Source organism: Perognathus longimembris, chromosome 8, assembly GCF_023159225.1.
Source record: "Perognathus longimembris pacificus isolate PPM17 chromosome 8, ASM2315922v1, whole genome shotgun sequence".
Classification (NCBI taxonomy): domain Eukaryota; kingdom Metazoa; phylum Chordata; class Mammalia; order Rodentia; family Heteromyidae; genus Perognathus; species Perognathus longimembris.
The window spans coordinates 10342324-10485256 of NC_063168.1; the positions used below are offsets into that span (position 1 = coordinate 10342324).

At 42.2% G+C, this 142933-nt stretch overlaps 4 protein-coding genes across 10 annotated transcripts; 2 read left to right on the forward strand and 2 right to left on the reverse strand.

The window, feature by feature from the left end:
- The first annotated feature begins 3089 nt into the window (after positions 1-3089).
- Rgpd4 (RANBP2 like and GRIP domain containing 4) lies at positions 3090-63951 on the forward strand. Of its 3 annotated transcripts, none has more exons than XM_048352496.1 (29): positions 3090-3277; positions 11939-12006; positions 13841-13952; positions 14214-14366; positions 17516-17746; positions 18483-18628; positions 20245-20437; positions 23707-23794; positions 24625-24834; positions 28055-28236; positions 28316-28491; positions 29233-29356; positions 30065-30226; positions 30421-30558; positions 31089-31235; positions 31713-31892; positions 32199-32282; positions 34080-34215; positions 37715-37809; positions 38939-43700; positions 48228-48425; positions 49027-49119; positions 49427-49605; positions 54003-54198; positions 55180-55281; positions 58125-58270; positions 60458-60731; positions 60838-61172; positions 61547-63951. In XM_048352496.1, the coding sequence occupies exons 1-29, from the start codon at positions 3206-3208 to the stop codon at positions 61850-61852; spliced, it is 9288 nt and encodes a 3095-aa protein (XP_048208453.1). In that variant the 5' UTR covers positions 3090-3205; the 3' UTR covers positions 61853-63951. The 3 variants fall into 3 exon arrangements, with proteins under 3 accessions (XP_048208453.1, XP_048208454.1, XP_048208455.1); XM_048352497.1 differs by having other exon boundaries at positions 11942-12006; XM_048352498.1 differs by lacking the exons at positions 3090-3277; positions 11939-12006; positions 13841-13952; ... (14 more) ...; positions 34080-34215; positions 37715-37809 and adding an exon at positions 38734-38859 and having other exon boundaries at positions 38934-43700.
- A 561-nt stretch (positions 63952-64512) lies between these two features.
- Positions 64513-99808, forward strand: Ccdc138 (coiled-coil domain containing 138). 5 transcript variants are annotated; one of them, XM_048352501.1, is made up of 16 exons: positions 64625-64702; positions 66169-66223; positions 67157-67229; positions 67656-67773; positions 70357-70484; positions 72245-72429; positions 73389-73547; positions 75077-75196; positions 78285-78362; positions 78696-78803; positions 81346-81504; positions 83999-84115; positions 88664-88856; positions 94082-94258; positions 96172-96310; positions 99306-99808. In XM_048352501.1, the coding sequence occupies exons 4-16, from the start codon at positions 67721-67723 to the stop codon at positions 99469-99471; spliced, it is 1782 nt and encodes a 593-aa protein (XP_048208458.1). In that variant the 5' UTR covers positions 64625-64702; positions 66169-66223; positions 67157-67229; positions 67656-67720; the 3' UTR covers positions 99472-99808. The 5 variants fall into 5 exon arrangements, with proteins under 5 accessions (XP_048208456.1, XP_048208457.1, XP_048208458.1 ...); XM_048352503.1 differs by having other exon boundaries at positions 70362-70484; XM_048352499.1 differs by lacking the exon at positions 67157-67229 and having other exon boundaries at positions 64513-64702.
- Positions 99809-109896: 10088 nt separating this feature from the next.
- Positions 109897-135143, reverse strand: Edar (ectodysplasin A receptor). Its single transcript, XM_048353547.1, has 11 exons — positions 135093-135143; positions 134167-134289; positions 133323-133504; positions 126348-126433; positions 120975-121061; positions 119771-119896; positions 119607-119681; positions 119331-119403; positions 115137-115296; positions 113874-113934; positions 109897-110219 (listed from the first exon to the last, which is right to left on the reverse strand). The coding sequence occupies exons 1-11, from the start codon at positions 135141-135143 to the stop codon at positions 109897-109899; spliced, it is 1347 nt and encodes a 448-aa protein (XP_048209504.1).
- LOC125356843 (COMM domain-containing protein 6-like) lies at positions 115675-116108 on the reverse strand. Its single transcript, XM_048353548.1, has one exon. The coding sequence runs from the start codon at positions 116066-116068 to the stop codon at positions 115805-115807; it is 264 nt and encodes an 87-aa protein (XP_048209505.1). The 5' UTR covers positions 116069-116108; the 3' UTR covers positions 115675-115804.
- Positions 135144-142933: the final 7790 nt, after the last annotated feature.

The window sequence follows — 142933 nt, forward strand, 5'->3', positions numbered from 1 at the left end:
ATACCACATGCAGGTGATAATGCATGTGATAAGCAGGCAGACATACAGAAGCAGAATTGGCAGTTAGTGATCACAAATAGTGATTGCATAAAAATCTGGTAAATAAAGCAAGGAGCCATTTAAGCAAGCAAAATACTCTTTCTTGGTTCTGAGTAACTGGTATTTACTGAGTACCCAGTTAACGTCTTTATTTACCTTAAATCTCTGGAATTTCCGCTAAACTTAAAACATGCAAGGGGAGTAACAATCATGTTTGATCTCCTTCCTTTCTCTTGCAAGGGTCAAGCAGCTCTAGGTCAAGTTGCTTATCATTTACTTGGGATGGCTCAGCCTCTTTAGCTAGGAATAAAGGGGAATTTCTTGGTCTGGATGTTTCAGTTACTTCTGCTAATCCTATTTCAGTCACCCTGGAAATTTCAGAATAATCTTTTCCTTTTCTGTTATTGACATCCAACCTGACAAATAAAACAAAACAAATGCTACTTTTCTATCTTTATAAAGGCAGTGCTTGTTTACTGTAGTGTTGTAACCCAATCAGTCAGAAAACAAAGGATGCCACAATTAATAAGCTAAATTAGAGGAGTCTTTATTGCAAAGGCCAGCAACTGCACGGGGGCATAGACTTTCCAAATCATGCAGCTCTGAGACAGCTCAGAGTTAGTCTTTTAAAGGCATAAAACTGAGGGCTGGGATGTAGCTCAGTGGCAAAGCACTTGCCTAGCAAGTGCAATACTCCTGGGTTTGGTCCCTAGTATCAAAAAAGAAAAGACAAAAAAAAAAAAAAAGCAGTTAAAGGCACAAAACCACTTTATTTAAGCAACCAATGTGTAGGTTTCTTTTCTTTTTTTTTTCTTTTTGCTAAGCTTATATAGAAGTGGGACTGAGCATTGTAAGTAAATTTAGACTTACTTCCTAGAATACTGAGCAGCTGGAACAATTAGGGGGATTTTTGTTGTTGTTGAGCCTCTTGAGCAAACAACTTTTTGCAGAACCTGCTGAGCAAACAACAGTTCTAATGTCAGGAGCCTTTTTCCTTGGGGGACAAAATGGAGTCACTTTTGTCAGGCTTAAGTGTTGTGCCAAGTCGCGAGATGACCACCAAGAAGGCCACTGAGACTCAGACATTCCGAAATGCAAAAGCAAGGCAAGGCTTTATTCAAGTGAGTTGCAACTCGCGCCTCGTCCTACCCACCCACACAGCGGAGGTTAGGAGGAAGCCCCGAGCTGCGATTACATAGGGCTTATAAAGGCAAAAAACAAAGTTACAGCATCCGGTGTTCAAGCAAGATTAGGACACAGGTACAAATCTGATTGGCTCAGGGTTCAAGGCATTCTAGGGGTGGTTAGAGTTCTAGACCGACTGGGCCCTAATGGGCTTGTCCTGGGTTTGCTCACAGGGCCTGCTTATCTCAGGTTCGTGTGGTAAAGTGGGGCCTGACTTCAAAGTCTGGCACTTCATAAGGACATAACCCACTTCAGTAGAAAAGCTGGAAAATACAGGGAAGCAAAATTAATAAAAATTACTCATAACCTTAACACCCCAAACTTCCATTTTGTAAGGGTCACTGGAAAGCAAACACACCATATGGTTCAGGCAGAAAGTTTATTGGGGAAGGGGGGGGAGCAAAATGCCAGCCCACACAGGGTGGAGGTGTGGAAACAGGGGAAGGAAGGGGAAAAGAGAGGAAAGAGCAAGAGAGAGTAAGAGAGAAAAGGCAAGAGAGTGGGGACTGTGTTGAGCCAGATTACATAGGAAAAGGTGGGAGATATGTCCAGGTGGATTGGATGTGACCTCAGAGAAGGGGGAGTTAACTGCTTCCAGGTATATGTCAATATATTTTACTTGGTATTTTGCCACATAGATCCTGGTATATGCACATAGGTGAGATTTTTAAGTCTAAACTGTCCTTAACATTAAAAAACATTTTAGGGAATCCTTGTTTTAAAATTTACATTCCAAATATAGATACTTTTCAAGATTTATGAAGGTATTTTTTGTTTGTTATCTTCATTTTACTACATATATGGTTCTATTTTAAGTAATGTCACATCCTCAATTTCATATTCGATAGTTAACCTAGTAGGAGAAAACAATATTAAAAGACGGATGTTGGGGCTGGGGATATAGCCTAGTGGCAAGAGTGCCTGCCTCGGATACACGAGGCCCTAGGTTCGATTCCCCAGCACCACATATACAGAAAACGGCCAGAAGCGGCGCTGTGGCTCAAGTGGCAGAGTGCTAGCCTTGAGCGGGAAGAAGCCAGGGATGGTGCTCAGGCCCTGAGTCCAAGGCCCAGGACTGGCCAAAAAAAAAAAAAAAAAAAAAAAAAGACGGATGTTCATGAGAAGAGTCTACTCTAACACCTTTTTGTTCCATTCGGTGCACGGGGTAAAGGCGCGTTGTGAGCAGCTGGGGGGTAGAGATGACAAAATGCTCTGCCAGCTCTTGGGTTTAATCCTCAGCACTGTGAAACCTCCAAGCCTCAGCAATAAACGTGCAACACAAGATTCAGAAAATATATGTCTCAAAAAAAGATCCTGAGACTATCAATGGTTAGTATTTTAGTAGGTTCACATCAGCTATTTATGAAGTATTTGGGGGGCAGGAGGCTAGCTACACATTTCTTTCTAAGTCAGAACAGAGTAGCATTTATAGCTCATTTTTTATTACGTACTTCTGAGTTTCGCGGGTAAGAGATATTCCTTAACATGTATTTTTCGCATTCAGACGTGTTCGACCCACCGAGCTGAGCCAAACGCCCGGAGAAAGTTGTTCTACATGCAGACGCCGATAGAAATAGCTTGCTATTGCAACTCCACGGCGCCGCGTGATCAGAAACCACCGGCCCAAACTACGGGGGACTCCGCCGGGGAAGACTGACTACCTTACCCCGCGGCCCGGGGCCGCCACGCCTAGCGAGCCCGACCGCCTCCAGCGAGACCCAGAGCCACCGACGACGACGCACGAGCCCCGGGCGGGGTCCGCGCGCTCGTGTCGCGCACGCGCGCGAGCTGGGCGGAAGTGCACGCGTTGGCGGTTAGGCGCCCGGTGATGACGCCACGCGCACGCACGCACGCCGGCTCGCGCCTCCGCCGGCAACGGCGCTGCGTCACGGGTTTTCAAGGCGCTTAGCTCCGGGAGACCGCGGCCGTTTTTGGCCCCAGCGCCGGCCTCCCGCGCTCGGGGAGCCGGGTTGGCGGCGGGATGCGGCGCAGTAAGGCCGACGTGGAGCGCTACATCGCTTCGGTGCAAGGTTCCGCCCCGTCGCCTCGAGAGGTGAGCAGGTCCCGGGAAAGTCCGGTGGCCTCCCCCTGGCCTAGCCGCGGTGCCCGCGTCATGGCTCCCGGCGGCCGCCGCTCCCGAAGGCGTCCCGCTGTGGCGCCGCCAGCCCGCCTTGTCTGGGGGGGGGGGCGGCGTGGCGCCAGCGAGCGCTGCGCGGGGGAGGCGTGGGGGCCGCGCCGTCCTCCCGGCTTTCGGCGCCGGCGCTTCCTCTTCTCCTGGCGGGCTCGTCCTGGCTCAGGCTCCCTGGCGGCCGCGGCTGTGGGGTGGCGGCGCCGCCGGCCACGGGTGGGCGCCCGCGCTGACGTCCCCGGTGCCCCTTCCGGTGGCGTTCTCTGGGTTTCCCGAACAGTTAAGTGACCCTTGCGGCGGAGGCCACACCTCCTCGGCTCCCGAGATTGCCGGGATTCAGCCGCCGCTGACGCAGCTCCGAGGTGGACTTTTGACTCTGGCATGGATGGGTGACAGACATCTCGGAGCTGGGAACCGGGACAGTCACACTGGCCACGGCTTGGCAGCACAAATGAGGCCGGGGCGGCTCTTTATCTTGAGATGTCTGTGCATTCGTGAAAGCCCTGTCCCACTTCTCGATGCTCTTAAGACCTCGTCCCCTTTAGTTTAAAAGTGGAATCTCAGGAATTCTCAAGTTTCTTACGGACCGTTCTTGTTGTGGTTTAGAATTTTAACGTTTCTTATCACGTGCTCTTAGGATATGTTCTTACGTACCAATTATACAGTAATTTAAAACTGAGGACACAGTCCTAACTACAAATGAGGTGGTAGAATAAAAGACAAGTAACATCGTGGGTTTCTCTAACTCCTGAAATGACTTTGTGCATTGGTTTTCAAATATAGAGCCTTCTTAAGGTTCTTGTTGGAGACTTCAGCTTCCAAATAATGAACAGAAGTTAGAATATCCTTTCAAATACCTAACTTTCCAACTAAAAGTGGGGTGAGGACATTTTTAGGATTGGCTACTATGTACATCTCTTATTTACACTTAAAGAGGATGGTCTTCATCAGATGTTTTTCTCCAAACAAGGCGAAAAATCACCTAGTTTAGGACCTGAGGGAATATGGTGGAATATGGGTTAATTAGTAACTTGGAACTTAAGATGAAGCTATTCTGTTGTTATTCCTGTACTGGGGTTTGAAACTTAGGGCATGGTGCTGACCCTTAGTTTTTTGCTAAACACTTCTACAACTTGAGGCCACAGCTCCACACCCGGGTCCAGTTTTTTGTTGGTTAAATGGAATCTCAGGGACATAACTTTCTGGGGCTGATTTCAAACCACAGTCCTCAGATCTGAACCTCTTGAATAGCTAGGAAAACTGGCAGGCTTGAGCCATTGGCACCCAGCTAAAGTTAGTTTTGAATAAAATGATAAACGGATACTTTGGATATGTGGAAGGAAGTTTACAATGGAGACAGACAGTGAAGAAAAGAGTTTAGTGTTTACTTCTCTCTTGGTCTGGCAGAGAGGCTGGGCATCTGTGAAGTAGCCATGCTGTGTTTTTTTTTATGTCCGTATTCTGGGGTGTATCTTTCTAACATTCTGTTGTGCATCAAGGTGTGTTGTTCTGTCATTTTTCCACTTTATCACATTGACTTTTGTCCTTGTAGAAAATAACAGATTTCCTTTGTATAACTTGTTTCCAGATGGCATTTATTTAGTTTTCTTGTCTAGTTGACTTCTGTTATGCACCGACTCAGAAACAACTTGACATCTCTTGTTTAATCATCTATCCATCTATCTATAACCAAAAACATCAATGTCATCCCCCCTTCCCCTCCCTCCCTCGCCCCCTTATGTTGCCAGTTCTGGGGCTTGAACTCACTTTGGGCTTTTTTGTTCTCAGCGAGCACTCTACCATATGAGCCATGTCTCTATTCTCTATTGCCAGCTCTTTAGTGTTATTTGGAACTTAGAATCTTGAGGATTTTTTTCTGCTCTTGCTAGTTCCAAACCTAGATAGATTCTCATGTCTCAGCTTGAGTAACATACATACGTGTCTTTATTTCTTATTTTTTCTCTCATTTTAGACACTTTTTACTGCTAGTATACTGTATATCTCCAGAACTCTGTCCATAGGCATTCCCCCTCAGTTTGCTTGTACTATTTCCATAAATTTTGGTTATGTAAGCATTCAGCATTTGTATTATGATAGGGCAAATTTTATTGTGATAGGGCAAAGTTTAAACCTCTAAATTTCAATTTAAAATATTTTTTTCTTTTTTTGTCCCAGTTCTGGGACCTGAACTCAGGGTATGGGCACTGTCCCCTAGCTTTTTTTTCTCAAGACTGGCTCCCTTGAGTCACAGCTCCACTTCCAGCTCTTTGGTGGTTAATTGGAGATGAAAGTCTTTTGTATTTACCTGTCTGGGCTGGCTTCCAATGGTAATCCTCAGATCTCAGCCTTCTGAGTAGCTAGGATTATAGGTGTGAGTCACCAGTACTTGGTTGTTGTTGCTGTTTTTTTTTTTTTTTTTAAAGATGAAGTTTTCCTGTGTTGCTTAGGTTGACCTTATTTAATGCCTATTTAATTTTTCTTATTATAAAGGTGATGTGCAGAGGGGTAACAGTTACATAAATCAAGTAGAGAATACATTTCTTTTTGGACAATGCCACTGGTTCCTTTGCTGTTGCAGTTTTTCATTCCCGTCCTCACTTGCAAGTTGTATAGTTCATTTTTAACGTAGTGTCTACTGAAGTGAATGCCTTTATGGGGGACCAGTCCTAGGGCTTGAACTCAGGGCCTGGGCACTGTCCCTGAGCGTCTTTTGCTCAAGGCTAGCACTCTACCACTTGAAGCCACTTCAGCTTTTTATGTTAATTGGTACTCAGGAATAGAACTCAGGGCTACATGCATGCTAGGTAAGTACTCAGCCACTAAACCACATTCCCAGCCTGAATGCCTATTCTTACATGCTTTTCCTGACAGCTTCCCACATACCATGATACCTGGTTTTATTTACTTATTCATATTTCTTAACTGCTCCATCCTGGGCTGATTTCATTCTTTTTTTTTGGCCAGTCCTGGGCCTTGGACTCAGGGCCTGAGCACTGTCCCTGGCTTCCTTTTGCTCAAGGCTAGCACTCTGCCACTTGAGCCACAGCGCCACTTCTGGTCGTTTTCTGTATATGTGGTGCTGGGGAATCGAACCTAGGGCCTCATGTATACGAGGCAAGCTCTCTTGCCACTCCCTGATTTCATTCTTGATACTGGGGCTTGAACTGAGACTGCCTTTTGAGCCAAGACTCTCTCTTGAGCCACGCTAGACCAGCCTGAATGGTAGAAGTTAGGGAGTTTTGTTTGTGCCAGGCCTGGGGCTTGAATTTAGGGCCTGGGCACTGTCCCTGAGCCTCACCTTCCCCCCCCCCCCCCCCCCAAGGCTAGCCTTCTGCTTGAGCCAAAGCTCCACTTCTGACTTTTTGGTGGTTAATTGAAGCTAAGAGTTTCATAGACTTTCCTACCTTACTGGCTGTGAACTTCAATCCTGAGGTCCTCAGATCTCAGCCACCTAAGTAGCTAGGATTATTTTGGAGATAAGAATTTCATATATATGCCCAGGCTGACTTTGGACTTAGAGCCTCCTGAATAGCTAAAATTACAGGGGTGAGCCACAGGAGTCCTGCAAAAGAATACTTTTGATTTGTTAATAAAAATCTGAAACTGGAAAGTTTGAATTTTTCTTTGTTTTCAATAATGTATTTTGGGCTTCTTGGAATCCTATATTAATTTGAGGATTAGCTTTTCAGTTTCTGCAAAAAAAAAAAGGCCATTAAAGTTTTGAGAAGTGGTGCATTCACTCTGTAGACTAGATAATGTAGACATCTGTGGCATTAGATTTTCGAGCTCATCAACATATAGGTCTTTCCATTTGCTTTTCTTTACTGTTTTTGAGCAGTTTTGTAATTTGTAGGATATTTTGACCTGCTTGGTTAAACTTATTGGTAGCTATTGTCTTTTAGAAGCTAGTGTGAGGGGCTGGGGATATGGCCTAGTGGCAAGAGAGCTTGCCTCGTATACATGAGGCCCTGGGTTCAATTCCCCAGCACCACATATACAGAAAACGGCCAGAAGTGGCGCTGTGGCTCAAGTGGCAGAGTGCTAGCCTTGAGCAAAAGGAAGCCAGGGACAGTGCTCAGGCCCTGAGTTCAAGGCCCAGGACTGGCCAAAAATAAAAAATAAAAAGAAGCTAGTGTGAATGGATTGCTGTCATACTGTGATGTGTGATTTTAATTTAATTTTAGTTTTATGATCACATAACTTACAGATTTGTGCTATTATGTATCTCTTCTACTTTAGTCATTCTGAGTAGTTGACAAATGCACTACCAGTCATACCTATATAATAGTTCTATCCTGTGTCTCACACATACTGGGCAAACACTGTCATGGGGCTGTGTCCTCAGTCCCTCAAATGTTTGTTTTTGTTTTTGTTTTTCTTTCCTGTGTGTCTGTGTGAGTCTTAGGGCTTGAACTCTGGGCACTGTCCTTGAACACCCCCCTTCCCCTAAGGCTAGCACTCTACCACTTGAGTCACAGCTCTGTTTTTAGCTTTTTTGGTAGTTAGGAGACAAGATTCTCATAGACTTTACTTACTGGGCTGGCTTCAAACCTCAGTCTTCAAATCTCAGCTTCCTGAGTAGCTAGGATTACAGGTGTGAGCCATCAGTGTCTGGCTTTCAAATATCTGTTTTGATTGTTTATTCTTGGTGTATAAAAACACAGCTGATTTTTGTGTATTGGTCTTCAATCTTTCAATCTTGGTGAATTTTATTTTATTTTTTGGTGTGTATGGAGGGCCTTGGACATATAAGGCAAGATGCCATCACTGAGGTCCAGCTCCTGTCAGAATTCTCATTTTAGTTTTACTAGCTTTCTTAGAGACTTTCTGGAAGAGTCTAGAATCAGAGTTAAAGAGTGGGACATTGGGGCTGGGGATATGGCCTAGTGGCAAGAGAGCTTGCCTTGTATACATGAGGCCCTGGGTTCGATTCCCCAGCACCACATATACAGAAAACGGCCAGAAGTGGCGCTGTGGCTCAAGTGGCAGAGTGCTAGCCTTGAGTAAAAGGAAGCCAGGGACAGTGCTCAGGCCTTGAGTCCAAGGCCCAGGACTGGCCAAAAAAAAAAAAAAAAAAAAAAAAGAGTGGGACATCATCTTCCAAGAGGGAATCTTAGCACTAGTGATGCACAAATTAAAACAAAGATGGAAGGGGTGATTATGATCAAGATCTTATATATATATATATGAGTGGACTTGTTAAAATGAACCCCCCTTATAAAACTAATTGATGCTAATAAAAATAAAACAAATGTTTTATTCCTTCATATGTAATTTGAATTTTAATTTTTTTGGAAATAAAAGGATTTGGAGTACAGCGTTGGAAGTACCTGTTTTTTTTTTTGTGTGTGTGTGTGTTCCTGATCCTAAAAGGAAAGCTATTCGTCTTTCTTCAAGTTTAATGTTAGCTGTGAGCTTTTGTTGTACTCTTATAATGAGGAGGAAGTACCTCTGCTTCTAGCTTTCTTATTTTTGTCATGAAAGTATTCAATGTACTTAAACTGGCATATATACTTTATGCCATTAGACTTAAAATTTTAACTTTAAAGACTAATTATATAAGCCTTATGATTAAAAAGATATGCTGCTCTCATTATTGTCAAGTGGCTTTCTGAACTTCTAAAGAAGTTTAGTATGGTTGGAAGTTGAGTAGCATTTATTTTTATTTTTATTAAAAAAGTTAGGGCTGGGGATATGGCCTAGTGGCAAGAGTGCCTGACCTAGTGGCAAGAGTGCCTGCCTCATATACATGAAGCCCTGGTCTCGATTCCCCAGCACCACATATAGAGAAAACGGCCAGAAGTGGCGCTGTGGTTCAAGTGGCAGAGTGCTAGCCTTGAGCGGGAAGAAGCCAGGGACAGTGCTCAGGCCCTGAGTCCAAGGCCCAGGACTGGCAAAAAAAAAAAAGTTAGAACATTGGCTTCCAATCTGTTAGGATAAGATGTATTGTTTAATAGATGTTGTTGAACAGTTTTTTTTTTTTTTTTGCCAGTCCTGGGCCTTGGACTCAGGGCCTGAGCACTGTCCCTGGCTTCTTCCCGCTCAAGGCTAGCACTCTGCCACTTGAACCACAGCGCCACTTCTGGCCGTTTTCTCTATATGTGGTGCTGGGGAATCGAACCCAGGGCCTCATGTATATGAGGCAGGCACTCTTGCCACTAGGCCATATCCCCAGCCCTGTTTGAACAGTTGTTTCTTGGTTAATATCAATGATGCTAGTCAGGCCATCTAATTTATTTTTCCAGATAGCAACTTAAGTCTTTGTTAGTAACTGAAATTTCAAGTTTTCTCCTGGGGCTAGCCTTAGAGTATGATCCATCTACCAAAATCTCTCAGTATCTTTTTTATTTTGTCAGTTGTGGGGCTTAAGCTCTGGGTCTGGGCGCTGTCTCTGGGTTCTTCAGCTCAAGGCTAGCTTATGCTTGTGCTTCAGTGCTACTTCTGATTTTCTGGTGGTTAATTGGAGACTCGCGGCCTTTCCTGCCCAGGCTGGTTTGAACCTCAGTCCATGGATCTTCAATCACCGGAGTAGCTAGTATTATAGGCATGAGCCACCAGCTCCTGACATGTTTTGGTTTTTAAAGATTATGGAAATAATCTATCAAGGAACAAAAACTAGAATAACTTGTGGTGGTATAAATCTAGCTCCAGTAGCTAACAAACAATCCAGTGTTAGGTAAATTGCCCTCCACAGGGATAAGAACAACCAAAAGGCCAAAGTGTGTTTGTGAGCTACTGGCTACCCAAAGCCTGTCTTAACCTTTCTGACTTTTTTTTGTTTTGTTTACTATATACTGGTTCTGAGGCTTGAATTCGGACTGGCACTGTCTCTGAATTTTTTGCTTCAGGCTCACACTCTACCACTTGAGTCACAGCTACACTTCTGGCTTTTTGAGGTAGTTAGTTGTAAGTAAGGGCTTTCCTGCTGGGTTGGCTTCAAACTAATCCTCAGATCTCAGCTTCCTGAGTAGCTAGAGCCACCAGCAGTAGCTGAGCCACCAGTGAGTGCTCAGCCTTCTGCATAGGTCAGAAAGATTGGACGGCTTCATTTTAACTGTTTATATTAATACTGAAAATTAGGATAAAACATTTTCTTGGGAACAATATTGGGATTTGAGTTCAAGATCTTGTGCTTGCTAGGCAAACACTGCTCTATTTGAGCCATACTCCCAATTATTTTTGCTTAAAATTTTTTTTTTTAATATAGAATCTGGGTTAGCCTTGGACTATGCTTCTCCTATCTTCACCTATGGAGCAGCCTGAACTACAGGCATATATTACCACACAAGGCTTATTTGTTTAGTTAATCTTGGTTTTGTTTTGTTTTGTGTTTTCCCTTTGCTTGGCCTCTAACTGAAATCCACCTGTCTCTGCTTTCTGAATACCTGGAGTTATAGGATCTGGTTTTATAGGTTATAGGGTAGCAGCACTGATCTGCTACTAGACCAGAGACTTCAGCGTTCTGTCTGCTACACTGAGGTTTTCAATTTTTCCTGAGCTTGACTTAAGACATCTGTGTTGTGTTACTGTTTTGGCAAGTATATTGTGTCTGGGGTAAGTCTACCTCTTCTAGTGTAGGAAGAATGTGAGATGGGGGCCGTTCACTTAATTTACACCTATCTAACTCTTCACTGTACCAGACTAGAGTCATACTCAGCGAGATCTTTTGTTTCAGTCTCTCAGTTCTGTTAGCTGTGGTGTCACCAGGAGAGTTCCTGGCTTTTTATTGTTATTCTACCTTGGTTAAAGTTCTTCATTCTAACAACAATACTAGAAAAATCATATCTGTACCTGCTTTGGCCTTTTCTTTTTAGGGGAAGCAGTGTTAGTTTTTGAACTCAGGGTTTTGCATTTGCTTGACTTAATTGCTCAGCAGGCATGCTACCATGTTTCAGCCTTTTTTTCTGTGTTGGTACCATGTCCCGAAAGCAGGGCCTGTGTTCTCATTTGGCTTGCTAATGACTGGTACTCTACTACTTTCCTTGTACCTCCAGTCCAGCCCTGCTTTTGTTGAGAGGTAGCGTCTAATGGATTTAAAAGCTCAGGGCTGTGGCTTCTAACCATGGTTCTCAGGATCTCAGTTTACCAAATAAGCTAGGATTACAGGTGTGAGCCCCTGGCGCCTGGTTTTGAACTCGCAGGGCTGTCCTACTAGTTAGATCCATCTTGTTTGTACTTACTAACTGAACTATAATATGCAAAGGGCATATATATATGTATATATATATATGTTTCTGTATAATACAATATGCAAGACATTGTGAGAAATTTGTCAAAATGTAGTGGCAACCAAAAGTATAATATGGGTTGTCTTATGCTCAGATGAAATCTGTATCACATGATTTTTAAGGTTTCCAAGGATGATAGGCATCATTAATTCTTATGTCTGTTTTTCTTGCTATTCTTGAATATATTTTTTGTTCATAATCCTAGGAATTATAAGTTTCGTGGCTTTTAGAGTATATATGCACTTACCCTTTTACATTAAAAAAATTATTAACTTTGTTAGGAGACAATTTGTCTCTTTGAAAAAATTATACAGTATTTCAAAATAGGAAAAGTAAAACCATTCTTCTTTTTTTCCAGAAGTCAATGAAAGGATTCTATTTTGCAAAGCTATATTATGAAGCTAAAGAATACGATCTTGCTAAAAAGTAAGTGCCAAATTTCAAACTCACTTAAATTTTCAAAAATCAGTGCTTTAATTTCTTTGATGAACGATATTTTTTGTATGCTGATTTCTTTAAATACATACTGTGAGACATGATCTAATGTAGTGTAATAGTGACTTAACAAAAATGTTAATTCACAAATAGCTATTTGCTAAGCCGAGAGCTCTATGCTGTTTGTTTTGGGGGTACTAATTCCACTTTGAAACTGTTAATAAAACACATCATAAAACAAGGAGGAGGACTTCCAGGCCCATAAGAGAGTCTTGGCTGAGGGCACGGACCTAAAAATGTGGTGTGCCCTGACAAGCATTTTTTTTTTTTAACCTAAGTTTCTCCCGTGATAGAAGAAGATCTGTCACTCTCAGACTAATTTCTTTTTTTTTTTTTTTTTTGCCAGTCCTGGGGCTTGGACTCAGGGCCTGAGCACTGTCCCTGGCTTCTTCTTGCTCAAGGCTAGCACTCTGCCACTTGAGCCACAGCGCCACTTCTGGCCATTTTCTGTATATGTGGTGCTGGGGAATCGAACCCAGGGCCTCATGTATACGAGGCAAGCACTCTTGCCACTAGACCACATCCCCAGCCCTCAGATTAATTTCAAATTGAGCCTGGAATGAGTATTACCTGCAGCCCAATTTTTTTTTTTCAATTGGGCAAGAAATTATTTGGCTAAAAATACTTTTTCTAAAAATTGTTCTGTTTTAGAATGAAAAGATGATGTTTCTCCTTTCTGGTTATATGTCTAGTACTTCAGCTGGAAAAGAGTAACATATTTGATATTAAATTGTAATTACTGGATGGGAGAATAGCTTATGTAAGATCTTTGATTCGTAGTTGATAATTTGAGGTCCTGTTTTACCAGTAGGGTAAGAAACTGATTCTGATTTCCTGGAGCAGCTTACAGCAAGAAATTAGAAGGCAGGCAGATTACTAAAAGCATCAATGGGAACAGAAAAAAAGCTAATAAAAAGGAGAATAGGGCTGAGGATGTAGTTTTAGTTTTATCAGGACAGTTCATGAGCCATTTGATTGCTTTTAGAGAATCCTAGTTACTATCCTGCTTTGTTAATTTCTTCACTCTAGTATGTGTATATACTTTGGTAGATCCCTAGCATACCCCTCTCCCATCCACAAATAAGGAAAAATAATATTATGTTGTAAATTAGCAATATTGGAACTACTAATCATTGTTAATGTGAGGTTTTTTCTCTAGTTTTGTTTAGTTTGGTCATTGGTCTAATTTCTTTTTTGAAAACATTATTCCTGTACCTAGGATACGTTTATTTTTAGTTGTTTCCTGATTTGAGAAACAAATTACTTATACTCGGTATTGTAGCTAGCAATTTTTCTTTGAAATTATTTTCTTGTTTAAAGGGTAAATAGGTTCTCTTAGTTGTTTGTTAGTTGGGAAATTATTGTTCCTTGTTGTTACTATGAAAATGATATGAACCTTTACAGTAGTTTATAATCACTTTTCTTATTTACATCAAAAACTCTTTTACCAAGCGCTTTACCAAATATGAGTGGGAAGATAAGGTAATTTATATGTTCATGTCTTATGTGTAAGCACTAGAAAAAACTCTTAGCAAATGACAGCATTCAATGGTAAATTAAGTATGTTATCAACTCTTTTTAAGTATTACTTTCTTTTGGGTTGTCTGACTGTTACTCTTTAACTAAATAATGGTAATCAGTAATTGACTACCAATAAGAATATTTTATTGATTCCTTTGGTTTATAATGTGCTTTTTATTAGCATTCAAGTACATCTGTAAGTTTAAGAATCTAAAAATTATTTTGAATTGCTGTTTTCTAACAGGTATATATCTACCTATATTAATGTGCAAGAGAGGGACCCCAAAGCTCACAGATTTCTGGGTCTTCTTTATGAAGCAGAGGAAAACACAGACAAAGCCGTTGAATGTTACAAGGTAATTATAAGATTAAAATGCAGACTATGCATAGCCAAACACATGTTACCCAAAGTAATTCATGGAATGAACAATTCAGATTTATGGAATGTCATGAAAATAAGTATTGGTGTCGTAGTGTGAAACAGATTTTAACACTTTTAAGTAACTTCTAGACAATAGAATTTCTAATGTGCATTAGTTGTTTTAACCTTTGTATGACTTTGAAATCATAGACAATAGACGTGATTCTTTACTAATTTGTTTCTTTTCTCCTGTTAGCGTTCAGTGGAGTTAAACCCAACACAAAAAGATCTTGTGTTGAAGATTGCAGAATTGCTTTGCAAAAATGATGTGACTGATGGAAGAGCAAAATATTGGGTTGAAAGAGCAGCTAAATTTTTCCCAGGAAGTCCTGCAGTTTATAAGCTAAAGGTAAACAAACCAAATTGCACAAAAGGCAAAAGCTAAGACACAATAAATTTTACTTTGGAGTTTAAAGTACTTCTCAGTAGCAAACTTTAAGCCAAGGATTGTGTATTTATGTCTTTTTTCCCCCTCTAATATATTAAAATCCTTCTGAGCATTTATTGTTTTATTAGTCACTGTTAACTTTTGCAGATAACCTCATTCTGGAATAATATTATAGTTGTTTTTGCATTTTTGTAGTTAACAGGGGAGCTAAGATTTAAATTAAGATCTGGTATAAAATTTTTGCTTTATTAAGTAAAAATTGCTTGCATGCTCAAAGTTTAGAGCTATTATAAAGAGCCTTCTCATAATTTACTTAAAATAATAGAAAAGATGACTTAGAGAATCATGAAATTTTCATGCAGAACATAAAAGACAATTTCTCCGTTATGTTAGAAGTAGGTACTATATTGATCTTTTTCAGTTCTTTTTCTTTAAAGATAGGGTCACTGTTAGGTAGCCCAGATTGGTCTAAATCCTCCTGACTCAGCTCCTCTAGTGTAGAGTGCTGGGATTATTTGATCACAGTGAGCTTTGATTGCTGGTCTCTGTTGAATAAAACACACTTTACTGATTAACTCTCTTGGAAAAAGTCTTTCCAAACATTCTAAATACATACTGTTTTATAATATATGTATACATACATTGTTAAGTATGTACAGTATTGAGTAGAGTAAAAGATATGGATAATCTGTTGATTTTAGCTCTCCCCCCACATATTGCCAGTATATATGTTTCTTTTTTTTTTTTGGCCAGTCCTGGGCCTTGGACTCAGGGCCTGAGCACTGTCCCTGGCTTCTTCCCGCTCAAGGCTAGCACTCTGCCACTTGAGCCACAGAGCCCCTTCTGGCCGTTTTCCATATATGTGGTGCTGGGGAATCGAACCGAGAGCTTCATGTGTAGGAGGCAAGCACTCTTGCCACTAGGCCATATTCCCAGCCCAGTATATATGTTTCTGATAGGATTCTTTTTTGTTTTGCCAGTCCTGGAGCTTGAGCTCAGGGCCTGGGTATTGTCCCTGAGCTTCTTTATGCTCAAGGCTAGCTTTCTACCACTAGAGCCACAGTGCCATTTCTGGCTTTTTTTGAGTAGTTTGGAGATAAGAGTCTCATGGACTTTCCTGACTGGACTGCCTTAGAACTGTGATCATCATATCTCAGCCTCCTGAGTAGGATTCTAGGTGTAAGCTACCAGTAACCCACTCTTTGTTTTTTTGGTCAGTCATGAGACTTCACCATGGGGCATGGGTACTGCCCCTGAGCTTTTGTGCTCAAGGTTAATGCTCTACCATTTTGAGCAACAGCTCTGTTTCTGGTGGTTAATTGGAGATTAGAATTTCTTCCTGTCTGGGCTGGCTTTGAACTGCAATCCTCACATTGGCCTCTTGAGTAGCTAGGGTTATAGGTGTGAGCCCCTAGCACCTGGCTTCTGATAGGATTTTTAATACTTGTATTGTGGAGTAGGTTTCATAATGGTATGTATGTATGTATGTATGTACGTACGTATGTATTTACTGCTTTAACATATAATGGAAGGCTAGGGCTTCTTTTGCAGATATGGAAAGGCCAAATACAAGTTTGTGGACATAAGAAGCAGAGAGATTTTGTTGGATAGTAATGGGAATTTTGGTTTCTGCTAGGCAGAGAAAGCGGGGGGCAGGGGAAATGGGGGGAATGAATGTGAGTAGGTAAAGTAGAATGGGATTTACATTTGATGGCTTCAGTGTCCCCAGGGAAGAATAAGTTGAGCTCATAAGTTGATGATGAAGGTTGAAGGAAGATAGGGGAAACTGGGGATATGAAACAAGTCTAACAGATTTATTGGAGTCTGGGGAGAAATTGAGTCGGTTAGAAGTGAAATAATGTATTTGTTTTAGGTAGTACCAGTTCGAAAGTGGAATCATCCTGAGGGTTGAGATTCCTCAAATTCCATATGTGCTATCCCTGGTGGTTCAATATTTTGCTTATAGGGATAAGTAAAGGGATTTATAAGCAACCAGTATTCATGAATATGAAAATTATTGCATTTTAGCTTAGTAGGCAGCAAACAAGTACATATGTATTTCAGATAATATCAAATTGGAGCTATCAGTGTACTAGAGGGAACTTTTTGTGGTGGACTGGTATATAAGTGGCAGTGAGGGTTGGTGGACCCCCCACTGAAGTAGAAAGTAAAAAACAATGTCAGTAGGTGTGAGGTGATTAAAGAACTGAGTAGCTAAGTTACTGCATATCTTGTATATCTTTAAATTGCTAATACTTGTGACAGTTGTTAGGGAGGATTAGTAATTCCAGTTGCCCCTTTAGATGTTTACAAAGTGAATAGGAGGTATAGTTTGGAGGTAGCAATTGGGAATAAATATGTCAAAAAAAACTCAGTGATGGTAGGCTAAGAGAGAACTTGTATAGTAGAGGTAGTAGAGGCTGTCATGACAAGGCTAGGAGGAAACAGTGCTGTGAGAAAATGGTGAGGTTAGTAGAATAATAGGAGCCTCAGAGAGAGTAAGTTGATTAATGGGAGATTCATAGTAGTTTAAAGGTAACCCACAGTGACAATTGACTTGGGAGTCTTCTGGTGGTCTGGTGGTAACTGAGGTATACAAGAACAAGACAGGTGTAGGTTGTAGGTTTATTAGCCTCTGAGGTGGATATAAGCCAGTAGTCTACCACAGTATGCTTCTTTATGTGTAATATTCTTGAAATTTAGCTTCTAAGAATAGCTCTCTGAAGGGATTAACAAGATATGTGGTGTGTAGGATAGTATGTTTGGTCGTACTTTCCTAAAGCTAGTCATAGTGGAATAGTGCTCATGGGCAATTGCCTGCTTAAAATTGTTCCAGGCGCTGATGTCTCACACTTGTAATCATAGCTGCTTAGGAAGCTAAGATCTAAGAACTGTAATTTAAAGCCAGCTTGGGAAGGAAAGAGACTCTTCTCTCCAATAAACTACTCAGAAAAATCTGGACATGGCACTGTGTTTCAAGTGGTTGAGCACAAGCCTTAAGCAAAAGAAGCTCAGGGACTGCGCCTCGGCCCTGAGTTCAAGTCCCAGAACTGGTATAAGAAACATAGTGCAAATGTTTTACTAAATGAATGTTTTTTTTTCCAAAACAGGAACAGCTTTTAGATTGTAAAGGTGAAGATGGATGGAATAAACTTTTTGACTTGATTCAGTCCGAACTTTATGCAAGACCTGATGATGTCCATGTGAATATCCGGCTAGTAGAACTCTATCGTTCAAATAAGAGATTGAAGGATGCTGTGGCCCACTGCCATGAGGCAGAGAGGAACATAGCTTTGCGTTCCAGTTTAGAATGGAATTCATGTGTTGTACATACTCTTAAGGTGGGTGAGACTGTTGGAGCTCTAATCTATATAGACCATATATCTCTTTGTAGTTAACAGTACTCTTCACCACTTAGTTTATAGTTTTAGCCAGGATATATGATAAATTTTTTTTTCTTTTGTGCCACTGGAAGGGCTGGAACTCAGGGCTGGGTGCTGTCCCTGAGATTTTTTTATTTTTTTATTTTTTTGGCCATTCCTGGGGCTTGAACTCAGGGCCTGAGTATTGTCCCCGGCTTTTTGCTCAAGGCTAGCACTCTTACCACTTGAGCCACAGCACCACTTCTGGCCGTTTTCTATATATGTGGTGCTGAGGAATTGAACCTAGGGCTTCATGTATAGGAGGCAAGCACTCTTGCCACTAGGCCATATTCCCAGCCCTGTCACTGAGATTTTGTGCTCAAGTTTAGTGCTTTACCAGTTGAGCCACAGCTCTACTTCTCCACGGCTCTACTTTTCCACTTGTTTTTGGTATTTTTAATTAGAAAGAAAGAGTCTCACAGGGTTCTTGGCCAGGCTGGCTTTGAACCACGATCCTTAGATCTTACCCTCTTGAGTAGCTAGGATTACAGGGGTTAGCCACTGGTGTCTGCTTTGACAAATGTATATTAAAAACATATTTATAAGGTTATTAAAAGCTAATATAATTTCAAATGTACTTGGAATGGACCAAGGAATTGAAGGCATAAAATGGACAATTAAAATTTGTAACTTACTATTCTTTTCTACAAAATAGGAATATTTGGAGTCTTTACAATGTTTGGAATCTGAAAAAACTAACTGGCGAGCAACAAATAAAGACTTACTTCTGGCCTATGCTAACCTTACTCTCCTAACACTCTCCACCAGAGATGTGCAGGAAAGTAGAGAGTTATTGGAAAGGTATGTTGGCAAAAAATTAATTTGTTGGTTATTATTTCTATAATATACCTAGAAGTTATCAATAATATGAGGAAACATTTAGAGGAAATTGGATATTCTCTCATGGATGAGGATGTTAAAGAAGTTTTGAGTGTCATTGATTTTTGGAGAACCTCTGTAGTGCACTCTTAATTACAGTTAGTTGAATAGTTAAATAGTTTAGGCATGACTAATGCAGAAGTAAAATTAGTGTTTTCTAATTGCTGTTTATTTATTGCCAGTCCTGGGGCTTGAATTCAGGCCCTGAGCACTGTCCCTGGCTTCTTTTTGCTCAAGGCTAGCACTCTACCTCTAGAGCTGCAGTGCCACTTCTGGCCTTTTCTATGTATGTGGTGCTGAGGAATTGAATTCAGGGCTTCAGGTATGTGAGGCAAGCACTCTGCCACTAGGCCATATTCCCAGCCCCACAACATGTTATAGTAATTTCTTAGTAGCTAAAGAGAGACTTCTTAGAAGAAGTAAAAAGGTCAGAGAAATGCAGGAGGAAATGTTCATCATCCCTGGCCGTAAAGGAAATGCAACTAAAAACATCCCAATCTATGAACTTATTTTAATCTCAATAAAGAAAAAAAAAAAGAGTTTATGGGTCAGAGGTGCCTGACTTTGTAAATAAAGATTATTGGATCTTCTGAGGACTCACAAAGATCTTTGGGTGTTAATTCTACTACTGTTTATTGTTGTAGAAGTTAAAGCAGAGAAAAATAATTAATAATGAATAAATTCATTAAATAATGTAAGCAATGACAATAGTTATATTAAAAGATACTTTACAAAAAAACAAAGTAGTTAGAAGAGTGGAATTGTTTTATGTTTATAATCTCTAATGCTTGTCTTAATTGAATACTTCTGGGTTTTCATTAACTTTGCCACTCAGTCTATTAATCATGAAGCCTCCAGAAAATACAGCTTACATAAGTGAGAAAAAGGTTAAAAAAAATTCCTTGCTGTTACTACAAAATAAATTTAACTCCATGGATCCCCTGAAGAGGTCTTTGAGACTTTGGAAAAAGCCCCAAATTTTGTTCAATAGAACAAATCTGTTGTTTTCAAGTATTGTAAACCACTTGAAAATCATATTTATACTGATTTATTTTTGTTTTTCTTACAAAGTGAAGATTCTGAGGATCATTGGAATTTAGAAATAATTGGGATATAAATTGTAAGCAATAATAAATACAGTTTGACTATAGATAGCCAAATGCCTGTCAGGTAGTAACAAATAATTTTTGAAATGGCATGTTTAAAGAATGAAACTGTATATAACAAGAAGAAATAAAAAAAGTACCCTAATTTTAATCTGGTTTATTATGAAATATTCACGTAGTGCCAGTGATCTTAATGAATCTTTTCTATGATAGTAAGGCAGAAAATAAATGTTTTGGAGTAAAATGTTGTAGGGATAAGGCTTGAAGTGTATAAAGTGGGTGGTTCACATGTCTTATCTGTGAAATAGAGAACCACAATTAATCTTGGTTTAAATGCAGATGATGAAGCTTGAAATTTTAATTCTGAAATAGTCAATGATTATTTTCAATGAAGTACTTATGAACTGCCTGTTTAATATATTAATACTACAGTTTTGATGGTGCTCTTCAGTCTGTGAAAGCTTCTGTGGGTGGAAATGATGAACTGTCAGCTACTTTCATAGAAATGAAAGGACATTTCTACATGCATGCTGGTTCTTTACTTTTGAAGATGGGTCAGCATAGTGATGTCCAGTGGCGAGCTCTGTGTGAGCTGGCTGCATTGTGCTATCTCATAGCATTTCAGGTAAGCCTTTCCCAGTTCTTGGTACAATTGACATTTCAGTAAGACATTGTTTCTCATAGAAGTGTACCCTAGTAGTAATGAAAATAATGTGAGCAAACCTTTAGAACTAAAGTTAAAATAAAAAGTTTCTATGAGCTTTGTAATACTTTTGAAGTGAAAAATATATGAGCAGTCTGGGTCCTGAGTTTAGGAAAATCCAGGCACTCCTGGCTCACGCCAGCAATCTAGCTACTCAGGAGGCTGAGAACTGAGAATCGTGCTTCAAAGCCAGCCCAGGCAAGAAAGTCTATGAGATATTTATCTCCAATTAACTACCAGAAAACAAAGTGAAGCTGTGGCTCAAAGTAGTAGGGTACTAGCCTTGAGCAAAAGAGATCAACAACAGTACCCAGGCTCTGAGTTTGAGCCCCATGACTGACAAAAAAGAAAAAAGCTTTAAAAATGATTTTTTTTCTCTTGAGAGAGGAAAGAAAACCCATTCATTTCTAGAATTGCGTCCTTCTTCTGGTTCATATTACAGTAGGCCCTTTATGTCTGTAGATATAGTGTTCTAAGGAGATGGCTGTTAAGGAAAAACATGGATAGTTAAAATTACACAGTTCTATTCTGCATCTGTATTGTAGATACTTGATTTTTCACATAGTGACACTGTTTCTGCTAAATAAATTTTGCCTGCCTTTCAGCAGATGGAAATACCTTATTGCTTCAGTTAAGTATATAGCATCCCCATTTGGGTTTGGAAAAGTTTTACTTAACTTTTACCTTGTTTTGAGGTGTACCATGGGCTTTTTTGAGAGGCAGATTTTCACAAATTAAAGATAGGGAAACATTTAGCAGATCAGGCAAGGATTTAAATACAACTGGTAATAAAGGGGAGTGCCCAGAGCTTACCATCAACTGAAGTGAATAATGTATGTATGGGAATTTTTTTTTTCTTTTTGGCAATACTGATGTTTGAATTCAGAACAGTGCATTTGTGAGATAGGTGCTCTACCACTTGTGCTGTACTCTTGTGCTTTTTGCTTTAGTCATTTTTGAATAAGGTGTGTTTATGCCCACACTGACCTGGAACATGCATGGCCCTTCTATTTAAATGTAGCAGGGTCAGCTCCAATTTTCTTTGATTGAAGGTGGGATCTTTCAAACTTTTGGTTTGGGCTGACTTTAAACAATGATTTTGTGCCCTCTGAGTAGCTAGGATTATAGGTGAGAGCTACTGCCTGGGTGTTTTGAAAATTTTTTCTTTTAGACTACTTTTTCAAAACTGTGTAACAAATGTGTTAAAAAGACAGGCTTACTATGTATAGGTCTTTTATACTCTTGAGGACTGGAGGTGTGACTCAAGTCATAGAGTGTAAACCATAAGCAAGAAAGCTGAGGGAGAGCACAAGGCCCTGAGTTTGAGGCCTGGTATCAGCACAAACAAATAAAATAAAATAAAACAGTTGATACTCAGTTTATAATGTCCTACAGTTGGTTTAATAGATATTTTTTAAATTCAAAAGTAATGTATTAATGAAAATCAGTGAAGTCATTGAGGCTCTCTATACAAACATTAAATGTTCTTTTAATTGTTAATTAACTGATTTTACTTTCAGTAGAAATTTTATCATTGGGTGTTAACATGTGATTGTAAGCACAAAAGAGAAGTTGGTAGCAGCATTATGGTATTTCAGGAGTAATCTCAAAGTTACTTTGGTAGGACTATTGTGCTCTGTCTTGGTCGGAGTGCTCAAATTTCTTTGGTAGTTATAGGGGTTTGGACTTGGGGCTGTCTGAACAACCACCCCTAGCTCTTTTTGCTTTTTTATTTTGGATAGGAGCTTGTGTTTTTAATTTGGGGTCAGCCATGGACTGCAGTCCTCTTACCTTTGTTTTCTCTCTCTCTGTCTCTCTCTGTCTGTCTCTCTGTCTCGGTCTCTGTCTGTCTCTGTCTGTCTCTCTCTCTCTCCAGTCCTGGGGCTTGAAATCAGGGCCTGAGCACTGTCCTTCTAGAAGTAGAGCTTCTACTTCTAGAAGAAGAGCTGTGGCTCAAGTAGCAGTGTGCTTTAGCCTTGAGCATGAAAGCTCAGGGACAATATTCAGGTCCTGAGTTCAAGCCTCAGGACCAACACAGAAAAAAAGGAAAAATAATGAGGGATTTGACTTTTTTTTTTTTTTTTTTTTTTTGCCAGCCCTTGGACTCGGCCTGAGCCCTGTCCCTGGCTTCTTTTCGCTCTAGGCTGATACTCTACCACTTGAGCCACAGCCCCACTCCGTTTTTCTAGTGGTTAATTGGAGATAAGAGTTTCATGGTCTTTCCTTCCCGAGCTGGCTTCGAACTATGATCCTCAGATCTCAGCCTCCTGAGCAGCCTCCTGAGTGTGAGCCACCAGCACCTGGCTGATACTGAATATTTTCAATGAGTATTCTCTACTTTTAAAGAAAGCAATGTGTGTCTTCGAACATTTGATTCTTTGTACTATGTATAGAACAAAAATAGTCTTACATCTGTCATCTACTAGATAATTTTCTTAGTACATGAAAGCAGATAACATATTCTTTGCCATTCTACTTATTCATCATTCAGCTTTGTAGGATATGCCTTAATGTCCATGTACTGTCTTGGTTGTGTTTCATTATCCTATTAATTTCCTAGATCATCCATACACTTTGAAACTGTGGCCCCTTCTACAGTGTTATTTCCAAGTATGGTTTCACCAGGGCTACTCACTAGTGTTATCATCTCTCCTGCCTGTAGCTTATGCAGGGTAGAGAAGTACTGTAAATTAATTCTCCATTTCCCCAAATGAAGAATTTTTTTTTCAGTACTATGGTTTGAACCCAAGGCCTCGCACTTGCTGGCGTTCTACCACTTGAGCTACATCTCCAGTTTTCAGCCTGGTTTGGGGACCTTTTTCTTTTCTTTTCTTTGAGATGTCTTGCAGATTTTTCTGCCTAGTCTAGCCTCAAACTTTGATCCTCTGGATTTCAACTTCTTGAATACCTAGAATTATAGGTGTGAGCCACTGGTGCCCAGTGTAATTTAAATGTGCTTTTATTAGAAAGTAATTATTTCCCAAGTGTTCTTTGTAATGTCTCTTTTTATAGATTATTATTCCTTGTTTCCCAGTTTTTTTTGCAGTCTGTTTTCTAATTAAGTTTGGTCATCACTTAACTATCTGTTTCCAAAAATTTTGTAGAGGGAGCAGGGAAAAAATTTAAAAGAAACATCACATTTTTAGAAATGTGGAGACTTCTGAACTAAGCATTTGATTTCAAATTGCCAGGTTCCAAGACCAAAGGTTAAATTAATAAAAGGAGAAGCTGGACAAAATCTATTGGAAATGATGGCGTTTGATCGCCTGAGCCAATCAGGTAATAGTAATGCTTTAATTTAATTTAGAAAAGAAACTTTCATGAACAGCTTGAAATGTAATTAACATTCCACATAATTCATTTCACATATATCAGTTACTAAAAACACAAATTAACATTTTCATTACCCATAGTGAAGTCCCAATGCTAATTGGTATTAGCAATCGCTTTCAATTTTTCTTAATCTCCTCAGCCTCAGGTAATCACTAATCTACTTGCATCTTTTAATTGACTATTCTGAATATTTCACCTAAATGGCATCATACAGTTATGGTCTTTTGTGACTGGATTCTTTTCTTTAGCATATTTCAAAGTTCATCAGCTGTAACATGGAACAGTAGCCAAGGAATGCTTTAGTGTAGACTCTTCACTCCAAACTTAGAGATTAAGTTTTATTTCTGAAGCCCTTTCTAGAAACATTAGCTGAATAAAGGAGGAATCTAATCATCTGTGTTTAAAAATTAGTGTGTAACATCAGAAAATTAGAACTTAGCCCTACGGTTGGTTGTCCAAAGGCCACTTAAGTCCCATATTTTTCCTTGTAAAATACAAATGCTTTTTGGCATTTTACATATACATTATATCTTTTCTCTTTAACTGTTAGTAGAGATACCATTAAACCTGTACTGCATTTATTTTCTACTGAAACATCCTTTTTGTTCAGGTGTGATTTTTCTTAAATTTTATTTTAATTCTTTTGTAGTCTGGGAGGTGAGGTCACAATCATATTATCTCCTCTTTGTTTACTTGTTTTAGCAGTTAAGAGATGTGAGTGAATACAACCTGTATTTCACCATAAAATAATGAAAATAACTTCATTTGTTTTTTAGGGCACATGTTGGTAAACTTGAGTCGTGGCAAGCAAGATTTTTTAAAGGAGGTTGTGGAATCTTTCGCCAACAAAAGTGGCCAGTCTGCTCTGTATGATGCTTTGTTTTCCAGTCAGTTGCCTAAGGATAATTCTTTCCTTGGTAGTGATAATATTGTAAACATTGATGTTCAAGCACCAGAGCCCGATGACTTGGCTAGATATGATATTGGTAAGTTGTGTCTTCCAGAGGAAATATTCTGTATCTTAATCCTTTCATGTTAGAAGAAAAATAAGTTGCCCATAAGCTCACTACCAAGAAGTATTGACTAATATTTTCCTGTATTCCTTTTGGGGCTTTTTGGGGGAGTGTGTGTTTATGGAGAGGGTTTGAGAGTATGGCTATAAATAGCTTATATTGTTCTTTATACTACATGTTACTATTTGTCTTTCATGAATTACCCTCCCATAGTATATTTTGAAACAAATAAGCTATACATGGGTGGCTCACACAGATAATCCTAGCTACCCAGGAGGCTGGTATCTAAGGATCTATATTTGAAGCCAGCCTAGATAGGAGAATCTGTGAGTCTCTGATCTCTTAACTAACCACCAAAATGCTAAAAGTAGAGATGTGGTTCAAATGGTAGAACACCAGCCTGAGTAAAAAAGGTAAAAAAAAAATCATGAAGCTCTGAGGTTAAGTTAACTGTACTGGCACAAAAATTAAATAAGTTCTTAGTGCAACTTAATCTTTTTTTTTTTTAAAGTTTTTATTATCAAACCGATGTACAGAGAGGTTACAGTTTCATACGTTAGGCATTGGATACATTTCTTGTACTGTTTGTTACCTTGTCCCTCATACCCCCCTCCTCCCTCCCCCTTACCCTTTCCCCCCATGAAGTATTCAGTTCACTTACACCAAACAGTTTTGCAAGTATTGCTTTTGTAGTTGTTTCTCTTTTATTACCCTGTGTCTCTCAATTTTGGTATTCCCTTTCAATTTCCTAGTTCTAATACCAGTATACACGGTTTCCAATATACTCAGATAAGATTACAGAGATAGTGTAGATACAATCACAGGAAGGTGATACAAGAACATCATCAATAGTAGAAGCTACAGATACACATGGGACGTTGAAAGTAGTTACAACTGTGATATAACAATCATTTCCATAACATGGAGTTCATTTCACTTAGCATCATCTTATGTCATCATAAGGGTATAGCTATTGAGCTCTTGTGATCCTCTGCTGTGACTTGCCTAAACCTGTGCTAATTATTCCCAATAAGGGAGACCATAGAGTCCATGTTTCTTTGGGTCTGGCTCACTTCACTTATTATAATTTTTTCCAAGTCCTTCCATTTCCTTACAAATGGGGCAATGTCATTCTTTCTGATAGAGGCATAAAATTCCATTGTGTATATGTACCACATTTTCCTGATCCATTCATCTACGGAGGGGCATCTGGGTTGGTTCCAGATTCTCGCTATGACAAGTTGCACTACGATGAACATTGTTGTGCTGGTGGCTTTACTGTGATTTTGTTTGTGGTTTTTTGGATAGATGACCAAAAGTGGGGTTGCTAGGTCATAGGGGAGTTCTATATTTAGCCTTCTGAGGAATCTCCATACTGCTTGCCAGAGTGGCTGAACCAGTTTACATTCCCACCAACAATGGAGTAGGGTTCCCTTTTGGCCACATCCCCTCCAATAATTGTTATTGTTAGTTTTCTTGATATATGACATTCTTACTGGGGTGAGATGGAATCTCAATGTTGTTTTGATTTGTATATCTTTTATGGCCAGTGATGTAGAGCACTTTTTCATATGTCTCTTGGCCATTCTCATTTCCTCATCAGAGAAGTCTCTTTGTAAGTCTTTAGCCCACTTGATGAGGGGGCTGTTGGTTCTTTGTGGTTTTGTTTTGGAGGAAGGTAATTTTTTTAGTTCTGCATATATTTTAGATATGAGGCCTTTGTCTGTTGAATGGCCGGTAAAGATCTTCTCCCAGTCTGTGGGCTTTCTGTTTATCTTGCGAGCTATGTCCTTTGTGGTGCAGAAGCTCTGAAGTTTGATGCAGTCCCATTTGTCCAAACTTTCTTTGATTTGTAGCCTTTCTGGGTCTTTGTTGAAGTTCTCTCCTGAGCCCAAGTGTTTCTCCTACTCCTTCCTTTAGTGTTTTCAGGGTGTCTGTTTTGATTTCGAGGTCTTTAATCCATTTGGAATTGATTTTGGTGCAGGGTGATATATAAGGATCTAGTTTTAGTTTGTTGCATGTGTTGAGCCAGTTTTTCCAGCACAATTTGTTAAAGAGGCTATCTTTCTTCCAAACTATTGTTTTAGCCCCTTTATCAAAGATTAAGGCAACTTAATCTTTTATCCATAATTTGCTTACCGTTGTTGGGTATCCAAATTAGTTTTCTTACTATTAGAATAATACTTCGATGATTTCTATCTAGTTGGTTGTGGGGCTTTAATTTATTAATACCTTGAATGTACTCCATTTGATTGTTCCTAGATGGTAAAGACCATTGAATCATGGTTCCAGCCTAGCTTTTGTTGGTAAATTGGAGATGGAATCTCTTGGACTTTTCTGTCTGGGTTGGCTTTGAACTTTAGATCTCAGCCTCCTAAGTAGCTAGGATCACAGGAATGAGCCACTGGTGCCTGGCACCAGTTTTAATATATATATATTATATATATATAATTTAAATTTTAATGTAAATATTTTACTACATACCCTTTAATTTGGAGTTCCTGTTTCTGGAAACTCATAAACTCTTTTCATTATTGAATTTCTTGTCATTCTCTTTACTTACGGATTAGTAGAGTGATATTCTGTTGTTTTGATGACTATTTTGAGGAAAATTCATTACAATACTTTTAACACAGTGTACATTCTTTGGTCCCCATCAGATTTATCAATTCCTGTTGAGTCTCACTTCTTAAGTAGGCTAAAACATAACTTTTTGTTACTATTTTTTATTTGGTGTCTGTCCTGCACTTAGGGCTGGGGTGCTATCTCTGAGCTCTTTGTTTAGGGTAGCACTCTACCACTTGCTTATAGCTCTGAATTCTGGCTTTTTGGTGATTAATTTGAATCACAATCCATAAATCTCAGCCTCCTGAGTAGTTAGGATTATAAGGCATAAGCCACAGGTACCTGGCTAGAAGGAAAACATTCTTGAATGCAGCTGGTTTTATTAAAAGTCCTACCTGTAAAGTGTGAATGCATTTAATAAAAACATGAGAGTTTGCTTGTCCTAATATATCGCTCAGCTCTGATATAACTAAATTATATATATGTATATATATGTATCTATGCATATAAACAAAATAATATAAAGATGCATTTAATGGGATTTAAAGTATTTTGTTTTGGCAAAACTAATGGTACAAAGAAAATTTCTCAAACCTGTACTCTGTTTTGCATCTCTATTTTTTTTCAGGCGCCATTCGAGCACATAATGGTAGTCTTCAGCACCTTACTTGGCTTGGCTTACAATGGAATTCACTGCCTACCTTACCTGCAATTCGAAAATGGCTAAAACAGCTTTTTCATCATTTGCCCCAGGAAACCTCAAGACTTGAAACAAATGCACCTGAATCAATATGTATTTTAGATCTTGAAGTAAGCATAGATTGTAACAAATTAGATATTTTTAGTTTTGTTCAATATTGTTTCCTAACTTAAATTTTTCTTTAAATAGGTATTTTTACTTGGAGTAATATACACTAGTCACTTGCAGTTAAAAGAGAAGTGTAATTCTCATCGTAGCTCCTATCAGCCACTGTGTTTGCCACTCCCTGTGTGCAAACAGCTTTGTACAGAACGACAGAAATCCTGGTGGGATGCAGTTTGTACTCTAATTCACAGAAAAGCAATGTAAGTAGTAAAATAAAAAATAACTTCTTCAAGTTGTGTGTTGTAGCTCACACCTATCATCCCTTCTACTTGAGAGGCAGAGATAGTAATATCAGGATTTAAGGCCAGCCAGGGCAAAGAAACCGTAGGCATAATCTATCTTGTAAAGGACCACCAGGTCTGGTGGTACACTATAATCCCAGAAATTTGGGATGCAAAAGTAGGATCAGTGTCCTGTGTCCAGCCTGGTCAAAAAAATATAGGGCCCTATTTGAAAAATGCCTAAAGTAAAGGAGTAGGGATGCTTAGGACAGAATTCTGCACTGAATGCTACTGTTACTACTTCCCTGTAATTATTGTCCAGCTAGGAAAATTTACATTTTTAGGTAACACGAGGCTTTGTAGATCGGCAGTGTCTTCTCTGTGGTAAAATGAGATTTAGATGGTTAGCTTTTTGATCAAATTGACTTTTTCAGAAAGGCAGATTTTGGCTGTCTGAAAATGTCAGCTCTTAAAATAAATACATCAGGCTGCCTCCTGAGGGGCACAGCTTAAGCGGTGTAGCCCGATAGCTGAGCATGAGACCCTTAGTTCAAAACCCCCGTATTGCCAAGATTAAAAGAAAACCCTTCTTTGACTTACTGCCTAGGTTTTGTTGGAGATTTAATTCTTGTCAAGATTTGATTTGTCATGTGATGTTAGCGTACATGTAGGTATTGAACTGTGTGTCTTTAAAGAAATTTGATTGATACTTTTTTTTAGACCTGGAACCTCAGCAAAATTGCGCCTTCTGGTTCAGCATGAAATAAATACTCTAAGGGGCCAGGAGAAACATGGCCTTCAACCTGCTTTGCTTGTGTATTGGGCAAAGTGCCTTCAGAAAACGGTAAGTTCATTACAATGTAAAATCATTTTTAAAAAAGAATAAGTTCTTAATATTTAAAAAACCAGAAAGTTATTTTGGCACCATGGTTTACACTTGTAATCCCAGTTATGTGGGAGGTGTAAATTGGGAGGGTTGTATGAAGTCAGTTCCAGCAAAAAATAGACCTTATCTCAATCCAAAGTTAGGCATGGTGACTCATGACTGTCATCTCAGCTATGAGGGAGCTAGCTATATAGATAGGGGAATCTCTATCTGAGACTGGCCCCCAAACAAAAACTCAGGATCCTGCCTGAAAAATGACTAACACAAAAAAAATACTAGGGGAGGGATATTGAACCTCTTTGGCTGAATTGTTTAGTTGTCTGAAAATGGCAACTCTAAGTAATCAAACAAATGACTTAAGATTTCTTTCCTTTTTTTTTTTTTGCCAGTCCTGGGGCTTGAACTCAGGGCCCAAGCACTGCCCCTGGCTTCCTTTTGCTCAGTCACAGCACCACTTCTGGCCTTTTTTGTTTAGGTGGTGCTGAGGAATTGAACCCAGGGCGTCAGACGTGCTAGGCAAAGCACTCTACCACTAATCCACATTCCCAGCCCATCCATTTGGTTTTAGGTTAAAATTTTAACTAGTTCTTCATATTTGTGAATGAAAAATTTAAATCTGATTATATGTGTTCCTTAAGCTTATATGCTTCTAATTTTCTATTTTAGGGCAGCAGTCTTAATTCTTTCTATGATCAACGGGAATATATAGGCAGGAGTGTTCATTATTGGAAGAAAGTTTTACCATTATTAAAGATCATAAAAATGAAGAACAGTATCCCTGAACCTACTGATCCTCTGTTTAAACATTTTCATTGTGCAGACATTCAGGTAATGAAGAACCCTTTGTGAATTTCTGCATGTACAGCTTGTTAACAGGTTAAATAATTTGTATCACTAAATCCATTAGGTGACACAAATATAACTGAAGAGTAATGAGATATTAATCTGTTTAGATAAATTGAAACTTGGAAAGTCATTTGGATTTGAATCATTTTTAGTAAAAATGACTAAATATATTTTAGGCATCTGAAATTGATGAGTATGAGGAAGATGCACATATAACTTTTGCCATACTGGATGCGGTTAATGGAAATGTAGAGGATGCTATGACCACTTTTGAATCTATTAAAAATGTTGTTTCTTACTGGAATCTTGCACTGGTAAGTGTATGTATGTTGTGCTTGAATTAGAGTATTTTCTTTTGTGGGTGCCACTGGTACAGAAAGCTACCCAGGAAGCTAAGACTGGGAGGATCATGATTTAAAACCAGCCCAAGCAGAAAAGTATTTGAGAATATTTCTAGTTAACCAGCAAAAAGATTAACTGACACCATTAAAGTTTATGTAAGTATAAGGTAGATAGAGGTTTTTATAGTTTTTGGTTTATAATAGAAAAATGCTTTGCCCATCTCATGTTATCTTAAATTGGCTGATCAATATTTCTTTTGTATTATTTTATTTACAAATATACACAATAGTACTTTAAAGTAAATAAAGAATTGTGAGACATTTTATTTTTACAAAAAAAAAATGACTGACTGAAGGCATGGCTCAAGTAATAGAGCTCCAGCCATGAGCAAATAATCCAAGCAAGGTCTTGTGGCCTTGAGCCTCCAGTATTGGCATATATACACCCCCAAAAAGTTTTGTTTTGAAAACCAAGTTGATTCATAGAAGCTATCTTTGTATAGATTTTTCACAGGAAAGCAGAAGATATTGAAAATGATGCCCTTTCTCCTGAAGAACAAGAAGAATGCAAAAATTATCTGAGAAAGACCAGAGACTACCTAATAAAGATTTTAGATGACAGTGATTCAAATCTTTCAGTGGTCCAGAAAGTAAGTTGGCTGGTTGTTGCCTGTGGATTAGAATTATTAGTAACTGATAACAAGCCATTAGTTATTGATGGATAGGAGGGTGCACATACATGTCCAGCGTCCAAGTGTGTATATGAAGTTTTACCTTGTCTTGGGTTTGATTTATCTGTTTTTAAACTTGGTAATGTATATATATATGCATATATATATACATATATATATGCATATATATATGCATATATATATACATATATACTTATAAAAGTCCTTGAAGAATTAGGAAATGTTTCTGAAGTAGACATTTTTGTCATTGTGATCAAAACAAATGTTTAAACTTTAGGACTAGTTTATAATGAACTTCGATGAAATAGAAGGTATGGCTGCCTTTTTCAAAACATTTCTTCTCATCTTGTCATCTGCTGTTGCTCTCTTCTTTATTTTAGGTTCCTATTGAAATTTTACAAACTAAAACCTTTGATGAATGCCTTTTGTTTTTAGTTGCCTGTGCCCTTGGAGTCTGTTAAAGAGATGCTTAACTCAGTCATGCAGGAACTTGAAGACTATAGTGATGGAGGTCCTCTTTATAAAAATGGTTGTTTACGAAATACAGATTTAGAAATTAAACATTCTACACCATCTCCTACCAAGTATTCTCTGTCACCAAGTAAAAGTTACAAAGTAAGTAGAAAACAAATGAATCAGAACTGAGTGGCAGTGGCTTATGGCTGTAATCCTAGCTACTCAGGCTGCTGAGATCAAAGGATCTTGAGTTCCATGCCAGCCTGGGTAGGAAAGTCCACTGGACTCATCTCTAATTAACATGCAAAAAGTTAAAAGTGGAATTATAACTCAGGGACAGTGCCCAAGTCTTGAGTCCAAGCCCTAGTACTGGCGAAAAAAAAAAAATGACTTGGTACATTATAGAATGTGGATTTTTTTTCCTAAATGTTTTAAAATACTATTTTGTTACTGTTACATTTTTAGTATTCCCCCAAAACACCACCTCGATGGGCAGAAGATCAGAATTGTCTATTGAAAATGATTTGCCAACAAGTAGAGGCCATTAAGGTAAGCCACTCAATTTTTTGAATATTCTTATTCAAGGATTGTTCCTTTAGCACTTCCTCACTTACTTAAAAGTGGTTAATATTCCCTATGCCGTGAATATAGGAAGGATTATGCTGTGTTCCATCTATGTTTCTTTTTACTTTTACTATATTTTTGGAATTATTTCTATGTCTCCTTCCTCCCCAAATGTGAGTTCTTAAATATTTTCACCCAGGGCCGAGAATATGGCCTAGTGGTAGAGTGCTTACCCTCCCATACATGAAACCCTGGGTTCGATTCCTCAGTACCACATATGTGGAAAAAGCCAGAAATGGCGCTGTAGCTCAAGTGGTAGAGTGCTATCCTTGAGCAAAAAGAAGCCAACGACAGAGCCCAGGTCCTGAGTCCAAGCCCCAGGACTGGCAAAGAAAAAAAAAAATCACCCAGACATACCATGATTCCTACCACAGGAGATTCTCAAGAGATTGAATTAAAATATTGAAGTATACTAATTGTACCTTATTCTGTGAGTTCATTTCTTAGCTTGGCTGTGGGTGAAATATGTATTAAATTTGTGTCTCGGAACTGAAAAATGATCTAACCTTCAAAAGTTTGTTTTACACAATTTCTTAAAATGATTTCATGTGAATTTTAATTATGTAGGCAAATAGTTGCGTATACATAATTTTTATACTGTACCACTCCCAGGGGCTTTCTTTGGAATCGGAACCATGCTCATTGGCAAGAACTAAGTTACCCATACTTCCAAAGTTATAGCAAGGAAATTCTGGTTTGTGGTGATTACTCCTGGTGCATTCAGCAGTGTGTGACTCAAAATATTTTTTGATAAACTTTTGAATTTTAGATTTGTATGCTCACTTTGTGTAAACATGACCTGTGATATTACATAAGATCTTGACTTAGTGTATAGGTTTCGTATACCTGACATATATTTTAAGCGATGTAGATGAGCCTTTAAGCTTTGAAAGCTTGGAGCTACTATGAATTCCATCCCTAGTTAATGATCTTGTTTCAGTTGTTGTTTCCTTTTCTTTTTTTTTTTCCTGACTTAAAAAGAAAATCTTTTATATGGTATGTAGTTAAAGTGTTTCTCTTCTTTCTGGCAATGTTTCCAATATTGGATTCTCAATGTTGGAGCCACCCAGCAGAGCCTTTTCTCCATCTTAATTATTGGTTTTCAAAGCTGGACCTTGAAGAAAGTACATGAAGAACATGTTTCTTTGAAGACTAGGGAGCTTCATGGTCGCTCATGAAACTGAAATAGATTACAAACACTGTTGATAAGTGAGCTTTCCCCTACTGAAGCAAACCTTTTCCCCCACAACACAACCAAATAGAAATTACATTGGCCACCCACAGGCAAAAAGATTGACTGTTTACATTTTAGTATATATTTATATTTTTTGAAATTTTGATCATATCCTTTAGCAAATGACTGAAATGAATAGTAGTAAACCACTGTGGATAAGCTTAGCAACTCTTTCTTTGGTCTGACTTGTAATCTATAAAGTAAGAAAATTTGAACTCAATTTTTACCAGTTTGAATCTTTAAAATTAGGATTCTAGTCCAGATTACAGGTTCATAGCTATTGATAAGATACCATTAATGACTAATAAGATTAATATAAGTGTGGATGGAGATGAGATTTTTAGGAGCTATCTAGTTTTTTAGGTTAGAGTTGGTGAATACATTGATTGCTAGTTGGTACCAAGGGGTGAAGAACATAGTTTTATTTTCTCTTACACTTTATGATATACTGTTATTAAATGTTTAGTATTATTTTGTTGTTCCAACAGAAAGAAATGCAGGAATTGAAACTAAATAGTAGTAATTCAGCATCCCCTCATCGTTGGCCCTCAGAGAATTATGGACCAGACTCAGTGCCTGATGGATATCAAGGATCTCAGTCTTTTCATGGAGCTCCTCTAACAGGTGAATTATCCACGGATCTCCCCCAAAATGTAGTACAAATACTCTCCCTTTTTCTCCTTCATGTAAATAGGTAACATGTAAAATCAGCTTTTCTCTCTTACTGTTTTTGTGTGTTTTGTTGTTGTTGTTGTTGTTGTTTTTTTTGGCCAGTCCTGGGGCTTGGACTCAGGGCCTGAGCACTGTCCCTGGCTTCTTTTTGCTCAAGGCTAGCACTCTGCCACTTGAGCCACAGCGCCACTTCTGGCCATTTTCTGTATATGTGGTGCTGCGGAATTGAACCCAGGGCCTCACTAGGCCATATCCCCAGCCCCTTTGTGGGTTTTTTTTTTAAATTAAATTTTATTGATAAGGTGATGTACAGAGAGGATACAGTTACATAATAAGGTAGTGAGTACATTTCTTGTCATATTTGTTACACCCTCCTTCATTTTTCTTTCCCTTCCCTAGTTCAGACAAGCATATATACAATATCCAGTGTACCAGAATCATACACAGTGACCACAGGGGGTACGTCAAAGGAAATTCACCCAGTACATTAAACAATAATGACAACAGTAAAATCCTCCTGTTTCCATCTCTTGGAGTTCATTTTGCTTAGCCTCATCTTATATAATCATATGTATGTAGCTGTTGAGCTATTGTGCTCCTGGCAGGTCTATCCTAGACCTTTTTATATTTATTTAGTAATGGTTTGGTTTTAGAGACATGATATAAAGTTGCTGACCAAAACATGTAGAAATACCATTTGAAAAGAAGTTTGTTATTTTACAGACATGATCTCTTCTGTTCTTCCCCCTCCTCCAACAACCACATATCAGGGAGACCATGCCTTTGTCTGTGCTCGAGGCTTGTCTCGCTCAACATCATTGGTTCAAGATATGACCATTTCCTTGTGAATGCCATCATTCCATCATTTCTTTTGCCATTAAGATTACCTTTATTTTAAGTACATATTAAACAAGAGATTGATTATCTAAAATAAAATGTAATACTTTTGAAAGAGACATATTCTAAAATAACTGATTTCAATGACAAATTAAAAATTTACTGAGTAGTCTGATTTTTAAGTTTATCTTGCTGTTAATTTCATTAAACATATTGACTATTTTTTCAGTAGGCAGACAATTATGTTTACTTTAGAGACAATGTTTTTTTGTTGATTATTCAGTAGAATTCATTTTGTTACCTAATATGCACAGAATGGACTTTTCTATGAAATTATGTAGGATGTCATGTTATCTTCTCATTAGTAATAACATAATTTTTATTATATAGTTGCCATATGTATGTGTGCTTTCACTTATCAGAATAGAGCCTAAAGTTTAAAGATGTTAAATGATTCAGTCAGTGGTTTTTATTTTCGTATCAACAGTAGGGCTTGAACTCAGAACTTGTGTTTGGCTTTATTACTGAGGCTGGTGCTGTAACATTTAAGCCACATTTCTACTTTTGACTCTCTGCCAGTTAATTGAAGATAAGAGTCTCTTGGATTTGTCTGCCAGAGCCTTTGCTTTGAATCTTTATCCTTAGATTTAAGCCTCTTGAATTCTTAGAGTTACTGGCACCTTGCTGAAATCCCCTTTTCCCTATGTGTTTTTTTTTTTTTTTTTAAAGTATACATGCCACTATCTATGCTTTTTTTTTTTCCTTTGGCCAGTCCTAGGGCTCGAACCTCAAGGCCTGGCACTGTCCCTGAGCTTCTTTTGCTCAAGGTTAGCACCCTACCACTTGAGCCACCCTGCCACTTCTGGCTTTTTCAGTTTATGTGTACCAGGGCTTTGTGCATGCTTGGTAAGCACTACTAAGCCACATCCCCAGCCCCACATATACTTCTTATATTTGATCTTGAAATTATTTGTTATTACTGAGAACTTTGTAACAAAACAAGTCTTATCTGTGCCCATATTTTAAGTCTTAGCAAAGGTTTTAAACACCTTTAAAAAACTTAACAAAGACTCAGCAATGTCTTTCAAGTCTGAGATGGAAATTTTTTTTGCCAGTCCTGGGGCTTGGACTCAGGGCCTGAGCACTGTCCCTGGCTTCTTTTTGCTCAAGGCTAGCACTCTGCCACTTGAGCTGCAGCGCCACTTCTGGCCATTTTCTGTATATGTGGTGCTGGGGAATTGAACCGAGGGCTTCATGTACAAGAGGCAAGCGCTCTTGCCACTAGGCCATATTCCCAGCCCCAAGATGGAATTTTTCTTTAAATTGAAACATTAACCAATGTATTAACTAATAGGGGTCTAGTTAAGAACTTGAACCTTGGAAGTAATTTTTTTTTTGTGTTGGGGGTGAGTTGTAGGGCTTGGGCACTGTCCCTGAGCTTTTCAGCTCCAGTATAGATGACTTAGTCTGCTTTATAGTTATAAGTTTAAGTGTTCTGAGACTTTTAAAATTAACTCCTTGAAAATGCTTTTATTGAATATATGATATACACCCATATTCCCTTGTTTTTGTTTCTGATTTTTCTGTTATAAGTCTCATTCTGTGGATAAACTTTTAGATTATCGGGCATCTTATTTTATTACTTTACCTTATTTTATTATGTTATTTTATTTTTTATGTTGGCAACCAAACCTAGGGCCGAGGTATACTTAGAGCCCCATGGTGCATTTAAAAGAATAATTTAGTCTTTGCTTTCATTTAGTAATCTGATAATGCCATCTTTGTACTTGTGACTAACCATTTGTAAGAACAAAAGTAGGTTGAATACGTATTTAACATCAACCTTAAAAAGAGAGCGAGGGAGAGAGGGGATGTATTTTAAGCCAAGGAACTATGTTACATATGAGATCCTTTTTATTAATTTGTCAGGTCTTTTTAAATACAAACATTTGTAAATTGAATTTGGAAAATTAACCCTTTCTTGGAGGGTTTTTTTTTTTTTTTTTGCCAGTCCTGGGCCTTGGACTCAGGGCCTGAGCACTGTCCCTGGCTTCTTCCCGCTCAAGGCTAGCACTCTGCCGCTTGAGCCACAGCACCGCTTCTGGCGGTTTTCTGTATATGTGGTGCTGGGGAATCGAACCTAGGGCCTCGTGTATCCGAGGCAGGCACTCTTGCCACTAGGCCATATCCCCAGCCCTCTTGGAGGGTTTTTGAGACAGACTTTAATAATGTGACCTTGAGGGCATAAGGTGAATTTTGTTTTTTAAATTTTTTGTTACTTGTATTTTCATTATTTCTAATGTTGAATGTGACTTGGCTTTTTTTAATCTTTTTTGGAAAATGGGAACTTCTCCATTCTCTGTTCCTTTCTAAATACTTGTTAAGTACTTGTTCTATTTACCACAGCAGTGATACATGCTTGATTTTTGTGTCATATTTACCAATTTTTTTCTGGTTTGTCACCTGATAATGTCCTTTGAGGTATATTTTGACATATAAAAAATTAAAAAAATCCATGTAGTTAAATCATCTTTGATTTTTATTACTATTGTATTTGTATTCTTGCCTTCATAGCCTTAACTGTAGTAACAACATTTTCTTAATTTTCCTCTAGTTGCAACTACTGGCCCTTCAGTATACTATAGCCAATCACCAGCATATAATTCCCAGTATCTTCTCAGACCTGCAGCTAATGTTACACCTCCAAAGGTAACAATGGAATAATATATGCATTTGTAACCTTTACTTATTTTATCTTTTACTGGTACTCTGGTTTGAACTATTGCTTCAAGACTTCTAGGCAGATGATTTCATTGCTTGAGCCATGGCATTAATTCACTTGGATTGATTAGGCTTCTTTTAAAGAAATTCAGGAAAGTAGTTCAGTATTAAAAGGTGTATGTCCATCATGACACAGTTATTTCAGGTTTATTTCCAGATACAAAAGTTAGTCACCTTTTTTTTTTTGTTAGTAAAATAAGTATAAACATTCTGTATTTAAAAAAAAATGGGAGTAGTAATGTTGGCAGTGGTGTTTTATCATTCAGTTTTGATAGAAATACAAGTGGAATTTCCTTGCTTAATCATGTGGTGTTTCTCGGTCTTGTGCATTTAGTAAGTGGTGATTAACACCTGGTATTACAATAATGAGTTGAATGTGAGGGCTTAAGGAGAGAGGGTTGAGGTGCATTTAGACCTTAGCTGTTTTTACTGTGACCATGGACAAAGTTCTTAATAACTCTGTGTATCATATGCTTCATATGTAAAATGAAGATAATACCTTACATAGTGTTTTTGAGGATATTAAACCATTTATAACAGTGCCTATTTGGCACATTAACAAAGCTCAATATTAGTCTTCATCACTATTAACATCATTATATATATATGTATGTACACACACACATACATTTTTTTTTTGTTTTTGTTTTTGCCAGTCCTGGAGCTTGAACTCAGGGCCCGAGCACTGTCCCTAGCTTCTTTTTCCTCAAGGCTAGCACTCTACCACTTGAGCCACAGCGCCACTTCCAGCTTTTTGTATATATGTGGTGCTGAGGAATCGAACCCAGGGCTTCATTTATACGAGTCAAGCACTCTTGCCACTAGGCCACATTCCCAGCCCCTGATATATTGTTAATCTATAAAAGGCAATGCTATATCAGTTAATTTTTTTAAAAATAAAATGCTAATAAGCATCTTTGTGGCAATGATGCCTTTTTAATGGTAAATATCCTAAAGATCTTTTTCTTTTACTTAATACTCAAGTTTGAGGTTTGTGAGGGTTGATTTCTATCTAGTGTTTTAGGCAATCTACAGTTTTGTTTTGTTTTGTTTTTAGGGTCCAGTTTATGGCATGAATAGGCTTCCACCCCAGCAGCATATTTACGCCTACTCACAGCAAATGCACACACCACCAGTGCAAAGCTCGTCAGCTTGTATGTTCTCTCAGGAGCTGTATGGTCCTCCATTGCGTTTTGAGTCTCCAGCAACGGGAATTCTATCACCCAGGGGTGATGACTACTTCAATTATAATGTTCAACAAACAAGCACAAACCCACCATTGCCAGAGCCAGGATATTTCACAAAACCTCCAGTTGCAGCTCATGCTTCAAGATCTGCAGAATCTAAGGCTATGGAATTTGGAAAAACTAATTTTGTTCAGCCCATGCCGGGTGAAGGATTAAGGCCATCATTGACAACAGCAACTCATACAACACAGCCAACTCCTTTTAAATTTAACTCAAATTTCAAATCAAATGATGGTGACTTTACATTTTCTTCACCACAGGTTGTCACACATCCTCCTCCTTCTACTTATAGTAATAGTGAAAGCCTTTTAGGTCTCCTGACTTCAGATAAACCTTTGCAAGGAGATGGCTATAGTGGACCAAAACCAATTCCTAGCCAAAGTATTGGACCTCGAAATACATTTAATTTTGGAAGTAAATATGTATCTGGGATCTCATTTACAGAAAACACAGGGCCAAATCAGCAGAAGAATTCTGGTTTTCGTCGAAGTGATGAAATGTTTACTTTCCATGGTCCAGGGAAATCTGTATTTGGAACACCTGCTCCAGAGTTGTTAAATAAAAGTCATGAAACAGATGGAGGAAGTGCCCATGGAGAAGAGGATGATGATGGCCCTCATTTTGAGCCTGTTGTACCTCTTCCTGATAAGATTGAGGTGAAAACTGGTGAGGAAGATGAAGAAGAATTCTTTTGTAACCGTGCAAAGTTATTCCGTTTTGATGGTGAATCTAAAGAATGGAAAGAACGTGGGATAGGCAACGTAAAAATACTAAGGCACAAAACATCTGGTAAAATTCGTCTTCTGATGAGACGAGAACAAGTATTAAAAATCTGTGCAAATCATTATATCAGTCCTGATATGAAACTGACACCTAATGCTGGATCGGACAAGTCTTTTGTATGGCATGCCCTTGATTATGCAGATGAGTTGCCCAAACCAGAACAACTTGCAATTAGATTCAAAACTCCTGAGGAGGCAGCACTTTTTAAGTGCAAGTTTGAAGAGGCCCAGAGCATTTTAAAATCCTCTGGAACAAATGTAGCCATCCCATCAAATCAGACTGTCAGAATTGCAAAAGAATCTATAACTCATGATAAGGATATTTGTAAGTCTGATGCTGGGAACATGAATTTTGAATTTCAAGTCTCAAAGAAAGAAGGGTCTTGGTGGCATTGTAATAGCTGCTCATTAAGGAATGCTGCAACTGCTAAGAAATGTATATCATGCCAAAATGTAAATCCAAGCAGTAAAGAGCTCCTAGGCCAACCATTGGTAGAAACTGGTTCTGCTTCTAAAACTGGTCCAGAAAATGCTCAAGATAGATTTGCATTGACAACAGCAAAGAAAGAAGGTCACTGGGATTGCAGTACTTGTTTAGTAAGAAATGAACCTACTGTATCCAGGTGCATTGCATGTCAAAACACAAAGTCTGCTAACAAAAGTGGATCTTCATTTGCTCGAGCTTCTTTTAAATTTGGTCAGGGAGATCTTTCTAAATCTGGTAACAGTGATATCAGATCTGTGTTTTCTACAAAGGAAGGTCAGTGGGATTGCAGAGAATGCTTGGTACAAAATGAAGGAAGCGCTACCAGATGTGTTGCTTGTCAGAATCTAAGAACGCAGAATCTACCTACTGCTTCTGTTTCAGCATCTGCCTCTTTTAAGTTTGGTACTTCGGAGATAAGTAAAACTCCAAAGAGTGGGTTTGAGGGAATGTTCACCAAGAAGGAAGGACAGTGGGATTGTAGTACATGTGCTGTACGAAACGAAGCAAATGCTACTAAATGTGTTGCTTGTCAGAATCCGGCTCAACCAATACCATTATCTTCTACTGTTCCAGCTCCTACCTCTTTCAAGTTTGGTACTTCAGAGATAGGCAAGGCTCCAAAGAGTGGGTTTGAGGGAATGTTCACCAAGAAGGAAGGACAGTGGGATTGCAGTTCATGTTTAGTACGAAATGAAGCAAGTGCTACTCATTGTATTGCTTGTCAGAATCCAGGTAAACAAAGTCAGCCTACATCTTCACTGCCTGCCTCTTCAGAGGCAAGCAAATCTACAAAGAATGGATCTGAAGGAATGTTCACCAAAAAAGAAGGACAGTGGGATTGTAGTGTTTGCCTTGTACAAAATGAGAGCTCTTCCTTAAAGTGTGTGGCTTGTGATGCTTCCAAACCAGCTTATAAGCCAATTGCAGAAGCTCCTTCAGCTTTCACAATGGGCTCAAAAACAAAGTTAAATGAGTCTTCTGGTGGTCAGGTGGGAACTTTTAAATTTGGCATTACAGAACAAGGATTTAAATTTGGGCATGTGGATCAAGAAAGTACACCTTCATTTTCATTTCAGGGTTCTTCGAATACAGAATTTAAGTCAATAAAAGAAGGATTTAGTTTTTCCATCCCTGCATCTGCTGATGGGTTTAAATTTGGCATTCAGGAACCTGGAAATCAAGAGAAGAAGTGTGAAAAGCTTCTTGAAAATGATGCTGGTTTTCAGGCTCAGGATGTTAGTAACCAGAAGAATGGTGGTAGTGTGATTTTTGGTCAAACAAGTAGTACTTTTACCTTTGCAGATCTGGCAAAATCAACTTCAGGAGAAGGATTTCAATTTGGCAAGAAAGACCCTAATTTCAAGGGATTTTCAGGTGCAGGAGAGAAATTATTCTCATCACAAGGTGGTAAAGTGTCTGAGAAAGCCAACACTTCTGCTGACCTTGAGAAAGATGACGATGCCTATAAGACTGAGGACAGTGATGACATCCATTTTGAACCAGTCGTACAAATGCCTGAAAAAGTAGAACTTGTGACAGGAGAAGAAGATGAAAAAGTTCTGTATTCACAGCGGGTAAAATTATTTAGATTTGATGCAGAAATAAGTCAGTGGAAAGAAAGGGGTTTGGGGAACTTAAAAATTCTAAAAAATGAAGTCAATGGCAAGCTAAGGATGCTAATGCGAAGAGAACAAGTATTAAAAGTATGTGCCAATCATTGGATAACTACTACAATGAACCTAAAGCCTCTTTCTGGGTCAGATAGAGCATGGATGTGGCTAGCTAGTGATTTTTCTGATGGTGATGCCAAACTAGAGCAGCTGGCAGCAAAATTTAAGACGCCAGAACTAGCTGAAGAATTCAAGCAGAAATTTGAGGAATGCCAGCGACTTCTATTAGATATTCCACTTCAAACTCCCCATAAACTTGTAGATACTGGCAGAGCTGCCAAGCTAATACAGAGAGCTGAGGAAATGAAGAGTGGACTGAAAGATTTCAAAACATTTTTGACAAATGATCAAACAAAAGTCACTGATGAGGAGAGTCAGAATTCAGGTGCAGACGCCACCAGTGCTTCAGACACAGCAGTCAAGCCAAATCCTGAAAACACTGGGCCTACCTTAGAATGGGATAACTATGACTTAAGGGAAGATGCTTTGGATGACAGTGTAAGCAGTAGTTCAGTACATGCTTCTCCTTTGGCAAACAGCCCAGTGAGAAAAAACCTCTTCCGCTTTGGTGAGTCTACAACAGGGTTTAACTTTAGCTTTAAATCTGCTTTGAGTCCATCTAAGTCTCCTGCCAAGTTGAATCAGAGTGGGACTTCAGTTGGCACTGATGAAGAATCTGATGTTACTCAAGAAGAAGAGCGAGATGGGCAGTACTTTGAACCTGTTGTACCGTTACCTGATCTGGTTGAAGTATCCAGTGGTGAGGAAAATGAACAAGTTGTTTTTAGTCACAGAGCAAAACTCTATAGATATGATAAGGATGTTGGTCAATGGAAAGAAAGAGGTATTGGAGATATAAAGATCTTACAGAATTATGACAATAAGCAGGTTCGCATAGTGATGAGAAGAGATCAGGTATTAAAACTTTGCGCCAACCACAGAATAACTCCAGACATGACTTTGCAAAATATGAAAGGGACAGAGAGAGTGTGGGTATGGACTGCATGTGATTTTGCAGATGGAGAACGAAAAGTAGAACATTTAGCTGTTCGTTTTAAACTACAGGATGTCGCAGACTCGTTTAAGAAAATTTTTGATGAGGCAAAAACAGCCCAAGAGAAAAATTCTTTGATAACACCTCATGTTTCTCATTCAGGCACTCCTAGAGAGTCCCCTTGTGGCAAAATTGCTGTAGCTGTTTTAGAAGAAACCACAAGAGAAAGGACAGATTTAATTCAGAGTGACGACGTAGCAGATACAACTTCAGAAGGTGGAGAAGTGTCTAGTACATCTGAAACGACACCAAAAGCAGTAGTTTCGCCTCCCAAGTTTGTATTTGGCTCAGAGTCTGTTAAAAGCATTTTCAGTAGTGAAAAGTCAAAACCATTTGCATTTGGCAATAGTTCGGCCACTGGGTCTTTGTTTGGATTTAGTTTTAATGCACCTTTGAAAAATACTGAACCTGGTTCAGTAGTCCAGAATGGATCTGAATTGAAAATGGAACCTAACAAATGTGAACAGTCACAGAACTCTGATACCAAACAGTCTTCAGATGGCAGAGTCAAAAATCTCTTTGTTCCCTCTCCAAAGGAAGAGTCTTCAACTACTTATACATTTAAAACACCAGAAAAAGGTAAGTCTTTAGAGTTAAGCATAAGCCCCTTTTTGTTTTAATGCTCATTTTGATGCAAATCCCTTATAGGATTCTGATGTTTTAGTCATAAATATTGATATAGGAACACCCAAAATAAATTTGAGTGGACTTGTTCCTCCCTAAATAAGTTTACCTATGACTGTACAAACAATAACAGATGTTGTGTAAGTTGTATAAGAGATTTCAATATTAGAAAATAATCACATTATGAAAAAGTGGAGAAGAGCCCAATATTTATAGGCATATATACTTAAATTATGATAATTAGTTGAAGTCTTTCAGGTGATTATTCTTCAGTTACTTTCTTGTCACTCCAAGAACATAGTATTAAGATGGTCATAGGAATAAGCCTCTTGCCATCATTTGTTGAATGAGCAAAGAATGAGACCAGAGGAATCAATTGAATATAGGAGACAACCAGATTGGTATAATTTGAGAAATATATATATATATATACATATATACATATGTATATACACACACATTTTTTTTTTATCAAACTGAATTACAGAGAGGTTACAGTTTCATACATTAGGCATTGGATACATTTCTTGTACTGTTACCTCGTCCCTCATTCCCTCCACCCCCCTCCCCTTTTCCCTTTCCCCCCTCCCCCATGAGTTGTTCAGTTCATTTACACCAAACAGTTTTGCAAGTATTGCTTTTGTAGTTGTTTGTCTTTTTTTACCCTGTGTCCCTCAATTTTGGTATTCCCTTCCAATTTCCTAGTTCTCATACCAGTATACCCGGTTTCCAATATACTCAGATAAGATTACAGAGATAGTGTAGGTACAACCGCAGGAAGGTGATACAAGAAGATCATCAATAATAGAGGCTACAGTTACATATGGCATGTTGAAAGTAGTTACAACTGTGATATAACAATCATTTCCATAACATGGAGTTCATTTCACTTAGCATCATCTTATGTGTTCATAAGGGTATAGCTATAGGCCTCCTGTGATCCTCTGACCCCAGTAAGAATGTCCTATATCAAGAAAACTAACAGTAACAACTGTTGGAGGGGATGTGGCCAAAAGGGAACCCTACTTCATTATTGGTGGGAATGTAAACTGGTTCAGCCACTCTGGCAAGCGGTATGGAGATTTCTCAGAAGGCTAAACATAGAACTCCCCTATGACCCAGCAGCCCCACTTTTGGGCATCTATCCAAAAGACCACAAACATAATCACACTAAAGCCACCAGCACAACAATGTTCATCGCTGCACAATTAGTCATAGCTAGAATCTGGAACCAACCCAGATGCCCCTCAGTTAGAAGAATGGATTAGGAAAATGTGGTACATATATACAATGGAATTTTATGCCTCTATCAGAAAGAATGACATTGCCCCATTTATAAGGAAATGGAAGGACTTGGAAAAAGTTACACTAAGTGAAGTGAGCCAGACCCAAAGAAACATGGACTCTATGGTCTCCCTTACAGGGAATAATTAGCACAGGTTTAGAATTCTAGGTTTGTAAAAAATATTTTAAAGTCATATTCACTTTGTTTCCTTTAAGGTGTTCAAAAGTGAAATACTCTTTATTTTCTAGGATTTAATTTTAATCTTTTTAAATCTAATCCAATGGCCTTTTGGACAAGCACACCTTCCTCACAGCCTGAAAGTGAAGGTATAGAGTTAGCATTCTTAGTATGAGGCAACTAGCAGCTGGTAGTCCTTAGCAGAATAACTGTGGCTGTATGAAAGTACTTAACACTACAGCATGCATGTTAAAATGTCATTTTAAGCACCAAACCTTTTGGTGGTGTAATCACCCTTAAGTAATTTTTTTAAAAAAGCAGATGCTATATTTTCTCATTACTGACTATTTTGGTTTTTTTTTTTTTCTACTCTATTGTTTACAACTGTGCTTAAATGAAGACCTATGTTTCATCTAACCTTTGTCTTTAGCCACTAATATCTGCCAATATTTAAGTGTGATGGCAGCAGCATATATACTATATTGCTATGGGTCCTTAGAGGTATTTCCTTTTGTATGTGGTTTAGAAAAATACTCTTTGGGGTTTTAACAACCATCTTTGTGTAGCTTGTATACTGTATATATAGCACGGATTTAAAAAAAATAGGTACTAGACTGGAACAACAGGAAAATGGAATCTCTTGAAGACTTTCATACTTAAAATCATTATCCAATATCACATATTGAATAGGCTGAATAAGTACAGCAGTAAGGTGATAGTTCTTAATTTTTTTGTGGATCCCCTCATACTTTTTTTGGAGCCAGTTTTGGGGCTTGAACTCAGGGCCTTTAGCTTCTCCTTTGGCTTTCTTGCTTACAAGTTGATGGCTTTCTAATGGTTAATTGGAGATGGCATCAACAGACTTTCCTGTCTGGGCTGGCTTTAAACCTTGGTCTCAGATCTCAGCTTCTAGAGTAGCTAGGATTACTGGCACTGGGATCTTTATTCTTAAAGTACACCAATTACTACTAGCTAAGGCAGCTATGGGAATCTGATTATTGAAAATACAGTCTTTGCTAAATTATGTGGACACAGTAGAACAGTGTACATATACTTGTATACAATTTCTGTGAGTTCTAGTAAAATCCTCTGGATTATAACTAATTTATTAATGTGTTACTACAAGACAGAAAAGTTTATTCTGTTTGGAATTTGATAGTATCAATCCTAAAGGACTGTAGACATAAAAACTTTAGAAATGAAAAAACTGAGGTTTAGAGAGGTCTGACTTATATCTCTGCAATTGTAGTGTCTCCTTACTATCCCTAGCTAGAAAATTTATATATGAAGTTTTTATTTATAATATCCTTATGAAAAGTTATTGGCTCTTGTTCTTGGTAGCAGTATCTGATCCATTTACATACCTATGTATGTAGTTGTAACATAGTAGCTACAAGAAATATCAAATATGTCTGAATGACTGTGGCTTATGACTATATTCTGTTTATTTAGGAGGCTCAGATCTGAGGATCATAGTTCAAAGCCAGCCTAGAGAGGAAAGTCCAAGAGACTCTTATCAACAGTAAACCACCAGAAAGCTGTGGCATAAGTGATAGAACATTAGCCTTGAGCATTAAAAATAGCTCAGAGACAGTATCCAGGCTCTGAGTTCAGGCCCTAGGACTGGTCCAAAATAAAACAAAATCAAATGTAAAAAGGCACAGATGAAGAAAAAAAGGAAAAGTAGAAAAAGGAAAGATAGTATTAAAGAAAACATGAAATCACTTTTAATGTATTTGATTTGTTTCATATGTATAAAACACCAGTTTAATGTGAAATCAGTTTTAACAGATTGACACATTGAAAATGTAATTTCAGCTTGTAATCAATATAAAACATTGCTAAAGTATTCACATTATTTTTTCATCCCAAGTCTTTAGAATCCAATACATTTATTTACTCTTACATCTCAATTTGATTAGCTCCCTTTTAAGTGTTAAATTGCCATGTATATATGACAAGGCTATCATCTTAGAAAATGTTGCTCTAGAGAATATAACTATAACTCTATAACTATAGTTGGTACATAGCATGCTTCATGACTGGGTTAGTTTAAACTTAAAGATACTTTAGGATAGAAATTACTGTTATTTTAAAAAATTATTTACTGTTGTTGTTGTAGTACCAGTCTTGGGGCTTGAACTCAGGGCCTGTGCACTGTCTCTGAACCTTTATGCTCAAGGCTGGCTCTCTGTCACTTGAACCACTGCTCCACTTCTAGTTTTTTGATGGTTAGTTGGAGATAAGAATCTCATGGACTTTCCTATCAGGGTTAGCTTCAAGCCATGATCCTCATTTCTCAACTCTCCTGAGTAGCTAGGATTACAGGGGTGAGCCACTAACTAGCATATGGCTAGGTATTCTTAATAGATCTAGCAGATTATATATAAAATTTCTTTTATTTTTTGCCCTTTTTGTTGGTGAGGAATGGGAAACAATGAAAAAAGATGTTTTCAGACATTTTCTCAGATTCTTACAGTATTGCCTATAGGGTGAGAGTTTGGCTTAGTTTTGCATAGTGTTACGTTTGGAAATCTGCAAAGCTGCATGGGGTTCCACGTACTGTGTTATCTGTGACAGTTTTTTTTTTCTTATATGAACTAATCAAGGTTGATTTTGGATTAGTTTCATATGTATACTAATCTTTGCTTATAATTTCTTTAAAGTTTTTTCTCAGTTTGAAATGCATGGATATTTTGCTGGACTGTATGTTTTATAGTATTCCATATATGATTGTGATAGCACTTGATAAATTTATAGAAATTAGCAGCAGTTCTTTTTAATGAGTGATAAGTAAAAGTAAGACATTTTGGAGTAAAAAATTTGTGTTCTTTACTGAGTTTTGGTAGAATACTAAATTAGACTGGTAATTCTAATTTATTATTATTGAACTTTTGTCTGCGAAAGTATGGAATTTAAAAATCAGTGTGTTAACTGATAAGTTTCATAGAACTTATTTTTAGTTGCTAATGAAGTCACCTCAGAGCTTGCGGTTTTTCACGTTTTTACTTGTGTTACAGCAAAAGAGAAGAAAAAACCTGCGGATCCTCCCTCAGATGATGATGATGATAATGCTGCTGCTGCTGCTGATGTTCTTATTGTCTATGAACTAACTCCAACTCCTGAGCAAAAAGCCCTTGCAACCAAACTTAAACTTCCTCCAACTTTCTTCTGCTATAAGAATAGGCCAGATTATGTTAGCGAAGAAGAGGAAGATGGTAAATCTTTTGTTATTTAAATCCACTCTGTTGCTATTGATCTTAGTAATTAGGAAAGGTGTTTATTTAAACCCAAGCTTTTTAGAACTTATCACTAACATCCTTACAGGTAGATAGTTGCCCTAAATGTATACGCAATAGTCAATGAATGTAATAATTGAAGAATGGCGGGTCATGTATCAGGTACATGTTTTGATGGAATTGAAAGTAATCATGATTTTCTACAAGTCTTAAAGAAAAAGCAAAGCAGTTTGATAATAGTATACTTCGTATGCCATATCAGTTCTTAGGTGGGACACTTACATGCTGAGAAAATTCCAGTAAGATGAGTTTGATAGTGGTTTAGAATATTAGTTTATGAGATGGAGAGATTCATGGCTGTGCAGAAATGATAGCAGAGCACAGTTTCAACCAGGAGGGAAATAGGGGTATGGAAATGGAAAATAGGCTGCTTCTAACTGGAGAGTGAAAGAATCAAGTTGGAGATGATCCCTAGGTTTATGACTAGGAAAACCCTCAAAACTTAATAAAATTTATTTATTCAAATCAGTTGTAATGTTAAGACTAAAATTTATTTATTAAAAATGAATTGTACTTTAAGATGAAGATTTTGAAATGGCTGTCAAGAAACTTAATGGAAAACTCTATCTGGACGACTCAGAAAAACTCAGGCCATTGGAAGAAAACCTAACAGGTGGGTTCAGTTTAAATAAGTAATTTAGTGTAATCTCCTAGTTTGTTAATTTCTCTGGGTACCAGTTTGATTTATGAAATATATCCATGGTGATTTGAAATATTTTTTTAAAATCCCAGCTATTCAGAAAATAGAGATTAGAAAGATCTTGATTTGAGGCCAGCCCTGGCAACACTCCATCTCAGCAGACAAGCACTAGTCTTTTGGTCATTATTCTCCATTAACATTTACAAGTCTTGTTACTTGGTTCTATATAAATTGCACTGAGGACCTATTTTTATTTTATTGTGTTATATGGATTTTTCAGATAATGAGAAAGAATGTGTTATTGTTTGGGAAAAGAAGCCAACAGTTGAAGAGAAGGCAAAAGCGGATACATTAAAGCTTCCGCCTACATTTTTTTGTGGTGTATGCAGTGATACTGATGAGGACAATGGGCATGGGGAAGACTTTGAATCAGAGCTTCAAAAAGTTCAGGAAGCTCAGGTAAGGATTGGTTTATCCGGTGTCATAGCAAGTGGGTTAGAAGATCTAGAGGCATAATATTTGTGGATTGGAATACTCAAAATATATTATCAAGTCTCCCAACTGTGCTACAGATTTAAGGCAGCATCAGTCAAAATTCCACCAGGGTTCTTTGTATTTACAACCAACTTATTCTAAAATTTCTATGGAAAATTAAAATTATACTGGTTGTTATCAGCGAGCACTAACACATATATTAAATATGGTCAAATTAAGTTTATTACAGTCAGGTGAACTTTATTGTATGGATGAAAATGCTTTTTAGAATGTTTAGTAAATCAACCATACCTGTCTGCAATGTTAGTTTGATTTACAAAATTTTTTAAATGTCACTGGAGGAAAGGGAAAGCACAGTGAGTTCTCACAGCTTTCCAGTTTCTGTGCAAATCACAGTTTAACATCCACAAAGCAAAGCATTTCAAGAGGTCTTGCAAAAAGAGACTTTCACAGATAGTAGTTTTGGCAAAGATGGGTGTCAGTAAGACACAATAAAGTAGGGAAAATAGGAAAGGAAGAGAGAAACATTCCCTGCCTCCTACACAGGACACGGGAATATGGGAATTGAGACTCAAAATGGTACTTCTTATCTGGGTTCTTCACTTTCTGAGTTGGTCTCTGAGTATAGCAATCTGCATGGAGACCTCCCTAGAGTAGATCTTACATTAATTAATTACTTTTGTTTTCTTTATTGCTTCATTATAGCTTTTAGACTTACAGTGATCAGAGTATTGGTCAGTTTTCTGTCTTGAGCTTCCATGTAATTCATTAAATGGACTGGGAAATGTTTTCCTATGCTGCTTTTTCTAATGAAGTAGACAAAGTTACCTCTCCCAGGGAAGGGACTTTGCAGCATCCAGTGCTGGTGGCCCAGCCTGGTTGCTGGAATGTGGGTTGGAAGCCGTGCTTCTTTGTATGAGATACTTGCCAGCAATTATAATAGCATTAATATCTCAATACATGAGTTAAGTAATAAAGGAGGGAGTGAAGAAAACATTATTACCACTTCTTAGCTACTATGTTCCTGGCAAAGGCCTTTTTGCCAGAATGTAAGCTTGGGGCAGACGAGGTGGTACTGTCTGGGTCAGTAACAGAAAGTCCACAAGGTAATTTTGAAATTGCACTCCTGGCCTGGAGTTGATGTCATCCCCACCTGACTTCTGCCCTTCTGATTAATGACTTGACTTTTTTCTTTGTATGTGTAACCAGCTTGCATAAAACCCAGGATTTCCCTGAACTACTTTCTGGCACTAGCCTGTTTGGGGTCGCTGGCAATAAACTCCTTCATGCTCTCTAAAAAGTGGTCTTGATCTTAGCTGGTCTGTGTAAGGTTCAGCTGAAAGGAGACCACCGCATGCATGGTTCGGGCAGAAAAGAGTTTCTTTGGGGGAGAGGATACTCCCAGCCTGCACTAGATGGAGGTGTGCAGGAGAAGGGAAAGGGAAGGAAAGGAGGGGGGCAGTGGGCAAGAGAAAGGCTGCAAGGGGGCCAGGAGCAAATCAAGGGGTAGAGCTAATGATGGGGACTGATAGGGAGAGGGTGGGGAAGAGGGTGCCACCAGTAAGCCAGTTACCTGGGTTATGAATGCTGGGTGGGAGCTTGGAGGGAAGGAGCCACATAAGCACCCACCTGGGAAGAACAATGGGGAAGGGACCATTGTAATATAGTACCATAATTGTTAACATTATGTGTTCTTATAATACTTCATCTTTTGTATTGGTTTAGTGCCGAAATACCCTCTTCTTTTGCTACTGTTTACTGATTTATCTTGTTAAAGATTTAACATTTTCTTTCTCTTTGTGGGGGAAGGTAATAGGGTTTGAACTCAGCCAGCGTCTTGCTCCTTGCTCTTGTTTGCCTGGTGCTCTACCACTTGAGCCATGCCTCCCACCTTTTGCCATTTGTCTTTCAGATAGAATCTATCAAACTTTTTGCCAGGTCTACCCTTCAATCTTCTTGTCTTAGCCTCCTGAGTAGCTAGGAATACTAATAGCATAGATCACCAATTCCTGACCATGATTTAACCCCCCACCCATAGAAACAGTTGATTTTATTCTTTATCCGTGTTGATTTTCCCCCATTTTAAGTTTTATCGATTTCTGCTCCCTATTATTTCCTTGCCTTTGCTGTCTCTCCCCCCCTTCCCCCAATCTCTATTCCTTTTTCCCCGTCTTTCCCCTTTTCTTTATTTTTTATGATAGCGGGGTTGCAACTCAGCTTAGTGGTTATTGGGCCAGGTGCTTTAAGTCATATCTCCACCCATTTTGGCTTTTGTAATTTTTTTCTTCTTCTTCTTTTTTTTTTTTTTTTTTTTTTTGCCTGTCCTGGGCTTGAACTAAGGGCCTGAGCACTGTCCCTGGCTTCTTTTTGCTCAGGGCTCTGCCTCTTGAGCCACAGCACCACTTCAGGCCATTTTCTATATATGTGGTGTTGGGGAATCAAACCCAGGGCTTTCATGTATACGAGGCGAGCACTCTTGCCACTAGGCCATATTCCCAGCCTGACTTTTATAGTTTTTGACGTAAAAATTTGCTTGGAGTAGTTCATGTTCCTTGTCATGAAATTGTTATTGATCAGTTCTGTCTTTGCCAGTATCAAGTTATTGCAAAGTGACTGTAGAGGAAATGGCTCAGACCAGAGGCATAAAAAATGGAGGCCATGGTGTCAGGCTTTCTCTTACTTTTAGATAATTTGTGGGCCTAGCAAAAGCAGGTTTTTTGGTTTTTTTTTTTAAAGCACTTTGTACATTTTCACGAGTAATTATATATCTGCTGCTTAGTTTTTGTTTTGTGTGCTTTAATTTTTTTTACCCTCTTTTCCCATCCCCCCAATTGTTTCTTCCTTCTCTCTCCCCCCACCCCCTTTGTACTGGAGCTTGAATTCAGGGCTTCTCACTTTTGTTCAGCTTTTTCCCTTCCGGCTGGTACTCTACCACTTGACTTGAGTCATGCCTCCAATTCTGGCTTTTTTGCTGGTTAATTTCAGATAAGAGTCTTAAATAACATAATAGACCATTTTGTTAGGTTTCAGTATTGCTATAAACATGTAAGACAATTCAAAATGAGTGTTGGATATGCATTGTCTCTCCATTATACATTACTTGATGATTTTATTTCATTTTTGGAAGAGAATATTAATTTTGGACTTAGCTGTAACATTTTCAGGAAATTATATATTTAGGTAATTGCCAAAAGAGGTGTGAAGGATGCCTAGTACTTAAGGTTTTAGAGCACTCCTATCTTAAATTCCCAAACAATCATAATTACAGTGGAATTACTTCATCGCTGTTGGAGTAAAAAAGGGTCAGGATGGCAAGTCATTCTAAAATCTGGCCACTCAAATTTTTATTTGTTGGTACTATTGGTAGTTCTAGTGTATTAGTCTACTATAGCACCCAGGCTTGAGATAGAGTAGGGAGAAAACTTCCCACCATGGATCTCACCACCAAATGATCCCTCTGATCTTCCTTTTAGGTACATCTGCTTTGAGGCTTCCTAGAGTTCCTGTGTATGTTTCAGCCCAAGTATCTAGTTGTAGGTTTGGGAGTAGATAAGGCGAAGTATAGTCATCATTATTCAGAAATCTGGATCCTCAGTTTCCCTTTAAAATTTTTAAATTTTTTGGTGGTGATGATGGTATTACTGGTTAAACTGTAGGCCTCACATTTGTTATGTTGCTCTGTGGCTGAGTCATACCTCTAGCCCTGTTTTGTTCTTGTTTTGTTTTTGTTGCCAGTCCTGGGGCATGGACTCAGGGCCTAAGCTCTGTCCCTGGCTTCTTTTTGCTCAAGGCTAGTACTCTACCTCTTGAGCCACAGCTCCACTTCGGCTTTTTTTTTTTTTTTTCTATATATGTGGTGCTAAGGAATCGAACCCAGGGCTTCATGTATACGAGGCAAGCACTATACCACTAGGCCATATTCCCAGCCCCTGTTTTTTCCTTTCTTTTCTTTTCTTTTTTTTTTTTTTAACTAGTGAATAGGGTCTCCCTATTCAGGCCTGAGACTTGAAGCCCCTACTTTTTAGGCTTATTATTTTTGCTCATAGTGTTGCTGCTTTTAGCTTTCCTCTATGGAGATGGAGTCTTTTCTGACCAAGCTGGCCTGGCACTGTGATCATTCCAATCTTAGCTATCCATGTAGCCTGAGATGTCATGTACTCTGCACTCAGTTATAGGTTAGAAGGGTCTCTTGAACTTTTCTGCCTGGGCTGGCTTCAAACCATGATCTTCCTGGTCTCATTTCCCTAGATAGCTAGTATTACAAGTATGTTACCAATACCTGATTTAGTCTTTTTGGAAATAGGTGCCTCAACTCTTTTTGTAGCTCAGTATTAAATGACATAATATTTTCTTCTTTGCAGAAATCCCAGAGTGAGGAAATAGCTGATGATGTGTACACAGGTGGAACTGAAGTGGTTGCACCATTTTTGTGTAAATCTGAAGAAATTGATTCTACCATCAAACTTACTAGCTTACCACTTCTTTCTTCTGGGACTGCCAATAAACCTGTAGATTTATCTACTGCAAAGGAAACCGATCCAAAACCTGCAAGTGAAGGTACAACTGATAGGTTTAATATCATACACTGGAAGAGATATGCCTTTGTGTTTAAGACGATCAGACCTTTTTTTTTTTTTGGCCAATCCTGGGGTTTGAATTCAGTGCCTGAGCACTGTCCCTCGCTTTTTGCTCAAGGCTAGCACTCTACCACTTGAGCCACAATGCCATTTCTGGCTTTTTCTGTTCATGTGGTGCTGAGGAATTGAACCCAGGGCTTCATGTATGCTAGGCAAGCACTTTGCCGCTAAGCCATATTCCCAGCCTGTAAATAATATTTAGAATTACTATTTCCCTCTTTTTCTATTCCATTTTTTTCCTGAAATGCAGGAAGTATCTTTAAATTGTATTGCTTTATATTGTGTACCTTATTTTTCAGAAGTCCTAAACAAGTCACAAAAGCTATAGGCACTTTGGAGTCGTTAATATACTATAAGAGGAAGGTATCTTTAAACCTCTATATTTAGTAATTTCTAAGTAGAGAATTTAGAAGACTGGTAAAATTCAGACAAGACTCCTCACCCTTGTGATGACCAAGTGAAGCTTATTTATAGTGTGGAACACTAAAATATTTTATACAGATGTTTCCTAGGATATTGACTCTGATACCTTGTTTTAGGGAATGGAGTATGGTGTAAAATGGGAACTATGTATATGTATTCCACTTTTGTATAAATAGCTCTACCCCTCATTGTTATTTGTCATGCCTTGGTATTATGGTATTTTGAGTAGTGTTACATTTCTGTCAAGGTAATGTTTCTAAAGAATCTCAGAAGTGGATGTTTTGTAACTTAACCAGAATGTAGAGGCTACCCTTCATCACCGTGTAGTATAGAAAAGTCCTACTTTTACCCTTCATCACCCTGTAGTATAGAAAAGTCCTACTTTTTGGTTCCGGATAAAGCATTGGTGTTCAGTATATCATAATTATTCTGAGTTGAAAATTGTTGAAATAGTAAATTGTTCTTTTTCTTTTTCTAGTGGAAAGCAAAACAGTTTCATTTGGATTTGGAAACAGTACAGGGCTGTCGTTTGCGGACTTGGCTTCCAGTAATTCAGGGGATTTTGCTTTTGGTTCTAAAGGTAAGATCTGGAAGAAAGATTTTAGTGACCATTTTAGAATCAAGTACAACTGAAAGGAGTCCTTGTTTCAGTGTTGTGACTATAAACAAATTGCCACTTTTTGTTTTTTTAATAATGGAGTGCTTCTATATTGTATTACTAAAAAGTATAACTATAGGAATTCAGTGTTGCACACTAAATTATGAGATAGTCCATTGCATCCTGAAATGCAAATCTACTTTAGAGTTTCAGAGTAACCTTGATTTGGTAGCTTTGTTCTTTGGTATATCTACTTTTAATTTGGTTAATATTTTAAGATTTTTGAATATACATTGTTTTAAGCACATAATTTGGATTCACTATTAGTTGTACTAACAGTAATGATATAACTGATATTTTCTTGATTAATAGTGCTACTTTTAATCCATTTTGGATTATATTTATTTAAGGTAGTCTATAGAAATAATCGTTGTTTACTTGTTTCACATTTAGAAGCATAAAGCTTTTCATTGTATATTCTCATTTTTTGTTGTTATTATTTGTGCCATTACTGGGCTTGAACTCAGAGCATGTGGTCTTATCGCTCAAGGCTGCTGCTTTATCACTTGAGCCACAGCTCCACTCTGGCTTTTTGGTGGCAAATTGGAGATAAGAGAATCTCATGGACTTTTCTGCCTGGGTAGGCTTTGAACCATGATCTTTGAACCATCCGCCTTATCAGTAGGTAGCTAGTGTTACAAGTGTGATCCATCAGCACCTGGCTTTTCATGTCCTTTATATTTGTGCCATCTAAATTATCCTTATTCAAGATGCTTAAACAATTTAAATTTACTGATGCTCTCACATATTTACAAGGATTTTTTTTTTTTTTTTTTTTTTGCCAGTCCTGGGGCTTGGGACTCAGGGTCTGAGCACTGGTCCCTGGCTTCAGGCTCTGTCTACCTCTTGAGCCACAGCGCCATTTCTGACTTTTTTTTGTTTATGTGGTGCTGAGGAATCGAACCCAGGGCAAGCACTCTACCACTATGCCAAATTCCCAGCCCTGCTTTTTTTTTGGGGGTGGGGGGTGCTGGTTTTAGGGCTTGAACTCAGGGCCTGGGGCACTGTTCCTGAGCTTTTCTGCTCAAGGCTAGGGCTCCATCATGTGAGCCATAACACTACTGCTTTTTTATAGTTATGGACTTTTCTGGCCCAGCTGGTTTTTTTTTTTTTTTTTTTTGGCCAGTCCTGGGCCTTGGACTCAGGGCCTGAGCACTGTCCCTGGCTTCTTCCCGCTCAAGGCTAGCACTCCGCCACTTGAGCCACAGCGCCGCTTCTGGCCGTTTTCTGTATATGTGGTGCTGGGGAATCGAACCTAGGGCCTCGTGTATCCGAGGCAGGCACTCTTGCCACTAGGCTATATCCCTAGCCCCGCGGCCCAGCTGGTTTTGAACTGTAATCTTTTAGATCTCTGCCTCCTGAGTAGCTAGGATTATAGACATAAGCCACTGGCATGTGGCTTCATATTTACAAGTTGCACAGCTCTTGCTACTTATGGAAACAAATTAAATATTTAGAAATTACTTTTAGATGTGATGCTACATTATGGTTCATGGTCTTATATTGCTTTTTAATTTTTGCTTTAACTTTCAAAATTCCTTGTGATCAAAGGGTAGTACGTGAGCAAATATAGAAAAACAGCAGTTAGGTGTTTATTTGGTTTAAAAAACAATGTCAAAAACTGCTGTGCTGATTGTTCCTGAGTGTATCACAATTATTATATCAGAATTCTACACTTAAGTATTAAACCCTGAAGGGTTTCCATAGTGATTATCACATTTGCCTAACACACTAAATATTACAGGGAATTGTATTAACCTTTTGTGTTACTCTGTCTAAATAAGCAACTTGAAGGAGGAAGGACTTATTTTACCTCATAGTTTCACAAGGTTTAGTTTGTAAGGGTGGGGAAGGTCATGATAAAACAAGACAGTGTAATTTACATAGAAAACAGGCAGATGGAACCAAGACAAGATAGTTCCCCAAACATCCCATGAGCTCATTCCCTCATCAAGGCCTCACCTTTAGCCTTTTACCGTCTCCTAATAAATTGCCATCAAAGTAAGTCTCCTTGAAGGGATTAATGCATTAGTTTACTGACCCCCCCCACTCATAGTTGTGCTTTTCACTTTTACTTCAATCAAATTGATCATCAAAATTAGCCAACACAGACAGGTGCCTTGCCTTGAATAATCTTTACCCACTGAAGTCCTTCCTCAGCACCACTTGTCTGTTAGTGAGATTAGTTGCCAAGCTCTTTTTAATTTCCTTACTTGTTCTATTTCTTTGTTTTGTTCTTCAGATTCATTAGGTACTTTTGAAAATGTACTTACTAGCCTTTCAGTGAAGCAGCTTTGTCTGGATTTGATCACTTTTTTTTTTTTTTTGCCAGTCCTAGGCCTTGAACTCAGGGCCTGAGCACTGTCCCTGGCTTCTTTTTGCTCAAGGCTAGCACTCTGCCACTTGAGCCACAGCACCACTTCTGGCCACTTTCTATATATGTGGTGCTGGGGAATCGAACCCAGGGCTTCATGTACAAGGCAAGCTCTCTTGCCATTAGGCCATATTCCCAGCCCCACTTTTCAGTTTTGTTTGTACATTTTTGTAGCTTCAGATTGTCTGGTTGTCTTTGGATTTGTTGTGTTAAATATTTAAATTATAGATTGTATTTGCTAATTATATAGTATTGAACTTTATAAATCCATTTCCTATATATTTGTTCCTATATAAAGGAGTTAAAATTGACATAATAATTCCACTTTGAATGTTTGAAAGTTATCTAAGACCTTAGATTCCATACTTAAATACTCTAATTTATTCAACAGATAAAAATTTCCAGTGGGCAAATACTGGAGCAACTGTGTTTGGAACACAGGCAAAAGGGAAAGGTGTTGAAGATGAGGATGGTAGTGATGAAGAAGTCGTTCATAATGAAGACATCCATTTTGAGCCAATAGTCTCACTACCAGAGGTATTGTTAAGTAACAAACATTTTATTAAAACACTTATTTTCAGATCAGAGTTTAAAAATGTACCCTGGCTTGGTTTTTATTGTCTGCATTTCCTTCTGAGTATTTACAGTTTGAAATGGAAGCCCTATTGTAAGATTCCAGCCTTTATTATATATTGTCTCAAATGTTTCTGTGTGTGATGCTGGGAGTTGAACCTATGGCCTTGTGCATGTGACACCAGAATTCTACGCAGCTCCACCCTTAGCCTTCTTTTGAAGATTTGTTATTGTTGTGTTTTTTTTTTTCTTCAAATTTTTATTATCAAACTGATGTACAGAGAGGTTACAGTTTCATACGTTAGGCATTGGATACATTACTTGTACTGTTACCTCGTCCCTCATACCCCCCTCCCTCCTCCTTTCCCTTTCCCCCCATGAGGTGTTCAGTTCACTTAGACCAAACAGTTTTGCAAGTAATTGCTTTTGTAGTTGTTTTTCTTTTTTTACCCCTGTGTTTCTCAATTTTGGTGTTCCCTTTCAATTTCCTAGTTCTAATACCAGTATACATGATTTCCAATATACTCAGATAAGCTTACAGAGATAGTGTAGGTACAACCACAGGATGTTGTTTTGTTTTTGTGCTGGTCCTTCGGCTTAAATCCAGGGCTTGGGTGCTGTCCCTAGTTCAAGGCTAGCATTCTACCAATTGAGCCACAGCTCTGCTTCTGGACTTTTGGTGGTTAATTGGAAGTAAGAGTCTCGTGGACTTCCCTGTCAGGGCTAGCTTTGAGCCGAAATCCTCCCTGAGTAGCTAGGATTACAGGCATAGCCAGTGGTCCCCAGCTGTCTTGAAGATTTTATTTAGTTGTTCCGAAGAAACATTTTTATATGCTGTTATGATATGTTTTGTTCTCGTAATATAATTCGGAGGCCAGAAGTCAATTTGCAAATTTCCTTGGCAAGGAAACTATCATTTTTTAATTTACTTAAAAATTTATTTTATTGGGGGCTGGGGATATAGCCTAGTGGCAAGAGTGCCTGCCTCGGATACACGAGGCCCTAGGTTCGATTCCCCAGCACCACATATACAGAAAACGGCCAGAAGCGGCGCTGTGGCTCAAGTGGCAGAGTGCTGCTAGCCTTGAGCGGGAAGAAGCCAGGGACAGTGCTCAGGCCCTGAGTCCAAGGCCCAGGACTGGCCAAAAAAAAAAAAAAAAAAAAAAAAAAATTTATTTTATTGCCAAGGTAATTTATGAGGGGTTACAGTTATATACATAAAGTAGTGAGTACATTTCTTGTCATACTTGTTAACCCCTCCCTCATTGTTCTTCCACCTTCCCTGCCCCTAGCCCACCCCCTTCATTTTAAAATTTCAATTAGTAAATACTTCCCTTCAAAAATCAGTACTGGGCCAGTTGGGGTAACTTGAGTGGTAATCCTAGTTACTGAGGAAACAGAGATTGGGAGAATAATACTAACAGGTTATTCCTGACAAAAATTTAGCCAGACGTAAACTCAGCCTACATGGTGGCACACACCTGTGATTCCAGCTTCTGAGCAAGTTCAATAGGTAGGATGTAGTTTGAGGTCAGCATTTGACAAAGTGTTTGATAACCCAACCCTAGCTGAAAAACAAAGCAAAACAAAAAAATAGTTTGCTTTTAGGCATGTGGTTCAAGTGATAGATTACCTCCCTAGAAGATGTAGGTTCCAAATCCTAGTACTGCCAAAAACAAAATGGAAAAACAAACCAGGACTTCTGAAGCCTCCTCTAACCTGAAAAGGAGGTTGTTTCCTCAGGGAAAATATACTGCACAATACAAAAACATTCAGTGACAAAGCAGAGCTTTACTTGAACCAAATTAACTGTATTACTAGTTCTGGGATAATTTCCCACATTACCACACAACTTGTTTTTTGTTTTTTGTTTTTTTTTGCCAGTCCTGGGCCTTGGACTCAGGGCCTGAGCACCATCCCTGGCTTCTTCCCGCTCAAGGCTAGCCACAGCGCCCCTTCTGGCCGTTTTCCATATATGTGGTTCTGGGGTTCTGAGAGCTTCATGTGTAGGAGGCAAGCGCTCTTGCCACTAGGCCATATTCCCAGCCCAAACTTGTTAGTTTTATTACAAAGAAAATAGGTTAAAGAATGTGGGATTTGAGCATTTATTATAAGTACCAATTTATTAATCTCACTCATTTGTTTTCATAGGTAGAAGTAAAATCTGGAGAAGAAGATGAAGAAATTTTATTTAAAGAAAGAGCCAAACTTTATAGATGGGATAGAGATGTCACTCAATGGAAAGAACGTGGTGTTGGAGACATAAAGATTCTTTGGCATACAATGAAGAATTATTACCGGATCCTGATGAGAAGAGACCAAGTCTTTAAAGTGTGTGCAAATCATTTCATTACCAAAACAATGGAATTAAAACCTTTAAATGCTTCAAATAATGCCTTAGTTTGGACTGCTTCTGATTATGCTGGTGAGTTTCTTCCCTTAAATGTTTACTTATTTCTTTTCTTTGGGACTTTTAAAAAATGTCACAAAAATTATTTTACTATTAAGATTACTTTTTTTCCCCCCAATAGATGGAGAAGCAAAAATAGAACAGCTTGCAGTGAGGTTTAAAACAAAAGAAATGGCTGAGTGCTTTAAGAAAAAATTTGAAGAATGTCAACAGAATTTATTGAAACTTCAGAAAGGACAGGTATCCCTGGCAGCAGAATTATCAAAAGAGACCAATCCTATGGTATATTTTGATGTCTGTGTGGATGGTGAACCTCTAGGTCGTATAACCATGGAATTATTTTCAAACATTGTTCCTCTAACTGCTGAGAACTTCCGAGCACTGTGTACTGGAGAGAAGGGCTTTGGTTTCAAGAATTCCATTTTTCACAGAGTAATTCCAGATTTTGTTTGCCAAGTAAGTATAAACTATGTGTCATAATTTTGAAGCCTGAAAGAGTTACACTAAATTGGCAAATTTCACTGTTTCTTCTTGATCTCATTATGGTGTTTTATTTTGATTTCTCTAGCTTTTTCATAGAACACTTAGCATCGCTATGCAACATCCTTTGTCAATACTGATTCAAATTTCTAATACTTGTGGTTGCTAGAGATTGAGAATAGGGAGAAGATATTTTTATTTTTTATCTTTCGAAAATAAATATTTTTTAGTTATCAAATTGCATTTGTATAAGAAGCCAGATATTGAGAATTTATCCCATATTGATGCTGTTTGTGTACTAATATTTAACTCAGGATTCTTACTTCTTGAAATTTTTTTTTCCTCTCCAGGGGGGAGATATCACCAAACATGATGGAACTGGAGGAAAGTCCATTTATGGAGATAAATTTGAAGATGAAAACTTCATTGTGAAACACACTGGTCCTGGCTTACTTTCCATGGCTAATAGAGGCCGGGATACTAATAATTCTCAATTTTTTATAACACTGAAAAAAGCAGAACATTTGGACTTTAAGCATGTAGTATTTGGGTTTGTTAAGGATGGCATGGATGTTGTGAAAAAGATAGAATCATTTGGCTCTCCCAAGGGGTCTGTTAGTGGAAGAATTAGTATCACAGAATGTGGACAGCTATAAGAAAAATCATTGTTTCTCATAGTAAATTTTATCTATATAAGCAGTTGAATTGAAGCTTAACTGTTAAAAAAACATGGTAATTATGTTCAGCTTTTGAAAATGGACGTTTCCAGTGTATAAATGTAAAATTGCAGCTTATAGCTGTTGTCACTTTTTAATGTGTTATAATTGACTTTGCATGGTGTGAAATAAAAGTTCAAACACTGGTGTATTTCAGGTGTACTTGTGTTTATGTACTCCTGACATAATTGTATTAAAATGGATAATACTAATCTTGTTAAAAGCAATATAGACCTTCCCAGACTATTGAAGGAATATGATATATGCAGTTTTCATTCCTTTTTAAGAACTGGGACTTCCTGCATGAATATACCTACCATTTGAATAAAGGGACCATAACTTGGATAATTTTATTTTAGATCTGAAATATATTTGGTAATCTTAACTATTGTGCTCATTTGTGCATAGAGACTCATTTATAAATGAGTAGAGTCACAGAAGGGTAGAGAATTAACCAAAGTGCTCTTCTGTAATCTTTATGCCTCCTGTATAGGTACAAATTAACTTTTAAATAGAGTATCCTCTTTTCTTAAAACATGTAGCTTCCTGTGCTCTCTTGAAGGTATTGATTTTTACATTTTAATTTTTTTGTTTTGTTTTATACTTTACTGTCATCTGTCTCTACTACCTCAGAAACTTCAGCTTGATTCTGATAATAGAACGGAATTTTTCCCTAGTTATTGTGATAAAGTACGAATATTTTTACAAGGTCTATACCACATTCTTTGGTTAAAGATTTGCATTATATTAGATTGTTGCAGTACCTTTTTCTGGTGAATTTTGTAGCAGAAATAAAGTGATAATTGATAATAGCTATGATACTTTAAAAAATCATTATTTGTGCATCTAGTTGTCTGTTCATTCTAGTACTATACATAGAGTAAGGAGGACAATGAAAGTCACTAAAACACAGACTTCCACATAATTTTCACAAGTTTGATGAGCACCAAAAAGGTATTGGAAATGGCTGTGTCAAAAGTTGATCAAATTAAAGAGGATATTCCTACTGGCATTCCCAATGTAGAACTGCAAAGAATCTAGACAGCACAAAAATTTCTATATTGCAATCATGGATATTGACTCCCTTTTGCTCTCCTCTTATTTCCAGTGGAAATACCTCATTTTGTTTAGTGAGGAAAGCCAATGAGGATTATTCCTGTTTAATAGAGTTTAGTGGATATCTGTTCAACTACCAGTGAGATGATAGGATGTGTGGTCTGTGCAGCTAGTGATGGGAAATACCTTTGGTAAATCATCTTAGCCACAAAGCCTAGATTCCTGAAATAACTACTCCAAGTGTATCTGTGGAACTACCTGAACCTCAAAGAGAATGGTGGATTGCATATATGCACATTTAGTGTTTAGAATTGGCTTCTTTGGAAACCTATGTAATGTAAATGGATGTAAAAAAAAAGTGTATTGTAAACTTCGGCTGAGATGGGTTGATACCATTATGATTTAGAATAAATTCTAAGTAAAAGCAAATGTTTTTTAAAGAGATGTTTTACAGATTTTATGCTATCCTAAATTATTAAATTTATTAATTAAAAAGCTTTAAAAACTTTAGCCAAAAATTTGATGAGGTGATGTGTAAACTGACTTTTCTGGTATTAGTATTCCAAAGATGATTAAAAGCAGCTTGAAGCATTTATAGGAACAAACATCTTTGTGTCACATTTCAGGAAACAACTTTGTGATTTGTTTGTTAATCGCTAACATGGTATAAACCTAACGTTGATAATGTATTTTTTTCAAACTGGCTGGATTTTATATTATTTCATTAAAATCTACTTAAAGATAAAGTAATTCACTGTTCATGCATTTTAAGTAATACTTTATAGTAAAATGCACTGTATTAAATACATTTTAGGGAGAACCTTTGCCGTCCATCCACCTGCTAAAGAATTGATCTCCTAATGAGATTAGTACATTTGTGTATTTAAAGAGCAATCCAGACAATCTGTTAGTAGAGAGAACTCAGAAATGGGGTTACCACAAATGTGGAATGTATGAATCAAAGATTAAAGTGTCTGAACAATTGTTCCCCTAGTCTCTTTTAAGTTCTTAGGTTGATAAGCTACCTAAGAAGACCGGGCCCCGTCGGTGCTGAGGAATGCCCCCCCCTTTAAAAGCAAAGTGGATGTTTTCTTAAGCAGTTGAGTTCCTAATACCTTTAAGTACCCCATTACACTCTGGAAACGACTGGGAGTTAACCGGCAAAGCGCACCAAAGCAACTTGGTAGGTGGGTGCTTGGGCCAGCACACTGCAGTTGGGGTCCAGGCCTGTCTTCCGGTGGCACCAACCTGGCCCCCTCGGGGTGGGCAGCGCGGCCCGGGGAGCAGGAAAGGCACTGGTCACTTAGGAGGTCATCCGCTGGGGGACCGAGCAGTCTGCGGGAAAGACGGGGGGTGGGGGGGGACTCGGGAAGCCTCGCCCCGTGGCCGCGGAACCAACCCCCCTGCCTGGCGAAGCGTGAACCGCCGAGACGGGCGGGGTAGTGGGGGTGTTCCTGGCGCTCCAGTACGTCGTCGCTCCTTGCGCTGCTCGCCGCCACGCACCGCAGCTCGCCTGTCCCCGCCCTCAGGGGGCGTGGCCAGTGCGCCGTGACGCGCTGCGTGGCGCGAGCTCCGCCCCTCCGCTACGCGTAGCGCGTTTGAAAGCAGTTCCCGTGGAGACCGCGGATGCCCGGGCGAGCCATGGAGCCGAGGTTGGTCAAGCCTCCTGGACAAGATTTAGTTGTGGAGCGTCTCAAAAGCCAGTACGGACTTGGGGGCAGCTGTGCCAGCGAGGTGAGGCTGAGGGCGGGCGTCTCGTGGGTCGTGGCTGTGCTGAAGGCTTCGCCTCCGCCTCGTCGGCTCTCCGGGCCTGCCCTGGCGGGACCCGGGCCGCGGATCTGACACACGCCCGGGGAAGCCTTGCCTTCCCTCTCGGGAGAAATCCCGGCACCACGGACTTCCCGAGACCGACCGCAAAAGCACCGGGTGACACTGTGGGAAATGTGCTGGAGTGATGTGAGCGAAATGCAGAAAACAAGGCTGTTTACTTTGAAGTTATTACCAACTTTTCTAGCCATCACTTGCATTTACCAGTTAACATTTTGCCACCTTTGCCCTACCGGCTTCTCTGCATCCACATAGTTTACCCTCTGAGGGGAATTTACTGGCTCCTTTGCCCCTAAATGTAAATAAGTTTGCCCTAGGAATATGCGCATTCTCTCTTATAAGTACTAATATATTTTCAGGAATCCTAGCATTTCCACAGTACAGTGTACTCTTAAGTTCATATTCAAATTATACTAATTTTCCTTTTCAGAAAACATTTTGGTGGGGTGCTGGTGGCTCGCTCCTGTAATCCTAGCTGTCCAGGACGCTGAGATCCCAGAGGATCACAGTTCACAGCCAGCCAAGGCAAGACTAAAGACCATGAGACTGTTATCTCCTCCTCCCCCGCAAGTCGGAGGTGGAGCTGTGGCTCAAGTGGTAGAGCACTATCTTTGGACTGGAAGAACTAAGAGACAGCACCCAGGCCTGATTTCAAGCCCAAGTACTAGTACATTTTTTTAAAAAAATTGATGCAGATAAAAATAAATCCAAGAATAAATATTGCATTTGATTCTTTTGCAGTCTTTAACCTACAACATATTCCCAGTCTTTGTTTTACATAACAATTTTGCAAATTTTAAGTTGATTTATTAGAATAGCTCTCAGTTTGGATTTGCCTGATAGATTCATCTTTTGTAGATGCTCATTATACTGTGTGTACATACATATGTCTTTACCATAGCTTGAACTCGGACTTGGGTGCTCTCCCTGAGCTTTTTCTGCTCAAAGCTAACTAATGATCTGCCACTTGAGCCACAGCTCCATTTCCAAATTTTTGGTGGTTAATTGGAGATAAAAATCTTACAGACTTTCCACCAAGGCTGGCTTTGAACCTCCATCCTCAGATCTCAGCCTTCTGAGCAGCTAGGACTGCAGATGTGAGCCATTGGAGCATGGCTGGTGGTACATTTTTGGTAGGAATACAATACAGTTAAGTTTGGGTTGGTCTCATGAATCAAAAGGTACATGAGGTTGGCTTGCTTTGTTATTGTTCTTAGTAGTGATCACTTCCTTATGGTGGTACCCACTATATGTCTCCATGCTAACCTTTGTAATTGACATAGAATTTGTGGAAAATATTTTGAGAGAATAAATTCATTCTTTCATATAAATTAAGTATGGCTCTCTCTCTCTCTCTCTCCCTTTTTTTTTAGCATGACTTTTCAAATTTTGATCAGGCTAAATATAGAAGATCTCTGATCTCCCCAGGTAAGAGATTTGAGTGTTTTAACAAACTCAATTTGAGACAAAAATTTTTTTTTGTTATGGTTAGTGATAGATATCTTGTGCTACTGTCTTTAATCTGGTGATAAGATAGTAGCAATCAAGATTTTGGAAATTAATGTGTAAGATGTCTTTAAAAATCAAATTTAATAAGGTCTTTTCTTTTGTATAAATTGGCTTTTCAATTACACTATATACTCCCCAAGGGTGGGGTTCAACAAGGCCACCCTCATGTTAGGCATGATGAGTGCTCTACTTCTGAGTTACATTCACAACGGATAATGTCCTCTTTTGAAGATGTTAAAAATTGTACTATATTGGGTAAAGAAAACTGATTGCTATTTTAAGCATAAATTCTACTGAGTTATTAAGATAATAATTGTTCCATTATAAGAGGGATTAAATCAAGTACATGTACTTGGAAAAGAATTGTAATGTAGGTTTAGGTTAGTTAATAATGTCTTTGGTAATCTGCTATGGTAATATGTATTAAATCTCAATATACTACTTTGCTAATACTTGTAAGTGATTTTTTTTCACATAGTAAAACATATTAATCATTAAATGCTAGGAGAATTAAAACAGAAAGAGTACCTTTAAAAGTTCACAGATCTGGACAATAATGGCTCAGGCCTATTATCCTAGCTTCTCAGGAGACTGCGATTTGAGGGCTAGGAGCCAGATTCAATTAACCTGCAAAGAACTGGAAGTGGTGGTGTGACTCAAGTGGTCAGGCACTAGATGTGAGTGGAGAAATCCTGGGGAGATCTTGAGGCCCTGAGTTCAAGCCCTAGTACCAACACAGACAGACCCGGTTTATCAGGTGGTTGATTAGGTTATTCTCGTATTTTTCCTAAGCTTATTTCATTTTGAAATTTTAATCTTTTTTTTTTAATTTTAATTTTTATTTAATGGCAGTGTTTGTATGTGGCCTAGGCTGACCTCCAACTTGCAGTCATCTTGACTCAGCCTGCTAAGTGCGGGATTGCAGGTGAGCACCATCATGCCAACCATTTGGATTTTTTTTTCTTTCTTTTTCTTTTTTTTTGCTAGAGATTGACCTTGGATCTAAAGCTTGGCAAGTACTTTGCCGCTTTAGCCACAGCCTTGGTCCTTTTGCTTTTTGTGTGACTTTCAGATAGACTCTTACTAGTTTTAACCTGGATTCGCCTCAAATCACAACTCTATTTTCCTATAGGATAAGATTAAAGGCACCTATTTTACTTGCTTCACAGGGTCAAATAAGGCAATAATGGAAAAAGCATTTAATAATCAATGACGTACTGTATAAGTATAAAAATTGATGTCTGATCTGTATGCTTAAATTAGGGAGACATGCACATAAGTCATTCAGTGATGTTAGTATCTTTAGGAGACGAATGAATTAGTTGATATCAGTATTTTTTTTAATTGACAGATGATTTAGATATCTACTCTTCTGGAGATAAAAGTGGTTCATTAAGATGTTATTCAGATGAAAGAATGAATTACTCAACACCTTTTTGCAGTTCATTCAAACGCTTAAATGTCAATGGGTAAAGTATCCTGAATTCTTACTGTTACTGCCTTCCAAATAAAGGGAATGGGTAGATTGTTTATGTGCTCCTCCTTTCCTTGAGAGGAAATGCGAGCAGTCTAGATCCCACTGAATAGCTAAAGAGACTCATTTATTGATTTTATAGAGTTAGTCTTGGAAGCTGCGAAATAGAACTGTAATATCTACAGATAAAATCAGTATAAAAACAATGGGAACAGAAGTGAAATAACGTGTGGGGGAGGGGGAGTGGATGTTCCTGTGCCTGTGCATGTGTGTGCCTGAGAATGTGTGTGTGCGTGTGTGCGCGTGTGCGCGTGTGTAGACATGAGTGCGCCTGCCTCCCTGAGTGTCTGCTGGAGCTTGAACTCAGACCATGGGCGCTGTCCATTAGCTTTTCCTTCTCAAGGCTAGTTAGTGCTCTACCACTTGAGCCATGGCTCTGATTCCAGCTCTTTGGTGGTCAATTGGAATTTATAGTCTTAGGAACTTTCCTGCCTGGAATGGCTTTCAGCCGTGATCCGCAGATCTCAGCTTTCGGAGTCACTAGGATTATAGCACATGAGCTATCAGTGCCTGGCTGAAATAAATTTTTAATTGAATATTATTTAGTGACATCAGTATGTGGCAGAAGAAATGCTGTGTGTTTTTGAAATAATGTGAAACCATAAAGGTGTATGAATATATCATTTGAAATATTGATATGATTATGGAAAGAAGATAATTAAGACTAAAATATGAATTGTTGGTATAAGGATGTATGGGAGCTTGAATTTTTGTGAACAAATTGTCTTTTTGAACACTTTGAATTTTGGACAGTGCTGGTAGTTGTTAATGTTAGTGTTTCATTTAGCACTTACAAGATAATCTATATCCAAGACTTGGAAAGAAGCTATATTGATTATAGGGTAAGGAACATGAAAATCTCTTTAAAATAATTATTTTGTATTTATGAGAATTATTTTGCTATGTTCTACAGTGTTATAATTTGTTTTATTTTTCTTAACTATTTGAGTGTAATTCCAAATTATAATTTTAAAGTTTTTTTTTTATAATTTTAAAGTTTAGGACTATGGAGATCTTCATATAATTGGGTATTTTCACAATCCCTAATTATGACCTAGTCTAGAAGCATATTGTCTAACAGGAGCTACAAAACACATGTATCTATTTATTACTTGAAAAGTACCTGATTTGAATTGAGGTATACTATATGTGTAAAATACATTCTGGGTTCCAGAAACAGCATGCTTGGGCTGGGAATATAGCTCAGCAGTAGAGTGCTTGCCTTGCATGCATGAAGCCCTGGGTTCGATTCCTCATCACCACATATACAGAAAAAGCCAGAAGTGGTGCTGTGGCGCAAGTGGTAGAATGCTAGCCTTGAGCAAAAAGAAGCCAGGGACAGTGGTTCAGGCCCTGAGCCCAAGCCCCAGGACTGGCAAACAAATAAACAAAAAAACACAGCATGTTTGATAGAATATAAAAGATCTTGTATTCGTTTTTTTTTGGCTGTGGCAAAATATTGGACATAGAGGAAGGGTTTGCTCATGGTTTCAGAGGCTACATCCATGGTGTAGCCATGGTCAGTTGGCTCAATTGGGTGGAGCAGAAGCTTGCCGCCTCCTAGAAACTAGACAGAGTAGGGATGGGAGAAGAGGGGAGATAAGGGTGGAGGGCAAGAGCGGGGAGAAAGAAGAGACAGAAATAAAAAGAAGAGACAGTGTCTTGCCAGGGCACGATACACCCTTGATGAGTTTGGTCACATGAATGGATTAAACTATTGGTGAAGTCCTGTTGCACTTATGGTTCAGTCAGCTCTCGGTGATTAGATCCGCCAGCTGGAGACCGAAACTTGAACGCACGAGACCTTGAGGGACATTTCCTATATAAATCATAATAATTTCTATAATCATTCAATGACGAAACGATAGCATTTTAGTTGTATTGGGTTAAATACAATTTTATTGAAGAATTTATGTACAACACTGAACAGTGCCCATTATGTACTGATGTGTTCATATATTAGCTGCTGTTGTTATTACTGTTTCATTTAGCACTTAAAAATAAAGTTTCTTTTTATGTTATCAGAAAATTTTAAATTACCTATATAGATTGTATTTTATATTCCTTTAAAACAGTGCTTCTCTAGAAATTTCAATTTTGAGATTGTTTTTGGAGAGAACACCTGGGATTCTATAGTTCTGTTCCCTTTTATATCATTTGTCGGTTATATGACTTCTCTAGTGTTCCTTTTCCTCATGTTAAATATTAAATCTTTAACTAATAATAGATAATACCCGTTATGTCCATATCACTCAATTATTGGGAATGAAAAAGAAGGGCTTGGCTGCTGCAGAGGATTGTACAGGTATATATAGTTTTAAATTAGGTCTATTTAATGTATAGAAAATGTGCAATGATGCTGGTTTTTGAGAATTAATGACTTCATTTTTACATTTTACATGTTCATTTTTTGCATTTGGAATTTTTTCTCAGTAAGCTGTTAATATTTGAAAACGCAATTTTATCTTTTTCAAGTGCTGTAATTTCCAGACTTTTGTCATAGACATTTTTTTTAAAGCCTAGATGATGACCTGAATTCTTTTCATGATTCGAGGAAACAGGAAACAGAAGAAGAGTTAATTAAGAGCAGTCGTAGAGCTAGTACTTCCAAAATAACCAAGGAATCTTCTAAAGAAATAGAGAAAGGTAAAAGAAATATTTATTTAAATGGTAATTTTGCTAGAGTGCATAAGGCTTACTTCATAGTAATAACTTACAGTTCTTAGGACTAATTCTACATAGTTTGTGTTCTGAATTTTTATAAGACACAAGTTTGTTACTATGTTATTAAACTAGAGCATGAAATAAAAATGTTTTCCATTTGTACACTTAGATTATCAGTGTAGCAAAGTAAGTTAACAGTTAACTCAGTACTTTTATGATGTTTTCAATTCTTTTTCGTGTTGAAGAGAGGAAAAGATTGTGATCGTATCTGTCTAGTGCTAATATTTTAAGAAACTACTCTTAGCACTGAACTCGTAGCATCTCTGACTACATAAGAGTGTGTCCATTGCCCTTTGGATTGGCCTGCAGAATTTGGAACACAAGTTACCCTTTCGTATACACACATTCATTTCCCCTTTCCCCCTTTTCTTGCATCCCCTCTACCACATTGGTCGCAGCATTGGAGGATTACCAATATTAATTCAGTCTGGACTTTGCTTCCCACTGATTTTTTTCTACTGGAAGCATAAAATAAATTGAATGTATTTAAAGTTGACAAATAAGGGTGCTCAGGCCAGGTATTAGTGAGTTGGGAACTGGTGAGGCAAATAGAACACTGAACAGGTCTTCTTTTTAACTGTTTGTATGTGTGTCCTGGTACTAGGGTTGAACTCACAGCCTAGGCACTGTTCCTTAGTTTTTCCCTTAAGGCTGGTGTTCTACCATTTGAACCACAGCTCTACTTCTGGCTTTTTGCTGGTTAATTGGAGATAGGAGTCTCATGACTTTACTGCTCATCTGACTTCAAACCGTGATCCTCAGATCTCAGTTTCCTCAACAGCTAGGATTACAGGTGTGAGCCACTGGTGCTTAACTCACCCATATAGATTTTAAAGAACATAAAGAAATTGCATAGTGAATCTTGTATTCATAAATAGATGCATTGAACTCAAACTGATTTGTTAAATTGAATCCCCTTTATTCAATACTTGGAGATAATAAAAATACAGATATAAAAAAGAAATACCATAATTATAACCATTACATAGGTTTTTAAAATAGGCAAAACAGGTGTTTGTGATATGTGATGTAAACAGTGGAAATTTAAGGCAATGATTTGCACTATAATTGGATTAAGAGTTAATTTGGTTTAGGAGGAGGGGAAAATAAAACAAGAGATTTTCTGTTTTTGGCAGTACCAGGATTTGAATTTGGCCTTGCGCTTGCTAGGCAGGTGCTCTACCACTTGAGCTATGCCTCCAGTCTTTTTTGCTTTCATCATTTTTCAAATAAGGTCTTGCTTTTTATCCAACTTGAATTCTATTTTTTTCTTCCATATAGCTAGGATAAAAGATGTGTTCCTAACATCTAGCTATTGCTTGATTTGGGTGTCTATAAACTTTTTGTCCTGACTTGAGTCAATCTATAGATCTCAGCTTCCCAAGTAGCTAGTGTTAGAAGCATGAGCCACTACACCTAGCATGATAGAGATTTCAGAAGTAACTTTTCATTTCTTGGTCTAGCCTTTCAATACTTGCATGTTTTTCATATCCATTAAAAGAAGAGAAGTTGTACAAGGTGCTAAGATTTTCTTTATACCCTATACAGGTTTTCTAAGTGTTACATTTTCACCATTTTTGCTACATCATTCCTTTTCCTTTCTACTCTTTAACCATACTGTAATTTTTACTTAAAGCACCTCTTCCTGAAGATTACTCTGAGAATATTTAAAACTTTTGCAGTTGCCCTGCCAACTAATGTGGCCTCATCAAGATCTCAGGCTGAATGCTGTAGTGATGCCAATGACTCTCCTTTGAAACATGTCAGCTCTGCAACATCTAAAGCATCATCAAATAGGCACAGCATACTTCCACATCATGTAAATCAGATATATGATGAATTATTTCAAATACACCAGAAACTGCAGGTAAGAAGTAAATATGAAATTGAGAATTTAGAAGTGTTTATGTCCTAGATTAAGCATTTGCAATATTTGAACGTAAGGTGTTGCATTTTAAGAGGGCTTAGAGCAATAAGATCTTGGGCATTCCTTTGTAATGTGGGGAAGGAGAAAGTTGTATGTACCTTTTAGTCTAGGGACACATGTTGTCTTTAGTTTTCTCTGAAATGATAGACTAAGCCATTCATAGACAGTGATGTATGTGCGCTTGTGTGTTGTGTTCAAATTAGTAAAGAGTAGAAAAGGTTTGAAATTGACAGTATACAGAGTAAGGGAGAAATAGTTGACCATAAAAATATACTAAAGATTTCTGTTTATTTGTTTTGTTTTTGTTGCCAGTCCTGGGGCTTGGACTCAGGGCCTGAGCACTGTCCCTGGCTTCTCTTTGCTCAAGGCTAGCACTCTACCACTGAGCCACAGCGCCACTTCTGGCTTTTATTTATATATGTGGTGCTGGGGAATCGAACCCAGGGCTTCATGTATACGAGGTGAGCACTCTACCACTAGGCCAGATTCCAGCCCCAAGATTTCTGGACTATATTTGGAACTCAGTAGACAAGTGAAATGATGAATTCACAGTGGTACCACTTTTCAAGATGTATGTTTTTTCTCCAATAGTATCTAAGTACTATCTTATCACTCTTATCGTTTGGGTAGGGAACATGGTCAGTTTATTTATGTAGGCCCAGAATCTTCCAGACAAGATGATATGAAGTCATGAAGGTAAGGGAATAGACATAAGTAGAGTGTATAATAAAATAGTGTGGACCATGAAGTTGAAGTAGAACAAGGAATTTAAACTACTACATTTCCCTGCGGTATTAATGTATTGCTGAAAACTTTGATTAGATCACAGTGTCAGTGGGAAAAGCACAATTTGCAGAATTTGTGAATTTACTTGAAAAATTGTTTATATTTTGCTCTAGTGTGAAACCACAGCACAACAGAAATTTGCTGAAGAACTTCAAAAGCGAGAACGCTTTTTAGTAGAAAGAGAACAATTGCTTTTCAGACATGAAAATGCATTGAGTAAAATTAAAGGTGTTGAAGATGAAGTTCTTACAAGATTTCAAATTATGAAGGAGGTAATTATGTATGATTGATTTTAGAGTAATGTGATTTCTCCTTTTTTCTTAGATTCACTAATCATTACCATTTTGCCACATTTGCTTCTTTTTCTCCTGCATTTGGTTCTTCTTTCTCTCCTCTTCTCTCACCCACACACCTAATTGTTTGAACCATCTGAAAGTAACTTAGAGAATCATGCTATAGTGTCCTGAAATACTTTAGCATATATTTCCTAAGAATAGGGACACTCTCCATGCAATTATCATTCCAGAAAAAGAATGCTGTTTGAATAATCACACTGAATATGCAGTTCAGTGTCCCAGTTGGCCCCTATAATATCCTTTAATTTCCTGTCCTGATAGTTCTGCCTTTTCAGAATGTTATGTAGATAGAATTGTTTTGTGATTTTTCTTTAAGTTGGTTTCAGCAGCAGTTCATTCATTATGTATTCTGCTATTTTTTTTGAGTTTAGCCTTTATTTGTGACTTACTATGCCTTTCAATTTTATAAATCTATGTCTTTTTTGGGAAATTTTCAGCTAATATATTATCAAATAATTTTTCTGTCCTAATTACTTTTTTCTCTGTTTTTTTTGTTGTTGTTGTTGTTGTTCTCCAGTGAGTCATATGTTTCGTTCTTTTGCTATGACAGATAGCTAAGGCACTGTTCTTTTTCTGTCTTTTTTCTTCTGAGTTTTTCAGACTGGGTAATTTCTGTTCTTCTTTAACTTCAGGTTTTGTTTTGTTTTTTCTAATAAGAATTTCTATTTTTCCACTTACCTTATGGAGATCAGTTAACTCACCATCTGGGGCATCTCAGAATTCATATCTGTTGATTTGGTTGTTTTTTTTATACTTAATTACATTTTTTTGTTCATTATATGTCCAGCAATTTTTAAATTTTATTTGAAGTCTTTTGGAAGTTATGTTGTATAGATTGTGTCCAGTTATAATCCTCTGTGCAATATTGCTATTATTATCTAAAGCATTTATTCAGCTCAAGTAGGTTTAGGTCACAGTTCTTTTTCAGCTTCTATGGGTCATGGTACCCATCTCAGGTCAGCTTTCAGAGGTCACTTACAGGTTAGTCTGAGACTAGCAACAGTTTTCTAATCAATCAGTTCTTTTTAAGAGCCTGCTCTGCAATTGTCCATCTTGAACATCAGCAGCACAGGACAGATGTGAGCTTGATATCCAGTTCCACACACAACAAAGCAAGGGGGTCCTCTTCCTGAGCCTCACTTCTGAGATTCTTCCCATCTCTGCTTTCCTAGTTTCTCTGTCAGAAGCTTTTGTTCCATTTGCTTAGGTTAGGGGGCACACTGGGATAAAACTTAGAGAGAAAAGGAAACAACAAACAAATCTCTCCCCTTAAAGTTTGTTCCTCCAGATTTTTATAGTAGATTTTTTGTTTGTGATGCTGGGAAACAAACTTAGTCCCTTACACAGATCAGGGAGTGCTGTCCCCTGTTTATATCTATAGACCGCTTCTGTAGTGTTGGTGATCTAGAACCTTACGTAATTTTTAGATTTTTCCCCCCCATTAGCAACATGGTGCAGAAGTTGAACATTTAACTGAAGTTCTTAAGGAAAGGACTAAAGAAAGCAAGAGACTGAGATCATCTTTTGATTCGCTCAAAGAATTGAATGATAATCTAAAAAAACAGGTAAGACCTCTTTTACTTGTATAAAACTGTAAGACCTAAGAATTGTATTTTATATTTAACAAATCATAAGTCAGTGTTAGAACATATGTCAGCTAGAGCAAATTTCAGCTCATTGTGTGCACGTGTGCATGCGCTGGTTCTGAGACTTGAACTCAGGGCACTGTCCTTGAGATTTTTTGCTCAAGGCTAGTGCTGCTCTACAACTTGAGCCATGGCTCAACTTCTTGCTTTCTTTTCTTTTTTTTTTTTTTGTGATCAGTTGGAGAGTCTTAGGATTTTTCTCTCCCAGGCTGGCTTCAAACTGACGTTTCTTAGATCTCGGCCTTCGGATTAACTAGAATTACAGACGTGAGTCACCGGTACTTGGCTCATTTTGGCTCATTTTGTTAGCTTTATTATAAAGTACTTGTAAATATAAATAATAAGATTTTTTTTTCTTTTTAGGACAGGGGTTTGAACCTAGGCCTTTGTGTTTACTTGCCAGGCACTCAACCACTTTATTAACACCCCTAGCCCTTTTGCTTTCATTATTTTTTTTTTAATATGGTCTGTGCAGACTAGCCTATACTGTGATTTCCCTATTTACATGTCTGGGGGAGCTGGGATTACATGCATGTGTCCCCATTCCTGGTTTTTTATTGGTTAAGATGTGTTTCACAAACTTTTTGCCCAGGCTGGCCTTTAACCACTGTTTTCCATTATCTTAATCGCCCAACTAACTGGGATTACAGACATGAGCCACCATATCTAGCTAATAAAATATTCTTAAGCTCTTGATTCTTAATATATTTGGTAAACAAATGATATGTTTGGCAATTTGAAAAAATTTAAATACATGACCTTTAGATTAAAGAAAAGCAAAAGAAAAATAAAACTAATATCCTGAGAATTCATAAAAGCACTGATTTTTGGCTCTGATACTGACTATAATTGCTATTAAATGTTTACTTGTTTGAGTCTCTGTACAAAGAAACTCTATGTAGTAAGTTTGAGTTTGTGGTTTATTTATTTTTTTTGGCCAGTCCTGGGCCGTGAACTCAGGGCCTGAGCACTGTCCCTGGCTTCTTTTTTGCTCAAGGCTAGCACTCTGCCACTTGAGCCACAGCGCCACCTCTGGCCATTTTCTGGATATGTGGTGCTGAGGAATCAAACCCAGGGCCTCATGTATACGAGGCAAGCACTCTTGCCACTAGGCCATACTCCCAGCCCCTGAGTTTGTGGTTTATTGATCACAAAATGTCAGTACTGCTATCACTTAGCACGTGTAAAAAATTTTTAAATTTATAAATATTAAAATTTTAAACTTAAAAAATGTTTCCTTGTTTAGCATTAGTAAGTTAAAACATTGAACTGTAATTAGTTACAAATGTAAGCGGTATATATATTGTAGGCCAATGAAGAATTCTAAAATTACATATCAGATGTATTTTTGTTATTGTTTTGTTGTGTTTGTTTTTTCTTTGTATTGATTCTGGGGCTTGAACTCGGGGCTTGAGTGCTATCCCTGAGCTTTTGTGTTCAAGGCACACACCTGAGCCATAGTTCTGCTTCTGGCTTTTTGGAGAGTCTTGTGGACTTTATTGCCTGGGCTGGTTTCAAACCACAATCCTCAGATCTCAGCCTCCTGAGTACCTATGAACACACACACGCTTTTTTTTTTTTAAATGTCCCTTCTGCTAGTATTTGTCTAAAAGGTGAAAATGAGGGAGTATGCTTAAAGAGAGACAAGAATGATTATGTGTCTACTTAATATTGTATGAGGAGAAGTAGATAGGCAGAATTTGAGCTAAACTCATTCACTTAAAAAATTATAGAATTGAACTTGGAGACGTGAATTTTAAAATATAAGACTCTTGGAGATAATTTGCCTCCTGGAATTCTTTAGCAAGGTCTTTGTCCATACGTTTCGCTTCTGCTTTGATTTACTGTTGTATCTATTTGCTATTTGAATCTTCTCCTTGGTAGTAATACCTCTATATCCTATTTTTAACTTGTTCCAGTCATAATTTCCTGAATTTATTTATAGTTTCCCACAGTTGGGATATGATCTTAGCTATTGGTTGTTTGTCTGAAAGTCTCAGGATTAATAAGTAAATTTAGCAGAATCTCTAAGTAATTTCAATTGCTTTCAATATATAATATTGTAAGCATAATATATACACTATATTATAAATACATAAGCATATAATATAAAAATATTATATACATGTATTTGGAATCACATATTTACAGCATGTTTTAAATGTATAAAGATATAAAATGTAAATATATACAAATATATTGTATATTTATAATACACTACATATAACATTAATATGTAATGTAATTATATTTATATTTAGGAATATAATATAAATATGTATAACATATGACATGTAATTCTTAACATTTTATAAATAAATTGTATACTTATATGTAAGAATATATTGTATATAAGTATTTATAACATGCATATATTTACAATGTATTATATATTATATTTTATATGTAGTGTATTGTAGATACATAAGTAATTTCAGTGTATGAAAATCAAATGCATTTCTCTGTATGAAATTGAGATTATTGAACAATATCAAAGATAATATCATCATACAATACTGACTACCAGGAAAAATGTGTTTTAAAAATATGTAGAAGACTGAAGTTACAAAACATTAAAGGAAAATAAAAATTAAACAGGTTGAAGACTTTGCTATATTTATTGGTGGGAAGGCTCAAAATTGTGAAGGTGCTAGTCTTTCCCATTTTATTTGTGTAGTGTATTATAATCTCAATAATAACTTATTGGGATACATGCTTCTAATATATTTTTCATGTATTAGTTTGATAAAGCTTTTATTGTAGAAAATATGCTTTTCAAGTTGCAGGAGTCTTACAAAGTTTTCATAGAAATATATGAACTTTCTTAGACACTATTCATGTTTGCAGGGGAAAATGGTGATTTTTTTGCTGTGACCTACTTTGTTCACGAATGCCTCTTTTTTAAGATTTTGCTTGTGTAAGTAGACCAGTTGAGATAATAGACTGAGAAACCTTTAGCATGCACCATTTTGTTTATATTGAGCAATCTAACTTTTCCCTCCCCTAGCTAACTGAAGTAAGTGAAGAAAACAGGAAAATGGAGATTCAGGCTAAGAGAGTGCAAGCACGTTTAGATAACTTGCAGGTAAATTGTCAGCTCTTTTCCCAAGTTGATTTTTAAAATACTTGGTTTCGGGCTGGGAGTATGGCCTAGTGGCAAGAATGCTTGCCTTCTATGCATGAAGCTCTGGGTTCAATTCCCCAACACCACATATACAGAAAATGGCCAGAAGTGGTGCTGTGGCTCAAGTGGTAGCGTGCTAGCTTTGAGCAAAAAGAAGCCAAGGACAGTGCTCAGGCCCTGAGTCCACGCGCCAGAACTGGCAAAAAAAAAATTACCTGTTATTAAAATACTTGGTTTCCTATTTGTTTACTTTTCATAAATTGTTCTCTAATTCATGGGTATGTACTGTTGCAGAGGAAGTATGAGTTTATGACAATACAGAGGCTGAAAGGAAATTCCCATTCTACTCATGAAGTAAAAAGTTTAAAACAAGAAAAAGTACCAGTTTCGAAAACTTCTAAGGTATGATGTGATTGAAAATTTCTTTTTTTAAACTATTTTTTAATTGTCAAAGTGTGATACAGAGAGGTTACAGATTCATATGAAAGGCAGTGAGTACATTTCTTGTTCTACTTGTTACCTCCTCCCTCATTTCCTCCCCCCTCGCCCCCCCCCCCCCCCGTGATTGAAAATTTCTCCAATGGAAAATAGGAAATTTTCTCTTGCTTTTTAATCTTTCTTTTTTTTAGGAAAAATTCTTTTTTTTTTCTAAAAAAGGATCCACTGTAATAATAACCAAAATAATTTACCATAAAATTATACTTTTGTTCAGAAGGAAAGCAATATTGCCACTGTGTTTTAGGTACAGTGCCGTAACAGTGACAGGCCAAAGGAACTTAAGGTTATGGGTTTGAGCCCTTCTGTGCTTGCTAGACAGGCACACTGCTACAGCTTCAGCCACTCCCCCAGGCCTTTTGGCTTTAGTTATTTTTCAGATAGGGATGGTTTTTTTCCCCAGGCTAGCCTTGGATCACCACCCTCCCACCTAGGTTTCCTTCATAGCTAGCTAGGCTTGTACTGCTCAATGGACATGGCCCTAGGTTAGCTTATTATCACTGAGACCCAAGCAGATCAGCTTGAAGGAGAGAAAGTTTATTTTGAAATAGCTCATGTTTCCGAGGTTTCAGCCAGTGGTTGGTTGGCTCCATGTTTCTGGGCCTGCAGTGAGGGAAGTGCGGAATGGCAGAAGAGCAAGGGGCAGAGCAGAGCACTTCACATGAAGTGATGGCCGCCGGGAAGCAGAGGAGGAGGAATGGGGCCAGGGATACCCTTCCAGAGCATGCCCTCAGTGACCTACTTCCTCCTACTAAGTTCCCACCGTCTCCCAGTAGTGCCATCAAATGATGAATCCCTGAATTCATACACCTAATTTACAGCCCTATCCATTGATTAGTTGGGAACCCTTATAATCTAACCATTTCTCCAAAGCCCGGCCTGTCAACTTTGAGTTTTAGGGGACATCTCATGCAAACTGTAGCACCATCCTTGAGTAATAGCCTTATTACATGGTATGTTAATCAGTAGAATTACACAGTATGTGTGCATTGGGCTAAAGATTCTTTTTCTGAACCTCTTATCAAGTGTACTGATATTTTATTTGGTTTATCATATAAATGTGTTAGAGTTCATTAATCCCTTAGTATGTTGATGGTTTCTGGTTGGTGTATGTGTGTGTTTGTGTCCATTACAAATAAAACTATTGCAGGTACTCATAAGTTTTAGAGGACATGTTTTCATTATTATTTTTGTTTTTGTGTACTGGTCTTGCAGCTGGGACCTGACCCTATCCTTGACCATTTTTTTTTTTTCTCAAGGCTGGCATTCTACCACTTGAGCAACAGTACAGCTTCACTTCTGACTTTTGAGTGGTTAATTGGAGATAAGAGTCTCAGACTTTCCTGCCTGGGCTGGCTTTGAGCTGAGATCCTCAGACCTCAGCTTCCTGAGTAGCTAGGTTTTCAAGCATGAGCTGCTGATGCCCAGCTCTCTTTACATGTTTAAAGAGAGTAATTAAGTCTAGCATAGTTCCTATTTTAAGGTAAATGTATGAAAGGTATTACAGAGGTAGGAACAAATCTCCAGTTCATGAACATTTATATGAAGTAAGGAATAGGATTTCAATCTAAAGCACATTTGCATTGGTCAAGGATGGCTCTGGTGTGTCAGGAGATAAAGGAACATGTGGAAGTTTTATTAGGAAACAGGCCTCTACAAAAGTACCTTTGAAATTCTTGTGTTGCTGTGGGATTGCTGGCCAGTGGCAGCAGTCACAATGTAATGTTAGTCTGAAGTCAGGGTAGACAGTTTCCAAGTGAAAATAGTCTTAAACATAGGACAGCTGTTGTGTTATGTTGGGCCTGTGAAACTGTTCTTGGAGCAGGTGACTTTTTTTTTTAAAGTTTTCTTTCTGTCCCTGGGCCTCAGCTCAATGTAAGTTGGGATGATATATTAATGACTCCATTTTGCATAATAAATTTTCACAAAGGAATACTGAAATCCAATTAAATGTGTACATTTTTGAAGTATTTTGTTCTTGTTCTTTTTCTTCCTATTTGCTAAGCTCTCAGAGAAAAGGATTTCAAGTTGGGGAGGGAAGATTGTATATTATGATTATGGGTAACATAAAGACAGAGAAAGCAACTTGTGAGCAGAAGTAAATATAAAGTCCTACAGATGAATTTCTTGTGCTTTTGAAATCTTCTAAATAGCTTTATGCTTTTGCATTAAAGGAAGTTCTATTTTTCTGTCTTATCAAATTTAGATAAAGAACTCTTAGGGAAGTTCTTTTTTTCCTCCCCAGACAGAATCTTTTTAGTTAACCAAGGCTGGCCTCTAATTTCAGATCTTCCTGTCTCCCAAGTGCTGGGATTACAGCTGTGTGTCACCACACACAGCTCACCATATTCATCTGTTTTATTCTATATTCATTTGTGAAATTCAAAGGTTGTCTTTCAATTGTTAAGAAATTGTGACCTGAAAAAAATGTTTAATTTTTGATAAATAGGGACCAGTTAATGGACAAGTATATGAACTTCTAACTGTCTTCATGGATTGGATATCAGATCATCACCTTAGCAAAGTAAAGCATGAAGAATCTGGTATGGATAGTGAAAAGCCATTAGTCAAGTCTCAGAGAAGTGATATTCAAGAGAAGTGTGTAAAGGTTTGTTCTTTCTAATTTGAAATATTTGGTTTATTAGATGCATGAGTAAGCAAAACCTCTGGTGTTTTTATAAATGAGAAAATATTGAGCATTTTTTGTTTTGTGTTAGTGCGGGTTCTTGCTGAATAACCTCAAACTCATTACGTACTATCAACTGGCTTTGAACTTCTAATCCTACTGATTTTGGCTCCCTAGTGCTGGGATTACAAATGTGTACTGCCAAAAACCAAAAGAAATAAAAAACCAAAAATAAAGAAAACCCTTACTATATGTATACAGAAAGTAAATATGTATACAATGCACTCATAATCTTTATTTTACTGGGTGGATATTTAGTTGTCTTAAAGATTTCCCTGACAAGAAATGTATCCAATGCCTAATGTATGAAACTGTAACCTCTCTGTATATCAGTTTGATAATAAAAATTTGAAAAAAAAAAAGATTTCCCTGAACTAGATAATTATTTATAGGTTTATTCTCTTATAAAAAAACATAGCAATAAATATATTTATATACATATACATTTCTAAAGAGGTATATTTTAGGTGATTTTCTTAGACTTTTTTTTTTTCTTGCCAGTCCTGGGCCTTGAACTCAGGGCCTGAGCACTGTCCCTGGCTTCTTTTTTGCTCAAGGCTAGCACTCTGCCACTTGAGCCACAGCGCCACTTCTGGCCATTTTCTGTATATGTGGTGCTGAGGAATTAAACCTAGCATTTTGTGTATATGAGGCAAACACTCTTGCCACTAGGCCATATTCCCAGCCCAACTTTTTTTTTTTTGAGAATGCTCTTAAATTAGGTAGCTACGTTAGTCTGTCCTGAAAGGAGTTCATTATGTAGTTCAGACTGGCCTTTAACTCATAATTTTACTGCCTCTGCCTAAGGGCTGAGATTATAAGCCTGTACCACTATTCTTACCTTACAATGACATATTTTTGAAGCAAAGTTCATCTTTTAAAATTTTTTCTTCAAATTTTTATTATCAAACTGATGTACAGAGAGGTTACAGTTTCATAAGTTAGGCATTGGATACATTTCTTGTACTGTTTGTTACCTTGTCCCTCATACCCCCCTCTCCCCTCCCCCCTCCCCCTTACCCTTTCCCCCCCCTGAGGTGTTCAGTTCACTTACACCAAACAGTTTTGCAAGTATTGCTTTTGTAGTTGTTTCTCTTTTTTTACTCTGTGTCTCTCAATTTTGGTATTCCCTTTCAATTTCTTAATTCCAATACCAGTATACACGGTTTCCAATATACTCAGATACGATTACAGAGATAGTGTAGGTACAACCACAGGAAGGTGATACAAGAACATCATCAATAGTAGAAGCTACAGATACACATGGGATGTTGAAAGTAGTTACAACTGTGATATAACAATTGTCTCCATAACATGGAGTTCATTTCACTTAGGATCATCGTATGTGTTCATAAGGGTAAATTATTTTTACATACCAACATGTTATTAGTGTATTTTTAGGTGTGTAAAGAAGAAAGTAAAGGCTGGGAATATGGTCTAGTGGTAGAGTGCTTGCCTTGTATACATGAAGCCCCAGGTTCGATTCCTCAGCACCACATAAACAGAAAAAGCCAGAAGTGATGCTGTGGCTCAAATGGTAGAGTGCTAGCCTTGAGTAAAAGAAGCCAGGGACAGTGTCCAGGCCCTGAGTTCAAGCCCCAGGACTGGTGGGGGGGGCAAAAAAAGAAAAAAGTAAATATTACTTTGATTATTAAAGTGCAGCCTTTGTTGTATTTAAAAAAATGTATCTTTTTCAGTGAAAGTGTAGACGTATTTTATATAAATTGGATCTTGCTCCTTTGTAACCCTTTTTCATCCTAGACTATGCCGTAGTGATAAACACCCGTATAGTTTGTTTAATTGATTTATTTAGATGGTGTTGGGATTTTAATTCAGGTTCTAGCACTTACTAGGCAGGCATTCTATCCCTTAAGCCAGGTTCCCGGACTTATTTTGCATTGTATTTCAGGTAGGGTTTCATACTTATGCCTAGGATCAGCCTAGGGCCTCAGTTTTCCTATGTGTGGCTTCCTGAGTACCCAGACTTTTACTCACGTTCCATCATGCCTAGTTTATTAATTTAAATGGGGGTTATGTCTCACTTTTATCCCTGGCTAGCATTGATCTTCCCAATCTCCGCCTTCAGAGTACTTGGAAATACATGCATGAACACTATGCTTGGCCTTACATTGTCTGTTTTAATGGTTATACGTGTGTGATAAATTTAGTTAACCTTTAAGCTTCAAAAATATTTTTGCATGGATTGATCTTCTTGCATTCCTAGATGTATTGTTTCTGGATGAAAGGAAATAAATACTTAAAGTTCCAAATACATATTGCCAATTGTATGCCATATGGATTTAAATAAAAGGTTTTCTGTTTGAGAACTTTTTTTTTCATTTGTTTTTGGAAAGTTGTGGTTGATTTCAGATAGCTAAACATGCTGTGCCTGTGTTTCTCATTGTTTTATCTGTAGCTTTTACCTTTGATGACAGAGCAGCTCCAGTGGATGCCATTTATCAACGCCAGACTTCATGAGCCTTTTGTGAAGTTTTTGTATTGGTCCCTAAGGCAACTGGATGCTGGAATACAGGTAATTGACCCAAGTCATATTCCATTTATTCTCTTGATCGTGATTCACAGGAAAAAAATACATATACACACAGCTTGTGTTCTCTGTGTATTTGAGAATATTCTAGCTTTTACTATAAAGTATCTTGTTGCAGTTTTTTTTTTTTTTGGCCAGTCCTGGGCCTTGGACTCAGGGCCTGAGCACTGTCCCTGGCTTCTTCCCGCTCAAGGCTAGCACTCTTCCCCTTGAGCCACAGCGCCACTTCTGGCCGTTTTCTGTATATGTGGTGCTGTGGAATCGAACCTAGGGCCTCGTGTATCCGAGGCAGGCACTCTTGCCACTAGGCTATATCCCCAGCCCTCTTGTTGCAGTTTTGATTGAAATTAGACCTGTTTATCTCTTTGAGAAGAATGCCAAGTCTTCTAATTCATGAACAAAATGTCTCTTCTCATACACAATTTAAAAAAAAATAATACCAGAGATTGAGTTTAGGGTCTTATTTGCAAGGCAGGTTCTCTTAAGTCATGCCCCTACCCCTTTTCTACTTACTTTTCATACAGGTTCTGTCATTTTTGCCCAGGGCCCGTCTCAGTCCTTGATCCTCCTATCTGTGCCTCCTATGTAGCAGGGATCACAGGCATACAGTACCATGATTGTTTGTTGAAATTGGCTCTCAGGAGCTTTTTGCCTGAGCTAGTCTCAGGTTGTAAACTTTAGATAATCTGCCTTTTTTTCCGCCAGTCCTGGGGCCTGAACTGAGGGCCTGGTCACTGTCCCTGTGCTGCTTTTGCTCAAGGCTAGAGCTCTACCACTTGAGCCACAGCGCCACTTCTGGCTTTTTCTATATATGTGGTACTGAGGAATTGAACCCAGAGCTTTGTGCATTCCCAGCCCTGATGATCTGCTAGTGTGATTATGATTAGCTAGTGTTACAGAGTGAGCCACTGTGGCTAGCTCATTAACTTCCTTCCTTCAATCCCTTTTTTTTCCCCCTTTAATTTGTCAGGCATTCCAGCCATTCATCATCTTTTGAATTCAGCTATTTGAAGAGTTATTGCTTATGGAGGAATATAGAACTCTGGTTGTTTCTTGTTTCTGGTTTGTGATTTGCATAGGTGTTGGGAAAGGCATCCCTTCTTGTTTTAATTGTAAGATTTCTTAGTATGTGGTCTTCCCATGAAGGCTGAGTACCCAGTACTACTCAGAGGAGAGGAAACCAATTACCCTCCACTAACAACACTCTTCTGGCTGGTCTGTGTGCTGATGAGGACCTGGCTAGTTGAAGGCCAGTTGTCAGCTTCAGGGATGCCTTCACTTTGTGATATTTTTTAGATGTGCACACTGCACTTTGATCAAATTTATTTCTTCTGTTTTACTCTAGGAACCTTCCTCTCTCTCTCCTACCTTATTTCAAACAATATTTAGCGGGTTTCATTATGCTATCTTAATAAACTTTTATAAAGTATTTGGATCATCTTCACTTCCTGCACCCATTTTTTTCTCCCTTCCCCCTCCCACTGGTTCCGCTCCCATTGGTCCCCATTCCCCAACAGTTCTCCTTTTACCCGCATGTCATGTGAGTATGATAACCATTTTATGTCTGTGTTCCACATATGAGCAAAAATGAGATATTTGGCTTATCTCACTCAACATGGTGATCTCCATCTCTATTAGTTTTCCTGCAAATGACACTTCTTATTGTCTGAATAATACTTTACTGTGTATATTATACTACGTTTTCCTTATCCATTGATTGATTGGCCTTGGCTACTGTGAGTAGTGTAATGACAAGCATGAGTGTATAGGTATCTCTACTGGGTGTTATATTACACTCAAGCTATATGCCCAAGAATAGAGTAGCAGGTTCATAAGGTATTTTGAGGAACCGCCATTCCTGTTGTGGCTACACTAATTTATGTTTTTACCAACACTGTATATGAGGTTTCACTTTCCTTTGCATCCTTGCCAGTGTTTATTTTCTTGATAATTTCCATTCTGACTGGGGTGAGATGAAGCCTTGGTGTCATTTTGTTCTACATTTCCTTTATGGCTAAGGATGTTGAGCAAATTTGTCCCTGTATTTGTTGGCCATTTGAGCAGCATGTACTGATATAAAAAGCACACAACATAGACCAATGAAACAGAGCCCCAGGAATAAAGGCACACACAGCTATAACCATCTGATTTTTTGACAGAGAAGCCATAAATATAAGTTAGCAAAAGGACAGTCTCTTCAACAAAAGGTGCTAGAAAGACAAAACCAGAATTCTCATATCCTATACAGATTATCAATATTAGACCTGAAACCGTTACTGCCTGTTTCTTTCTCTCTCTCTGTTCCTTCCTTCTCCCCTCTTGCCACTCATATTATAAACTTTATATTTCTTGAAGGTAACTGTGCTCTCAGTGTGGGTCCTTTTGGATTTATCCCATTTGGGATTTGCTTATCTTCAGCCTCTATGCATTTGGCCAAATTTGGGGAGTTCTTTAATTTTTCAAGAAGTTTTAGCCCTCCCTACATTTACTCCTCCTGAGGAAATTTGACATAGTTGGATTCTTAAAATTTTATTTTGGTTATCTTTTGTTTCCTCCTTGAAGCTTTTTTCAAGTTATTTTTGGTTGTTCAGATTGGCTATATTCTGTTGATTTATTTTCCAACTAAATGATTCTTTTTTTCTGTCTCTTTCATTTTACTACAGAAGTAGTCCACTTAGTTTTTTTTCTCTTCTTTATATTTCTTTTTTTTTTGCCAGTCCTGGGCCTTGAACTCAGGGCCTGAGCACTGTCCCTGGCTTCCTTTTGCTCAAGGCTAGCACTCTGCCACTTGAGCCACAGCGCCACTTCTGGCCGTTTTCTGTATATGTGGTGCTGGGGAATTGAACCCAGGGCCTCATGTATACGAGGCAAGCTCTCTTGCCACTAGGCCATATCCCCAGCCCTTCTTTATGATATTTCTAGTTTCAAATTTTTCTTTGATTCTTGTATGTTTGTTAGGACTTTACTGTTTCTTTGGTGGCATTTACTGAGTGTATATTGGAACTCATTTTATCCAGGCTGCTTTAAATGCTCTATCAGCTAATCTTAGCATTCTTCTGGGCATTTGACAGGTATTACTTTGTTTCATTTGGTCTTATCTCTTTCTAGTTCTTGGCTAGGTGTGTGCTTTTAGATTGAGTACTGGAGGGAGGTTGGGGGTCTAGATTGTTTTCAGTATCCACAGGTAAAATCTCGGTGACGATTTTCTCCCTGTTCAATTAGCAAGGAATTTTAAAAATTGTCCACACATTACAAAAAAAACCCCAAAAAATAAAAACCAGTTTACTTTACCATGAACAGTAGCCTAAAACATTATGTCTGTTTTATTTGTTATTATTGTTATTTTTTGTGTTACTTGACAATTGAACTCAGGTCTGGTGCTTTTGTGGTCTTTTTTCTTTAATTTTTTTATGTAGGGTCTTGCAGTAATATTGCCTGAGTTGACCTTAAATTATGATCCTCTTTTGTTCACTTCCCAGGTAGTTGGGATTACAGCCTAGTGATAATTAAATTTTTTTTTTTTTTACCAGTATTGTTGCCAGTTTTGAAGCTTGAATTTAGGGCCTTATGTTCTCTCTCAGTTTCTCAGTTGACTTTGTCACTCAAGGCTGGCACTCCAACACTTGAACCATGCCTCCACTTTTGGCATTTTGCTGGTTACTTGGAGATAAGGCTCTCACAGTCTTTTCTGCCTGAGTTGGTTTCTAGCCACGATTCTCAGATCTCAGGCTCCTGAGTAGTTGGGATTACAGATCTGAGCCACCAGCATGTAAACCCAAAATAATTTTGTCATTTTTAACATTAATTCCTGTAAGAATTTTAAAATATTTTGTTACTTTAATTCAAGGTTTTAAAACTTGTATATTACTGCTCTTTAATGATATTAAAATCATATTATTAATGTATTTTAATTAGGTTCCAATGTTGGTGCCAATCACCACGCAGCCTTTGGTCCTTAAAAATCACCTCAGTATAGCTTTCTAATATTAGCTGTACAAATTCAAAAGATAAAACTTGCTGTCTACAATGAAGAACCAGTACTGAACTGGGAATGAGTTGTTTAGGAACTCGCTTGCCCATGTGGGAAAGCCACTATCACTGTACCATACAAGCGTTGGGCTTGTAATGGAAACTTTTGGTGGCTTACGCATTCCCATCTATAGCAGTTTCATTAGATTCTTAATAGACTTGTGGACTTTCACTAAGCACTATACCCTTTTAGAGATCATGTAGTGCCATCGTCCCTCTTTTGCCCATTTTCTTATTTCAGTTTATTCTCCAAGAAAACTCTCCATGTTTGTAACCCAGTAACTTATTCTTCTGAAATTGTTAAAAAGTTGTTCACGGTGAGCACAAGCAGAAGAGATGGCGGCCACTTCACACGCACGCGCAGGTAGATGTGAGCGCGGGTCGAGCGCCGGCAGGACATGATGAGCTCAGCATAAAGCCTGACTCCGTTCCCTTGATATTCTCTGTGCTAGAACCATAGCATGAGCTCATGGCCTTCCTAAGATTGTACATATTTTTTAACAGCATTCAACTATGACATCAACATTGAGGAGATTGGGTGAGGACATATTTAAAGGAGTGACAATTAAAGGAATTCATGATACTTCTTTAGAGCATTCTGTGGAGAACAAACCAAAGACAGTTGCTTTCTTTAAAAGTTCCAGTTTGCAATTGAGATTTTTATCAACCTTAATTGTTCTCAAAACGGTCACTCAAGGTAAGCTGTCAAGGGTGTTTAACTTTCGGGACACAGCTAGGGGAAAATACATAACAAAGCAATAAGAAACTTGTTTTCTTTGCTGAATTCGAGGAAATGAAGTCCTTAGTTTGAAAAGGTAAGAACAGAAGGATCTTAGTTTGCAACCAGTCCTGGCCTAAAAAAGTTAGCAAGATCGTATCTTAAAAAACAAGCTGAGGATAGTAATGTATGCTCATTATCTCAACTACTTGGGAGGCCCAGGTAGGAGGATTGAGGTTGAGGCCGACCAGGACAAGAAAACCACCAGATCCTATTTCCCAAATCAAAAGGAATGGGGCCGTGGCTCAAGTGTAGTGGAAGGCCTTGAGTTAATCACTGTGCTATACTAAGTCTCTGAAATGAAATGTGTAATAGAGCCTTGTAGCCATTATACTCATAAAAGTAAAATGATGCAATATAATGTATCACCGAGAAGAGATTTATTATTTTTAAGGTTCATTATGCTCACAGGTGCCACCGAGTGCACTATAACTTTTAATGAGATTCATTGCAAGGAAATCATCTTAAAAGTCCAAAATTTAAAATGTTAATGTGCTGCCTGTAATAATAGTAAAGGAAAATAACTGAAAAACCCACAACTTGAATAGTGAAGGAAATGAATATTAATTGAGCTCTTGCACTGTTGCATTATTTTAGTCCTTGTTCTTGGTTGTTTCAGACTTATTCACTACAGTTAATCTTTTTCTGATGGTACTGTGAGTTGATCTCAGGGCCTTGCAAGCAAGCATTCTACCATTTGAGCCTCACTTGGTTTTTACTTTGTTATTTTTCAGATAGATTCTTTTGCTTTTGCCCAGACTGACCTCTGAGTGCAGTTCTTTTACCTTCACCTTCCTCGTAGCTGTGACTGCAGCCATGAACTTCTGTACTAGTCTTGTTTTAGAGATTAAGTCTTACTAACTTTTTGCTTATATTACCCTCAAATTATGATTCTCCTGTCTCTGCATTCCAAGTACCTGGGATTATAGGTCTGTACTACCATACCCAGCCCTAGCCAGAAAAGCCAACTTAGAGTTGGGCAAATATCATAGATTCAGATCTTCCTTAGCCCCAGATATTGGACTCTCAACAGTATCATCACGAGGATGATACAATGTAATATTTCACTAACAGTGGCCATTTTTTCCTGGGCTGAGCTCCCTTGCTCTTCACTGGCCTCTACCAGACCTCTTCATAGGCAGGAGAAGAATGCCCAGTGGAACAATGGGAGATACAAGTGCTAGATGTCTGACTGCTGCCAGTCCTTGCAACTGCACTTCTGGTCAGGGTTAGCCCAGAGTCCAAGAAGGGCAGTGGAGCTCACCTTTTGAGGAGAGTTGCTGCAGAGCCAGCCTACTCAAGAAGCTGAGATTTATAATCCTAGATACTGAAGAGGCTGAGCTATGAAGATTGTGGTTCAAAGCCAGCCAGCGCAGGAAAGTCTGTGAGACACTCATCTCCAATTAACCACTAGAAAGCTGGAAGTGGAGCTTGGCTCAAGTGGTAGAGGGACTAACTAGCCTTGCGAAAATGCTCAGGGACAGCACTGACACTCTTGAGTTCAAGCCTCAGAGCAGCGCGCACGTGCACGCACACACATGCACACACACAAATTAGCGTATGCATGAAAATAAATGGATTGCCATAATTGATAAATAGAATTTTAAAAATTATTCTTTAGTGTCAGGCATGGTGGCCCTGTCTATAAGCTCAGCTATTTAGGAGTTAGAATCAGGAGAGTTGTGGTTCCCACCAGCCTGGTGAAAAAAAATGAGTGAGATCTCATCTCCACACAAAAGCTGGACGTGGGTGCACACGCCTGTCTTCCCAGCTCCTTGTAAAACGTAGAATTATGCTCTAGACTGGATGAGGGGAAAAAAGTCAAGATCCTAACTGAAAAGTAACAAAGCAAAAAGGGCTGGGATGTGGGAGAATGCCTGCTTAGCAAGGGTGAGGCTCAGAGATCAAACTCGCACCCCAAAAACGCCTTCAGAAAGTTAAATTGGTCCCATCTTTAGAAATCTTTGGAATTAGATAAATTAAGATGAAATCGTAATTTATCTTTAAAAAACTAAAATCACCCTTAAAAATAACCAAATAACCATTAAAATCTATAAAATGACAACTTTCAGGGGGCGGGGTCAGGCTTCAAGTCAGGGCCTAGATGCTGTCTTTAACCTTTTTTTTTTTTTTTGCCAGTCCTGGGCTGGGACTCAGGGCCTGAGCACTGTCCCTGGCTTCTTTTTGCTTAAGGCTAGTACTCTGTCATTTGAGCCACAGCGCCACTTCTGGTCGTTTTCTATATATGTGGTGTTGGGGAATCGAACTCAGGGCTTCATGTATGTGAGGCAAGCACTCTTGCCACAAGGCCATATTCCCAGCCCTTTAACCTTTTTCTTTTGGCAATCCTGGGGCTTGAACTCAGGGCCTGGGCACTGTCCCTAAGCTTCTTTTTTGCTCAAGCCTAGCACCCTACCACTTTAGCCACAGCTTCACTTCTAGCTTTTTCTGTTTATGTGGCACTGAGAATCAAACTCAGGACTTATGAACACTAGGCAAGCACTCTACCACTAAGCCCCATTCCTAGCCGAGCATTGTTGCTTAGGACTAGCACTCTACCACTTCAGCTCACAGCTCTACTTTGGGATTTTTGGCCATTAATTGGAAGTAAGGAGTTGCATAGACTTTCCTGCCCAGGCTGGCTTTGAACCATGGTATGGGCCATGAACACTGGCTTTTTTTTTTTTTTTTTTGGGCCAGTCCTGGGCTTTGGATTCAGGGCCTGAGCACTGTCCCTGGCTTCTTCCCGCTCAAGGCTAGCACTTTGCCACTTGAGCCACAGCGCCGCTTCTGGCCGTTTTCTGTATGTGTGGTGCTGGGAAATCGAACCTAGGGCCTCGTGTATCCGAGGCAGGCACTCTTGCCACTAGGCTATATCCCCAGCCCAAACACTGGCTTTTTAAAGAATGACATTTGAGCTTTCAATCCTGAACAGGATATAAAAAAAAAAAAAAGAGAGACAGGTTGGGCACCAGTGACTCATGCCTATAATCTTACTTAAGTGGCTGAGACCTGAGAATTGAGATGTGAATTCTGAGTGGGTAGAGAAATCCCTGAGACTCTTCAATTAATCAGAAAAAAAGCTGAAAGCAAAGGCGTGGCTCAAGTGGTGGAGTGCCAGCCTTGAGTGAAGAAGCCAAGCAAGAGTTTGGGAACCTGAGTTGAAGCCCCAGTACTAGCTCAAAAACATTCAGTATTCAACCGACTCAAACTTATCGGATGATGTATTAATAAGTGAGGTATGAAATACAGAAGGTGGCGCTGTGATAAAGTTTATTCTTGTGAAGAATTCAGTTCAAGGTCCATTTATATACTTTTGCCTGTGTTGCAAAAAAAAAAAAATCATAATAAGGCTAAGGCAAGTCTGAGCAAAATCTTTGTTTGCAATGTTTACTATTGAAAAAAATTTTTTTTTTATGCTGGTCTTGGGGCTTTGCTCTCAGCATCTGGGTGCTGTCCCCAAGCTGCTTTGCTGAAGGCTAGTACTCTACCACTTGAGCTGCAGCTCCACTTCTGCGTTTTTGGGGGTGGTTAATTGGAGACGAGAGTCTCACAGACTTTTCTGCCTAGGCTGGCTTCAAACTGAGATCCTCACATCTCAGCCTCCTGAATAGCTAGGATTATAGGCCTGAGCCTCAATGCCTGCCTTGCAGTATTTATTTGTAACTACAAGACTAAGTAGTATTTCTTGAATCAAATTCTACCAAAAATAAAAATAGATGACGCTGAATCTAGAGGCCACAGATAGTCACTTTTCAAAATTCTTTCATATATATCTTAATAACACATAAGTTATTCCCAACTTCAGGTTCTTAATAATTAGGATTTGGTTTCGTTAACATTTCCTTTGGTGATTCTTTTTATTCTCTTAGTGAATTTGAAGGCACTCTAAGTCTTCTTTCAGCAGAAATGTCAGTAGCAAAAGTAACTTGGTAGTGTAGAAACAGTAACAGTTTCTTGTTCCCCTTTGTAGGAAGAGTTTTAGGAAAAAATTACTATACACTTAAAAGCACAGATGCCAGACTTGGAGGTATGGCTCAAGTGGTAGAGCACCAACCATGAGTAAGCAAGCCAAGCTTAGATTGGCTGAGATTTTTTTTTAGAGAGAGAGAGAGAAATTTTAGAGACTTTTAAAAAATGTCATTTTGTTGTGGATCCCAGGGTTTCAAGATCTCACATTTACCAAGTATAAAGTCTTGAGTTCATGATTCAGTATTGGCACGCACGTGCATGTGCGCGCGCACACACACACACACACACACACACAGTGTCGTGATACAAGTATTTAATGCTTTATTTACATATTTACATTAACCCGAGTAGAACTAGTGCATATTCTGGATCTTTTTTTTTTTTTGGCCAGTCCTAGGCCTTGGACTCAGGGCCTGAGCACTGTCCCTGGCTTCTTCCCGCTCAAGGCTAGCACTCTGCCACCTGAGCCACAGCGCCCTTTCTGGCCGTTTTCCATATATGTGGTGCTGGGGAATCGAACCGAGAGCTTCATGTGTAGGAGGCAAGCGCTCTTGCCACTAGGTCATATTCCCAGCCCCATATTCTGGATCTTCTTTAGGGTTTCTGTGACTTGGATTCAGCAGGCACCATGGTAAACCTTGCTGCCATTCCTAATGACAGATGTACACAAACAATAGCACACTGGAGCATTTCCAGTCTTGTGATGTTGTCTTAGGATGGGCTGTGTGCTCTTTACTAGGTGACAGAAAACCTTATTTAAAGCTCATTTAGCAAGTCGGTGTAGTTACATTTTTAAGTAGCTAGCAAAGACAGAAATAAAAACTAGTGTTGTTTAAATGTCTAGAAGCATGTATGTGCAGCATAAACACTGCTGTGATAATTTAGTATGAACCATCAGTTTTTCTTGATACAAGAAAGAGAACTTATTGTGATGCTAAAATACAAAAAATTCTAAGTGAAATTTACTATAACATAATGCTTCTCCTCTCCCCATCGCCATTTGAATTCCTAACCAATTAGGAAGAGGTTCATCTAAATTTAGTCTATAATTTCTCCGTCATTGAGCTTGTGTGTATCCTCTGATTTTGTTACTGTGGTGATGCTTATTACTTTCTGTTTCTGACTACCTGTGTGCCTGCTGATAAAACAGATGATTTTATGTTGTTTTTCAGCTGATTATCTGGCTCAGGCATTTGATTCTCTGTGTTTGGACTTGAAGACAGATGAAGGAAAATCCTTGTTTTTGGAGTATCAAGCTGTTCCAGTAATATTAGGTCATCTGAAAATATCCAGTAAGGGGCTTTTATCCAACGCCATTGATAGTTTGCTTCAGATGACAGTAGAATCTAGTAAGTTAAAAAATTTTTTTTTCAGTTCTTTAAAGTGATGTACAAAGTGGTTCCATTTTCATATGTAAGGCAGTGAGTGCATTTCTTATCCAACTTGTTACCTCCTCTTTCATTTTTCCCCCACCTTCCCCCTACTAGTAAGTTTTTGTTTGTTATTATGTAAAGAAATTAAAGGGGGATGATTTTCCTGACTTCTGGTATATGCATGTTAGTCCGTATATCAGACACTATTGCATTTTATACTTTAAATGATTCAAATGTGTTTGGTAGTTGAGTCAGTAACATCGCTAAGAGTTCAAATAACTAACCTTTTGTCTAGATTTTATCCATGTAGCAGCTTCCATTAGTCATTTGTTTTGTGGGTACACTGTGAGCATTACATATTTGAACCTCCTTTTCTGTTTGCTTGTGTTCTGTCATTCTAGCAGATTCTGCTGTATGTTCTGTTTTCTCAGATGAAGTGAGAACATCACACATACCTGTACCTAAAGTGAGAATAATGACAGACATGTTCCTTTTTTTGGCCAGTCCTGGGGCTTGGACTCAGGGTCTGAGCACTGTCCCTGGCGTTTTTTTGCTCAAGGCTAGCACTCTGCCACTTGAGCCACAGCGCCACTTCTGGCCTTTTTGTATATATGTGGTGCTGGGGAATCGAACCGAGGGCTTCATGCATGCTGGGGAAGCACTTTGCCACTAAGCCACATTCCCAGCCCCGACAAGAAGCTTTTTAAATATTGGAAATGGGTAAATTTTTGATGTTGGGTCAAAGCACATTTATTTGGTTGATTTATTTCCCATTTTAAATATGAATCCAGTGTCTGGTATTGTCGGCTGACACATTTGGTTGAAGGAATAGATCAAAATGGAATACATACTTCTTTTGTTGTCATTCTTTCCATTTGTTTGTTTTCTAGGTTTGAGATTTGAAACTCATTTCACTACTTATAACATTTTCACATGCCAATGTTTTTTAAAGATCATAGTGAGAGAAATGTCAGTAGGATTGGTAGATGGCTTTTGGCAGTGGCAGGCGCTGCCCGTGGGCTGTGCGCGGAGGAAGAATCCCGTCCTCACTGGGCTCCAGGCGGCCTGAGGAGAGGGGCCCTCGGCAGGGAGGCGGCCCGCGCCCTTTCCTACCCAGGCTGGCTTCAAGCCGCAGTCCTCAGAGCTCAGCCTCCTGAGCAGCTAGGATTACCAGCAGAGAAGCAGTGGAAATAGAGTGAGTGAAGACAGGACAGTCGAATGGGGAAGGGAAAGAGCTGAGGGTTTTAAAATATATATATAATTTACTACTCCAAAATTTCATATTGACAGTTGTCTGAAATGAGCTTATAGTTACAAAGTTTATATAGTTATAAATATAGTTATAAAGTTTATTGAGTTTATAGTTACAAGTTTATTGAGAAATTTTATTTTTTTCCCTTTCAACCCAGGGACTTCTGCTAATAGAATTTTGTTAATAGAAGTCTGTCATTAGGGAAAATAATAAACAAAAGCCAACAGATTTTATATTTTGTGTGTGCTAGTCCTTAGACTTGAACTCAGAGCCTGGGCACTGTCCCTGAGTTTTTTATGCCCAAGGCTCAAGTAGAGCCACAGCTCTACTTTCAGCTTTTTTTTTTTTTTTTTTGCTAGATAATTGGAGATAAGAGCCTCACAGACTTTCCTGCCCAGGCTAACTTCAAACTGCGATCCTCAGATCTCAGCCTCCTGAGTGGCTACGAGTACTGGTGTGAGCCACTGGTACCCAGCAATGTTTTAATTTTTGAATAGATAATTTTGCCTCAAAGTTTAACTATGATGGAATAAGAATCTAAGGTAGTACTTACAAATAGATTGCATCATTTTGGGCTTGTTTTTAATATCCTTTTTAGTTATCCCCTAACAGTAAACATTGGCTGTTTGTTTTGCAGAGTCCTTGCAGCCTTTCCTGGAAGCCTGTAGCAACTCTTCATTTTTTCGTACTTGTTCTGTGCTGCTTCGAACCCCTAAGCTTGATCTTCAGATCCTAGAAAAGCTCAGTATTATGCTACAGAAGCTGTCCAAAATCAAGTAAGAAGTTCTCCTTTCAACATTTCTTTATTCTTTAATTCATTATTTAGGCCTTGATTATTACTAAGTCAGAATTCCAGTGACTAGATGACCCCATGCCACGGCTCATGCCTGTGATCTGGGCTACTTGGGAGGTGGAGACCAGGAGGCTGATGGTCTCAAGACCCCACTTCAACCAGTAAGATGCCGGGCGTGATGGGGTGTGCCCGTCCCCTCAGCTGTGAAGGAAGCATCAATACATAAATAGGACCCTAGTCTAGGCCCACCGAGACACAAATGGGAGACCCTATTAGAACAATACCTAAAGCAGAAAGGGCTGGAGTTGTGGCTCAAGTGTTAGAGCACTTATCTAGCCACTGTGAGTCCCTGAGTTCAAACCTTAGCCCTGGCAAAAGAAAGAAAAATCAAGATTCATGAATACTAATACTTATCAAAGAACATACATTTAACAGACTAGGATTATAGGATTAACCTTAGAACATTTGATTGTTTCAGCTAAAACAAACTCTATAAAACATAAATCTAGGAGCACTTTTGTGTGTGTCTTAGCAAACAGATCAGAACGAATCATGCTACACTGGTGCTCTGTGTGCCACAGGTGAAAGTAAAAAAAAAGAGGATAAAACTGTAATTCCTTCCTAAATACTGAAGTGAATTTGAGGAAGCTGGCAAAGAGATTTTAGATGACTTGACACCAGGGTTTATCTCAGGAAACTATGGTGGATTTCCTGCTGATTGAGTTTTGCTGTGAGCATCAAGGGCTTTCCTTTTCCATTTTCTTCTTTTCTCTAATTTAAATATTGGTATGGTGAGTTTTTAAATTATGATTTAAATATGTAGATCTTGAGCTCTGTTTCCTCCTGAATTTAGCACTGTCTAGTATTTTCCTTTGCAAATCCATCCTCCCCTCTCTCCTCTCTTTTTCTTTTTATCTTGCACTCTTCTCCAACACCTCCATCTCCTTTTCCCTCTCTCTCTCTCTTTTTTTGCTGGTCCAGTGGCTTGAACTCTGGGACTGGACGCTGACCCCAAGCTCCTTTTGCTCAAGGCTAGCAGTCTATCACTTGAGCACCACTTCCAGATTTTTCCATGATTAAATGGAGATAAGAGTCTCACAGCCTTTCCCGCCTGGGTTGACTTGGAACCATGATCCTCAGATCTCAGTCTCCTGAGTAGCTAGGACTACAGTTATGAGCCACCTGTGCCGTTGCGTCTCCCTCTCTTAAGGTGATGTTGTCTCACTGTGCATCTGGTCTAGGCTGGCCGCAATCTTGAAACCCTCCCGCTTCCACCTTCCGAGTGCTGGAACTAAAGGTGTATTGCACCAGGCCCAGCACATGTAAGTCTTTGTGTAAGTGCCGGTGTTAGCACTTGAACTCAGGGCCTGGGTGCTCTCCTTTAGTTTGAGCCCTATCTCTATCTCCAGGTTTTGCTAGTTCATTGGGGATAAGAATCTCATGGACTTTGCTGACCAGGTTGGCTTTGAACTGTGATTCTCAGATTTCAGCCTTCTGAATAGCTAGGATTTCAGGAATGAGACAGCAGTGCCTGGCTATTGTAAACTTATTTTGAATGTCTCTGTGTGCTTGTACTAGGGACTGAACTCATTTGCAAGGCATGTGGTGCTCTTCCACGAGAGCCATGCCTCCAGCCTGATTATCTTTTTGCTGGTTAATTTGAAAAAGAGTCTCAGGGATTTTTTGCCCAGGCTAGCTTCAGGTTCAGAGCCTATGACCTCCACTCTTGAGCTAGGCTTATAGGCAGAAGCCACAGGTACCCAGCTATATAAATTATTCATTGCCAAGTTGTGACTTGAGTGTGTATGTGCTGATCCTGGGACTTGAACTCAGGGCCTGGGTGCTGTCCCTGATCTTTTTTTCTCTGCTCAAGCCTGGTACTCTACCTCTTGAGCCACAGCTCCACTTTCGGCTTTTGGGTGGTTAGTTGGAGGTCCGGGTCTCACTGTCTTAACAGCCCTGTTGACTCCCATCCATGATCCTCAGATCTCTCCTCTTGAGTATCTGGAGTTACAGGCATGAGCCTCTGCGCCTGGCTATAACATTGTTTTGTTGTTGTTGTTGTTGTTGGTGGTGGTGGTGGTGAGGCTTGAACTCAGGGTCTGGGCCCTGGCCTTGAGCTCTTTTGAGCAAGGCTAGCAGTCTCCCATTTCGAGCCACAGCATCTCTTCCAGTTTTCTGGTGGTTAGATTTTGCTGCCTGGGCTGGCTTTGAACTATGATCCTCAGATCTGAGTTCTAAGATTACAGATGTGAGCTACCAGCACCTGGCTTGTAATATATTAACTCACCCAATTGTTAGTTTTAATCTGGGATCAGTTAACCTTGTAAGTGTTATTCTCTCCTTTTTCTTGGAATTCGTGCCATGCTTTTCTGGTTTGTTAATGTCTCCGTGCAGCCTGTTGCAGTTAACCTGTGGTACTGAGAAGGTGCAGTCACCTTAGCCAGACTTAGTTCTTTTTTACCTCTTACTTCATGGAGTTTTAAACTAGGAAAATTGAGAGTATGAATGGGATTGGAGGGATGGGGGAGAATAATGAAAGGGATTGAGATCTATCAAGATACATTGTATCTTGACTGGCTGTTAGAAAGGAGTAGTTGAAAAGCATGTTGGAGCTAATCCCAAAGGGAAAGCAGAATGGTACCATTTTAAAAGCTAGTTTACTTACTGAAACCAGATATTTGACTTTCTGTCTGCCTGCAGTAGATTTGGGGGAGGAGATTCCCCATTTTTTAAATTGTGAATAAGGCATAGTTTTCAGGACTGTGAAACTCTTTTAATACTTTTTGGCCTTACACCTGTATTGTAAAACTTATTTTTTGTTTTTCTTAGCATTTTAATTCATTACTCAACAAGTTTCCCCAGTATTTGGAAAAAAAACCCCAACAAATGCCATTTCTCTACATTTGTACATAAATTCTCTCTAAAGCTAATTTCTTCAGTGTGTACAGCTCAATAATAAGCTCATTCTCTCTCAGGAGTAATAAGAAGCTCTTTGAACTCTTCACAATTCATCTGATGCTGCAAGAACTGCAGAGGACCACTCACCCAGAGCACGCCTTCCTGTGTATTAACCTGAACTCAACTCTGTTCAATTTGGGCTTAACAAAGTGTAATTCCTTGGTCTCCAATACAAGCCAATAGACTGCTTTATTGTCCCATGTAGATGGATGTATATATGTATATAAAACAGGTGTTACTTATTTGTAGAAGCGAAAAAAAAAAAATCACCACCGTAACAGATTCTACCCAGTAGAGTAGAATCATCTATCATGAAAGATAACCGGCATTGTTTTCATCTTTGTAAATCTCTATAAGCTATGGAAGTTTTATGTACAAGATGACATTTTCAGAATTTATGACATTGGGGTTGGGATACCTTTTTATAAAAGTACTTTAGGGAAAGCTCTATTAAAATTATGTGACAATTTGAAATAAATTGGTTGCTTATGTGGGAATAGCTAACCATGTGGTCATTCTGGATTTTTTGTTTTTCTTTTGTTTTGGATCCCCTTGGGCTTGAACTCAGGACTTTCATGCTTGCTTGCTAAGCAAGCACTCCCCCCACTGTAGGCACACTCCCAACCCTATTTGCTTCGGCTGTTGTTGTTTTGTGTCGTTTCCACCCCCCCCCCCCCAGGCCTCTGTGTAGCTGAGATGATGGGTGTGTCCCACCGTGTCCAGCTTTATTAGTTTAGATGGGGATGGAGTCTTGCTACCTTTTGTCTGGGCGAGTCTCAAACCACAATCCTTTGACTTTCCACACCCAAGTAACTGGGATTTATAGGTGTGGGCCATGGCACCTGGCTGTTTTCTTAATACACTACAATCCCTCCTTTTGAAAGAAAATACATATTTTTAAATGCTTCTTTAAAATTGTGAGTCTTTATTGCAGGGATAGAGTCTTTATTCCAGGGATAGAGAAGCCAGTGCATGGTAGATGAGCTCTTTACCACACAGCCTACACACCAGTCCAAAAGTACCCTTTTCTAAGTGGTTTAACTATTGGGGTAACAGATAGAAGGCACCCCAGCAGTGGGTGTTTCTGAAGGAGAGAACAAATGAGGGAAATGAGTGTTGAAAGGCAGAGCTGAGTAAAGCTTTAGCAGACTGTAGAGACCATGAGGCTTCCCAGAAAGCTTATAGATTAGGTGCAGCTTGACAAAATAATAAATTTATAACATCAAAGTAAGAACAAAAACCATTAATCTACAAGATAAGACAAACAAGCTAGCCTAATAGAACTTCAGAAATTAATAGGAAGTTACAAAAGGGAACATTTTTAATGGGTAAATAAAATACATACTTTCAGACAGGTAAGCGTTAAAAAAAATCCTACTACCTATGTACTCTTCATAAGAAAAGAAACAATAAATTTTAACCAAGGTAGAGGTTAAGGAAAGCAGTTTGTGGTGATCAGCCTCGTCGCGAGAGATTTGTGAGCACTAAAACCACTTAAACATAAGCTTAAATAATTGTTCTAAATACTTTATAAATTGGAGTGAGATGTTAAGTTTTTCAAAAGGGTAAAGGAAGGGGAGGCAGTCACTTAGTATTTGGCTAACGCGGTGCGCTGAAGTGGATCCTGTCTCAAGGGGTAGAATGTCAGACTTCAGTGGAAAAGCTTCGGGACAGCACCCGGGCCTTGAGTTCAAGCTCCAGTACTGGTGTCAAATAGAAAAATTAAAAAAAGATTAACTTGATTAACCAAAACTGAGAGGCAGTGGGTGAAAGAGGAGTTATAGTACATTTGTGCTTTCTATTTAATCAGAAATACTGTTGGGGTTTGGGTGCTGGTGGCTCACGCCTGTCATCCTAGCTACTCGGGAGGCAGGGATTGAGGGTGAGATTTCAAGCCATCCTGGGCAGGAAAGTCGGTCAGACTCTTCTCTCTAATTAACCATTAAAAAGCTGCAAGTGTGAGGAGCTGTGGCTTAAGTGGTAGAGTGGCAGCCTTGAATGGAAAAGCTAGAGGAGGAGGAGGAATAGAATGTTTGCTAATTGTACGGGCTGAGAATGTGAGGCTATTGGTTTGATTCTCACACACATACATAAAATTAATACTAACTTTCACAGAAAAATGTAGTCTAAAGGATCCTTTTATATTTGTGTTTTATTTCACTTTCTGTGCCCATGCTAGGGCTTGAACTCTTGACGTTTTTCCTGAAAGCTGGCCCTTTACCTCTTTTTTTTTTTTTTTTTTTTGGCCAGTCCTGGGCCTTGGACTCAGGGCCTGAGCACTGTCCCTGGCTTCTTCCTGCTCAAGGCTAGCATTCTGCCACTTGAGCCACAGCGCCGCTTCTGGCCGTTTTCTGTATATGTGGTGCTGGGGAATCGAACCTAGGGCCTCGTGTATCCGAGGCAGGCACTCTTGCCACTAGGCTATATCCCCAGCCCGTGGCCCTTTACCTCTTGAAGCACATTTTGATTTCCATTTTTTTTGTGTGTGGTCAATTGGAAATAAACATGGATATGTCAGCCTGGGCTGGATTTGAACTCTGAGCCTCAGATCTCAGCCTCCTAAGTAAGTAGGATTATAGGTGAGAATCACTGGAGCCTGGAATAAAAGATATTTTAAAACAAGGTGTAGAAGAATGATATTACTTACAATTAGGGTGAATAATATCAGAGTACTAAGAAAAACTATATAGACAGTAAACAGGAAGACAGAAACATGAACAGAAAAGTTTTTAAAAAAATACATTTTGTATTGCCCTGTGTGATGAATTTGAAATCTGTATAAAAGTTTGATTGAAGAAGACATTACCAAAAATTTTAAGAAATTTTTGGTAGAAACTATTGAAGCTTTTTATAAAATTATCCATTTCTTTTTAAAGTGGCAGCAAGTACTTTACAGGTGAATTATTTTAAAATTTCAGTGTGAAAATATTTAAAAGTTATGCAAACTATCCCAAAAGGTAGAAAAGAAAACATCTAAAATCATTTATTATAGATAGCAGGAATCCAATAGCAAAAGACTGTCAGAGAAAGTGAGAAAAGAGTAAGATTCATCCCGAAGTCTTAAAGAGATTATGAGCAAATCAACAAGAACTGCATGTGATAAGACCCTGCAGTCAGCAGGTAGGAAGGGTAATGTACGTCCTGCCAACACAAGATTTTCTGCTGGGAAAAATACATTTTACTGTCTTGATGAAGCAAAGGAGTAAAGCTATATTCTCATTAAGTGCCTAAAGATAAATACAAATATATTCCTGATACAAGGATTCTTCTGTGTTTAAGGAAATATGAAAATAACAAGTTTAATATGAAACACTAGAGCTAGGCCTATTAAGGTTAGGAATAAAATGAAATAAAATAAAATAACTGTAGAAAATGAAGTTGTTAATATTTTAGCAATGATAAACTAGGAATCAATATTTTACTTACTATATTATTTATAAAATGAATCAGACCTAAGAAATGTCCAGAATTTAAATGAAAGATAGCAACAAAATTTGCTGAGGAGCCAGGCGCTGGCGGCTCACACCTGTAATCCTAGCTACTCAGGAGGCTGGGATCCGAGGCTTGCAGTTCAAAGCCAGCCTGGTCTGTGAGTCTCTTATCTCCAATTAACCACCAGAAAACTGGAAGGGGTGCTGTGGCTTCAATTGGTAGAGTGCTGGCCTTGAGCTGAAGAGCTCAGGGACAGTGCTCAGACCCAGAGTTCAAGCCCCACTACCACCACCAACTACAAAAATGTGCTGAGGGGTATGATCTTGGGTCTGTTTTCTGTTGCTATTACAATACTCTGGAGATGGATACTTTATCGAGAACCTTCGTTGACGCATGGTGGAGGCTGGGAAGTTGAGGAGTGGAGCTAGCATTTGCTCAGCATTTGGGGAGTCGCTCCTTGCCGTAGTGTAACCTGGTAAAGTCTCAGCGAGGGAGACTCAGCAAGTGCGCAGAGATCTCTGCCTCTTCTCACAAAGTCGCTAATGTCAGGGGCACCCACCCCCATGACCTCGCCTAATTCTTACCGCCTCCTGATGACTCTGAATACTATTAACATCCAACTTGAGGAATTAAGTTTCCAGCACATGAACTTTTCGGCAGATAGATGACAACCACAGCAGATGTCGAAGAAGACTTCATGAAGACAGCTGCCTGTTCTTTAGAGAAGAGCCTTGCTACTTCTAGGGCATCTGATCACTCCAAATGATCTTGGACACAGCAAGCAAAAGCCATTTCCCTCAGCGTTCCCAAACAACTTGATATTGAAAAATCATTCTACTGCTCATTGTAAAAAGAGACAACTGAGCACTGGTGTGTATTCTGTAAGGCATTTTAAAGCAATGTCTGTGTGAGGAAGATGCTTTACACCTGTAATCCCAATTACTCAGGAGGCTGAGATCTGAGGATTCAAGTTCAAGTCCAGTGTGGGTAGGAAAAGTCCATGCAACTTCTCTCCAAACAACCAGCAAAATACTGGAAGTGGAACTGTGACCCAAGTGGTAGAGTGCCAGCCTTGAGTGGAAAATCTTAAGAGGGCCAGAAAAGTTGGAATTCATGGCTGAATTACTTGTTGTGCCCTGTGTTTCATTTCATTCGCTTCTATATTTCGCAAATCTGCGGCCTTAGGTATGTGTCAAGGAAGGCTGACACAATTATCAAACCTATGATGGGGTATGTGTCCCCTAGTCCACACTCGATCCCACAAATCTCCGAAAGTTCTTCACAGAAAGGCTAACCTAGGAAAAGCCCTGTGGCTGTTGTTACTGAATTGTCTATGATGACGCTGAGGTCGCTGACAAGACCATCCGCTGTTTTCTGAGTGTGTGTGCACGCAGTTGCTCAGACATCGCCTCTTTGGAACTTCAGGCTCGTGCTGAGGTCCTGACATAAACGTGAGGTCAGCGCGGGCCCTGCGCACGTCCTGCTCCTGGGCGGTGTGTGTACAGCGCGCTCTGCAGAGCCCTTGGTTGGTATGAGGACAGCCAGGAAACAGTGTGTCTCGTGCCAGCTTCCCTGACGGTGCTGGGACTTCTGGGATCCCCTCCAGACTCACACTGCACCCTTCCCTGACAGGGAGGGTGACCTGTCTGGCTTTCTTGCTGGGCTTGACCAGTGGGAAGAGGATATTCAAACCTCCTATACTTCCAGGGTCCTCCTCTATCCCAGCATGACCTGTTTCTGCCACTGCACAGTACCTCCATCTCCAGAACCTCGCAGCTCATATCCCTGCCCCTCATGGCTTCGGTGGAGCTCACACCTCTCGTGGGGCCTCATGATTTCCAGCTGACTACGCCCTCTGCTTCCTGCTCGCCAGTGTTCCTCAGTTCCTGGTGCCCAACTTGCCTTCCAAGTCCTGCCCAGCAGGATCACGCCGCCTGACAGCCCTGACTGGGAATGTCAAGGAACATACTGGGCACTTGGGAGAAGGTAGATGAACCATCCAAATGCAAGGTAGCTCATTTGTGGTAACTAGAATGTGCCTATAAATCTACAAGTAGCCACACTGGATGGTAAAAGACATATATATATATATATATATATATATATATATATATATATATGTAAATAAATAAATATATATATCTGGGACATGATAAAGCACCCGGGACTCTAGACATTAACACAGTGAGACCAAAGGAGGATGGATATTCTTTTTTTTTTTTTTTTTGCCAGTCCTGGGCCTTGAACTCAGGGCTTGAGCACTGTCCCTGGCTTTCTTTTTGCTCAAGGATAGCACTCTGCCACTTGAGCCACAGCTCCACTTCTGGCCATTTTCTATATATGTGGTGCTGAGGAATTGAACCTAGGGCTTGGTGTATACAAGGCAAGCACTCGTGCCACTAGGCCATATTCCCAGCCCGAGGAGGATGGATATTCTTAGGAGAGGATCACCAAGGCTTAGCTATGTGCATGTGGTCATATCAAATGATGCATATCAAAATGAACTCCAAGAAATGGAAGCAAGACTTTTTAGTTGATGTTGTTTTGCCCTTTTTCCCCTCCTTTCTCATTGTTTTTTATTCCTGGGCCTTTTGCCTTGTATGTCTGTTCTGGGGAGGACAAGGGGAGCACAGACATGGCGGAACAAGGGGTGCACAGATGCAGCAGTGACATTTACTAGACACTGTGTTGCAAAGGGACCATACACTTTGTGGGGGAGGGAGTCAGGAGGGAAAAACGGGGAGACAATGAGGGAAGAGAAATGTTCTGATTACCTGACTTCTGTAAATGTAACTGTACATCCCCTTTACATAGCAATAGAAAATGCAAGGTATCAATGCAGTGACAAGAGGCTAGGAATGTGCATGTGCAGCCTATCCCAGCTGGAACGAGGACTTGCCTCTGTGCTAGTCACGGACCTTGGAGGCGTGAAGCACAGCCTGGTTCCATTCTGAACAGTGGCATGGAAACAGCAAAGAGATGGTGACAGCGTGCTTCACGTAAGGGCCCCTGAGCAAAGCCCACGAGGTCAAGGCCAGCGGTTCAAAGGGACTGTCTTGGCAGAGGAGCAAAGCAAGCATGCTGTAGCTGCCCAGACAAGTCCCTTTCAGCCAGCTAGTGTTTGTCCTACTGGACAGAACTGGCTGGAAGCTGCCACTGGCATCTTCCAGGTGAGAAGGGCCACTTTCCCCTTGTGCTCTCTCTGAGGTCAGGCACGCCGCCACTGTGCACTGCCCCTGCTTGGTGTCCTGAAGGCTGGAATTTCCCCGCGTGGAACATGAGAATAGCTGTGGTGTTCTTTTGCAAGAGGCTCAGCGGAGTATTGCCAATGCAAACCTTCACCGAGCTGGAGGCCTGTGGTGGCAAAGCCATCAAGGAACAATGGCTGTTTTCCAGGGAATCTGGAGAAAAGATCAAACCTGCAGCCACTCCTGGCTTTCGGGCCAGTGGTATTGGATTACTCAAGATCAACTCGTGTGTGAACAAATGGCATGTCAAAGGGCACTTTGTTATTTTGAAACCAAGTTGACATTGAGGTGCACTGCTCCAGCATCTGTGTTCACGGATGGAGCCCCGTCCCTGTCCCGGGGGAGGGCAGGTTTGGTGTGAAGGCCTCCTCTAAGTTGCCTTGTGAAAAAACGCTTTCTCTGAAAAGAAACACCAGTCCCTTGCGTAACGCAGCTTTAATGATCGTAGGGCTCCTGATGGAGGAGGTAGGCCTGGATTGTCTGTGTGCGTGCAATGACTAAGAGTGTTCCTACTTGGTCTTCTAGAAATTGTCCACTGTGTTTGAATTGTGCCATGATCTGCGGAGTGTTTTCCTGCCTTTAATCTGGTGAAAAGTTGCCTCCTGAAAAGCTAAGTGGTACCTCCAAAGCAAGGCAAAAAGTCAACATGCTTAACTGAAGTGTGAAAGGGGAAAATTTCTAGATTTGTTGAAAGACAGCAAAAGTTGGGCTGTATTATGAGAATAATGAAGCAAGTGCCCACACAATCCAGGACTAAACTCTGCATCCTCAGCATGCGTGGATTCCCCCAGTGGCGGTCTCCCTAGAACCATACACACAGGGAAACGGGGGGCTGCTGCACTTGCTTTTGCTGAGTTCATGGCTCAGGCTACAAATACTCAGGCATTTCCTTTCTGATTGGCTGCAACTTTTTCAGTTTTATCACACCCAGGACACAGTAATGAGGAACTTCTTCACCCAACACCACTGCCATACACCAAGAGCCAGCAGGACACCAATCAGTAGATAGCTTTTTTTTTTTTATTTAGCATGTTTGCTGAGGATATAAAATATAATAAGTTATATATACAGAATTAGATTCTTAAAAATCCACAATTAAGACTTCACTGGCTAAGGGCCACAAACTTAGCCTGGTTGGGGTTGGGGGCACTCTTTTTAAATATTGCAAAATAAAGACTGTCTCCAGACAAAATGGCGGCATGGAGTCCCAGCTTTGGTCAAGGAAAACAATCCTCATGGCCTCATTGATTTTGAATTCCATTAACACAGACAAAAGCTCTTTAATGTTAATCTTTCTTGGATTTATTTTCATATAAGTAAATGCTTAGGGAAAGTGGAACTGTACAAAGACTAGTTCCCAAAGAACTAGTCAGGCTGGAAGCTAATGGAATAGGCTCTGATGTGGACTTCCTTCTGGCCCTGGGATCTAGCAGGAATAAAGTCAACTCCTGATTAGCTGAGCACAGCTCTTCTTCTCTCACTGAAAACATCCCCAGAAATGGGTGCAAACTGTTGTCTTGGACTTGTTCATTCATCACATGTGGCTTTTCCGGTCTAATTAACAGGAGATCCTCACTTGGGCTCAAGCCTGGAATGCCAGCTACTCAGAAGGCTGAAATCTGAGGATCGTGATCCAAAGTCAGCCTGGGCAGAAAAGTCTGGGAGACTCTTATCTTCAATCAACCAGCAAGAAAGCTGGAACAGGAGGTATGACTCAAGTGGTAGTGCACCGTCCTTGAGCAAAACAGCCAAATAAGAGTTTGAGGCCCTGAGTTCAAGGCCCAGAGTCAGCACACACACAAAAAAGAGGAGATACTCACCATTATGGTTACAAAGCAGGAGGAAAGGGGCATTCAGAGAGGAATTGACTTCTGTTATCGTTGTTATTGTTGGATGTGAGACTTGAATTCCGGGGTCTGGGTGCTGTCCCTGACCTCTTTTGCTCAATGTTAATACTCTACCACTTGGAGCCACAGCTCTACTTCCTCTGAGAGGAATTGAAAAGATAATTAAGCCTCACCTCAGAGTATTTAGTGTGCAAGATGTACCAAATAGATTCTGGAAAAACAGCAGCAAACAGACACACAATAAATGATGGCATTAAACATTGAGACCTACTTATGGTCCTCTCACAGTATGTTTTACATTCAGTGATGGGAAATGGCTTGTTGCCTTTCAACATCTAACTAGTTCCTCCTTATAATTTCAAAACTATCACTTTCACCCTGCACGAGTGGCTCATACTTGTAATCCTCAATTGTGGTTTGAAGCCAGACTGGGCGGGAAAGTCTGTAGGACTCTTCTCTCCAATGAATCGGCAAAATGCCACAAGCGGAGGTCAGGCTCAAGTGGTAGAGGACTAACCTTGAGCAAAAAAGCTAAGTGACAGTGTTTAGGCCCTGAGTTCAAGCCCCAGTACTGGCACGGAAAAACAAAACAAAAACAAACAAACAACAAAACAAAGGCAGCACTTTCTAAGTCAGAGGCTTTGTTTTACCTTGGTAGCCACTCCAGTCAGCCCTGCCTCCACAGTTCACAGTCGCCCCTTGTGAAGGAAGCCATCACTGCTTCCCCGCGCCGCCCGTTACAAGAATGACGAGAACAATGCCAGTCTGCTAACTCGATCCACGTGGCATCACCCAGTGGCCAACTCTGACTTTTTCTGATTTGCTTTCACATTATGTGACGGCCTTCGTGGCGTTCACCCACCGAGGCCTTCCACGCCCCGCCTGTCCCGGGGCTCTGCTTTCTTCTTCTTGCTCAGGAAGGCTTCAGCCTTACTTCCCTGATTACAGAATCACAGATAAGAAGCTCTGGTTTCCAGCAGTGCAACTTAGGTCAGCGAAGGAGAAGCAAGTAGTGGCCCAAGGCGACCAGTCAGGGCCAGGGCTTGAGGGCCAGGCTGTGCGCTGCCCCAAATGGCTCCACTATTCCTGATTGGCTCAGAAACCTGCATCTGAGACGCCCAGTCCACGAGCCCCCTGAACACACGTCAGTCGCTCCTGAAACCTAGACATGCATGTGGCTGAACGCGTGGCAAACCTTCATTTCCCGCCCCACGCAGCGCTGACCGCACGTGCCTGTTTAAAACGAAACAGCCTGGCACACGGTCATGTCACCTGCTGTGTCCGTGACCATGGCTGATCCTGGACGTGAGCTCGGCCTCGGACAAGGTCTCCCCTGCATCCCAGGAAGCATACAGCATGTGGGAAGAGGCGGCGCGCGCCCAGCTGGACACACACAAGCTGACACCTGGGCTTCAGAGCAGAACATGGATGACAGCAGGGACGGGAACGACCTCGAGGGCACGTGCAGTTAAGCCAACAAGGCCACCGGCGTCGCACCGGGCTCTGGATCGTCAAACAGCACACAGAGGGGGAGGGGGACGGAGACCTTGACACTCCTGTATCGAAACATTTGAGCTGTTTCCTTCACAAGGGCTTCCTGCTCGTCACCTCCATGAGGAGTCCTCACCCCCGCGGAGGAACCCCCCCCCCCCAGCACCTTTCACTCAGCGGGCTTGATGTCTTCTGATGCTATGGTCCATGACACCTCTTCTGTCTCCCACTGAGTATGAGCTCCTCATGGCTGTCATCCCACGTGGTTCATTTGCGTGTGCAACACGTGTGCAACAGGGCTTCTGGAATGAGTTGATGGCAGCTGGGTAGGCTGGCTGGAGCAATGACTGAAGTATTCGTTCTTCCCGGCAGGGAGCGGGGACATCCCAGCTTCCGGCGAGTGATCTCAGGTGAGGCTGAGACACAGGCCTCATTTTCTCGGGCTGCTTGGAGCAGCCTGAGGCACGTGGCAAACCATCAGAAAGCAGAACCCTTGGGTGGGGGAGTCTGATGGCGTCACCCTGGGTGGCAGAGGCCCGGTGGCCTCTCTAGCTCGTGTCAGGGAGGGCAGTCCAGTGCGTACGCCTTCCTCAGGACGCAGCCGGGGGCGGGGACACGGGGGGCACCACCCCGGCCCACTCCAGGATGTCCGCGCACAGCGACTCCACGGCGTCCAGCCGCTCGATCTGCACCAGCTTGGTGAGCAGCTCGGGGATGCTGTAGCCCGCCGTGCTGATGCGGTCGAAGAGCTGCATGCCGTCCGTCATGCCCCCGATCTCATCCCGCTTCAGCCCAAAGCTCTCGGCCAGGTGGCGCCACGTCTTCACGATGGCCTTCTCCGAGTTGTACGTGGAGCTGAGCATGCGGCTGGTCTTCTCCAGGCAGTCGAAGGGCAGCTCCGTGGGGCTGAGACCTAGGGGGCGACACGGACAGCCTGCTGTCACACACGGCTGCCACGGGAGCTCAATACGCTCCAAGCTCAAGTCTATCCACTATGCACACAAGAACACCAATTCTACACTGCTGCAGAAAATGTACAAAAAGAAACATTTACCAGCTTGATACCTAGACTAGACCAAGACAATCAATCCAAAACTACTAACCAATATCTATCTATCTATCTATCTATCTATCTATCTATCTATCTATCTATCATCTATCTATCATCTATCTACTATCTATCTATCTATCTATCTATCATCTATCTATCTATCTATATCTATCTATCTATCTATCTATCTATCTATCTATCTATCTATCATCTATTTGAGGGAGTGCAGGTACTGAGGTTTGAACTCAGGGATTTTGCTTTTCCAATGACAGCCGATGCTCTACCATTTGACTTGACTCCCAACGCTTTGCTGGTTAGTTGGACACAAGAGTCTCTTGAATTTGTTTGCTCAGGGATGGCTGGGAGCCACAAGCCTCAGATTTTAGCCTCCGAGTAGCTATGATTACAGGTGTGAGCCACTGCTGTCTATCGAGAACAATATTATTCAAGTGGTGATGTGCTACTCATAATAGAAAAAAGCCCAGGGAGAGCTCAAGGTCCTGAGTTCAATCCCCAGTAAGGCATGAAAGGAAAGAAGGAAGAAAGAAAGAAAAAGCAAGAAAGAGGGAGGGAGGGAGGGAGGGAGGAAAGAAGGAGAAAGGAAGAAGGAAAGAAAGAAGGAAAAAGCAAAAGGCAAAAATAGCAGTCACCCCAAATGCTGGTGAGGATATGGAGGTACTGAACTACTCATACATTGCCAGTGGGACTATAACATGGTGCTTTGGGACCGTGTGGCTTTAAAAAACAAAACACACAACTAGCATGCAACCCCACCATTGCACTCCTGAGCATTTATCCCAGAGAACCAATGACCTATGTTCACACAGAAACATGCCCTGAAATGTTTATAGCACCTTTACTCATATTGGGCTTTAGCTGGAAACAACCCAGTTACCCATTCACAAAGGAAGGGTTAACAACCCTGGCCTGCTCCTGCCAGGGAACGCTACTCAGAAATAGAAAGAGATTGACTTCTGACACATGCAACAACCTGGAGAATCTCCAGGGATTATAACGTACGAGAAAAACCAAACAGAAGAGGCTACGTGCTGTATGGATACATTACTCCTTCCTTCCTTCCTTCCTTCCTTCCTTCCTTCCTTCCTTCCTTCCTTCCTTCCTTCCTTCCTTCCTTCCTCTCTCACTCACTTTCTCTCTTTTTAATGCTGGTACGGGGGCTTGAACTCAGGGCCTCAAGTTCTCATTTGGCTTTTTCACTCAAGGCTGGTGCTCTACCACTTGAGGCACACCTCCACTTCCAGCTGTTTGCTGGATAATTGGAGGTAAGAATCTCAATGACTTTTCTTCCCAGGTTGGCTTTGAACTGTGATCCTCAGATCTAGTTTTCTGAGTAGCTAGGATTATAGACATAAGCCATCAGCTCTTGGCTTTGATTCTACTTTTATAACATTCTTGAAGCTCTGGAGAACAGATCTGTGGTTGCCAGGGTCTAAGGGGGTAGAATAATGTTGCTATAAAGGGTTAATAGGAAGATCCCAGTATAGACACACATGCTGCCTTTATCCTCGTCTCTGCCTTATTGGTATCAATGTCCTGGTTGTGGCCTTTATGTACAGTTTTGCATGACATTATTATTAGGAGAGCTGGGATAAAGAGCGCACCTCTTCCCATCGCACGCGAAGAATAATCCTATATACCCAGGTTTCAGTGGTTTACGTCTGTTATCCTAGCTACTTACACAGGAGGCTCAGACACAGGGGATCTTGGTTTGAAGCCAACCTGGACAGACTCCTATCTCCAATTCACCGGCAAAATGCCAGACTGGAGTCATGGCTCAAGTGGTAGAGCACCAGCTGCGAGCACGAAAGCTGAGCAAGAGCACAAGGCCCTGAGTTCAAGCCCTTGTACTGGCACACACATGCAAAAAAAAAAATGATCTCCCAATAGGAGACTTAACTAAAACAAAACAAAACAAAACCCCAAGAGTTAAATGATGTGGATGTCTGGGGCTCACCCTATCAATCACATCAGGCCCCTGAGGCGGATGGATTGCGTTGGGTAGGCAGTGAGTGTTAGGATCGCCAGGGGAGACCGTCTTGGGGCTCAGTTCTGCTGTTCCGACACAGCCAAGGCTGTGCTGGGGTCATGACGGCGCACTGGGGTACACGGCCAGGGGCTGGCCGAGGGACAAGGCTTCAGACCCACTGGAAGGGCTCCTCTGGGCTCAGAGTTCCTGAAGCTAGTTTGCATATCACTGCCTAGAGGCATGGCCTCGTGCAGCCAAGACATTCTTTGGAACGGAGAGGAGCTTTGGGAGTGCTGGAATGCGGGCCCCAGAGCAACGTGCACCGGGCGGACACCAGCCCCGCCCGTGCCAGGCCTGACCGCGCAGGCTGACCAGGCAGGTAGGGATGGAGAGACGCCAAGCCTCGGGGGGCAGCCAGAAGGAATTTCGGGCCCTGGAACTCACGCTCAGCGGTTTTATTCCGGCCCACAGAGCACTGGACCGGCCTGCTCGGGCTCGGCGGGCCGCACCCAGGCCACGTGGGCACCGGGCTGCATCCCTGCAGCCTGGCCAGACGGGGAATGTGCGGAAGAACGCCAGGGCGCAGGCGCGGGAAGATCCTCCCCTCAGCACTGAGGAGTTTAGCTTCAAGGTGAAGGGGAGGTCATTTAGGGACCGGATGTAGCCGCCATTGGGATATGGGTGGATTAGGATTTCAGAAGGGGAGGGCTATCTTCCTAAGCCTGCTGCTGCTCACCTGCCCCTACCAGCCATGTCTTGGCTTTCTGGGAGGCCCTGTGACTTGGCTGCTGGGGTGGCAGCTTTGGAGGGAGGCTGGGAAGGCGAAGCTGCCGTCCTGCGTGGAGCTCAGGGTGGGAAGGAGGGGCTGCTAGAGACAGGCCCGGCCTGCACGTTGACCTTTGCGTAGGTGATGGGGTGAAAAGCCCGCAGTGGGCCCCTAAGATAACATTGCCCGGTGACAGTGTAGCCATTCCGGCTTCACTAAGAGGTTCACATAGAATTAACTTGACCAGAGGCACGGCTCAAGTGGTAGAGCACTTGCTTATCAAGCACAAAGGAAGCCCCGAGTTCAAATGCTAGTACCACACACACACACACACACACACACACACACACTTGCCTAATTGCAATCTTGTCCATGTTCCCATTATGAACTGGCATTGGTTATACTGGATTACTGTCAGGTATTTGCCATCAGATAGCACCCTGACAACACACCGTGGATACAGGCACCGATGTCCTGTGTCTCCATCTCTGTCCCTGAGCTTACTTGGCCCCGCCATCTCCTGGGTGAGGGAAAGGGCAGCGTGGAATGCCACTGAGAGCCGACCCAGCTGCTGCCGTCCAATTCCCTCTCCCTCCAAACCGCACGTGGTGTCCACCGTAGCTCTGACACGGGGCGTGGCAAGCTCGTGGGCTGCTTCCCTCCATGTCCCACCCAGGAGCGGTCACCCGCCCCAGGGCTGGCGTGGGGTGAGCCCCGGGAGGGCGGCAGGGGAGGGTACCCTCGGAGGTGCTGGCATGCTCACCTTCAACAACACCACACACATTGGCGTACACGTCCAATATCTTCTTCCTTCGGCTTTGGATCTAGAAAACCAAACGTGTGAAGAGAAGGTTAATCTTCAGGAAGGGAGAAGATGGCAGCAGCCATTCAAATGCTTTAGGGCGGAACTGTGGGCTCCAAGCTTTGCCCCGATGGCGTCGGGAGGGCCTCAGAGGGCAAGCAGCCCCAGTGCACCGCGAGGAAGCGGCTCCTTCGTGCAGTGCTGCACACGAGGGCTGCTCCTTGGACTCAACTGGACACCACGGCCGCATCTGGTGGCGGTGAGTTTGGAGGGATGATGGGAGAGGAGGCCTGAGTTGACTGGCAAAGCAGACGTGCGTGCAACAGCTAGCAGAGCCGTGGGTCTGTCTCCTCCTAGGGCCAGACAGCTTTCTGCAAGGACAGGTGCCGGGTGGCCTTAGGTGAGAACCCAGAACCCAGAACCACTCACAGCTCTCGGAACAAAGCCCACTACAAATGGTGGTGGCCCTTTTTGTTCTTACTTTGGGTCTGAGAACAGGATTCAAACTGGGTACCTGACACTTCTGCTCATTGGCTAGCTCTCTACCAACCGAGCCATGCCTCCAACTCCCGAGCGATGGCTCTTTTTACATACATAAAATCATTCCTTGGTTTGGAGACTGGCCTCAGAATCGTGAGTCTATCAGAATCCGCAGATGCTTCAGTCTCGTGTACAAAATGCATAGTCTCCTCTATACTTCAGGCCATCTCCAGATTACTTCTAATACTTAATATCACGTAAATGCTCTGCAATTATTACACTTCATTGGTTAAGAAATAATGACAAGAAGAAAAGTATGTATTTGGTATAGATTCATTTTTTCCGTTACTATTTTCTCTCCACGGTTGGTTGAAGCCCTGGATTTGGGCCTACAGATACAGGTATAAATATTTATACTTGGGAAGTTGGTTGGGTATCCACCAGTATGTTTCCAAAGGTTTCTCCTTTTATTATGTTAGTGCATTTCAACTATTTTTTTTAACTTCTCCCTTTTTGCTTATGAGCTTTCCAACTCTTCCATAAAATAATACAATAGAAGTGTTTTCTTTTTGCCTTTCCTGTCTGTTGGCCTGTCCCCATGCCCAGTGTCCTAGCAGGGACTCGTGGGAGAAATGCCCTGTGTTATAGGAGCTCATTCAACACGGGGTTCCTGCCTGGGGCTGGGAGTCGCTGCCCGGGGAGAGTGGGGGGCTGAGTCCATCGCCACATGCACAGCGGCCTCACCCCAGCGGATTTGTTGTTGGTGGCTGGCTTCTCCCTCGCCAGGTGAACGAGTGACAGCAGACACAGCTCCGGGGACCCCTGTTTGTCAGAGGCTGGCTCCTCATCGCTGTCCACGCTGCGGCTCAGTAGCTGCTCGTTCTCTGAGGAGGCGTCGTTTTCACTGCAGAGACACCGGGAACACTTGTTTGGTTGTTTGTTTGTGTGTTTAACATCCATGGCAAATTTTAATCAAAGTCCAAATGTTTGAGAGAGGAACTCAAAAACAAAGCTTATACCTTATTCAAACATGGTACTTTTAATTTACGTGTACTGACAGGGCTCTGCGTTAAATAGTTTATAAAGTGGGCTCCTTTATCAGTGAGTTTTCAAACTGTTGTTCGAATACATAAGCTTGTATTGTCTCCATGCAACTGCCTCTCTGATTTTTTTAGATGTAGTCCATATACCATAAACACAACCTTAAGGCATTCAACTGAGTTGCCTCTAGTACATTCACAAAGTTGCCATCACCACCACCTAATTCCTGTTTATCTTATTTTTTTTATTATTTAAAAAGTGGAAAATACTACTTTCATTGACAAATATCATTTGGTGCTTCTGTAGTTCTTTTGCTGAAAGATGGGCTCCTAATTTTCAAATGATGATAGGACTGTATCAACCAAAGAGTTTCACACGGTTCCCATAACAGCAGCAATTTCCTTGAACTGTCTGTAAAAATTCTGAAACTGAGCAATTGTCATTTCAAAGGACTTGTTCTTTACTTGGCCAGAACGAACTACCACTTTTAGCATTACTGCCACGCGAGGATACGTAAGCGATCTGCAGCGGTCCGAGCTCACAGCCGTGCCGCGTTTCCACTGACAATCTATAAGCTGGCTGGTGACTTCGGACTTAGCATCTCGGACCGGCTCAGTGGCCCTGGACCCCTCCATGGCTGGGGCACAGCGGTCCCGTGGTGGTCCCGGGCGGACACGCCCCGCCGTCCACGAGGAACACTTGTGAGGGGCAGCCCTGGCGACCTCTCCCGGGGGTGACCCTGTCACTCAGACACAGACAGTGACTGGATTGGCCAGAGTTCCCTGTGCGCCTTGCAGGCTCTAGGTGGGAAGGCCGGAGTTAAAGAGGACCTAGCCTGGCTCCCTGCTCTTTCCCAAATAAGCATCCCTGGTCTGGGAGTGACTGGGGTGACTGCAGGTTTGGGGTTCACAAGTTCCATATGGGAACTTGGAAAAGTTCGGGCTGCCACTGAGGACAGCATGAGTGAATCACTCCAACCTGCCCGACACATAGTGGATGCTCAGAATGGGATGTTCTAGATTCCCGTAGTTAGTCCCAGTAAGGAAGCCAATCTTGGCGTTTTTCATGTTAAGCCAAGGTAATATGGCTGGATCTGGAGCGTGAGCTAGGCAGAGCCTTGTGCTGGGAAGCGCCTTCTCCACTCGCGGGCTGGCTCTGGAGGGCGGGCAGGGTGGGCGGTCACACCAGCCCGGGCTGGCACCGCGCCGTGGCTGGCTGCCCAGGCCGCACAGGACTCGGCGCTGGCTGGCCCCAGCACCCGGGGCTTGGAGCTTATGCTCCTCAACCCTTCCAAATATACAAAAACAACATGCTCTTTGGTACGCGTCCTGCTTACTCCCTGTGGTTTGGCTGAAGACCTTGAAAGAAAGGGATTCTATATGCCAGTAACCAAGTTACAGCCATGAAGATGCTATGCAAACACAGTCTGGTTAATACAAGGAAAACGAAGTCCCAGTGCAGTCCCAGCAGTCGCCTCCTTCCTGGGCTTCAGGGCTTCCCACGGAATCCGCTAGCCCATCCCCATGCTTCAACTGCCACAGGCCCGGGGGGGGGGGTGGGGAGAGCACGCTTCCCCCACGCACCATGCTGTGGCCCCACATCTGTGTCTCCAAGACCCAGAGCCATGGGTGGAAACAAAAGCTCAGGGCTGGCTTAGCACCAGTGCCACATGCCTGGAATCCTAGCTACTCAAGAGGCTGAGGTTCCCAGCCAGCCCGGGCAGGATACTCGGTGAGACTTTATCCCCAATAATCACCAAAAAGCCAGAGGTGGAGTTGTGGCTCCTCAAGATTGGCAACAATGAAAGGAAAGAAGGGAGGGAGGGAGAGAGGGAGGGAGGGAGGGAGGGAGGGAGGGAGGGAAGGGAGGGAAGGAAGGGAAGGGAGGGAAGGGAAGGGAAGGGAAGGAAGGAAGGAAGGAAGGAAGGAAGGAAGGAAGGAAGGAAGGAGAGAAGGGAGGGAGGGAAGGAAGGAAGGAGGAAAGGAAGGAAGGAGGAAAGGAAGGAGGGAGGGAAGGAAGGGAGGGAAGGGAGGGAGGGAAGGGAGGGAGGGAGGGAAGGAGGGAGGGAAGGAAGGAAGGAAGACAGGAAATAGCTCAAGGCCCTGTTGACTTTAAAGCCCCAATCTCAGGTTTAATTTTTAATTAATATTTATGTACAAAGTTAATATTAATTTTCTCCAAGCACAGTCTTGCAATTTTCCACTATTCTTAGGTGAAACTGAAGCCACAAGGCACATTCCTGCCCTTTAACTACTCCAAGTTTTGTAGTTTTATAATTTTTAAATGCTGGAAAAAGAGAGCTGAGGACAAAATCGGATTATACTGACTGATGGCTGAACAGATTTGTGTGTGTGTGTGTGTGTGTGTGTGTGTGTGTGTGTGCATGCGTGTGTTTGGCTGGTACTCAGGCTTGAACTCAGGGCCTGGGTGCTATGTCTTCACTTTTGCTGCTCTAAACTGGAGCTCTACCACCTAAGCCACACCTCCACTTCTGGCTTTCTGCTGGTGAACTGGAGATAAGCATCTCAAATACTTCCCTGCGTTGGCTGGCTTCAAACCATGACCCTCAGAGCTCCAGCGAAAGTAGTTGCCATTACAGGCACGAGCCGCTGCCCCTAGCTGGAGGAACCGTTCTGTGTCCATCTCCAGCAAGTCTCTATTTGGAAGTCGACCATTGCCTGAGTCCAGCCTCGGCCTCGAGGCCGCGGCTCAGCACTGGCACGGTGGGGCAGGCTTTTGGGGCTCAGACCACAGGTCCCCCGGGCTGAAGAATGACCAATCAGAATTGAGGCACTTACAGAGACCAACTCCTCCCCAAGAAATGGACCAGCTTAACACGCACTATCTGCTCGTCTTGCCCAGGGATATTGTGGTTTCAGTTTGCCTCCTGCTCTAATGTGGGGTGTGTTGAGAAAGGCTAGAACCTTCCAACGGAGAATGCTCATTGCTCTCAATGCCAAAGCACTGTAGAGACACTTGGATTCATGATTGCTAAGCAGAGAAGGCTTTGCAGGAGTCCACAGAGCACCACAGAGACAGAATTCCAGGTGGGGATTAGAAGTTTAATGCCCTGATCTCCCACGCTCGGCTCTGCAATGTGTAGGGTCTCTGCCCACTGCAAAAAGAGGTGTTGGGTAGATGGAGCCCCTTTCCCAGGCAGGGCCTGGTAGGGAGGGCCCCTGCTGGGACTGAGGCCCTCACTCCAATTTGGGGGACTGACACAAGGCCGAGTCCAATGTAGAGACAGAGGCTTTACTTCCTTCCTCACTACGTTGTAAGGCAAGGGCTGATTCCACAGCTCCATGCGTGGGGAACAAGGTGACATTTCATAGATGAGACCTCTTCCTCCCGAGACTTACTACACTAAGATGAACTGGATCGCAGGGAGCTGGATTCAGACCCCAGCTCGCACCCTGGCTCAGCGACAACTTCTGAGATTTGGAAGCAGGGGTGGTATCAACATGTGCTGCTCTTAGTCCACAGCACCAGGACAGCTTGACAAAGTGGGCACAGCACCTGGCAGGCAACGAGCCCTGAGTATTAGCTGTCATCACCATCATTGTCACTAGCTCAATAGCAACGCCAGCCCTGGCCCTTGGTGGCGTCTTTAGCACTGCTGGGTGAACCTAAGCCAGGGTTTGAGTTACGTCCTTGGCTGCACAAGGCTCCTCTCACAGCATGGAGAAAGGAACCAAGGGCAAAGGTCCAGGGAGGGAGCAGCAGGCAGGTCTTATCCCTGCCCCACAGGCACCAGCCCCAGCTTACCTGGATCGGATCCCCCTACCCGGGAGCGTCAGCGGGGCACCAGCTCTGCTGCGCACTTCCTGTCATGGCTCCAGGTGGAACCTCAGGCGAAAGGTGAAAGGTGAAAGCGAGACCCTGCCCGGCTCCACCTACCTCTTAGTGGTCTTGGCTGGTGTCGCTGTCAACTTCTCAAATTCATCCTTCTCGGAGAAAATCACCACACTGTCTGCAGGGAGACGGGCAGGGGGGAAGGGGAGCGTTAACCGAGGCAAGGCTCTGAGCTTGGCCTCCCCTGGCCCGACTGTCACGATCCTGCCCTGGGACCAGCCCACGGCGGGGTGCACGGTCTCTCCTAAGCGGCGGGGGGGGGGGTGGGGGGGACAGGGTGGACATGGGCCATAGGGCTGTGTGCGGGCTATGTCTGCAGACCTGGGGCCTCCTTCTTCTCCTCATCCTTGCTCACTGGGACTTCCACACTCTTCCCTGGAGGGCTGGAACAGCAGGCTGGTTAGAGAGAGGGGAGAGAGGGAGTGAGCGGCCGGGATGTCCCCCTGGTCAGGAGGGGGTCAGGAAGGCTGAGGCCGAGCGGTCACCTGGAGCCGACGGCTTGGTCTTCATGATGTAGAACATGATGATGAGGACAATGGCGATGGCCATGATGAAGATGGTGGACATGGCGATGATGAGGGCGGTGGCCAGGTGGCCTTGGCCAGACAGCTCTGCTGACAGGAGAGGAAAGTGACATGGATGCCCCTGCCGGAATGGCCCCGCTGTGGGGACCCCCGGGGGGCCTGGCTCTCAGAGCACACGGTGGCCGCGGGGGGTGGGGGGCGGGCGGGACGACCCCTCAGCCCCCCTCGCTGCTCTCCACCAGCCTTGTCCAGGCCGGCCAGCATGGGGGTGCTCCTGGTTATTCCTGGTTCTCAGGAAGCAGAATGAGGGTGCCCCCCCCCCCACAAGTGGGTGACACATAGGTGAGGTCACCTGAGGGAGATGCGGGGACTGAAAAGTCAGCTCAGCCCTCAACTGCTTCAACAACGAGTGGCATGAAGTCAGAGGCCAGGGCAGGGCTGTGCTGGCCTGGGGGGGGGGGGGCGGGGACGGGCACATCCATGCCCTGGGGGGCGGGGCACACCCATGCCCTGGGGGGCGGGCACACTCAGGGGTTAGGGAAAATGAAATGAGGATTAAGGCTGGGCACTGGTGGCTCGTGTCTGTTAGTCTAGCTGTTCAGGAGGCCGAGATCTGAGGATTGCGATTCAAAGCCCAGACGGGAACGCCTAGGAGGCTCCAGTGAACTACCAAGAAAGCCGGCACTGGAGCCGGGACTCAACTAGTGAAGTGCTAGCCTCGAATGGAAAGGCGAAGCGACAGTGCCTAGGCCCCGAGTTCAAGCCCCAGTACCACCACCAAAAAAGAAAGAAAGCAAAAGATGAGAATAAGAGTAAAAAGTGTGACGTGGGGGTGCACAGGTTTCTCTGAAAGCCAACAATCGCCTCGCCCCTGACTTCCCGCTGAACTGAAGCGGAGGAAGTATCCGTCAGGCTGCCCTATGCCTTTATGTCTAGCATCTTCTAATGGGCCCAGGACACCCACAGAGTATCAATTCCACTCCTTGCAGAGATAATTACTGACTTCCAACAACTCAAGCTCCAGCTGTGAGTCAAATCACATTAGGGAAGGGATTGCCGGTGGGAAGTGTGCTCTGGCCCCGTCATTACAAACAGGGTGTCCCCCCTCCTCTGAACCTCTGCGGAGCCCCTAAAGGCAGATGTGACACCGAGGCGTCCTCCTTACCTTTATGGGCGTGCTGGAAAGGGGACAGGGTGCTGCCGCCGGAGGTGCTGGGGGAATTGGCGGAGACCCCCGACGTGGCTCCCACACCTGCAAGGAAAACGCAGCCACCTTAAGTGATCTGGGGAAATGCCACCTTCAGGGGTTGGAAAATAAGGCCCAGTCACGAGGAGACGTGATCTGGAATATTCTATCCTGTGACTGGCTGTTGGGGGGGGGAAGGGGGTGGGAGCGTGGAGGAAATAGTTTCATTTCTTAGCACATTTAATTATCCCTAACTGCTTCTATCGTGACCTTTGGGGATTCTCGATCTCCAAATAAAAAGATACACGTGACCCTTCTGCTGAGAGGAAACAGTGAATGGGGTCGTTTGCAGGCTCACCCACTCTGTTTTTCCTGGAGAAAGTGTATGATCTAGCGGGACGAGAGTGGCTGTCTGGAAAAGTATTATTAGTCCTTGATTAATTTTTTCAATTACAAAGAACAGTGATCTTAATACCTTTTCCAGACATAAAAGTAATAGATGGTCATTATTAAAAATCTGGGGAAGAAAATAAAGAACGTGAGAAAGAAGTGTAAAAAAAAAAAATCACCTGGACCTCATTATCTGACATCCGTCTAGGTGAATTTCCCTGTAGAATTTTTACTATTAGCTTTCTTTCTTCACGGGCGTGTGTGTGTGTGTGTGTGTGTGTGTGTGTGTGTGTGTGTGTGTGTGTGTGTGTGTGTGATAGGGATCAAACACAGGGCACTGGACATTATTTCTTCTTCTTTTTTCCCCTCTTCCTCCTCCCCCTCCCCCCTCTTCCTCCTCCTTCGTATCTTTTAGTGGTCTTAAGGTTTGAACCCAAGACGCCATGCTTGCTAGGCAGGTGCTCTACCACTTGTGCTATGCCACCAATCCCTTTTTGTGTTGGTTATGGTTGAGATAGGGTCTCACTTTATACCCAGGCTGGCCTGGGCCATGTTCTTCCAGTTGGCACTTTCCTTTGTCACTGGAGGTAACAGGTCCATGGCACTGTGGGAAGCCATCGTGCTTCTCCCATGGTTGGGATGATGAGCGCATGCCGCCGTACCAGCCATTGGTTGAGACGGAGTCTTAAGAACTAGTATGCCTAAACTGCCCTTGAGTCAAGATCCTTCTGTCTCCATCTCCAAAGTAGCCAGGATTATAGGTCTGAGTCTATAATCTGAGTGCAGGGGCCCTCAGTTTAATTTTCCATTTCTTTCTCTTTGTCTCTGGCAGTTCTGCAGATGTTTGTGGAATGGATTTGCACTTTGTGAGTCCAGGAAAGGGCATCCTCCCTCTCCTCAGTCAGTACCCCGGGCCCTGCCAAGAGGAATGGCCTGAGGTTGTACATAGATCAGGACTTCCATGAAAACGAGCTTTCCTAGCGGGGCCATTTTCTCTAAAAGGAAGTTTGGGGAGACGCGTGGGCCCGCGGTCTGCATGGTACGGGGCAGCCCGGAAGCAGGGGCGCCCTGCAAGCTGGGAGGGGCTCCCTGTGAGTGACCCACACATAGCTACACAAGGTGGGGAGGGGGCTCTGACACGCTCAGTCCTCACGCCTTGCTAGACCAATGGCGAGCTTGGAAATGGAGGAGGGTGCAGATAGATGTGAGAAGATGGCGGCAAGCTGATGGCCAACTTGAGGTGGAGTTCTGAGAGCTCTGGAAGCCTGCAGGCTGGGCTTGTTCCTCAGAGGTGGGCAGAAACGGAACTGTCACCTGAGCCAGGAGAAATGTCACCTGCTCACCGAGGCCAAGCTGTTTCCTTGTCTTTCTGAAGGAAAACTGGAAAGTTCCTTTTCTGTTTGCTGAGCTCTAACTTAAGGTCTGCTTTGTATTAATTTTGTGTGTGTGTGTGTGTGCCAGTATTGGGATTTGAACTCAAGGCCTGGAGACCTTAACGACTGAACCACAGCTCCACTTCCAGCTTTTTGGTGGTTAGAGGGAACTGTCTCATGGGCACTCCTGCCCAGGAGAGTTCTCAGCCCACATCGTCGGGTCTCAGCCTCCTGAGTCGCTAGGCCTACGGGTGGGAGCCACCTGCACCCAGCTAAGGTCTGCTCTTGAAACTAAGCCTCCACACCTGGCCCAGAACCAGTGTCCTCGCCTACGAGGACACTGCTGGAAGGGGTGCCACAGCCAGGCGCACCCATTGAATGGCAGAAATTCTGCTCCCGGACCCTCCTGAGGCCCTTTGGAGATACCGAGTGTCTGGCCTGGTAAGGCTGGTAAGCCCAGCTGCAGGTCCGGCCACCTGCACTGGGGAACAGCCTCCTGGTATCCTCCGCCAGCGAGAAAGGAAGTGTTAGGGCTCACTCTCAAGAAGAACCTATTTTCCTTAGAAACAACAACAACAACAAGAACGAACTGGGCACCTGTGGCACATGCCTGTAATCCTAGCTGAGGCGGAGGCTGTAACTCCAGTCTCTCGGGATGCTAAGATCTGAAGATCAAACTTCAACACCAGCTTGAGCAGAAAATCCAAGGGTCTTATTTCCACGTAACCAGCAAGATGCCTGAAGTGGAGGCGTGGCGTAAGGGGTAGAGCGTCAGCCTTGAGTGAAAGAGCCAAGTGAGAGCTTGGGCCCTGAGTTCGACTAGTAGTACCAGTGTGTGCGCGTGCATACACACGCGCGCAGAGCAAATAGGACACTGAAAGGAAACTCCTCTGCCTGTGTGGAACGGCACTGGAGGGAGCTTAGGATGTGTTGGCAGAGGCAAAACATAGCTGTTGGGCTGCGTCTGTGGATGTCAGTTACCCTTGTTTCTTCTTGTCCCTTTCTGCTGGGGCTTGCAGGCTGAGGCAATGACAAGGCTGGGGACGGAGACACCAACACGCCCGGGCCTGTTGTCTAGCGAGGGACAATGAGAACAGCCTCGCCAGCGCACACTTCCCAAATGCCTCTGCTCCCGGTCGAGGCCAGCTTGTCGGGGCTGCTGCTTGGGGGGCGGAGGGGGTGGATCTTCCAGCCCCTTGGGCCCGGCCTGCTGGGGCCAGCTGTGCGTCTGCCTGAAGTACTGGACATTGCCCTGAACTGAGCCCCAGCGGGAGTGGACTGAGCTTCTAGATATCCATGGAGCTGGGGCTCCCTTGTCAGACATACTCTGTTCTGGGCACTGCCCTCCCCGCCCCAGGCCGCCAGGCTAACCTCCCTGGCTGCACGCTCCGTCTCCAGTCTCTCACATCAAGTCACCGTAACCATCACGATGCATCTGAGCCCATTTTTAGGGACACCCTGGGAGTGGACCTGACCCTCAGGGGTAGCGCCAAGTGTGGTGTGCGGGCAGCCCAGCGGTGCTGGAATCTGCGCAGAGCAAACAAACACCTGCTCCTCAGAACCCTTGAAAAGCATCCCAGAATTTCAAACGTGTGCATGCTCATCTCGAGACTTTGTCTACGGAAAGCAGAGTGGGAAGGGAAAGAGGAGGCTTGGCTCTTCTTGTTCCTTCCGGTGTGCATGGCACCGGCATCCAGTCACCAGATAAACCGCTCATCCCCGCACGCATCGGGCTGGCAGGGGCCAGTGCAGGTCCCCCAGGAGAGCGAGCGCACGCTGCCCTCCTGCTCCAGCTTCTGCTCTGGCCTGCTGATACTTAGCTCAGCACTTCCACAATGGCCACCGACTGGGTAGTCACCTCGTTCAAAAGTCAGGTTCACGGCTCCAGGTCGCGTGGGTTCCTGGGAACGGGCTTCGAAATGGTAATGTTTCCCTGCACATGTGGGTTTCCTTGTGCGGTCCACGGCAGATCCCTGTTTGCTTTCAGGTGGACACTGGTGTGTGTGTGTGTGTGTGTGTGTGTGTGTGTGTGTGTGTGTGTGTGTGTGTGTTTTGAACTCATGATTCAGGCTTGTCTTTTTTACTAAAGGCTGGTACTGTACCACTTGAGCTACAACTCTCCTTCCAGATTTTTGCTGGTTAATAGGAGATAAGAGCCTCGCAGACTTTCTTTTCTTTCTATTTTTTCCTGGCGTGGGCTGGCTTTGAATCATGACCCTCAGAGCCCAGCCTCTCGAGTCTAGTTAGGATTGCAGGCATGAGCCACCAAGCCCTGTGAGATCCCAGCTTTTTTTTTTTTTTTTTGGCCAGTCCTGGGCCTTGGACTCAGGGCCTGAGCACTGTCCCTGGCTTCTTCCTGCTCAAGGCTAGCACTCTGCCACTTGAGCCACAGCACCGCTTCTGGCCGTTTTCTGTATATGTGGTGCTGGGGAATCGAACCTAGGGCCTCGTGTATCCGAGGCAGGCACTCTTGCCTCTAGGCTATATCCCCAGCCCCGAGATCCCAGCTTTGAAGGAGCAAGTCAAGGTATTTGATACCAATTGGGGAAAACTGTAGTAGCAACCGCACGGCGTCGCTTTCCACTCAGCACAGCGCAAGGCGGTGCAGAGGCCGCGCTGGCTCACCGTGAGCACCGACAGCACTGGCTGAGGAAGGAGGCCGGCGGCTGCGGGCGCTGGGCCCCCTCCTTGGGGCACTCTGGGATTGTGAGCGCAAGGCTTACTGGGGTTTACGTCCCCCATTCAAAGTGATGATAGAACATACAGGGGCCTTTGAGGTTTGTTAATCCGTACAATTGGTAAATACGCCAGTGAGTATTAGAGACTGGCAGGGGTTCTCCACAGCAGGTAAAAAGGTTGGATTTTTAAGAGTAATTCGGTTATTGATCTTAGGGCCGTTGGGAAGGGTACCCCATACCTGCAACACTGGCTAAGCAGCCCCGCAGGCCGAGCCTGGAAATGGGTCAAGTCACTGAGTACAACATTGAGTACAAGTCATTGGATCTGCACTAACACGGGCTGTTCAGGAGGCTGAGCTGTGAGGATGGTGGTTGGAAGTCAGCCCAAGCAGGAAAGTCTACGGGTGCCCGTGGCTCTCCTCCTCACCTCCCCTGCTTACCGTGAGGGCAACTGCTTTTCTATTCTTTTTCCCCATTGAAACGTATCTTATCTTGTGTTCTTAGAGTATCTTCAAGTCGTTGTACAAAGGAGATGCCATGTAACAAAGCAGTTTATGAATACAGCCTCTTGATGAGTGTCACCCCTTTTGTAATGCCAGTATTGGGGCTTGAACTCAAGCCTGGGCACTGTCCCCTAGCTTTTTCACTCCAGGCTGGCTGTCTACCACTTGAGCCACAGCTCCACATCTATCTTTTTGGTAGTTCACGGAGGTTAGAATCTCATAGACTTTTCTGCCTGGGCTTTGAACTACAATCCTCAGATTTCAGCTTCCTGAGTAGCTAGGATTACAGGCATGAGATCAGCGCAATGATCGCTTCCAGGGGCTGGGACTGGCTGTTTTCTACACCCCCTAGAGTGAAAGAACACAGTATAAGACACATGGGCTTTTCTGATGGGGCAGAGTACTCACATTCCTTGGTGTTGGGAGGCGCCAGGAGGCAGGAGTAGCAGACCATGCCGTAGATGTTCCTGGGTCTGTTTTCCAACATGTAGTAACTACAGGAGGCAAGGAGAGACAAAGTAGACACAGGTGAGTGAGCGGGGCAGGTATTGTCCCTGATGACACCAGGGCCTTGGTTAGGCTGTGGTTAAAGCCAGGCATGAGACGGGATGGTGGGAGTTGAGGCCCTGTGAAGTACCCCAGCACCAGTGTCCACTGGGTTCTCCTGGGGGTGTTCAGCTGGCCCCGTTTTGTAATAAGTACTTCAAAGCTGCTTTTACTGAGGAGCAGAGACCCCTTACTCGGGCCCACGAATTAACTACAGGCAGAAGCAAAGGTGGACCCCAGCCTACATGGTGTATCTACATCCTTTTCTCTGAGCCATTGTCTCCTGCAGTTATTTGGCAAGTATCTTGGAATCCAGAAAGGAGGGGACAGGAAGCAAAGACCACTTACTAAACATCAAAAGCTAAGGGAGAACACTCAGGCCTGAGTTTAAACCCTCGTATCAACACACACACACACACACACACACACACACACACACACACACACACACACACACGTCACTGAGTCTAAACCCATCCTATGGCAACATCAGTGACCTTGCCATCAGCAGGCTGCCCTTGAGGCCCGGCCCCTGCAGGCGCCTCCTTTCCTGAGGCCCAGCCTTCCTGGGTCCCTGTCCTCTCCTCTCAGTCTCCTCCCCTCAGCCGCTTTGGCTTCCACTTTGGCAGTTTCTGTAAACAAACATTCAATGGTGATCACCAGCCGTTTATCACAGCGGGAGAAGTTGATTAAATGAACTGAGCCGGTGCCAATACTCCCTCATTACTATTCGAGGGATGAAAATCTCTGTCCACTACCGGGCTTTTTCTGGGATTGTTTTCTTATCTCTTTCTCATTAGCTGTGCTCCAGGAAGGTCCTGATGACGGCCATGGTAAACAGCAGCCCCACGCAGGAGGTTTTGGACCCCTGCCTTCCTGAGCTTGGACTGTTCGCACTTAACATGCTGGCTGTACTCGCCTGCTCTTCCTCAAAGCCTTTTATCCTCAGATCCTCGTGTATCTTGTAAACATTAATTAACCAGTCTCAAAACACCTCTCAGAAACTACAATAGCCAGTCTTACAGTTAAGCCTTCTAGAAAAACCTTCTCTCAAGCATACTCTGCCCATCTGGAAGCTATTTTTGAGGAGCAGACTTGGGCACCAATGGTGGGTCTTCCCACCGGGGGTCGGGGGGGTGGTCGTGTGTCTGCCATGTGGCCCCACCCCAGTTTGTTAGCATCTGGGTGTTATGAGCCACTTCCGGTCTGCTCTTCTCTCCTCCACCTCTGTGGCATACTTTCTTTCACCTCATCACAATCAGGGGTGTGTGGGGGTGTGTGGTGTGGTGGGGGCTTCTAAGCTTGTTCACACTGTGTTCTCCTGTACCTTGGATTATATACTAGAAGGAAGATTCTAGGTAGGCATTGGTGGGTCAGGTTAATACACGACACAATATGCTTCTCCATAACAGTTCAAAATGCTGAGATGGACGGAAGTGCCCAAGGGCTGTTTGTGATCTTTCTGTCCTTCAAGGAGAACAGAACCACAGCCTCCCCCATCCTGTTTACATCCCTCACCGCTCTGTCCTAGATGACATTCCGAAGCTACACAGGTAGGCATGGCACCCCGGACCCAGTGGGGCCCCTAGCATGCTGAGCACCGAAGAAGGGTTCTGGTCGGTTCTGTCCTGGGGCAGCTGTGGTAGCCTTTTCTTACCACAAAGGTACTTGCTACTGTCTGCTCACTACTCTTACCTGGGAGGAGGCAGGGCAGTCTCTCCCTCCCTCCCTCCCTCCCTCCCTCCCTCCCTCCCTCCCTCCCTCCCTCCCTCCCTCCCTCCCTCCCTCCCTCCCTCCTTCCCTCCCTCCCTCCCTCTCTCCCTCCCTCCTTCTCTCTGCCAGTTCTGGGGCTTGAATTAGGGCCTGAGCTCTAGCTGGTACTCATAGCTGGTGCTCTATCACTTAAGCCATACCTCTAGTTCTGGGTTTAGGCTGGTTCATTGGAGGTAAGAGTCTTGCAGATTTGTCTGCCTGTGCTGGCTCTGAACCTCAATCCTGGAATCTGAGTCTTCTTAGTAGGTGGGATTACAGGCAGGAAGCTCTGGTCCCCAGTTGTGTGCATGGGGCATCGCTTTCTAACTCCCATAGGGGCTCTGAATGGCTTTGGCTCCAGGATTCTTCCCTGACCCCGACTGTGTGTTTGGATCAAGCTGTGCATTGTGGAAGTAAGTCACACAGTAAAGAAGCAAAATCGAAAGGCCATAATATTTTTTTTTTAAGAAGCAGAACACCAAAAACCGAAACCGGGTTGGCTCCAGGAGACAGTCAAGAAGTTGTGTTGACCAGCTGGGATGAGTAGCAAATGCCTGTGGACGAGGAGAAGCCACCTTGTCCTCGTACTGCGTCCCAGACGCTTTTTAATGTGTACGAGCCTCCATAGTCCCCACGCAGGGCCAGGCGGGGGAGAACGCTGGCCTGTCTTCTGCCACCTGCCCGAATTCCATCTATTTTGAAGGGATCCGTGGCCTAGACAGAGTATCAAACCACTCATCTTTTTATAAAGGTCTAATGCCACAGTTTTATTCCCATTGTGATTTTATCCACAGTGCTTCAGGGTTTACAATGGGGCTGTCTTCTAAGTTAAAAGTATCATGAAGCTGAAAGAGTATTCAGTACCCCTACCTTCTCCTACCCAGGCCAGGGAGCTGTCCTGTGGGAACTCAGGATATGCGTTTATGTAACATCAGGGAAGCCTACTTCATAATAAGGTATCGGTTATTTCGTGTGGCTTATCTCAACCTCAGTACAACGGGGCGCTAGTGGCTCACACCTGTTAGGATGAGAGGACCCTCACTACTGAGGAGGCTGAGATCTGAGGGCAGTGGTTTGAAGCCAGACAGAGCAGAAAAATCCACAGGGCTGTTATCTCTAACTACAAAAAGCTGGGCGTGGAGCTGGCTCAAGTGGTAGAGTGCTAACCTTGAGTGAAAAAGCTAAGGGGCAGGGGCCAGGCCCTGAGTGCAAGCCCTAGTATTGGGGCATGCACTCACGCACAAGCACGCACGCACACACACACACACACACACACACACATACACACACAGAGTCTCAACACAGTACTCATTGTTCTAAGAATGAATGAACATCGCCGTCTGGGGGAGCTTAGGTTAGTATGCGTTGAAGCATGGTTTCTATTGAATGAAGTTTGCATCTCTACCATCTTAAGGTTGAAAAATTGTTCAGTGGAAGACTGTGTGTCATTCTTTCTTTCCTTTTCTCCCCTGTTCTTCCTGGGCCGGTTAAAATGAACAGCCCAGGGCAAGATGTAGTTAAATGGAGCCTCCTGAGTCTTTTCCAAGATAATAGGAGTGGATTTCTTAGGCAGATCTTCCTCTCCTGGGACCACCGGGCTTGCCAGAGATGTCCCCGCTTTCCTTCGGCGGTGAGTAGGCCGGCCCCCAGCACCCTCAGAGCCATTGGGAGGCCTCCTGTCCGCAGAGGGAGGCTGGGGTGGAGGGGGCCTGCAGGAGCTCCTCAGGGGCCAGTGATGCCACGGGCTTTTCAAACCCAGCCCCTTCCTTCTTCCTTGGCCCAGATGGCATGGGGGTGGGGAGGGGTTGTGCCAGTCTACCCACACAAACCTTTCCCAACAGGCAAGGCCATTGTTCAGCAAGTGCATCGGATAGGCGTGAGCAGGGACTGTGAAGGAGCCCGTGGCTGCCAAACCACAGGAAGGGAGAGAGCGGAGCCGAGGAGGCTGGGGAAAGAGACCCGAGGTCATGGAGGCAGTCGACATCCGCAGCCGGTAACCACAGGGTGCAGAATGAAAACAGCCTTTCATGGGAACTAATAGTGCCAGCGAGCCGAAACCTCCACGGTGACTGCACTAGACCTGTGACAAAGGGAGCACTACCCAGGGCTCTGCCCCAGTCCAGCCTTGGGCGCATCACGGGAGTGGGCCTTAGGGACTGGAAGTATGGCGAGACTTCCTATTCTGGTGGCCTTGGGGTTGGGAGTGCCTGACTGAAACAGGCCCGCCACATCACAGCGCCAAACGCCTCGCTGGCTCTATTTCCCCAAGCCTTGGAGGAGGGTTCAGAGCCAGCCTCGCTCTGTCCTGGGTGCTGAAGACAAAGCATCTGTTCCCAAGGAAAGTTATTGAGTTGAAGATGGTCTATAGTTCTTTCTTTCCTTTTTCTCCCCCTTTGTTCTTGTGAGGTTGATTAAAAGTGAACAGTTCAGGACAGGATTCTGTTTAAATGGGGTCTTGGGCTGGGTCCCAGTGGCTCATTCCTGTAATCCCAGCTACTTAGGAAGCTGAGATCTGAGGACTGAGGTTTGTAGCTAGCCAAGACAGAAATATCTGAGAGACTCATCTCCAGTCAAACAACAAAAGCCACAAACGAGATGTGGTTCAAGCGGTAAAGTGCCAGTGTTCAGCATAAAAAGCTAAGCAAGAGTGAGAGTTCCACAGTTCAAGCCCCAGTACCTGTACATATAAAAACAAACAAACAAATAGGGCCTTTAGGGCAGGGAGAGAGGTAATCACAGTAGAAAAAGCATGTAGCAGGCTCCCCATTAGTTCTAAAGATACCCATCCATATCTGCTCAAAGTTTTTAGAGGCAGGAAGTTAACCACATTTTCTTTATAGACTTGACGCTTTCTGGTAGATTTTGAGACTAAGCAATTTGTAGTGTGTGTGTGTGTGTGTGTGTGTGTGTGCATGTGTGCACACATACATGTATGCATGCACATGCATGTAGGCACTAGGTACTGTTTCTTAGCTTTTTTTTGCTCAAGGCTTGCACTCTGCCACTTGAGCCACAGCTCTATTTCTGACAGTTGATTGGAGTTAGAGTCTCACAGACTTTCCTGCCCAGGCTGGTATTGAACAGTGATCCTCAGACCTCAGTCTCTCCTCCTCCTCCTCCTCCTCCTCCTCCTCCTCCTCCTCCTCCTCCTCCTCCTCCTCCTCCTCCTCCTCTCTCTCTCTCTCACTCTCTCTCTCTCTATTTTGGTGCTGGGTCTAGAACTCAGGGCTACAGCACTGTCCCTTAGCTTTCTCACTGAATCCTTGAGCTCTACCATTTGAGTCACAGCTCCCCTTCTAGCTTTTTGCTGGTTAATTAAAGATAAGAGTCTTAACAGACTTCCTGCCCAGTCTGGCTTTGAGCCACGATCCTCAGATCTCAGCCTCCTGCGTATCTAGGATTACAGGTGTGAGGCACCGACACCCGACTTGTCTAATTTCTAACCTGACACCTCCTACCCAAGGTCCTATGAACCCCATCTTCCTAACCAGAGGTGAGGGGCCTTTCCCCATTTCTAGAACACTCTGTGTGCCTTACCACACTGTTGTGGCTGCTGGTCTCCATATCTGCTCTTTGTTTCACTAGTACCTCCCTGGTCATTTTTGGTTGAAAGGTTTATTTATTAAAACAAATAGTAGAGATGCTCAGGTTTCTTGTGAGTGTGTGGTTCGGAGTGCACATTAGGAGTTCTTTTTTTCAGTGTTTATTTCTTGTCTAGAGGAGCAGGACAAAGTAAGCGAACTATACATAATCCATGAAAGCATTTGCATCTCTCTCATGAATTATGGATTCTGATCAAGAAACATTAATGAAATCAAGGAATCAGAAGTCAATCAAGATAAAATTCTAGTATGCAGTTTATACAAATCTGGTTTTGTTTGTTTTTCCCAGTATTGGGGTAGGGGTGGGAGCTTGAACTCAGGGTCCGTGTGCTGTCCCTTAGCTTCTTTTTTGCTCAAGGTTAGCACTTTACCACTTGAGCCATAGCTCCACTTCCAGATATTTCTTTTTGGTAATTTATTGGAAAAGAGAGTCTCAGTGATTTTCTTGCTTGGGCTAGCTTCAAACTGTAATGTTCAGATCTCAGCCTCCCGAGTAGCAAGGATTACATGTGTGAGCCACCAGGGCCCAGTTGGATTAATTATTCTTATTCTCCCTTCTGCTCTTAATTCGGTTCAGTGACCAAGGGAGACAACATATGTCCCAGTGCTGCACTTCAACCACTAGTGGCCTATCTACCACCACCGTCATCGCCCCCGTCACCTCTGTGATTACATCTACCACCCCCTCACCCCACCCCACCTCTCTTCCCACCATCACCTGCTATTACTTTCACCACCGTCCTCACCACCCCTACTACTTCCATCATCCTGCGTAGCATCATCATGACTACCTGGATCATTTTCTCCCCGACCTGCAACCCCTCTACATGCTTCCCCTTCCTGCCGGTAGCCTTAGCAGTGCAGTATGTTTTGTAGCCACTAGAGGGAGGCAGTAGCAACAGCTGTAGCTTAGGATTCACTGGGTGTCAAGGCTGGAATGGTCACAGGCAGAATGTGCTAAGGCTCCCTGGAATCTGGGAAAAGGAAGATAATGGTTTCTTCTGTTTGTTTGTTTTTGCTGTCTTTCAGGCCAATTGTATCATTTTGCTTATTTTGGAAGACTTTTGATATATAACTGTGGTAGAATCATAGGCACTGTATGACTCATTTTTATTAGTAGTAGCTTTCATTCTCATTTTCCAGACTATTAATAATCCCGGAAATAAGACTTGCCTATATAGAATTTTAGTTTGTATTCCTCTCCAAATCATCTCACATATAGTGACCCACTGTGAGTATTGGACCAACTTGTTTCAGTTGGGCGGCTAGAAGATACCTCGACGATGCTGAGGCACGGGCACAGTTTATGGGTGGCAAGTTTATTTACTGGTAAGTGAGAGGTCGAACAGGCCTTGCCATCTGGATGTGGCTTCAGTAGACGGGGACAAAGGTCAGGCGGGCACTGCCCCAGCCCTGTGGCTCCCACGGGCCCTCATTCCTGGGGTTCTCACCCTTGGCCCTCACCGGGCAGAGCTGTACTTACCCCGGGAGACACGGGCCACACTCAGCATCGTTCTCCATGTCCCCTGGTGTCAGCACGGTGGCCCGGAAGAAGCCCTCACAGTCTTTGTGGCGCCTGCATATCTGGTAGCCTCCTTTGGAAAACTTCTCTGCTGGGCAGGGCACACAGCTGTAATCTTCATCTTTGGTGCCATAGCCGCAGGACTGGCGGGGGGTGGGGTGGGGGGACAGACAGGGGACATGGTGAGCTGGTGAGCGGGATGGGCCTGTGTGGTTACATACTGGCTTTCTCCAGAAGCTACTCTTGCCAGGCCTCCGCTTCCTGTCTCATCTTCATTGCAAAGTCCTCACTCTCCCGGCTCTAGCTCAACTCTCTCCTCTCCCGTGAGCTTGTCTTAGTCTTGCCTGAAGTTTTCTGAGGTCCCTAAATCCACTGGCTTCTGGAATTTTCCATCAGTAGAACAGGTCTGGGAGCCTGACTTTTCTTAATGCTATGCAAGACCGAATCCTGGAAGCATTTAGCGTCAAGAAATTAAGCATCCATGTTTAACCTTCCTCCCTGCACAGGAAGGGAGACACTATCTTCAAATTGATAGGCATTTCCGTTGCTGGAGCCCATTTCAGTCTTAGTCCTCAGAGTCAACACACACACACACACACACACACACACACACACACACACACACACACATGAATTCATAACCCCTGAGAAATCTGCTCAGCCAGCGAGAGCCCTGGCACGCCACAGCTCAGCCCCACAGACAGCAACCACACGGAGAACTCTGGTGACCACTGGTAAAACACAATGATGCTGCAGGAGCCAGCTGTGCCCAGACCCTACATCACAGGCCCCGGCTGGTCCTTACCATGTAGGGCTCCTCTCCCGGCCCACAGGGGGGGCACTGGTGGCACATTCCGGTGGTCTGGTTGTGGTACTCATTCTCACCACAATTGGAGTCTTCTGCCCTGGCTGAGCACATCAGAGATACCTGCCGCGAAACATTGAGTGGCCTCAGTGCCTCCTCCGGATGCACGCTTGCTCGAAGCAGTGCCCCGGGGGCCTGGGGTCTATCTGGGAATGTGGGGCCCTGTGGTGCCAGCCTTAGCCTGGCGGGCACAAGCTGGTGAGTCTTCCATTGGTGCTGCAACCCTAGGCACTTAAAGGCCATGGGTCGCCCATGGCCTCATCCGCCTCCCATCAGTAGCCGCCACCCAGAACCATGTCCTTCTCACTCTGCTGTCCAGCCCTTGCCCCCCACCCCTGCCTTCCCTCCACCCCATCCGGCTTGTCCCAAGTTCCCTTCACCCACACAGTCCTCCTTTGATTCCCTCTATGTTCACGGTCTAGGTGGCACCCCCAAGGCTGGCCTTTCAGTCATGCAGTATCCCCACCATCACCTCTAAAAGGAACCCTGGATATTTCTTCACTGTGGTCTCATTCAACAGGGGTTGCTGTGGTGAGCTCACCACCCATAAGCCCCAGGGATGGTTTCATCCACGAGCCTGGACTAGAATCCGATATTCAACCTAACTGGCGGGGGGGGGGGGCGGGCGGGGGGGGGCACAGATGGTGCTTGGGGCCTTGCAGAAATGATCTCACTTCATCCTCAGAAGCACCCTAGGAAGGAGGTGCTGCTCCTGTCATCCTACCTCCTGGCGGGGGAAGCTGGCACTGGAGAGGCTAAGGATCCAACCTAAGCTAGCATAGCTGGTGCAGGCGGAGGCCTGGAGGTGAGGTTCTGGCCCACCATTACGAGAGGGGCCGTGTGAGCAGGTGCTCAGAGCCACTTACCACCAGGACAGGGAGCCAGGGCGTCCACTTACAGTCCCCCATATGGGCCATGCTCTCCTCAGGGTGGACCTGAAAGACACAGTGTTATTAGCCTCAGGTCCCCCTGCCTCCATCTTCACGGGATGTAATGCACACTGCAGCACACAGTGTGGGGAAGGAGACGCCTTCAAAGGCTTTGCTTTCGTCTTGAAGCCAAGTCCTAGGCTTGGACCCTTGGACCGGCTCTGGAGCCTTCCTCAGCATCATTGCCATTTCCCAGAAAACCCCTAAGAAGAAGGACTGAGTAGGTGAAACCTTTTGTTAAATCCAGGACTGGGACAATGTTAGAAGTGCTCATAAAACTTAGGGTGTTCTTTCACAAGCTTTATGTATGGGGTGCCCCAGGCTGGTCCTGATCGTTGGTTTCCAACGCAGCTGATACTGCTGGGCGTTAGGGTCCATCCCTGCCCTTCTCTTTCAGCTCTCTCTCTCTCTCTCTCTCTCTCTCTCTCTCTCTCTCTCTCTCTCTCTCTCTCTCTCTCAGCATGGACCATTCATCAGAGCAGATAAGTAACAGAATGTGGGTCCAATGGCCAAAGCTGAGAGTGGAGACTACTGAAGGTCAGGGGGGAAGTGGCTTGACCACAGTTACACGGCTACCTATGTAACAGCAAAGGGTAGCTACCGCCTGGGCTCACAACTTCCTCACTGATGACTACATTAAGATATTGCTTTGCAGGATGGGGCTGTTTATTCACCATTTTCCTTTATGAACTTGTGTTTCCAGTTCAAGAACTTTTCCCTGCGAGTCTGGATGTTAATTTGCCTGGTTCTGTGGGGGAAAGTGACATGTTTCTCTGAGCCCCAGGACTCTGCACACGGGGGCCACTGTGTACAGCCACAGAGGGAATTAGTGACAAACAGCACACCTTCCCCTAGGGGAGTGTAGGCAATACCTAAACCGCCTTCTATTGGGGAAAGGAAAGACTCCTTGCTGGGGCCCATGGATGAACTAGAGGCTGCATAAAAGCTGGGCACCCCCACTTTGCATCGGATGCTTTATTTCCTGAAGTCACTTTGCAATCATGTTGGGCTCTAGGGAGAGCCAGATTTACCCATAGCATCATGGGATACAAGGCAAACCGCCCCTCACACAAGCAATGCCCCCTTCTTATCGTTCTGTGGCAAAATTACTCCAAGGGAAGAAGATAGCCGAAAGCTGAGGACAAACCATCTGCCAGGTAACAGAGGCCTGGCAGCAGGGAATGACTTAGTCTCACTCCCCTTCAGTGAAGTGCTAGCAAGTTCTTTGTGATAATGATCAGCCAGGACACACGTATGACTGGGATGGTTGCGTATCTCTCTCTTTATGGTCCCTAGTTCTTTTTTTTTTTTTAATAAAACCTAAAGCTCATGCCTGTACCCCAAGGATGGCCAAAGATGTATGCTATCTTCCCATGGCAGGCCCATGCCATGGAATAAATCCTCCTCTGCCCTTCACCCTATCTCTTTATTCGGTGTACGGGGTGGGGGTGGGGTAGAGGCAAGAGGCTGGCTTTGGCAGGTGCATTCATGGAGTTTGGGCTTGAGGTCTAATCTCCAGTTTCAGAATCCATCTTAGACTCAGACCAGAAGCTAAGCTAGGCCTTGGGGGCCCTCCAGATCTTTTACTCCCACATTCTCTTGTCCTTCAAGGTGGTCATGGAAACCTATAATGACCAATAGCACGTAAGAAAATACCGGATAGAAATGCTCAAGGCAGGAGCGCATGGGGGATAGGAAGTCATTGTTTGCCTTCCTTCCATCCCTCCTTCCTGTCTTCCTTCCCTGCTAGTCTTAAGACTTTGTCCCTACAACGTCCTAGAGAAACTAGGGAGGAAAATGTAGCCAAAATATAGAGAATGATCGAAGAATTAGGGCAGGAGCCTGGAAATGGCAGAGAGAGAGAGAGAGAGAGAGAGAGAGAGAGAGAGAGAGAGAGAGAGAGAGAGAGAGAATCCAGCTAGCTGGCTAGTTGGGGCCTGGAAGTAACCAACACATAAATCTGTAGAGAGGCTGGTGAGGACCCAACCACGTGTGAGGAGTTGGGAGCCAGCCCACCTTCCAGCGTCTGCTGACCCCTATCTAGCCTCCTGCCCCCCTCCCACCCCACTGTGGAGCAGCAAGTGCCCCTCCCCCATTCCTGTAAGAAAAGAATTGATAGAACCTAAATGGGGCCTTAAAATATCACTTATTTATCTTATCTTTACAATAAACAAAGAACTAGCAAAAAAAAAAAATCCAGGTTGGGAGTGGCTCACTAATGAGAGGTTATCTAGAATGCGTGAAGCCCTAAGTTCCATTCCAACCCTGAAGAAAAGATGTGTGTGTGTGTGTGTGTGTGTGTGTGTGTGTGTGTATGCGCACATGCAAGTGTGTTTCTTGAGGTTCTTTGCTCAGTCTACAGACCACTGTTCAGTATCAAAGATACATCCAGAAGATGTTTCTGGGGCTGTGCTTGTAAAGGTTGTTTTGTTTCTGTTGGTACTGGGTCTTGAACCGAGGCCCTCATGCGCTTGTCGTTTTTACTCAAGGCTGGTGCTCTACCACTTGAGCCCCAGCCCCACTTCCTGCTTCTTGCTGGTTAATTAGATGGAAAAGTCTCACGGGCCTGTCTCCTTGAGATGGCTTGGAATCTTTCTCCTCCAATCTCAGCCTTCTGAGTAGCTAGGATTACAGGCATGAGCCACCAGAGTCTGCCTTGTGACATTTCTCTGTGTGTGGAAGCAGGTCTGGGGGATAGATGTCCACTCACCTTCCCACAGAGCTGGTGGCAGAGAGTGAAAGAGTCTGGAGGTGATCAAGAACTCCTGTTTAGAATGAATGATTTTATAGAATCCTTAAGAGCTTCAAGATTAAACCAACCAATCAACCCACCAACCAGCCAACCAACCAAGCTATTTTTCTGTCTGGGAGAAGCTGGTCTCCCTGGTTGCTCACGTGGGTTAGATAAAAGGCGGGGGCCTGCCCCATCACTGGGGCCAGGTGAACAAATGGCGCAGGTGCATGCAGGTGGCTTTCCCTGGGTCATTTCTACCAGGAGCCTCTGGGAGAAGGAGCAGGCTACTGGAGTGTCTGCAGCCTCAGTGCTGCATGTGTATTTGGAAACCACGAAGCAGACGAAGGCGAGATGAAAGCACCCAGGCAGCCCCCTAGCCTTGAACTTGCTGGGTGTTTTTCCTTCTAGCAATAGCAAGCTGGGGCAGGCCGCCGAGGGGCCGGCTGCAGCTCTGCCAGTAAGGGAGGGGCAGAGGGCAGAAAAGGGGAGCTGCCCAGGGCCCCCAGCCTGGCCTCACTTCAGAAGGGCAGTGGGGTGGCAGAGGTTAGTTTCCAGGAGTCTGTGGACAGGGCCAGAGGCTGTCAACCGTGCTGGAGGCTTCCCAAGGAGACGTATTAATGGTTTCTAATTTAAGTGACTTCTAATTATAGCTGAGCCTTGGGGGCTTCTCCGACACACTGGGCTTGCCAAGCCGTGGTGCCAGCCGGGAGAATTTATGGAAAAGCTCATTAAAGACATTCCCCATAAAGCTGAAGAGGCAAAAGGAAAACAAACAAAGAAAGCCAAACAAAAGGTCCATTCCTGTGACCAGTTTTCCTAGAAGGGAAGTGGGACCGGGATGTGCAGGCGTGGCTCTTTGTTTGGGGTTCCGCTTCTGAGGGCCACGAGGAGGCGGGCAGAGGCGGGAATGATGGGGCCCAGGTGCTGCCAGCCGTGCTGCTTTGGGGACCATGAGTCCTGGGTATAAGGCAGGGTCCAGTATCACTGCCAGAGACAGGTGCAAGGCACCGAGCCCAGGGAAGGTGCCTCCCGCCCCCATCCTGTGATTGACTGCTGGGCGGCAAGAGAGCATCTTCCCGTTTCTCCCCAGCCACCTGCAGACAAGGTTGCTGCTTAATGGGAGGAGCTGGCCAGCCAGCAAATGGCCACCCAGTGGCCAGTCAGCAGCCTCCCCCGGGGTGCCAATACACATTACTGGAGTCTGTTTGCTACCGGGTACCTACGACCTTTCCCATGATATACAGCACAGGCCGGGCAGTTGAGCCCAGGACGCAGGAGAGGCCGGCTGACCTGTCTCGCTCACCGCCTTCTTCCTTCCAGCCTCCTCCACTTCTCTGCTGCCTGCAATTCACATTGCCACAAGGGGCTGGGGATATAGCCTAGTGGCAAGAGTGCCTGCCTCGGATACACGAGGCCCTAGGTTCGATTCCCCAGCACCACATATACAGAAAATGGCCAGAAGCAGCGCTGTGGCTCAAGTGGCGGAGTGCTAGCCTTGAGCGGGAAGAAGCCAGGGACAGTGCTTAGGCCCTGAGTCCAAGGCCCAGGACTGGCCAAAAACAAAACAAAACAAACAAACAAAAACATCGCCACAAGCTTTCTGCCTAAAATGATATGGCCAGGCACCAGTGGCGCACACCTAGAATCCTAGCTTTTTCAGGAGACGGAGAGCTAAGGATGGAGGTTTTGAAGTCCATGAGACTGTTGTCTCCAATGAACCAGCAAAAAAAAAAAAAAAAAAAATCCCTGAAAGTGGAGCTGTTTCTCAAGTGGTAGGGTGCTAGTCTCGAAGGACAAAAGCTGAGGGACAGTGCCCAAACCCCAAGTTTAAGCCCCAGTACACACACACACACACACACACACACGCATGCACGCACGCATGCACGCACCTTATAATCACAGTAATGGTAATCATGACTCCATAGCAGGTCCTACTCTTGCTAAGCAATTACTGTGGTTAAGTGAGAAAGCTATGCAACAAGGGCTTAGTGGACTGGAAAACATCCCAATAACAGGTATAGGGTGATCATGCCCTTAGAAAGGGGAGCCCCCAAGGGTGTTTGTGCTGGCTGTTTCTGCCCGACCCCCTTGGTTGGGTTATGGTGTGGATGCTGGGAGCCGCCACTGTGGGTCAAAAAGGCGATGGAGCGTGCTCAGGAGTACTTGCAACCCTAGGCATGAACCTTCTGGACTAAGCCCAGCCTCACGGAGAATCAGAGGAAGATTTGTCAACTGCTCAATTAAGCACAGATCATGGGCTTTGCTGCTCAAGATGGGGCATCTCCTGAGAACTTGTTAAAAATGCAGGTCTCAGGCCAGCTACTCAAGAGGCTGAGATCTAAGGATTAAGGTTCAAAGCCAGGCCCCAGGAAGAAATTCTATGAGACTTTTATCTCCAAGTAAACCACTAAAAAGCCAGAAGTGAAGCTGAGGCTCAAGTAGTAAAGTGCTAGCCTTGAGTACAAAAAGCTAAGGGAAAGTGCTTAGGCCCTGAGTTCAAGCTTTCTCACCCGAGCTGCAGGACCTATGTGCTCATTCAAGTAGCTTCCTGAGAAGGACTATGTTTAATGCTCAATTTGTGTTTAATTCCCCTTGGGACCCCCGGGGGGAAAATACTTCACTGGGTCTCCCTCTTACTAAAATCTGTTTTTCTTCTAAGGAACAAGTGCCGTCAGTGGCTAACATCCCCATCTGAACGCTGCATTCATACATTCATTCATTCATTCATTCACCAAATCCACATAGATCTATGGCGTTGCTATAGTGTGGTAGTCTTTGAGACCCCCGGGAACAGAGACAGACAGAGCTTGCAGACACTGTGATCCTTTCTGTCTCCCCAGACATTGAGCATTGAATTATCTTCCCCCACCCCCCTTCTTCTCATGTGTGTCTTGTGTGGGCATCTTGTCTCTTTTTAGAATGGCTTCTGCCCTTAGCAGGTGGCTTGGCCTCAATCTCCGTGTCCACGCTGCCTCTGAGCAGAGATGCTGCCCGCTTCAGGAAGAAGATGGCGCTCTCCCCTGTTAGTCACCATTTCTGGGATAAGGCGGTGGACAGCCCAGACTTGGGTGCTCCTTGTTCCTCTATCCAGTTGCACCAACCTTGACTATGGAGGGGCTACTTCTCTCAGGAAGGACCACACCCGAGCAGTTGCCTGTGGCTCCGGTCTGCTTAGCAACGTCGCCCTGGGAAGTTCCAGAAGGAACACACGCTTTGGAGTCACTTTCAGATCCATAGCTCTTCTCCGTCTTTGGTTCTTCTCTACTGGCTGCCATGGGTGACTGGCACTGGGCACGGAAAGCATAGTCTGGCTGACGGGGGGGGGGGTGTGGGAGGGGTCCTTGTCCTCATCAGGCTCCGTGATTGGTGCAGAGGACCGTCTAGCACCATCGGCCCTGGGGGCCGCCCGAATCCTCGAGGGGAAAGTGGATGGCCTGGGGGCGGCCCACCCAGTTCCCTGGGTGCAGGTTCTCCGTGGAGCGAGGCCAGGCCCTGGCAGCTGCCTGCGTGTGGGAGGCGGCCAGAGCCTGGCTCTCCTCCCCCCTCGCCTGGCCTCCCAGGCTGTCCTGCAGGAGGAGCCTGCACCCCACACACCAGGATTCCCTGTCCACCTCCCTCCCCCGCACCCCGAAGGCACCACTTCCCTCCAGAAGCGGGAGCAGCTGAAAGCACTCCCACTTGATGTGATTTACGGCCCAGTCAGAGCGTGCTAATTAATACTAGATTGTACAGAGATGAACTCACTCTCTCTTCACCTCTGTTTCTGTCTCTCCCAGCCATGTTGGCAGGGGCGGCACACTGCTGTGATGCTCTGCCCATCACTAGATCCTCAGTGATTGGTTTGAAGAAGGCTTCTCCATTTCCACCGTGCGCCTCTGACGGGTGAGGACGCCCTACGGTCCTGCCCGACAGGAGCCCAGGGCGGCTGGGCCAGAGACAGACCGGAGGACAGAGCTTCCCGAGGCTTGTCAGGGACTGTGGTTTGCTACGAGGCTCTTTCCCAGGAGAAACAGGCAAAGGAGCGCGCTGGCGCTGATGATAGAGTCCATAGGGGACTGGAGGATTGAAATACCGTCATACAAGGGTGGAGAGAGCCTAGTGCATAATGCTGCCCAGAAAGTTCTTGGTAAAGCGTTTGGGGCTCAGAGGGGGTCAATGCCTCTCGAAGGGGGCAGCGCGGGACAGTTTTGCTTGGACATACATGGGCGGCACGCATACACAGAGGCGTGGGTCTCTTCACGATGGATGTGTCAGGGGTTGTGCCTGCACACTTCTGGAGGTACAGCCTCACACACACCTGGGCTACGGGCAGATGTGGTCCTGGGGCCGTGACCAATCAGACAGCTCAAGATAAGCCGAGTGGGACAGGAAGCCATACAAGCAGAAGTTGAGGCAAACGTGATGTACAGGGCTGCTGTCTGTTGGGGTCAGCTGTGCCTTTAAGAGGCCACAGCTGGCCTTGGCCCCTCCCCTGCCACCTTTAACAGGAAGAGAAGCCCCTGCTCCTGGGACGAGCACGTGTGCAATGGTGGAGGGTACCCCAGAAACCCAATCCTTGGGTGGGGCTGGGCCTCCGCCCACAAGGGAGGTCCCCTGACATCACTTGATGGACACCCCTCGTGGCCAATCTGTTCTCCCTTCCCTGTGCCCGCCTTTGGGGTATATCTTTGTGGCTTCTCATCTGAATAAATTAGAATCATCCCAGAGACGATCTCTGAGACCCCACGTGCTTGTGTCTTCCTTGGGCTGGCGAGTATGGGGGTCTCGTGACCACATGTGACCCGAGACTAATCCGGGACCCCGCTTGCGCGTCCAATCCCTACTGGCCGGGGAGACATGAGAGAGTGAGTATGGATCCCAGACAAAAGAGATAGATAAGCCCACGAGGGTGGGGAGAGATAGAGCGAAGCCTGGCAATTTAAAGCCCAACAGCTGTCAGTGAAAGACAACACACTGCTTTATGGTCCACCAATTCTTTAGTAAGTAGGAATACACTCTGCAGTAATAATTAAAAAACCAATATAATAAATACATGACCAACAAG

Excerpts from the sequence above, each read along its gene's own strand:
- Rgpd4 (XM_048352496.1), top strand. The coding sequence starts at position 3,206 with ATGCGGCGCAGTAAGGCCGACGTGGAGCGCTACATCGCTTCGGTGCAA. Across the intron at positions 48,426-49,026 it reads TAGCGAAGAAGAGGAAGATG|ATGAAGATTTTGAAATGGCT; the intron begins GTAAATCTTTTG and ends TTGTACTTTAAG. Across the intron at positions 49,606-54,002 it reads AAAAAGTTCAGGAAGCTCAG|AAATCCCAGAGTGAGGAAAT; the intron begins GTAAGGATTGGT and ends TCTTCTTTGCAG.
- Ccdc138 (XM_048352499.1), top strand. The coding sequence starts at position 64,595 with ATGCCCGGGCGAGCCATGGAGCCGAGGTTGGTCAAGCCTCCTGGACAA. Across the intron at positions 70,485-72,244 it reads TTCTAAAGAAATAGAGAAAG|TTGCCCTGCCAACTAATGTG; the intron begins GTAAAAGAAATA and ends AAACTTTTGCAG. Across the intron at positions 75,197-78,284 it reads ATGATAATCTAAAAAAACAG|CTAACTGAAGTAAGTGAAGA; the intron begins GTAAGACCTCTT and ends TCCCTCCCCTAG.
- LOC125356843 (XM_048353548.1), bottom strand. The coding sequence starts at position 116,068 with ATGGAGGGGTCCAGGGCCACTGAGCCGGTCCGAGATGCTAAGTCCGAA.
- Edar (XM_048353547.1), bottom strand. The coding sequence starts at position 135,143 with ATGGCCCATATGGGGGACTGTAAGTGGACGCCCTGGCTCCCTGTCCTG. Across the intron at positions 121,062-126,347 it reads GCCTCCCAACACCAAGGAAT|GTGTGGGAGCCACGTCGGGG; the intron begins GTGAGTACTCTG and ends TTTTCCTTGCAG. Across the intron at positions 110,220-113,873 it reads TGTGTGTGGTGTTGTTGAAG|GTCTCAGCCCCACGGAGCTG; the intron begins GTGAGCATGCCA and ends GTCGCCCCCTAG.